Source organism: Nerophis lumbriciformis, linkage group LG03 (genome assembly GCF_033978685.3).
Source record: "Nerophis lumbriciformis linkage group LG03, RoL_Nlum_v2.1, whole genome shotgun sequence".
Lineage (NCBI taxonomy): Eukaryota > Metazoa > Chordata > Actinopteri > Syngnathiformes > Syngnathidae > Nerophis > Nerophis lumbriciformis.
In genome coordinates this window covers 39,900,248-40,027,500 of record NC_084550.2, presented here as the reverse complement: position 1 = coordinate 40,027,500, position 127,253 = coordinate 39,900,248, and the positions used below count along the sequence as shown (strand labels likewise).

Here is a 127,253-nt window from a genome sequence, read left to right as displayed (position 1 = left end):
GTCAAATTCAGCTTTGCTAGATGACAGCATCGATAGCCTTTCATTGATTCCGGTAGGTATTCTTTTCGTGGTGGTGGGTGGGTGGTTGCTGTCATGGTGCACGTATTGGAGTGTTGTGTTGGGTTTCGTGAATGGTTGGTAGCTGTTATTTCTCAGGTTGAAAGTGACGTCAAGGAAGTTGACGGTTTGCTTGTTGGCTTCAATCGTGATCCGTAGGCCGTTCTCTTTGAAAATTTGGCATATGCGCTTCTTGGTATTCTCGCTGCTCCTTGGCGAGGCGCGACACACTGCCAGTCCGTCATCACGGTAAATACCAAGGTTCAGATTGAGGCTAGCGAGCTGGGAGAGGAGGAAACTCCCAACGAGTTCACACGTTTCTGCTCCGTCAAAACTTCCCATAGTGACGTCAAATGTTGCATTGTTCTTTTTTTGCCATGGTGTACTGTTGTGGATGAGAATGGAGTTTTTTGCGTGGATGATGATGTTTCTTTCGTTGCCTGTGATTGAGTCGTAGTCTGAGGCGAAGTCTAGTGCTTGAGTCAGTAGGTCTTGCGTGATGGAAGGGTAAAATTCCTCGATATCAAAGGAGATAAAGTTGTGCTGTTGTTTGTCTTGGATGTTGTTGAACCATTTGATTACTGCTGCTGTATTTCTCCATTGGTTGAGTGGTGTTTTGTCCTTGATTTTTGTGTTGACTCTGTCCAGGATTATTTTGCTGATTTTTCCTATTTCAGATTTAGTTGGGTTTATTAGTCGGCATGTTGGGTTATTTGCGAAGTTGGGTTTGTGGTCCTTCAATGTGATGAAGGCTTCCTTGTTGGCTGTGGCGTCCACCCTGTCCTCAATGTCCAGTTCAGCCGCGATCCTTTTATTTTCCAGGTGGATGTTCTGTAAGGTGTTGGGTTGCGCTTTTTTGTATGATTTGGTGATGCTTCTGTCCAGTAAGGTGTGGTGTTCTGGTATGTCCATTCTGTAGAAGTTTGTGGTTTTATCGGCAGCTATGATGAGGTTGTTTACTTTCTTGATGCGCTCCTCGTCATTTTTCAGCTTGGTGAGGAGTGGGTTGCGGATTGGCTTGAATTTGACTGATTGTATCATTTTGAGCATGTCGTTCTCAAAATCCTTTAGTTCCTCAACTGTGGGTGGGTTCTTGGTAGATTTGAATCCGTAAGTTTCCTTTTGCATTCCTTTTGTTTCAGGGTGGAGGAAAAAATGTGCTTTCCACCGCATCCTTCTTAGGAAGTGTTCCGTCTTTTCTATGAGCCTTAGCTTGTAGTCATTCTGCGCGGGTATGGGAATGTTCTTCGTGGAGTAGTCGATGTTGAATTTTTCCATTTCTGATCGTCGTACAGTGCTCAACAAATGTCAATTTGGAGCGGAGTGTATGTCTTAATAAGGTTATCCAAAAAATAGTGCTCGATACCGTAGTAGAGCGCAATATATGTGTATGTGTATGTAGGATTAACCGAGGGAGAATTCAAAACCAGATGGAACAATCACAAGGCTTCTTTCAGGAACAAAAACCTGCGAAATACCACAGAACTCAGCAAACACATTTGGGACCTCAAAGACAATAATGTTGAATATTCAATAACATGGCAAATTCTTGCATCCAGCACACCTTACAATAGTGGTAATAAAAGATGCAACCTATGCTTGAAAGAGAAACTGTTTATTATTTACCGTCCAGACCTGTCATCCCTCAACAAGCGCAGCGAAATTGTAACAGCATGCCGCCATAGACGGAAACACCTCCTAGGTAACACATGAGCCAATCACCACGCCCCTAGGCCAGCCTGTACCCACCCACTCTGTGCCCTATATAAACCATGGTATGCGAATGCTCCCATTAAAATCTCCTGACGATTGAGGGTACCCCCCCTCATGAAACAGGCCTGTAGAGATGAAATAGTCTTGTGATTTTTTCCCACACATACACATATATATATATATATGTATATATATATATATATATACACATAATAAAATACAACATTACATATGTAAGTGTGTATGTGTATATATATATATATATACATATATATATATATATATATATATATATATATATATATATATATATATATAAATATATATATATATATATCAGAATCAGCACCTCCAAGTCCGAGTCCATGGTTCTCGCCCGGAAAAGGGTGGAATGCCATCTTCGGGGTGGGGAGGAGACCCTGCCCCAAGTGGAGGAGTTCAAGTACCTCGGACTCTTGTTCACGAGTGAGGGAAGTGTGGACCGTGAGATCGACAGGCGGATCGGTGCGGCATCTTCAGTAATGCGGACGCTGTATCGATCCGTTGTGGTGAAGAAGGAGCTGAGCCGGAAGGCAAAGCTCTCAATTTACCGGTTGATCTACGTTCCCATCCTCACCTATGGTCATGAGCTTTGGGTTATGACCGAAAGGACAAGATCACGGGTACAAGCGGGAGCGGCCGAAATGAGTTTCCTCCGCCGGGTGGCAGGGCTCTCCCTTAGAGATAGGGTGAGAAGCTCTGTCATCCGGGGGGAGCTCAAAGTAAAGCCGCTGCTCCTCCACATCGAGAGGAGCCAGATGAGGTGGTTTGGGCATCTGGTCAGGATGCCACCCGATCGCCTCCCTCGGGAGGTGTTTAGGGCACGTCCGACCGGTAGGAGGCCACGGGGAAGACCCAGGACACGTTGGGAAGACTATGTCTCCCGGCTGGCCTGGGAACGCCTCGGGATCCCCCGGGAGGAGCTGGACGAAGTGGCTGGGGAGAGGGAAGTCTGGGCTTCCCTGCTTAGGCTGCTGCCCCCGCGACCCGACCTCGGATAAGCGGAAGAAGATGGATGGATGGATGGATGGATGGATATATATATACATATAATAAAATCAATCAATGTTTATTTATATAGCCCTAAATCAGAAGTGTCTCAAAGGGCTGCACAAGCCACAACGACATCCTCGGTACAAAGCCCACATAAGGGCAAGGAAAAACTCACCCCAGTGGGACGTCGATGTGAATGACTATGAGAAACCTTGGAGAGGACCGCAAATGTGGGTAACCCCCCCCTCTAGGGGAGACCGAATGCAATGGATGTCGAGTGGGTCTGACATAATATTGTGAGAGTCCAGTCCATAGTGGATCCAACATAATAGTAAGAGTCCAGTCCATAGTGGATCTGACATAATAGTGAGAGTCCAGTCCATAGTGGTTCCAACATAATAGTAAGAGTCCAGTCCATAGTGGGGCCAGCAGGACACCATCCCGAGCGGAGACGGGTCAGCAGCGCAGAGATGTTCCCAGCCGATGCACAGGCGAGCGGTCCACCCCGGGTCCCGACTCTGGACAGCCAGCACTTCATCCATGGCCACCGGACCTGTGCCCCCCACCTCCACAAGGAAGAGGGGAGCAGAGGAGAAAAGAAAAGAAACGGCAGATCAACTGGTCTAAAAAGGGGGTCTATTTAAAGGCTAGAGTATACAAATGAGTTTTAAGATGGGATTTAAATGCTTCTACTGAGGTAGCATCTCTAATTGTTACCGGGAGGGCATTCCATAGTACTGGAGCCCAAATAGAAAACGCTCTATAGCCCGCAGACTTTTTTTGGGCTCTGGGAATCACTAATAAGCCGGAGTTCTTTGAACGCAAATTTCTTGCCAGGACATATGGTACAATACAATCGACAAAATAGGACGTAGCTAGACCGTGTAGTATTTTATACGTAAGTAGTAAAACCTTAAAGTCACATCTTAAGTGCACAGGAAGCCAGTGCAGGTGAGCCAGTATAGGCGTAATATGATCAAACTTTTTTGTTCTTGTCAAAAGTCTAGCAGCCGCATTTTGTACCAATTGTAATCTTTTAATGCTAGACATAGAGAGACCCGAAAATAATACGTTACAGTAGTCGAGACGAGACGTAACGAACGCATGAATAATGATCTCAGTGTCGCTAGTGGATAAAATAGAACGAATTTTAGCGATACTACGGAGATGAAAGAAGGCCGTTTTAGTAACACTCTTAATGTGTGATTCAAACGAGAGAGTTGGGTCGAAGATAATACCCAGATTCTTTACTGATTCGCCTTGTGTAATTGTTTGGTTGTCAAATGTTAAGGTGGTATTATTAAATAAATGTCGGTGTTTAGCAGGACCGATAATCAGCATTTCCGTTTTCTTGGCATTGAGTTGCAAGAAGTTAGCGGACATCCATTGTTTAATTTCATTAAGACACGCCTCCAGCTGACTAAATATGTATATATATACACATATAATAAAATACAACATTACATATGTGTGTGTGTATGTATATATATATATATATATATATATATATATATGTATATATATATATATATATATATATATATATAAATATATATATATATATATATATATATATATATATATATATATATATATATGTAATAAAATACATTACATATATATATATATATATATATATATATATATATATTATATATATATATATATATGTATATATATATATATATATATATATATATATATATATATATATATATATATATATATATATATATATATTAATGTGTCGTAATAAGAAATAAATACTGTTTTCTGTTGTTGTTGTTTTTTGTTTGTTTTGTTTGTTTGCTATTTAAAAATTTTTTGATAAGTTGATTGGCAACACTAAATTGGCCCTAGTGTGTGGATGTGAGTGTGAATGTTGTCTGTCTATCTGTGTTGGCCCTGCGATGAGGTGGCGACTTGTCCAGGGTGTACCCCGCCTTCCGCCCGATTGTAGCTGAGATAGGCTCCAGCGCCCCCCGCGACCCCAAAGGGAATAAGCGGTAGAAAATGGATGGATGGAAAATACGACTCATTTATTCTGATATTCTAACTTTAATTCTTTACACACACACACACACACAATATATATATATATATATATATATATATATATATATATATATATATATATATATATATATATATATATATATATATATATATATATATATATGTATATATATATATATATATATATGTATGTGTGGGAAAAAAATCACAAGACTGTATATATATATATACATATATATATATATATATGTATATATATATATATATATATATATATATATATATATATATATATATATATATATATATATATATATATATATGTATGTGTGGGGAAAAAAAATCACAAGACTATTTCATCTCTACAGGCCTGTTTCATGAGGGGGGTACCCTCAATCGTCAGGAGATTTTAATGGGAGCATTCGCATACCATGGTTTATATAGGGCACAGAGTGGGTGGGTACAGGCTGGCCTAGGGGCGTGGTGATTGGCTCATGTGTTACCTAGGAGGTGTTTCCGTCTATGGCGGCATGTTGTTACAATTTCGCTGCGCTTGTTGAGGGATGACAGGTCTGGACGGTAAATAATAAACAGTTTCTCTTTCAAGCATAGGTTGCATCTTTTATTACCACTATTGTAAGGTGTGCTGGATGCAAGAATTTGCCATGTTATTGAATATTCAACATTATTGTCTTTGAGGTCCCAAATGTGTTTGCTGAGTTCTGTGGTATTTCGCAGGTTTTTGTTCCTGAAAGAAGCCTTGTGATTGTTCCATCTGGTTTTGAATTCTCCCTCGGTTAATCCTACATATGTGTCGGATGTGTTAATGTCCTTGCGTATTACCTTAGATTGGTAGACAACTGATGTTTGTAAGCACCCCCCGTTGAGAGGGCAATCAGGTTTCTTTCGACAATTACATCCTTTGTTGGTTTTGGAGTCGCTCTGTCTGAGGGCCGACGGCTCATTTGCAATTGTTTTGTTGTGGTTTGAGATGATTTGTCGTATATTGTTCATGCAGCTGTAGCTCAATTTAATGTTGTTCTTGTTGAATACTTTTCTTAGGATGTTGTCTTTGGGAAAGTGTTTGTCAATCAGATTGAGGAATTTGTGTCCAATGATCGTTGAGACGTTTTTGCTGTATGGGGGGTTGTACCAGATGATGTCGTTCCGTTTTCTGTTCTTTTTTGGCTGGTTTCCTGGCGTGGGTTCATAGGTGAGGGTGAAATTGTATCCGCTTTCATCAAGGGCTTTTTGGTACGGGGGGGTTGCTTGGTCAAATTCAGCTTTGCTAGATGACAGCATCGATAGCCTTTTATATATATATATATATATATATATATATATATATATATATATATATATATATATATATATGTAAAATTAAACCCCGAACGGGACAAGCGGTAGAAAATGAATGGATGAATGGAAGTTAGAATATCAGAATAAATACATCGTATTTTCATGACAAAATGCAGGATTTTTGCGGGATTAAAGTTAAACTATTAAAATAAAATGAATACATAGTATTTTTAAAGAAAACATAAACTCACTTCGAAATCGAAGAACGAGTAAATAAATCAAATTCACTAAGAATGTCATCCATTCATCATCCATCCGTCTTCTTCCGCTTATCCGAAGTCGGTTCCAAAGGGGGCCGTTTAAACGCGCTCATGTTTTAGACTACATTTCCCATCAGGCATTGCGACCTCTGACGTCACTTTTAGTCGCCAACCACTCGCTCGGCGCTCATCGGACTGGAGGAGTGTTTGTGTCTCAACGGTGTCCAACTCTGTGCTGCCGACTGAGCTGCTTCTTCCCCGGCAAAAACAAACCATGCTTTCTTTCGCTGTCAGACAACTCGCCCGGGTGAGTTCTTTACGTTTTTTTAAAGGCATTTGTGTAACGACTATTTGCTTGAGCTCACTAAATTAAACACATCACATGTCCACTATCTAACATATATTATTTTTAGACACCTGCAAGGTGTGCCACATATCTCTCATTTAATAAATCGGCCAGTGCACTTTTGGTCGTTTAAGTGTCATATTTGGAGTAAATAGTAGGCCATAAAGCTAATATGTAACCAAGTGTGTGTGTGTATGTAAGTAAGCGGCAGCCACGTAATGATGCAACAGCCTCTGTTCAGTTTCATCATGACTAGTGACGTCACATCATTCAATTACAGCTTACTGTACTCACTGTATATAAACATGTCAAAATCATGATGACGAAAATATATGATTTGGAGTAAATTATTCACGTTATCACGTAAAAATGTTGTTATATCTTATGAGAAATACAGTCGTGGTCAAAAGTTTACATACACTTGTAAAGAACATAATGTCATGGCTGTCTTGAGTTTCCAATCATTTCTACAACTCTTATTTGTTTCTGATAGAGTGATTGGAGCACATACTTGTTGCTCACAAAAAACATTCATGAAGCTTGGTTCTTTTTATGAATTTATTATGGGTCTACTGAAAATGTAATCAAAGGCCTCACCTTTTCTCCTCCAATTATATTGCGGGGTATTGTGGCTCAACAGGTCAATTTCTGTTTCATCTGTCCATGTGATGTCAGATGAAACAAAAATTTAGTTGTTTGGCCACAATACCCAGCAATATGTTTGGAGGAGAAAAGGTGAGGCCTTTAATTCCAGGAACACCATTCCTACCGTCAAGCATGGTGGTGGTAATATTATGCTCTGGGCCTGTTTTGCTGCCAATGGAACTGGTGCTTTGAATGGGACAATACAAAAGGAGGATTACCTCCAAATTCTTCAGGACAACCTAAAATCATCAGCCTGGAGGTTGGGTCTTGGGCACTATTGGGTGCTCCAACAAGACATGACCCCAAACACATGTCAAAAGTGGTAAAGGAATGACTAAATCAGGCTAGAATTAAGGTTTTATAATGGCCTTCCCAAAGTCCTGACTTAAACGTGTGGACAATGCTGAAGAAACAAGTCCATGTCAGAAAACCAACACATTTAGCTGAACTGCACCAATTTTGTCAAGAGGAGTGGTCAAAAATTCAAGCAGAAGCTTGTGGATGGCTACCAAAAGCGCCTTATTGCAGTGAAACTTGCCAAGGGACATGTAAGCAAATATTAACATTGCTGTATGTATACTTTTGACCCAGCAGATTTGCTCACATTTTCAGTAGACCCATAATAAATTCATAAAAGAACCAAACTTCATGAATGTTTTTTGTGACCAACAAGTATGTGCTCCAATCACTCTATCACAAAAAAATAAGAGTTGTAGAAATTATTGGAAAATCGAGACAGACATGACATTATGTTCTTTACAAGTGTATGTAAACTTTTGACCACGACCGTGAATATTGCCTTAATAGCATTCTGAGTTGAACAACACTATACTTCTTATACTTCTTTCTGCTCCTTTTCATTCATAATTTATTTTAATATTATAATTAAACATTTTTTGTTTGACCTTTTAATGAATGAGTTACAACACAAATGAAAATGGAAGTAGCAGTTGTTTCAGAAGAGTAGTTTCAACATTTTAAGAGGTATCAAAAATGGTTTATCACATTTGTTGCAATCAACAGAGCTTCAGCTTCTCCAAAACTCGGTTTCTTATGAACGCTGAGTCATTATTTTCCCCCATCACAAATATGGTAAATCCAATTAAATCATTAACACTAAACAATATTATATAGACAGTAATTGTAGTTTTACATGCAGAAAACAATGGGAAATACATGAATAATGAATGAATAAATGAACATTTAATATCCCTGTTGTACAAACCCTGTTTCCATATGAGTTGGGAAATTGTGTTAGATGTAAATATAAACGGAATACAATGATTTGCAAATCCTTTTCAACCCATATTCAATTCAATGCACTACAAAGACAAGATATTTGATGTTCAAACTCATAAACTTTATTTATTTTTTTGCAAATAATAATTAACGTAGAATTTCATGGCTGCAACACGTGTCAAAATAGTTGGGAAAGGGCATGTTCACCACTGTGTTACATGGCCTTTCCTTTTAACAACACTCAGTAAACGTTTGGGAACTGAGGAGACACCTTTTTTAAGCTTCTCAGGTGGAATTATTTCCCATTCTTGCTTGATGTACAGCTTAAGTTGTTCAACAGTCCGGGGGTCTCCGTTGTGGTATTTTAGGCTTCATAATGTGCCACACATTTTCAATGGGAGACAGGTCTGGACTACAGGCAGGCCAGTCTAGTACCCGCACTCTTTTACTATGAAGCCACGTTGATGTAACACGTGGCTTGGCATTGTCTTGCTGAAATAAGCAGGGGCGTCCATGGTGACGTTGCTTGGATGGCAAAATATGTTGCTCCAAAACCTGTATGTACCTTTCAGCATTAATGGCGCCTTCACAGATGTGTAAGTTACCCATGTCTTGGGCACTAATACACACCCATACCATCACAGATGCTGGCTTTTCAACTTTGCGCCTATAACAATCTGGATGGTTCTTTTCCTCTTTGGTCCGGAGGACACGACGTCCACAGTTTCCAAAAACAAATTTGAAATGTGGACTCGTCAGACCACAGAACACTTTTCCACTTTGTATCAGTCCATCTTAGATGAGCTCAGGCCCAGCGAAGCTGACGGCGTTTCTGGGTGTTTATAAACGGTTTTTGCCTTGCATAGGAGAGTTTTAACTTGCACTTACAGATGTAGCGACCAACTGTAGTTACTGACAGTGGGTTTCTGAAGTGTTCCTGAGCCCATGTGGTGATATCCTTTACACACTGATGTCGCTTAGATGGTGAAATCCCTAAATTCCTTGCAATAGCTGGTTGAGAAAGGTTTTTCTTAAACTGTTCAACAATTTGCTCACGCATTTGTTGACAAAGTGGTGACCCTCGCCCCATCCTTGTTTGTGAATAACTGAGCATTTCATGGAATCTACTTTTATACCCAATCATGGCACCCACCTGTTCCCAATTTGCCTGTTCACCTGTGGGATGTTCCAAATAAGTGTTTGATGAGCATTCCTCAACTTTATCAGTATTTATTGCCACCTTTCCCAACTTCTTTGTCACGTGTTGCTGGCATCAAATTCTAAAGTTAATGATTATTTGCAAAAAAAAAAATGTTTATCAGTTTGAACATCAAATATGTTGTCTTTGTAGCATATTCAACTGAATATGGGTTGAAAATGATTTCCAAATGATTGTATTCCGTTTGTATTTACATCTAACACAATTTCCCAACTCATATGGAAACGGGGTTTGTATTTTATTATTGACTCTTATTGGCGATGCTTGTTGAGAGGGAGGAGAGGAGAGCCACTCGGACGCCGCTGATGTACTTTGAGTTGTTTCTTGAATCAAGTAGTGTTTCTTACCTTCTTTAGCAAAGTACTGACATTCACACATTTCTGTGGCCCAATGGTGGATTCATTTGCTATCGCAATAAATAGAGAACGCACAGAGACTGAGTCACAACGTTTGGGCACTCGATTCCACGGAATTATAGGCGGGTACTTGGTTGTTAACGCAAAGTTTGGCCAAAACGATAACAACAAATTTAAGGGGAAACTGAATCATATGAAAAGTAGAGCTAGGGATGAAACAATATTAGAATTTCATATCATGGTTATTGTGACCAAACTTGTCACAGTTATTATTATCGTGGTATTCTTGAATGTGTTTAAAAAGTACTTATACGCTTATTGGAATCTTTTCACTAAGTTATTTGTACAAAATATACTGTATAATAATAAATAAATAGACACACTGTTAGGAAACGTACTATTTTGCATGTGTTTTTTAATGCTCCACTGATAATATTTTAGTCGTAATATATATACAGGCCTCGAATTTTAACTTTTTAAGGTCAAGGCAAGTGTTGCCTTAAAGGAGGGCTCATATTTTAGGGCACCAAGGCACGTTAGAAGGGCACCAAAGCAAACAATATTTCCTTTCCAGGCAGGCGCTCGCTCCAAAGCCTGCATGCATACATATACAGTTTTATTTTATTCATTATTAATATAAACTTGTCAGCTTTTTGTCATTTCATGATGCCTTTATCTCTAGTTTACCCTTTTGATAGAGGGAAGTATTTTTTAAGTCATGTACATGTAGATGCTGTATCGTGACATATCTATGACGAGTTTGAGCAGAAATATGTCGTGTAGGAATTAACTATACACAATAAAACATAAAAAAAAAATGTGTCAAATATTTTTTAAAGTAATACCATTGTGACATGAAAAAAACACAAGAATTGTAAAAAAACAACAACATGGCGTTTACTTTTTGATATCAAAATAAAACACAAAGCAGTTTGACTAATGAAGATAAACACTAATAAACAAGATGTGTTCTTCTCCATCCATCCATTTTCTACCGCTTATTCCCTAATGGATGGATGGATGGATGGTGTTCTTCTCCAACGCCCCCTTGTGGTTCAGTACAACAGTTTGGCTAACAACAACAAAAAACAGGAGTGACAGCGTGTTTCTTCGCCTCATTAACTCTGTCACAGCATCCGATGGACGCTGTCAACGTCATAGTTTTTCTCCTTCGCTGTTTACTTTTAGTGTGGGGACAAGTGTCTCTGATTTGTCCACACCTGTCTCCATCTAACAGCAGTGCGCTCTTAAACACACGGCGGGAAGCAAGGGAAAATGACTGTAGCGTCCCGGAAGAGTTGGTGCTGCAAGGAATTCTGGGAATGTGTTCTGTTGTGTTGCGGCGCAAATATTCTCCCGAAATGTAATTGTCATTGTTGTTTAGTGTGGTGTTACTATATGGCACAGGTTTATGACAGTGTTGGTGTTGTTTATACGGCCACCCTTAGTGTGACATGTAGGTCTGTTGACTAATTACACTCCGAGGGGACGCTATTGAAGCGAGGTCATCATTGTTAGTCCGCCATGATCAAATAGTCAATCAACGCTAGTGCGCATGCGCCTCACTTCGTGTTACCTACCAGGCATGAATAAATGACGGGGCTTCTGTAATTTATAAAGGAGATGGTATGACTGGCCGTCTGGAATTTTATTGCGAATTATCATTATACCGTTATCCCTCGTCCATTAACAAGTAGAAAGTCAAGGGCGGTCACAACAAGTTGTTGCCGCAATTTTTTATGGGCATAAGGGCAAATGAGAGGGCAGTTGCCGTGGTTAAATTTGAGCCCTGCAAACAAGTAACAAAAGTAGGTTTTGCATAATAGGATCCCATAACAGGATCTCCTGTTTTGAAAAGACAAAAAAAAAGAAAAAACCTTGCAAATAATAAAATAAAAGTAAAATTTTCAACCTTAAAAAAAAAAAAAAAATTTGGCGACGCTCAATTTTTCGGCTAACAAAAACATACACGGACAAAATTTGAAATAAAGTGCCCGAGTTTAACAAACCTCTTCCGCAACATGAAAATAACTGACCTTTTAACAATTGTGTTTTTATAGGTAAACATTATTATAGGACATACACCCAAAGATTTTGGCCAGGAACACCAACCTCCCAGCTGCTTCATGACAGGCTGTGTTCTGAAAATTACTTATAAAGCGTATTTGATTATAGTTAAGCATTATTTTTACCAAAAATGTGGCTGAATTACTAATGGACTTACTCTTTATAAAATTACTAGGGCAACACTAAATTGGCCCTAGTGTGTGAATGTGAGTGTGAATGTTGTCTGTCTATCTGTGTTGGCCCTGTGATGAGGTGGCGACTTGTCCAGGGTGTACCCCGCCTTCCGCCCGATTGTAGCTGAGATAGGCTCCAGCACCCCCCGCGACCCCAAAGGGAATAAGCGGTAGAAAATGGATGGATGGAAGTATTTAATGTGTTACTTAAAAATGAACTTCAAATGTGTGGCATGATACAATTAGGGCTGCAACTAACAACTAATTTGATAATCGACTAATCTGTCGATTATTAGTTCGATTAATCGATTAATAATCGGATAAAAGAGACAAACTACATTTCTATGCTTTCCAGTATTTTATTGAAAAAAAACAGCATACTGGCACGATACTTATTTTGATTATTGTTTCTCAGCTGTTTGTAAATGTTGTAGTTTATAAATAAAGGTTTCTAAAAAAAACTAAATAAAATAAAAAATAAAAATAAAATTGCCTCTGCGCATGCGCATAGCATAGATCCAACGAATCGATGACTGAATTAATCGCCAACTATTTTTATAATCGATTTTAATTGATTGAATCGATTAGTTGTTGCAGCCCTAGATGCAATTGAGGTAAGTTTCATATATGAGAGAAGTGTGTGTGTGCCTTTAAAAGATGGTGCCTGTTGCCGAGTGACATGTGAAGTCAGCAAGTCCACACTCAGTCTCACTGGCATTTTAGCTTGAGCTTTTTTTATTACCTTAGCAGTTTTCCGGCTTTGATGGCAGCTATTTTGAATCATTTACCGGTTTGTGTTACCTCTGCTTAATATATAGATTGAGTGTGCTTCCATGACTGTGTGTTCTTGTCAACAAACGATGTATTGTTTGGATGGCAAGTTTGTCATTTCTATCATTTGTTGTTCAATATTCCCTCCAACCCTCGTAGTTACTAGCATGCAGTGCCTTTGGTGTCAAGTTTTAAGGTGGTGAAAATCGACTTTTTTCGTGTTGGAACACCTAGTGTGAGAGCTACTGAAGACACGAGGGGGACACTGGGGGACACACAGCTTTCAGTGATGAGTGACATTTTGCATCAATCACTTGTCCATTTGGTTATGGTTTAAGTTTATGTCAAACATGTTATACATATGGGCAATAATTTTATTCCAGTTTTATCTAATTTGGATGGATTTGTTTTAGGAGAAAATGCTAATTAAAGTCTTAAAATGTGTAATTGCACATCCATCCATTCATTTCCTACCGCTTGTCCATCTCGGGACCGCGGGGGGGCTGGAGCCTATCCTAGCTACATTCGGGCGGAAGGCGGGGTATACCCTGGACAAATCGCAGAGCCAACACAGATGATGTGTGCTACATTTTTTCGAGGTGAGACAAAGGATGTTGGGCAGGTCTTACGGGGTTTACTTCAAGACTGTGGCATTTGCTACTCTGACTATTGGTGGTGAGGTTTATGAAGATTATGTGTTGCCCACAGGAATTAATTACTTAAAGTTAACAATGATTGTCACACACACACTAGGTGTGGCGAAATTATTCTCTGCATTTGACGAAATTATTCTCTGCATTTGACCCATCCCCTTGTTCACCCCCTGGGAGGTGAGGGGAGCAGTGGGCAGCAGCGGTAGCCGCAACCGGGAATAATTTTTGGTGATTTAACCCCCAATTCCAACCCTTGATGCTGAGTGCCAAGCAGGGAGGTAATGGGTCCCATTTTTATAGTCTTTGGTATGACGAGGCCGGGGTTTGAACTCACAACCTACCGATCTCAGGGTGGGCTTGTGGAAGCTGGTTTTCGAAGGGCATACGACGTCATCTTTGTAACTTGCATATGGTCGTGACTACATATGTCAAAAAGGGTTTAAAGTGCAAAAACATGAGCCTGCAAAACACTGCAAGGCAAGCTTAGCAAATATTAACTAATCGGTAGTTATGTAAGCGATAGGCAAAAAGCATCAAAGAAAACAAATATCGCAATAAAATAAATGACAATTTTGGAGTGCTGCCCTTAATAATAACTTTAACAACATGATTAATGCCTTAATGAAAGTTACAAACACGTTAGAATTATAGTGTGTCAATAAAGAATAGTGGGATATGTTGCATCTGCAAAGTAGGAATGGACATTTGACACAATCTTTTATAAATTTACTTTTGGGGATATTAGATACCACGTAATCGGTTGTTTTAGTATTTTTTTTTATTTTTAAGTTTTTCTATTTTTAACTTTCTATTATGTTTTATTATTTTTGTCTTCAAATGTATTCTCATGGAAGCACGTTTTACTTTTCGGAATTCCGAATTTTTTTTCCCCGGAAAATATACAAACCCCGTTTCCATATGAGTTGGGAAATTGTGTTAGATGTAAATATAAACGGAATACAATGATTTGCAAATCCTTTTCAACCCATATTCAATTGAATGCACTACAAAGACAAGATAACTCATAAACTTTATTTTTTTTTTGCAAATAATAATTAACTTAGAATTTCATGGCTGCAACACGTGCCAAAGTAATTGGGAAAGGGCATGTTCACCACTGTGTTACATCACATTTTTTTTTAACAACACTCAATAAACGATTGGGAACTGAGGAAACTAATTGTTGAAGCTTTGAAAGTGGAATTCTTTCCCATTCTTTTTTATGTAGAGCTTCAGTCGTTCAACAGTCCGGGGTCTCCGCTGTCGTATTTTACGCTTCATAATGCGCCACACATTTTCGATGGGAGACAGGTCTGGACTGCAGGCGAGGCCAGGAAAGTACCCACACTCTTTTTTTACGAAGCCACGCTGTTGTAACCCGTGCTGAATGTGGCTCGGCATTGTCTTGCTGAAATAAGCAGGGGTGTCCATGAAAAAGACGGCGCTTAGATGGCAGCATATGTTGTTCCAAAACCTGTATGTACCTTTCAGCATTAATGGTGCCTTCACAGATTTGTAAGTTACCCATGCCTTGGGCATTAATGCACCCCCATACCATCACAGATGCTGGCTTTTGAACTTTGCGTTGATAACTGTCTGGATGGTTCGCTTCCCCTTTGGTCCGGATGACACGATGTCGAATATTTCCAAAAACAATTTGAAATGTGGACTCGTCAGACCACAGAACACTTTTCCACTTTGCATCAGTCCATCTTAGATGATCTCGGGCCCAGAGAAGCCGGCAGCGTTTCTGGATGTTGTTGATAAATGGCTTTCGCTTTGCATAGTAGAGCTTTAACTTGCACTTACAGATGTAGCGACAAACTGTATTTAGTGACAGTGGTTTTCTGAAGTGTTCCTGAGCCCATGTGGTGATATCCTTCAGAGTTTGATGTCTGTTTTTGATACAGTGCCGTCTGAAGGATCGAAGGTCACGGTCATTCAATGTTGGTTTCCGGCCATACCGCTTATGTGGAGTGATTTCTCCAGATTCTCTGAACCTTTTGATGATATTATGGACCGTAGATGTTGAAATCCCTAAATTTCTTGCAATTGCACTTTGAGAAACGTTGTTCTTAAACTGTTTGACTATTTGCTCACACAGTTGTGGAAAAAGGGGTGTACCTCTCCCCATCCTTTCTTGTGAAAGACCGAGCATATTTTGGGAAGCTGTTTTTATACCCAATCATGGCACCCACCTGTTCCCAATTAGCCTGCACACCTGTGGTATGTTCCAAATAAGTGTTTGATGAGCATTCCTCAACTTTATCAGTATTTATTGCCACCTTTCCCAACTTCTTTGTCACGTGTTACTGGCATCAAATTCTAAAGTTGATGATTATTTGCAAAAAAAAAAAAATGTTGTCTTTGTAGCATATTCAACTGAATATGGATTGAAAGTGATTTGCAAATCATTGTATTCCATTTATAATTACATCTAACACAATTTCCCAACTCATATGGAAACAGGGTTTGTAAATAAATAGATTACTGTACAGATAAATATATTGCACTTTTTCATATGCATCCACGTTTATGGATGTATGTTATATTGTCTTTATATTCCAGCCAGTTAATCAATTTTTGGGGGGAATAGAGGGAATTATTATGATGCGTTCAAGAGTCTTATGGCCTGAGGGAAGAAGCTGTTACAGAACCTGGAGGTTCTGCTACGAAGGCTGCGGAACCTCTTTCTCGAGTCCAGCAGTGAAAACAGTCCTTGGTGGGAGTGGGAGGAGTCTCTGCAGATTTTCTGAGCCCTGGTCAGGCAGCGGCTTTTTGCGATTTACTGGATAGGAGGAAGAGGAGTCCTGATGATCTTTTCCGCCGTCCTCACCACTCTCTGCAGAGACTTCCAGTCTGAGGCACTGCAGGCTCCAGTCCAGACAGAGATATATGTATAATATAATATTTCAAGATTTAAGATTCAAGATGCTTTATTATTGTCCATTCTTTAACATGTACAAGACATATAAGAACTAAAATTTCATTTTCGGCACAGTCCCACTAAGAGCAGACATATGTTACAGGGGGACAAGATGGGACCGCCAACGAGTCAGCCACTTACAGCGCTCCTTAAAAAAAGGTGGAAAAAAGGTGATATTGGGAAAGGAGGGAAGAGTAAAAAAAAAAATCAGTCTAAGGCTGGACCCTCGGGAGGGGTTATTATAATATTTAATATTATATTGAATATAATATAATAATATATATAACATGTTTATATATATTATATATATATATTATATTAAATTATAATATAAGAAAAGTCAAAGATAACCTCCAATCTTCTTTAAAAAAAAACATCAATTCTTCAGCATGAAAATATTTTACCTTTAACAATGGTGTTTTTGTAGATAAACATTATTATAGGACACACACACAAAGATTTAAGCCAGGAACACCAACCTGCCAAATGCTTTAGATACTGTGTTCTAAAAATTACTTTTAAATAGTCATTCATTTTGGTTCCTTGTTACTTTACCAAAAAAAAATTGAATTACTAACAGAATTACTCTTTAATAAATGTAATTAATTACTAGGGAAAGTAATTATTGCACCACTTAGACAAAAAATCAATTGAGATAAGTTTCAGTGTGCGTTTGCCTTTTTAAAAGGCTGTGCCTGTTGCATAGTGACGTGTGACGTCAGCAAGTCCACGCTCAGTAGCTTCAGCTGTTTTTGTTAGCTCAGCAGGCAAGCATCGGCAGTTTGTCGGCTCTGATGGCAGCTCTTTTGAGTCTTCCACTGGTTCGTGTTCCATCCATTTTTTACCGCTTGTCCTTTTCAGGGTCGCGGTAGCGTGGTTTTCGGTCATCATTTTTTCGGAGCTCAAGTTTTCGGTACATAACTTGTCAATAGTGCGCAAATAATAGGCTAGATATATAAATTCATACTGTAATGACCAGCTGGTGTTAATGTGAAGATAGTTTTTCCCGTGTTTGCAAACATACTATCCGTGCTTGAAAGGTGAGAATGAGGAAGTGTTATTATGTGCACGGAAGCACGGATTCACGAGACGGAAGTGTTTGCACGGGAGGTAAAATATGTTTTCATAAGATTGGTAATAAAAATTAAGAGTAGCGTCTGACTTTGTGTGATTTCTTCTGGGGGCTACAATATATCATATTACTTTCATTTGTTTTCAAGTTAAAAAAAATAACATTATCTTCAAGGTGTGGCGGTAATGAATACACTTTGGCGGCGTGCCACATTCAATTACATTAAGGGGAAACCCTGCAGTTGCATTCCCTACACTCGGCTGTAGGCTTTGGTTTTAGATGCTAGAATAAGTTTGTTGTGCTGCTGTCTTTTTCATACAAACTTTGCAGCATGCAGTCATTTGTTGCCGCAAAACAAAACCACTGACAACACTTTTCTTTGTTTTTGGAACCAACCACTTAGCATTATAAATGTTTTGCTATGTAGGTCATTCTTTATTAAGAAATAAAAGGGGAGGGCGAAAGCCACGGAAGCTCCGGGGGACAAAAAATATGCTGTAGCAAAAGGAGAAATAACATCATATTTAAATCTGCAAATAAAAAGTTTAATTTATCAATACAATCGATACTTTCTACTACAAAGTTTAATTTATGAAAAAACATCTCAGGGTTTTTGTTCAGAATTGAAACAATCGGAACTTTGGTTATTGTGGTTTCCTGACTGAACAAAATGTATACTGAAGAACAGCATATTGCTGTTGCCTCATGTCAGTTGTGAATGCATGCTGTGAGAATGAGTTCATTGCTGTAAGGGTTACCACTAAACTACATGACATGAGCCACAATATTTAAAGGGGAACATTATCACAATTTCAGAAAGGTTAAAACCATTAAAAATCAGTTCCCAGTGGCTTATTTTATTTTTCAAAGTTTTTTTCAACATTTTACCCATCACGCAATATCCCTAAAAAAAAGCTTCAAAGTGCCTGATTTTAACCATCGTTATACACACCCGTCCATTTTCCTGTGACGTCACATAGTGATGCCAATACAAACAAACATGGCGGATAGAACAGCAAGGTATAGCGACATTAGCTCGGATTCAGACTCGGATTTCAGCGGCTTAAGCGATTCAACAGATTACGCATGTATTGAAACGGATGGTTGTAGTGTGGAGGCAGGTAGCGAAAACGAAATTGAAGAAGACACTGAAGCTATTGAGCCGTATCGGTTTGAACCGTATGCAAGGGAAACCGACGAAAACGACACGACAGCCAGCGACACGGGAGAAAGCGAGGACGAATTTGGCGATCGCCTTCTAACCAACGATTGGTATGTGTTTGTTTGGCATTAAAGGAAACTAACAACTATGAACTAGGTTTACAGCATATGAAATACATTTGGCAACAACATGCATTTTGAGAGTGCAGACAGCCCATTTCAGGCGCGCTAAGAACATATATTTTTCCACGATTTCAGCATTTTAAATGTGCTGTTTTTGATTGAAAAAAATACATGTTTTTATCAAATAATATATTCTGTAGACATACCCTCATCCGCTCTCTTTTCCTGAAAGCTGATCTGTCCAGTTTTGGAGTTGATGTCAGCAGGCCAGGGAAGCTAGGGTCGATATTCTTCTCTTGATCATCTTCAGTGGCATAAGGGACGGTAGAAGCGGTGTGAGCCAAGATATCCAGGGGGTTTAGCTCGCTCGTCTGCGGGAACAAACTGCCGCCATTGCTTGCCGTGCTACCGAGGGTCCTTTGTCCCTGAATAGCTCACACACTCCGGCAGATTCAATGGGGGTCTGGCGGCAGATTTCTTTGACTTTATCGTTGGAAATGCATCTGCTTTGAGTGTCGCAGGATATCCACACATTTTTGCCATCTCTGTCGTAGCATAGCTTTCGTCGGTAAAGTGTGCGGAACAAACGACTGACCATTTCGTCGGCTTTCCCCACACCCTCGTATTTTGAACAAATTTTGTCCAATTTCTTGCCACTTTCGCATCTTTGGGCCACTGGTGCAACTTGAATCCGTCCCTGTTCGTGTTGTTACACCCTCCGACAACACACCGACGAGGCATGATGTCTCCAAGGTACGGAAAACAGTCGAAAAAACGGAAAATAACAGAGCTGATTTGACCCAGTGTTTGTAATGTGTTTGAGAAAATGGCGGATTGCTTCCCGATGTGACGTCACGTTGTGACGTCATCGCTCCGAGAGCGAATAATAGAAAGGCGTTTAATTCACCAAAATTCACCCATTTAGAGTTCGGAAATCGGTTAAAAAACTATATGGTCTTTTTTCTGCAACATCAAGGTATATATTGACGCTTACATAGGTCTGGTGATAATGTTCCCCTTTAAATTTGTGTTGGTCACTGTGCCAGTTAACATCATGTGCCTTTAATTTAGCTTTTGTAAGTCTGTGTCCTTTACTTAATCTCATCCTCGTGCATGCATCAGTTTTCTGTTGATGCTAATCGGTTAAGTGTGCATCACGGGAGACATTCTAAAACAACAACAGGCGGTGTCTTTACGCAAACATCTATGTTAATTCCATTTCAGATGACGTCATGTTTAGTGTTTTGACACAATTTGACCTCTTGGCTACTCACAATATTAGAAAATCAAAATAAAAGTATCTTTAAGAGCTTACATTGTGAAGTATAATACTATTCTAGGGTTGTAGGTAAGTTCAAACTTATAATTTGATATGCAATTAAAGTAGATGTTTATTTTCTGAATTGTTACATACAAATAAATCTGGAGGGTATCAAATACTTCAATACACGGTATATTATTTAATTTTTATTTATTTATTTTGGGAACACTTTAGTATGGGTAACATATTCACCATTAATTAGTTGCTTATTAAAGTAACAAAGACTTAATTTAGAGTTATTTGGACACTAGGGGAACATATAAGGGTTAGGGTTACTAATAAGCCATAATTCTGAAGTTATTGAGGGAAAAATAAAAACGTGGTTTTTGTAATATTAGGAGGTTTTCTTGTGACTGATAAAGGTTTTTGTCTCGCTAACAATATTAATAGTGAATTAATGGTGAATATGTTCCCCATACTAAAGTGTTACTATAAGGCATTAATAAGTACTTAATAATGACTAATTAAGAGCCAATATGTTACTAATTTGCATGTTAATAAGCAACTAATTAATTGTGAATATGTTCCCCATACTAAAGTGTTACTATAAGGCATTAAAAAGTACTTAATAATGACTAATTACGAGCCAATATGTTACTAATTTGCATGTTAAAAAGCAACTAATTCATGGTGAATATGTTCCCCATACTAAAGTGTTATTATAAGGCATTAATAAGTACTTAAAAATGACTAGTTAAGAGCCAATATGTTACTAATTTGCATGTTAATAAGCAACTAATTAATGGTGAATATGTTCCCCATACTAAAGTGTTACTATAAGGCATTAAAAAGTACCTAATAATGACTAATTAAGAGCCAATATGTTACTAATCTGCATGTTAATAAGCAACTAATTCATGGTGAATGTGTTCCCCATACTAAAGTGTTATTATAAGGCATTAATAAGTACTTAAAAATGACTAATTAGTCGCCAATATGTTACTAATTTGCATGTTAATAAGCAACTAATTAATGGCGAATATGTTCCCCATACTAAAGTGTTACTATAAGGCATTAATAAGTACTTAAAAATGACTAATTAAGAGCCAATATGTTACTAATTTGCATGTTAATAAGCAACTAATTAATGGTGAATATGTTCCCCATACTAAAGTGTTACTATAAGGCATTAATAAGTACTTAGAAATGACTAATTAAGAGCCAAAATGTTACTAATTTGCATGTTAATAAGCAACTAATTCATGGTGAATATGTTCCCCATACTAAAGTGTTATTACAAGGCATTAATAAGTACTTAAAAATGACTAATTAAGAGCCAATATGTTACTAATTGGCGTGTTAATAAGCAACTATTTAATGGTGAATATGTTCCCCATACTAAAGTGTTACTATAAGGCATTAAAAAGCACTTAATGACTAATTAAGAGCCAATATGTTACTAATTTGCATGTTAATAAGCAAGTAATTCATGGTGAATATGTTCTCCATACTAAAGTGTTACTATAAGGCATTAATAAGTACTTAATAATGACTAATTAAGAGCCAATATGTTACTAATTTGCATGTTAATAAGCAACTAATTCATGGTGAATATGTTCCCCATACTAAAGTGTTACTATAAGGCATTAATAAGTACTTAATAATGACTAATTAAGAGCCAATATGTTCTTAATTTGCATGTTAATAAGCAACTAATTAATGGTGAATCTGTCCCCCATACTAAAGTGTTACTATAAGGCATTAATAAGTACTTAATAATGACTAATTAAGAGCCAATATGTTACTAATTTGCATGTTAATAAGCAACTAATTAATTGTGAATATGTTCCCCATACTAAAGTGTTACTATAAGGCATTAAAAAGTACTTAATAATGACTAATTACGAGCCAATATGTTACTAATTTGCATGTTAAAAAGCAACTAATTCATGGTGAATCTGTTCCCCATACTAAAGTGTTATTATAAGACATTAATAAGTACTTAAAAATTACTAGTTAAGAGCCAATATGTTACTAATTTGCATGTTAATAAGCAACTAATTAATAGTGAATATGTTCCCCATACTAAAGTGTTACTATAAGGCATTAAAAAGTACCTAATAATGACTAATTAAGAGCCAATATGTTACTAATCTGCATGTTAATAAGCAACTAATTCATGGTGAATGTGTTCCCCATACTAAAGTGTTATTATAAGGCATTAATAAGTACTTAAAAATGACTAATTAGTAGCCAATATGTTACTAATTTGCATGTTAATAAGCAACTAATTAATGGTGAATATGTTCCCCATACTAAAGTGTTACTATAAGGCATTAATAAGTACTTAAAAATGACTAATTAAGAGCCAATATGTTACTAATTTGCATGTTAATAAGCAACTAATTAATGGTGAATATGTTCCCCATACTAAAGTGTTACTATAAGGCATTAATAAGTACTTAGAAATGACTAATTAAGAGCCAATATGTTACTAATTTGCATGTTAATAAGCAACTAATTCTTGGTGAATATGTTCCCCATACTAAAGTGTTATTATAAGGCATTAATAAGTACTTAAAAATGACTAATTAAGAGCCAATATGTTACTAATTGGCGTGTTAATAAGCAACTATTTAATGGTGAATATGTTCCCCATACTAAAGTGTTACTATAAGGCATTAAAAAGTACTTAATGACTAATTAAGAGCCAATATGTTACTAATTTGCATGTTAATAAGCAAGTAATTCATGGTGAATATGTTCCCCATACTAAAGTGTTACTATAAGGCATTAATAAGTACTTAATAATGACTAATTAAGAGCCAATATGTTACTAATCTGCATGTTAATAAGCAACTAATTCATGGTGAATGTGTTCCCCATACTAAAGTGTTACTATAAGGCATTAATAAGTACTTAAAAATGACTAATTAAGAGCCAATATGTTACTAATTTGCATGTTAATAAGCAACTAATTAATGGTGAATATGTTCCCCATACTAAAGTGTTACTATAAGGCATTAATAAGTACTTAGAAATGACTAATTAAGAGCCAATATGTTACTAATTTGCATGTTAATAAGCAACTAATTCTTGGTGAATATGTTCCCCATACTAAAGTGTTATTATAAGGCATTAATAAGTACTTAAAAATGACTAATTAAGAGCCAATATGTTACTAATTGGCGTGTTAATAAGCAACTATTTAATGGTGAATATGTTCCCCATACTAAAGTGTTACTATAAGGCATTAAAAAGTACTTAATGACTAATTAAGAGCCAATATGTTGCTAATTTGCATGTTAATAAGCAAGTAATTCATGGTGAATATGTTCCCCATACTAAAGTGTTACTATAAGGCATTAATAAGTACTTAATAATGACTAATTAAGAGCCAATATGTTACTAATCTGCATGTTAATAAGCAACTAATTCATGGTGAATGTGTTCCCCATACTAAAGTGTTATTATAAGGCATTAATAAGTACTTAAAAATGACTAAATAAGAGCCAATATGTTACTAATTTGCATGTTAATAAGCAACTAATTAATGTTGAATATGTTCCCCATACTAAAGTGTTACTATAAGGCATTAAAAAGTACTTAATAATGACTAATTAAGAGCCAATATGTACTAATTTGCATGTTAATAAGCAACTAATTCATGGTGAATATGTGTTCCCCATACTAAAGTGTTACATTTATTTTTTTGAGTGAGATCAACCGATACAATCACATTAACTGTACATTTTTTAATTTGTCAATGGTGTTGCAATTGACAGTATAACAATAATCAACACCATGTTTAAACTAGTTCTTTGTTCTCATTTATTACATACACGTGTTTGATAAAAACACTGTCAATAATACATAATAACTTAAAAAATACCATCTATTACACATTTAAATCCGTCAGTCGTTGCCCTCAAAGTCATGCTGTGCCCTGGGGATTATTCCATAAGTTTGTAAACAATGACAAAATCGACAAAAAAAAAAAAATTGTAAAAAAAAAAAAAAGGGCAATTTGATCACCACTCTTTTGCACATTTCACCAGGAAGGCACAGTGTTGCCAAACGACAAAAGAGTGTTTCGAAGCTGTGTCTTTTTACACTAATAGAAGTAATAAAGTTTGGGTAGCAACTTTCTAGAAGTGTTTCAGCACAATTTGCGCACGTAAAGCCCACTTCCTGGGATTGTGCTGGCATTTCTCTGCGCTGTGAATTAGTCGTCATTTCATGACCACTTTTAATTTGATTAGAGAAAAAAAGCATGCGTAACACACACTTCACTCGGTCACGTCCTTTTGCTACAGTCGCAATCAAAAGTTTACATCCGCTTGTAAAGAACATAATGTCATGGCTGTCTTGAGTTTCCAATCATTTCTACAACTCTTATTTTTTTGTGATAGAGTGATTGGAGCACATACTTGTTGGTCACAAAAATCATTCATGAAGTTTGGTTCTTTTATGAATTTATTATGGGTCTACTGAAAATGTGAGCAAATCTGCTGGGTCAAAGTATATGTACAGGAATATTACCGTATTTTTCGGACTATAAGTCACAGTTTTTTTCATAGTTTGGCCGGGGGTTCGACTTATACTCAGGAGCGACTTATGTGTGAAATTATTAACACATTAGCGTAAAATATCAAATAATATTATTTATCTCATTCACGTAAGAGACTAGACGTATAAGATTTCATGGGATTTAGCGATTAGGAGTGACAGATTGTTTGGTAAACGTATAGCATGTTCTATATGTTATAGTTATTTGAATGACTCTTACCATAATATGTTACGTTAACATACCAGGCACGTTCTCAGTTGGTTATTTATGCTTTACATAACACTTATTCAGCCTGTTGTTCACTATTCTTTATTTATTTTAAATTGCCTTTCAAATGTCTATTCTTGTTGTTGGGTTTTATCAAATACATTTCCCCCAAAAATGCGACTTATATATGTTTTTTTCCTTCTTTATTGTGCATTTTCGGCAGGTGCGACTTATACTCCGAAAAATACGGTATATATATTTGGTTACATGTCCCTTGGCAAGTTTCACTGCAATAAGGTGCTTTTGGTAGACATCCACAAGCTTCTGGTTGAATATTTGTTGACACAATTGGTGCTGTTCAGCTAAATTTGTTGGTTTTCTGACATGGACTTGTTTCTTCAGCATTGTCCACATGTTTAAGTCAGGACTTTGGGAAGGCCATTCCAAAACCTTAATTTTAGCCTGATTTAGCCATTCTTTTACCACTTTTGTCGTGTGTTTGGGGTCATTGTCCTGTTGGAACACCCAACTGCGCCCAAGACCCAACCTCCGGGCTGATGATTTTAGGTTGTCCTGAAGAATTTGGAGGTAATCCTCCTTTTTCATTGTCCCATTTACTCTCTGTAAAGCACCAGTTCCATTGGCAGCAAAACAGGCCCAGAGCATAATACTACCACCACCACGCTTGACGGTAAGCCTGGTGTTCCTGGGATTAAAGGCCTCACCTTTTCTCCTCCAAACATATTGCTGGGTATTGTGGCCAAACAGCTCAATTTGTGTTTCATCTGACCACAGAACTTTCCTCCAGAAGGTCTTATCTTTGTCCATGTGATGTCGTGTGGACAATGCTGAAGAAACAAGTCCATGTCCTTGGGGGCGGTATGGCGTATTGCAGTGGTTCTCAACCTTTTTTCAGTGATGTACCCTATGTGAACATTTTTTTAATTCAAGTACCCCCTAATCAGAGCAAAGCATTTTTGGTTGAAAAAAAGAGATAAAGAAGTAAAATACAGCACTATGTCATCAGTTTCTGATTTATTAAATTGTATAACAGTGCAAAATATTGCTCATTTGTTGTGGTCTTTCTTGAACTATTTGGAAAAAAAGATATAAGAATAACTAAAAACTTGTTGAAATATAAACAAGTGATTCAATTATAAATAAAGATTTCTACACATAGAAGTAATCATCAACTTAAAGTGCCCTCTTTGGGGATTGTAATAGAGATCCATCTGGATTCATGAACTTAATTCTAAACATTTCTTCACAAAAAAAGGAATCTTTAACATCAATATTTATGGAACATGTTCACAAAAAATCTAGCTGTCAACACTGAATATTGCATTGTTGCATTTCTTTTTACAGTTCTTTTTGATAGACATTTAAAAAAAATCGCACGTACCCCTTGGCATACCTTCAAGTACCCCCAGGGGTACGCGTACCCCCATTTGAGAACCACTGGCGGCCGTGCCAGAAACCTGAGGGTTGCAGGTTCGCTCCCCGCCTCTTGACATCCAAATCGCTGCCGTTGTGTCCTTGGGCAGGACAATGATGAATGAATGATAGGTGGTGGTCGGAGTGGCCGTAGCTGTGGCTACAAATGTAGCTTACCACCACCAGGTGTGAATGAATGATGGGTTCCCACTTCTCTGTGAGTGCTTTGAGTATCTAATAATAGAAAAGCGCTATATAAAATCTAATCCAGGGGTCACCAACGCGGTGCCCGCGGGCACCAGGTCGCCCGTAAGGACCAGATGAGTCGCCCGCTGGCCTGTTCTAAAAATAGCTCAAATAGTAGCACTTACCAGTGAGCTGCCTCTATTTTTTAAATTGTATTTATTTACTAGCAAGCTGGTCTCGCTTTGCTCGACATTTTTAATTCTAAGAGAGGCAAAACTCAAATAGAATTTGAAAATCCAAGAAAATATTTTAAACACTTGGTTTTCACTTGTTTAAATAAATTCATTTATTTTTTTACTTTGCTTCTTATAACTTTCAGAAAGACAATTTTAGAGAAAAAATGCAACCTTAAAAATGATTTTAGGATTTTTAAACACATATACCTTTTTACCTTTTAAATTCCTTCCTCTTCTTTCCTCACAATTTAAATCAATGTTCAAGTAAATTTATTTTTTTTATTGTAAAGAATAATAAATACATTTTAATTTAATTCTTCATTTTAGTTTCTGTTTTTTCGACGAAGAATATTTGTGAAATATTTCTTCAAACTTATTATGATTAAAATTCAAAAAAAATATTCTGGCAAATCTAGAAAATCTGTAGATTAAATTGAAATCTTATTTCAAAGTCTTTTGAATTTCTTTTAAAAAGTTTGTTCTGGAAAATCTAGAAGAAATAATCATTTGTCTTTGTTAGAAGTATAACTTGGTCCAATTTGTTATATATTCTAACAAAGTGCAGATTGGATTTTAACCTATTTAAAACATGTCATCAAAATTCTAAAATTAATCTTAATCAGGAAAAATTACTAATGATGTTCCATAAATTTTTATTTTTTATTTTTTTCAAAAAGATTCGAAATAGCTAGTTTTTTCTATTTTTTTTTCGGTTGAATTCTGAATTTTAAAGAGTGGAAATTGAAGATAAACTATGTTTCAAAATGTAATTTAAATTTTTTTCGTGTTTTCTCCTCTTTTATAAACATGTTAGTGGCTAGCTAGTTAAAATGGAATATTGTGATTTCACAAGACTGTCTTAGAAGTGATCATTTGAAAATGTTCAATTTGAAAAATGTGCACTTGGAGAAAATATAAAAATAAAGTGTTGCATATTGATATCTATCTGTTTCTATATATATTTAATAAGAGAAATCATTTAGATGATCAGTGTTTCCACAAAGATAAATATCATTAATTATTGATAATAACATAGAGTTAAAGGTAAATTGAGCAAATTGGCTATTTCTGGCAATTTATTTAAGTGTGTATCAAACTGGTAGCCCTTCAATCAATCAATCAATCAATCTTTATTTATATAGCCCTAAATCACAAGTGTCTTAAAGGGCTGCACAAGCCACAACGACATCCTCGGTACAAAGCCCACATACGGGCAAGGAAAACTCACCCCAGTGGGACGTCGATGTGAATGACTATGAGAAACCTTGGAGAGGACCGCATATGTGGGTAACCCCCCCCCTCTAGGGGAGACCGAAAGCAATGGATGTCGAGTGGGTCTGACATAATATTGTGAGAGTCCAGTCCATAGTGGATCCAACATAATAGTAAGAGTCCAGTCCATAGTGGGGCCAGCAGGACACCATCCAGCAGCGTAGAGATGTTCCCAGCCGATGCACAGGCGAGCGGTCCAACCCGGGTCCCGACTCTGGACAGCCAGCACTTCATCCATGGCCACCGGACGCATGAATAATGATCTCAGCGTCGCTAGTGGATAAAATCGAACGAATTTTAGCGATATTATGGAGATGGAAGAAGGCCGTTTTAGTAACACTCTTAATGTGTGATTCAAACGAGAGAGTTGGGTCGAAGATAATACCCAGATTCTTTACTGATTCGCCTTGTGTAATTGTTTGGTTGTCAAATGTTAAGGTGGTATTATTAAATAAATGTCGGTGTTTAGCAGGACCGATAATCAGCATTTCCGTTTTCTTGGCGTTGAGTTGCAAGAAGTTAGCGGACATCCATTGTTTAATTTCATTAAGACACGCCTCCAGCTGACTACAATCCGGCGTGTTGGTCAGCTTTAGGGGCATGTAGAGTTGGGTGTCATCAGCATAACAATGAAAGCTAACACCGTATTTGCGTATGATGTCGCCTAGCGGCAGCATGTAAATACTGAAGAGTGCAGGGCCAAGAACCGAACCCTGAGGAACTCCGCACGTTACCTTAACATACCGTATTTTCCGCACTATAAGGCGCACCGGATTATTAGCCGCACCTTCAATGAATGGCATATTTCATAACTTTGTCCACCAATAAGCCGCCCCGGACTATAAGCCGCGCCTACGCTGCGCTAAAGGGAATGTCAAAAAAACAGTCAGATAGGTCAGTCAAACTTTAATAATATATTAAAAACCAGCGTTCTAACAACTCTGTTCACTCCCAAAATGTACGCAAATGTGCAATCACAAACATAGTAAAATTCAAAATAGTGCAGAGCAATAGCAACATAATGTTGCTCGAACGTTAATGTCACAACACACAAAATAAACATAGCGCTCACTTTCTGAAGTTATTCTTCATTCGTAAATCCTTCGTCTTCGGTGTCCGAAGTGAAAAGTTGGGCAAATTTACGATCCACTGGCAGATGTTGGCGTCGTTTGGCGCTGCCTCCTCGTCTTAGTGAAGGTGTGTTCGCCTTCTGTCATCCATTGTTCCCACGCAGTTAGCAGTCTAGCTTCGAATGCCCTGTTGACACCAATATCTAGCGGCTGGAGGTCTTTTGTCAATCCACCCGGAATGACGGCGAGTATTGAATTAAGCGCGTAAGCGTGTCTCTCAATGTGCTGTTATGAGCTAGCAAATATAACAACTACACTACCCAGCATGCAACGATAGTTACGAGCATGCGCGGTAGCCCTGAGAAGCGTTGTATGCTGGCAGTTAGCACGCTGTGAGTAAACGTTGAGAACTCAGTTAACACGCCTCGTCTGCATTATTTATAATTAGACAGACAACACACTTAATAGGAGCCATTTTGGGGTCTTTACATAAACACACAAATGGAAATGAAACGTCACATATCCCAGCATGCACCGCGCGCTTCTTCTACGGGGAAAAAAGATGGCGGCTGTTTACCGTAGTTGCGAGACCTAAACTTTATGAAAATGAATCTTAATATTTATCCATATATAAAGCGCACCGGGTTATAAGGCGCATTGTCAGCTTTTGAGAAAATTTGTGGTTTTTAGGTGCGCCTTATAGTGCGGAAAATACGGTAGTCCGAGGTCACATTATTATGGGAGACGCATTGCATCCTGTCAGTAAGATAAGAGTTAAACCACGACAAAGCTAAGTCTGACATACCAATACGTGTTTTGATACGCTCTAATAAAATATTATGATCGACGGTATCGAAAGCAGCGCTAAGATCAAGAAGCAGCAACATAGATGACGCATCAGAATCCATCGTTAGCAGTAGATCATTAGTCATTTTTGCGAGGGCTGTCTCCGTAGAGTGATTTGCCCTGAAACCGGATTGAAAAGGTTCACAGAGATTGTTAGACACTAAGTGTTCATTTAGCTGCTGTGCGACAATTTTTTCGAGGATTTTCGAAATAAAGGGAAGGTGGTAGTTTACCATGAGGTCAGGATCGAGGTTAGGTCTTTTGAGCAGAGGATGAATAACCGCTTTCTTGAATGCTAGGGGAACAGTGCCAGAGGAAAGTGATAAGTTTATAATATTTAGCACTGATGGACCTAATAATACAAAAAGCTCCTTGATAAGTTTCCCAGGAAGTGGGTCAAGTAAACATGTTTGTTTTATCCCACTTACACGCTGTAATAGTTCCTCTAATGTTATTTCATCAAAAAGAGAGAGACTATTTTGTATTGCAGTATCCATCGTAGATACAGTTGTATCTGTGTTCATAGAACCCAGTTGTAGCTGGGATGCGTTGTCTTTAATCTCCTTTCTAATGAGTTCAATTTTCTTATTAAAGAAATTCATAAAGTCATCTGCCGAGTGGGTGGAGCTATTGGGAGGAGTCCCTTGTTGGGTTAGCGATGCTACTGTACTAAACAAAAATTTAGGGTCGTTTTTGTTGAGGCGGATGAGATTTGAGTAATATTTAGCTTTAGCTAAGGTAAGCATGCGTTTATACGATATTAAACTATCACTCCATGCTTGATGGAAAACCTCCAGCTTGGTCGCGCGCCATTTGCGTTCCAACTTTCTACATGATAATTTATGAGCTCTGGTTTCCTCTGTAAACCATGGGGTGCGCCTTTTAGGGGCCCTTTTTTGTTTTAGCGGTGCTATACTATCAATGGTTTTGCGCAGGGCATTGTCAAAGTTGTTAGTGAGGTTATCAATAGAGCCGACATAATTTGGGAATGGTGCCATTACCGAAGGCAGTAGGTCAGCAAGAGTCATCGTTGTGGCGGTATTAATGTTGCGGCTGCTATAGCCGTTATTATTATTATTAGTTTGTTGACAATGAGTCAGAACTTCGAATTTTATAAGGTAATGATCGGACATTACTTTAGTATACGGGAGTACCATAACTTTGGAGGTGGTGACACCCCTGACCAGCACTAGATCTATCGTATTGCCGTTGCGATGCATAGGTTCATTTATTATTTGTGTAAGACCACAGCTATCAATTATAGTCTGGAGCGCCACGCACTGAGGGTCCGATGGGGTATTCATATGGATATTAAAGTCCCCCATTATGATTATATTGTCTGCGTGCGTCACTAGATCAGCAACGAACTCTGAGAATTAATTAATAAAGTCCGAGTAGGGCCCTGGGGGCCCTTCACATTAATCAGTACCCAAGAAGTAGCTCTTGGTTTCAAAAAGGTTGGTGACCCCTGGTCTAATCCATTATCATTATTTTATTATTATGTCAGAAAACCAACACATTTAGCTGAACTGCATCTATTTTGTCAAGAGGAGCTGTCAAATATTGCAGTGAAACTTACCAAGGGACATGTAAGCAAATATTAACATTGCTGTATGTATACATTTGACCCAGCAGATTTGCTCACATTTTCAGTAGACCCATAATAAATTCATAAAAGAATGTATTATTACAAAATAAGAGTTGTAGAAATGATTGGAAACTCAAGACAGCCATGACATTATGTTCTTTACAAGTGTATGTAAACTTTTGACCACGACTGTATGTCTTTCTGGCAAAGCAGGTGTGTTGTGAAGCATACAATGCATACGGCCACAGTTGCATTGGAATTATTTTTTGAGAAAGGGAGAAACATAGGCACCAAATCCGCATTTGTGACAGGCTTCCACAGAAACACAAATATATGGTGTCTTTCTGGCAAAGCAGGTGTGTGTGAGGTGTGCTGTGAAGCGTACGATGCACACGGCCACAGTTCCATTATAATTTGTTTATGAGAGAGAGAGAAACATAGGCACCAAATACGCATTTTTGACAGGCTTCCACAAATAAATAAATATATGGGAAACACTGGCATTTTTTTAAAGACAGCAGCTTCTTCTTTGGCGCTGACTGCTCAAATGCCAACAATCAACGTACTGTAGCTCACTGGGGAAAAAGTTCACAGTCTTCAGATAAAATAGTAGCAATATATATATCATGAAATACTTTTATTGGATAGTTTTAGGAGACAGTTTTGATAGTATTCATTTGTCCATGTTTTTAAAGAGGTAAGGATGTCTAGAGCAACATCAACACTTGGCATCATGCAGCACAAAGGTAATACACCATATTGCCAAAAGTATTTGGCCACCCATCCAAATGATGATAATCAGGTGTCCTAATCACTTGGCCCGGCCACAGGTGTATACAATCAAGCACTTAGGCATGGAGACTGTTTCTACAAACATTTGTGAAACAATGGGCCGCTCTCAGTGATTTCCAGCGTTTAACTGTCATAGGATGCCACCTGTGCAACAAATCCAGTCGTGAAATTTCCTCGCTCCTAAATATTCCAAAGTCAACTGTCGGCTTTATTATAAGAAAATGGAAGAGTTTGGGAACAACAGCAACTCAGCCACAAAGTGGTAGGCCACGTAAACTGACAGAGAGGGGTCGGCGGATGCTGAAGCGCATAGTGCAAAGACTTTCTGCACAGTCAGTTGCTACAGAGCTCCAAACTTCACGTGCCCTTCCAATTAGCCCACGTACAGTACGCAGAGAGCTTCATGGAATGGGTTTTAATGGTCGAACAGCTGTATCTAAGCCATATATCACCTAGTCCAATGCAAAGCGTGGGATGCAGTGGTGTAAAGCACGTTGCCACTGGACTCTAAAGCAGTGGAGACGCGTTCTCTGTAGGGATGAATCACGCTTTTCCATATGGCAATCTGATGGACTAGTCTGGGTTTGGAGGTTGCCAGGAGAACGGTACATTTCGGACTGCATTGTGCCGAGTGTGAAATTTGGTGGAGGAGGAATTATGGTGTGGGGTGGTTTTTCAGCCCTACTTTAACCAGTCTAACGGCAGTGTAGCAAACTGGGCGGACTACAAATGGAACATGGAATGGTGGGAAAACTCTACCAGACTCCATGATTACATCCCTGAGGCCAGTACATCACCACCGGGAATATGCTTTCCCAGGCCTGCTTGGGTCAGGCTTAATCGCCTTTGTACTGGTGTCGGCCTTTTCCGCTCAACTATGTGCAAATGGGGTATGTCTTAATCTGCGACATGTGAGTGGTGCAGAGGAGCAGACTGCAGACCACATCATAACATCCTGTCCCATATACCACCACCCTAACGGGAATCGTGGTCTGGCAGCTGTGGACGAGAGCTTGGTTGAACACTCGCCCAGCTGTATAGTAACCTGACTCTCGCCAGATCCTTGTAGTTCGCTGAGCTCCACACAAGGATCTGGGATCGAGGGCAATGCAAACTCCTTCAAGATAGCAAAAAATAATGAACCAATCAGGATCGCCGGGTGGGATTTCATCGATGTGACGTAGCGCCAAGTGACTGTTTGAGTCATGTGCTGACATTGATTCTGCTATTGCAACTGTTTTGTCGAATCTGTCAATCTACTGACATTGCTGCGTTGTTTCAGTAAAAGTTCTCTAACTTTTCGATCTGTCGTTATGCAATATGTCGGCTGTTCAGTTTTGGATTTCCAGCGTCGCTCTCATCAGCGTCACGGGTTGATTTCGATGTGAATGGTTGAAGTAGCACGCCATTCAAGATAACGGACAAGTGGTTTATCCAATCACATACAACAATTTTTTTACAAGGCCCCACCTTCTGAAATACATCTCCCATTGAGAAGTCCCAGATCCTTGTGTGGAGCTCAGCGAACCACAAGGTTCTGACAAGAGTCAGGTTAGCTGTATAAAGCTTACACTTCTAATCAACATCTTTATCCAAACGAAGAAGAAGAAGAAGTCTGAGGCACAGCACTGTTCTAGACCATCGTCTAGAACAGTGGTTCTTAACCTGGGTTCGATCGAACCCTAGGGGTTCGGTGAGTCGGGCTCAGGGGTTCGGCGGAGGTCAAGACACACCCGACTCATGTAAATAAAAACTTCTCCCTATCGGCGTATTACGGATACGGCAACAGCAGAAGTCACACTGATTTGCAGGTGTGTACTTCGTTGTGAGTTTATGCACTGTGTTGGTTTTGTTCTTTGAACAAGGTGATGTTCATGCACGGTTCATTTTGTGCCCCAGTAATAAAACATGGTAACACTTTAGTATGGGGAACATATTCACCATTAATTAGTTGCTTATTAACATGCAAATTAGTAACATATTGGCTCTTAACTAGTCATTATTAAGTGCTTATTAATGCCTTATTCGGCATGGCCTTATTATAACCCTAACCCTCTAACCCTGGCCCTAACCCTCTAACCCTAACCCTAACCCTAACCAAGTAACTCTAAATTAAGTCTTTGTTACTTAGAATATGTTCCCCTAGTGTCCAAAAAACTCTAAATTAAGTCTTTGTTACTTAGAACAGTGGTTCTTAACCGTGTTGGAGGTACCGAACCCCAGCAGTTTCATATGCGCATTCACCGAACCCTTCTTTAGTAAAAAATAAAATGTTTTTTTTTTAAATTCAAGACAATGTTATATGTTTTTGGTAACACTTTAGTATGGTGAACATATTCTAAGTATCAAAGACTTAATGTATAGTTTTTTTGGACACTAGGGGAACATATTCTAAGTAACAAAGACTTAATTTAGAGTACCGTATTTTCCGCACTATAAGGCGCACCTAAAAACCACAAATTTTCTCAAAAGCTGACAGTGCGCCTTATAACCCGGTGCGCTTTATATATGGATTAATATTACGATTCATTTTCATAAAGTTTCGATCTCGCAACTTCGGTAAACAGCCGCCATCTTTTTTCCCGGTAGAACAGGAAGCGCTTCTTCTTCTACGCAAGCAACCGCCAAGGTAAGCACCCGCCCCCATAGAACAGGAAGCGCTTCTTCTTCTACTGTAAGCTACCATCCGCCCCCGGAAGAAAAAGAAGCGCGCGGATATTTCGTTTCATTTCCTTTGTGTGTTTACATCTGTAAAGACCAGACTACAAAATGCACGTACGGTGAATATTCGCACCACAGGGAATGAGAAGTCGTCCTTCACTGTGGTTCTAGCTTGCCATGCTAATGGCCAGAAACTTCCTCCCATGGTGATAGTCAAAAGGAAGACCTTGCCAAAAGAGACCTTTCCAGCCGGCGTCATCATAAAAGCTAACTCGAAGGGATGGATGGATGAAGAAAAGATGAGCGAGTGGTTAAGGGAAGTTTACGCGAAGAGGCCGGGTGGCTTTTTTCACACAGCTCCGTCCATGTTGATATACGACTCTATGCGCGCCCACATCACAGATGGTGTCAAAAAACAAGTGAAGCACACAAATACAACACTCGCCGTCATTCCGGGTGGATTAACCAAAGAACTCCAACCGCTGGATATTGGTGTCAACAGGGCATTCAAATCACGACTGCGAACGGCGTGGGAACAATGGATGACCGAAGGCGAACACACCTTCACTAAAACAGGCAGACAGCGCCGGACGACATACGCCAACATTTGCCAGTGGATCGTAAATGCCTGGGCAGATATTTCGGTCACAACTGTGGTCCGAGCTTTCCGGAAGGCAGGATTCACAGAACTACTGGACAACAACAGCGACACTGACTCCGATGACTTCGACGAGACGGAACCGGCCATTTTGGATCCCACGCTTGCGCAACTTTTCAATTCGGACACCGAAGACGAAGAATTCGAAGGATTTACGAATGAAGAACAACTTCAGAAGGTGAGCGCTATGTTTATTTTGTGTGTTGTGACATTAACGTTCGAGCAACATTATGTTGCTATTGCTCTACACCATTTTGAATTTTACTATGTTTGTGATTGCACATTTGTACATTTTGGGACAGAGTTGTTAGAACGCTGGTTTTCAATATATTATTAAAGTTTGACTGAACTATCTGACTGTTTTTTTGACATTCACTTTAGCGCAGCGTAGGCGCGGCTTATAGTCCGGGGCGGCTTATTGGTGGACAAAGTTATGAAATATGTAATTCATTGAAGGTGCGGCTAATAATCCGGTGCGCCTTATAGTGCGGAAAATACGGTATTTGGTTAGGGTTAGGGTTAGAGGGTTAGGGCCAGGGTTAGAGGTTTAGGGTTATAATAAGGCCATGCCGAATAAGGCATTAATAAGTACTTAATAATGACTAGTTAAGAGCCAATATGTTACTAATTTGCATTTTAGTAAGCAACTAATTAATGTTGAATATGTTCCCCATACTAAAGTATTACCATGTTTTTTTACTGGTGCACAAAATGAACCGTGCGTGAACATCACCTTGTTCAAAGAACAAAACCAACACAGTGCATAAACTCACAACAAATTACACACCTGCAAATCAGTGTGACTTCTGCTGTTGCCGTATCCGAAATACGCCGATAGGGAGAAGTTTTTATTTACACGATGAGTCGGGTGTGTCTTGATCTCCGCCGAACCCCTGAGCCCGACTCACCGAACCCGTAGGGTTCGACTGAACCCAGGTTAAGAACCACTGACTTAGAATAAGGTCCTCATACTAATGTGTTACCAAAAACATATAACTTTGTCTTGAATTTTAAAAAAACCATTTTATTTTTCACTAAAGAAGGGTTCGTTGAATGCGCATATGAAACTGGTGGGGTTCGGTACCGCCAACAAGGTTTAGAACCACTGGTCTAGAATGTACTTTATGTAATGCCATAAATAAATGCAATCTTACTGTAAGGACAGTGTTTCACCAAGTTCTCTGTGAACTCTGGGACATCCGCATGCTTGCCAACCTTGAGACCTCCGATTTCGGTAGGTGGGGGCGCGGTCGTGGGTGGGGCTGGGGGCGTGGTTGGGGTCGGGGGGGGTGGTTAAGAGGGGAGGAGTATATTTACAGCTAGACTTCACCAAGTCAAGTATTTCATATATATATATATATATATATATATATATATATATATATATATATATATATATATATAAGAAATACTTGACTTTCAGTGAATTCTAGCTATATATATTTTTTTATTATATCAATCAATCAATCATCAATCAATCTTTATTTATATAGCCCTAAATCACAAGTGTCTCAAAGGGCTGCACAAGCCACAACGACATCCTCGGTACAAAGCCCACATACGGGCAAGGAAAAACTCACCCCAGTGGGACGTCGATGTGAATGATATATATATATATATATATATATATATATATACATATAAATAAAACAAATACTTGAATTTCAGTGTTCATTTACCGTATGTTTCGGAGTATAAGTCGCACCTGCCGAAATTGCATAATAAAGAAGGAAAAAAACATATATAAGTTGCACTGGAGCCCGGCCAAACTATGAAAAAAACTGCGACTTATAGTCCGAAAAATACGGTATTTACACATATACACACACATAACACTCATCTACTCATTGTTGAGTTAAGGGTTGAATTGTCCATCCTTGTTCTATTCTCTGTCACTATTTTTCTAACCATGCTGAACACCCTCTCTGATGATGCATTGCTGTGTGGCACGCACAAAAGTGCTTTCATCAAATGCACTAGAGTCTGGAATCTTCCATCTCTCCCTAGCATGGCACAAAACCTGTCAATCTTTTCTTCCTGTCAAAGATCTTCACTGCCAAGCACTTGGTAGTCCACTACTTCTTCCCGGAGGCTATCCAGGTCCAATCGCAGCTTCGGCTTGGAACTTACAAGCGTATTTCTTCATCTTACACGTCGTCGGCGTCGCCATGGCTGTATCTTCCTCGTTCTTCTGCTTCGTCTCCTTGTTGTGTGCGCAGGTGTGCACTGCACTCTCTAAAAGCCCTAGATGTTATTGTCACATATGCATGTACAGTAGATGGCAGTATTGTCCTGTTTAAGAGTGTCACAACATTGCTGTTTACGGCAGACAAACTGCTTTAGGGTAGACGAAAACGTTACTGCTGTTGTTGTGTGTTGTTACCGCGCTGGGAGGACGTTAATGAAACTGCCTAACAATAAACCCACATAAGAAACCAAGAACTCACCCTCCATCATTCTACAGTTATAACGTGATTGAGCAGGCACGCTGTTTATATTGTGGGAAAGCGAACGTGAAAACAGGTCAGGTCCGCATGGAGCTGGAGGGGGCGTGGCCTCCAGCTCTGCCTGAATTTCGGGAGATTTTCGGGAGAAAATTTGTCCCGGGAGGTTTTCGGGAGAGGCGCTGAATTTCGGGAGTCTCCTGGAAAATCCGGGAGGGTTGGCAAGTATGGACATCCGCATGGCTGCCATGTAAAACAGTCCACAGCTTAATTCAAAGTGTGGCCAATGTAGCGTACGAGAAGCTGCATGCCATGGCAGCGCACGGCCAAGTGGAGATTGGCTTTGTTGGCGTCGTTTAAGTCCTGATTGTCACCCTGACAAACCTTCTGACCTACATTCAGTGTCGTCGCCTTCCCATCTCTTCATGCCTCTTCAAGCCCATCCGGCTTTGTTCCCAGTGCCGAGTGTCATCCCCACTGAATCACCCGGGCAATTTGTAATGGACAGCCTTCCTATTAGTTGGTGACAGTGCAAAGGAAAGTGTGTCAGACTGACGGATGTTGCTCCTTCTCTTCTACAGACTTACATAGCGGTTTTTCCTTCTCTATAATCTCTTCTTTTTTTTTTTCTTGTTTTACCTGGCTGATTGCTGGCTATGACCGCTGATGGACGCCAGTCATCTGTAAAATTGACTCGCCCCGAGAGACGCTTCAGGGAATGGGCAAAAATGATACAGAGAGGGATGAAGTTATGTTGCATTTATTTTTTTGCAACAAAGGTAGTAAAGTGTCTTAAGTCATATTTCCACCAAGCTAAAGAAAAGTTGATTTGTTCATAATGACAAACAAATTCCCTTGCGGTCAAAAATGCATGAATTTGCTGCATCTTTCACAGAAAGTTTTAAGAAGTAGAAATGTTTCAATAACTCTGAATTTAATTAATTTATTTTGAAGTGTTTTTCAAAACCCTAACAACGAAAAACACAGTATTTCAATAAATCATAATACAATTATAAATAGAAACAAGACTAATTGTTTTTTTATGTACAGGTTTTCTAATTTGACCAACATAGTTTTACCTACTCAGTGGCCTAGTGGTCAGAGTTCAAACCCCGGCCGAGTCATACCAAAGACTATAAAAATGGGACCCGTTACATCCCTGCTTGGCACTCCGCATTAAGGGTTGGAATTGGGGGTTAAATCACCAAAAATGATTCCCGGGCACGGCCACCGCTACTGCTCACTGCTCCCCTCACCTCCCAGGCGGTGATCAAGGGTGATGGATCAAATCGAAAAAATATGCTTTACCTACCGTATTTTCCGCACTATAAGGCGCACCTAAAAACCACAAATTTTCTCAAAAGTTGACAGTGCGCCTTATAATCCGGTGCGCCTTATATATGGGTTAATATTAATATTAATTTTCATAAAGTTTCGGTCTCGCAACTACGGTAAACAGCCGCCATCTTTTTTCCCCGTAGAAGAAGAAGAAGCGCGCGGTGCATGCTGGGATATGTGACGTTTCATTTCCATTTGTGTGTTTATGTAAAGACCCCAAAATGGCTCCTATTAAGTGTGTTGTCTGTCTAATTATAAATAATGCAGACGAGGCGTGTTGGATGAGTTCTCAACGTTTACTCACAGCGTGCTCATAACCACATTCTAACTGCCAGCATACAACAACGCTTCTCAGGTTTACCGCGCATGCTCGTCACTATCGTTGCATGCTGGGTAGTGTAGTTGTTATATTTGCTAGCTCATAACATCACATTAAGAGACACGCTTACGCGCTTAATTCAATACTCGCCGTCATTCCGGGTGGATTGACAAAAGACCTCCAGCCGCTAGATATTGGTGTCAACAGGGCATTCGAAGCTAGACTGCTAACTGCGTGGGAACAGTGGATGACAGAAGGCGAACACACGTGACGTTCACCAAGACAGGGAGACAGCGCCGGACGACATACGCCAACATCTGCCAGTGGATCGTAAATGCCTGGGCAGATATTTCGGTCACAATTGTGGTCCGAGCTTTCCGGAAGGCAGGATTCACAGAACTGCTGGACAACAGCGACACTGACTCCAATTACATTCGCCCAACTTTTCAATTCGGACACCGAAGGAGAAGAATTCGAGGGATTTATGAATGAAGAATAACTTCAGAAAGTGAGCGTTATGTTTATTTTGTGTGTTGTGACATTAACGTTTGAGCAACATTATGTTGCTATTGCTCTGCACTATTTTGAATTTTACTATGTTTGTGATTGCACATTTGCGTACATTTTGGGAGTGAACAGAGTTGTTAGAACGCTGGTTTTTAATATATTATTAAAGTTTGACTGACCTATCTGACTGTTTTTTTGACATTCCTTTAGCGCAGTTAGATGCGGCTTACAACACGGGGCGGCTTATAGGTGGACAAAGTTTTGAAATATGCCGTTCATTGAAGGCGCGGCTTATAACCCAGGGCGCCTTATGGTGCGGAAAATACGGTACTCAGTGGCCTAGTGGTCAGAGTGTCCGCCTTGAGATTGGTAGATTGTGAGTTCAAACCCTGGCCGAGTTATCAGAATCAGAATCAGAATCAGCTTTATTGTCATTACGCAAGGTAACGAGATTGAGGCCATTCCATACAGTGCGATGTGTGCATGCTAGAAAAACAATGTGCAAATATATAGAAATATAAAAAATGTAGAAGTGCAATGAATATGGTGTGAAATGAATATATACATGAAAAAACAAAACAAAAACAGGGTGGTTGGTGGAATGGGTTATTGCACCGAAGAGAAGGCAGTTATGAGGGACAATGGGGCAGTCCGTTCAGGATGGTTATGGCCCTGGGGAAGAAGCTGTTCTTTAGCCTGTTTGTTTTGGTTTTAATGCACCTGTAGCGCTTCCCAGAGGGCAGCAGGTGGAACAGGTCAGAGCCAGGGTGGGTGCTGTCCTTGATGATGGCACTGGCTCTGTTGAGGCAGCGGGAGGTGTAGATGTCCGTCAGAGAGGGGAGAGGGCGGTCGATGATCTTCTGAACCGTCTTGACCACTCTTTGCAGCTGCCGTACCATACCGTAATACAGTAGGTCAGCAGGCTCTCGATGGACGAGCGGTAGAAGGTCAGCAGCAGGTCAGGCTTCAGGTTGTACTTCCCGAGGACTCTAAGGAAGTGTAGCCGCTGCTGAGCCTTCTTGACGATTGATGTGGTGTTGACTGTCCAGGAGAAGTCATTAGAGATGTGGACTCCAAGGTACCTGAAGGTGTGGACCCTCTCTACACGCTCGCCGTTGATGTAGAGGGGGGCAGGGTCGGTGCTGCTCCTCCTGAAGTCGACGATGATCTCTCTGGTCTTGCTGGTGTTGAGAGCGAGGTTGTTCTCCGAAGACCAGGCCGTCAGCTTCAGGACCTCCTCTCTGTAGGCAGCCTCGTCACCCCTGGAGATGAGCCCGACCACTGTGGTATCATCGGCGAACTTGACGGTAAGGTTGTCACTGTGGGCCGGACTGCAGTCATGGGTGTAAAGGCAGTAGAGGAGGGGTCTCAGCACACAGCCCTGTGGGGAGCCGATGCTCAGCGTGCGGGGGGATGAGAGGTGCGGGCCAAGTCTCACATTCTGGGGTCGGTCCGTTAGGAAGTCCCTTATCCAGGCGTTTGTGAGAGGGGGGAGGCCAAGAGTGTCCAGTTTATTGCAGAGTCTGTCCGGGATTATTGTATTGAAGGCAGAGCTATAGTCCACAGAGAGCATCCGGACGTAGCTCTGCTGCTGCTCCAGGTGGTTCAGAGCAGAGTGGAGAGCAACAGCGATGGCGTCCTCTGTGGACCTGTTCGCCCGGTATGCGAACTGGTGGGGGTCGAAGTCTGGAGGGATATGGTCCTTGATGTGCTGGAGAACAAGTCGCTCGAAGCACTTCATGATTACCGGAGTGAGGGCCACTGGTCGGTAATCATTCAGGCTGGTGATGGGAGACTTCTTCGGCACCGGGATTATTGTAGATGACTTCAGGCAGGATGGGATGACTGCCTGAGCCAGGGAGAGGTTGAAGATCCTGGTGAGGGGGGGAGCGAGCTGGTGGGCGCACGTCCTGAGCACCTTTCCAGGTACTCCGTCTGGTCCGGTAGCCTTCCTGGGGTTCACAGCCAGGAGCACTCGTCTGACACTGTGCTCCTGTACAGTGAGTGGAGTGGCGCCGGAGCCCGGTGGGGGCGGGGGCAGGGCTGGAGCAGATGAGTGTCGCTGGGGGGTTTCGAAACGGGCAAAGAAACAGTTAAGCTCCTCTGCCAGTGTCGCACTCTGATCCGCAGTTGTCATATTGCAGCCTCTGAAGTTCGTGATGTCATGAATGCCCCGCCACACCTCCCGTGAGTTTTTGCTGGACAGATGGGACTCTATGCACCTCCTGTGGTCCGCCTTTGCTTTTTTAATCCCTCTCTTCAGGTCGGCTCTAGCAACACTGTATAGTGCCCTGTCCCCTGACCTGAAGGCTGCGTCGCGGGCCCTGAGGAGTGTGCGGACCTGGCTGGTCATCCAGGGTTTCTTGTTGGGGTAAACCCGGATGGTTTTTTCCACAGTCACATTCCCGATGCAGAACTTTATGTAGTCCAGCACCAAAGACTATACAAATGGGACCCATTACCTCCCTGTTAATTGGGTTGGAATTGGGGGTTAAATCACCAAAAAGCCACCGCTACTGTTCACTGCTCCCCTCACTTCCCAGGCGGTGATCAAGGGTGATGGTCAAATGGAAAAAATATGCTTTACCTACTCAGTGGCCTAGTGGTCAGAGTGTCCGCCTTGAGACTGGTAGGTTGTGAGTTCAAACCCTGGCCGAGTTATACCAAAGACTATACAACTGGGACCCATTACCTCCCTGTCAATTGGGTTGGAATTGGGGGTTAAATCACCAAAAAGCCACCGCTACTGCTCACTGCTCCCCTCACTTCCCAGGCGGTGATCAAGGGTGATGGTCAAATGGAAAAAATATGCTTTACCTACTCAGTGGCTTAGTGGTCAGAGTGTCTGCCTTGAGACTGGTAGGTTGTGAGTTCAAACCCTAGCCGAGTTATACCAAAGACTATACAAATGGGACCCATTACCTCCCTGTTAATTGGGTTGGAATTGGGGGTTAAATCACCAAAAAGCCACCGCTACTGCTCACTGCTCCCCTCACCTCACAGGCGGTGATCAAGGGTGATGGGTCGAATCGAAAAAATATGCTTTACCTACTCAGTGGCCTAGTGGTCAGAGTGTCCGCCTTGAGATTGGTAGGTTGTGGTTCAAACCCTGGCCGAGTTATACCAAAGACTATACAAATGGGACCCATTACCTCCCTGTCAATTGGGTTGGAATTGGGGGTTAAATCACCAAAAAGCCACCGCTACTGCTCACTGCTCCCCTCACCTCACAGGCGGTGATCAAGGGTGATGGGTCGAATCGAAAAAATATGCTTTACCTACTCAGTGGCCTAGTGGTCAGAGTGTCCGCCTTGAGATTGGTAGGTTGTGAGTTCAAACCCTGGCCGAGTTATACCAAAGACTTTACAAATGGGACCAATTACCTCCCTGTCAATTGGGCTGGAATTGGGGGTTAAATCACCAAAAAGCCACCGCTACTGCTCACTGCTCCCCTCACTTCCCAGGCGGTGATCAAGGGTGATGGGTCAAATTGAAAAAATATGCTTTACCTACTCAGTGGCCTAGTGGTCAGAGTGTCCGCCTTGAGATTGGTAGGTTGTGAGTTCAAACCCTGGCCGAGTTATACCAAAGACTATACAAATGGGACCCATTACCTCCCTGTCAATTGGGTTGGAATTGGGGGTTAAATCACCAAAAAGCCACCGCTACTGCTCACTGCTCCCCTCACCTCCCAGGCGGTGATCAAGGGTGATGGATCAAATCGAAAAAATATGCTTTACCTACTCAGTGGCCTAGTGGTCAGAGTGTCCGCCTTGAGATTGGTAGATTGTGAGTTCAAACCCTGGCCGAGTTATACCAAAGACTATACAAATGGGACCCATTACCTCCCTGTTAATTGGGTTGGAATTGGGGGTTAAATCACCAAAAAGCCACCGCTACTGCTCACTGCTCCCCTCACCTCCCAGGGGGTGATCAAGGGTGATGGGTCAAATCGAAAACATATGCTTTACCTACTCAGTGGCCTAGTGGTCAGAGTGTCCGCCTTGAGATTGGTAGGTTGTGAGTTCAAACCCTGGCCGTGTTATACCAAAGACTATACAAATGGGACCCATTACCTCCCTGTCAATTGGGTTGGAATTGGGGGTTAAATCACCAAAAAAATTATTCCTGGGCGCAGCCACCGCTGCTCACTGCTCTCCTCACCTCCCAGGGGGTGATCAAGGGTGATGGGTCAAATGCAGAGAATAATTTCGCCACACCTAGTGTGTGTTTGTGACAATCATTGGTACTTTAATTGTTTTTAAACTGAGCCAAAGTGCTTGGTTACAAAGGGGGTTTATTGTCCTTGGTTGGAAAGAAGTTTTCTTTCGAATTTCACCTTGAATTGACAAGAGTAATCTGTCGCCTAAAATTAGTCCAAGGGTGACACATTTGGTGCTCGTGTCTTGGCACTCGCGCTCTGTTGGAGGAGTTTATCCTGCACTTATTCATTATTCTCCTGAAGCCCTCTGAATGGGGGTGAAATGAGGTGGGACTGACCTGTGTGTTGGTTTACAGTAGCTTTGTCCCCTTTGGAAGCAAATTTGATGACAGCAAAACAAAATTAAAAAAAAGCTAATAAAAACACCACATGGGTGCTACTTGGCCGTGGAAACGATGGTGTTGGAGGGGAAGGCAGATTCTTGTGCCCTACATCCCTCCACAGACAGCAAAGGACAGTTTCTGTCAAGACTTAATGGCCCATGTGACTTCTCAGCTCAACCTCCAGAATCATGACAGAGTTAGGAGGGTGTGGTTCCACCCTCTTTTTCTACCTTCTGTACAACAGGTGCCAGAAAGATAGGTCAGAAAACAGTCGCCTCCCTTAGCGTATCACTATTTTCCTCTCCCACCAAACTGATAATGAATTATGACTGTCCTTGCCCTTTTTAGGTTTCTATACCATCTTGTCTACAACGGGCTATTATTGGTTCACATAGCTGACTTTGAAGCAGCTGGGGACTAGTCCAGGATAGAGGGGCAGTATTCCCCACCGGACTGCAATCTACAGTACGGGCCAAAAGTTTGGACACACCCTCTCATTCAATGAGTTTTCTTTATTTTCATGACTATTTACTAGGGGTGTGGGAAAAAATCGATTCGAATTCGAATCGCGATTCTCACGTTGTGCGATTCTCATTTTTAAAAAATCGATTTTTTAATTAATTAACTTATTTTTTCATATATATATATATATATATATATATATATATATATATATTTTTTTTTTTTAATTGATCAATTCAACAAAACAATACACAGCAATACCATAACAATGCTATCCAATTCCAAAACCAAACCCGACCCAGCAACACTCAGAACTGCAATAAACAGAGCAATTGAGAGGAGACAAAAACACGACACAGAACAAACCAAAAGTAGTGAAACAAAAATGAATATTATCAACAACAGTATTAATATTAGTTACAATTTCAACATAGAATAGAAAGTACTTTATTGATCCCTGGGGGAAATTCAGCAACACAGTTCGCTCACAATAGACAGTAATAATAATAAATAATATAATATATATATATATATATATAATATATAAATAATATAAATATATTCTACATATACTTTACATTTAAGTGCAGTCAAGGAACATATGCATTATACAGTCTGATGGCTGTCGGTATGAAGGACCTCCTGTGTCGTTCCGTGTTGCATTTTGGGAGTCTGAGCCTTCCACTGAACGTGCTCATTCTCCCCGCAAGGTCCAAGTGTAGTGGGTGGGAGGTGTTGTCCATAATGGTTAGGAGTTTTGCTAGACTTCTCCTCTCTGACACCACCGCCAGAGAGTCTAGCTCCGCTCCCACCACGTTACTGGCCTTCTCTACCAACTTGTCCAGTCTGTTTGCGTCCCTCGCTCTCAGCCCGCTGCCTCAGCAGGCCACGGCCTACAAGAAGGCGCCCGCCACCACCGACTCGTAGAACATCTTCAACATCTTTGTACAGACGTTGAAGGATCCTAGCCTCCTGAGGAAGTAGAGGCGGCTCTGTCCCTTCTTGTAGAGTGCCTCAGCGTGTTTTGACCCATCAGCTTGTTGTCGATGTGTACACCGAGGTACTTATAATCCTCAACCATGTCCACATCAATCAATCAATCAATCAATGTGTATTTATATAGCCCTAAATCACAAGTGTCTCAAAGGGCTGCACAAGCCACAACGACATCCTCGGTACAAAGCCCACATAAGGGCAAGGAAAAACTCACCCCAGTGGGACGTCGATGTGAATGACTATGAGAAACCTTGGAGAGGACCGCATATGTGGGTAACCCCCCCCCCCCTCTAGGGGAGACCGAAAGCAATGGATGTCGAGTGGGTCTGACATAATATTGTGAGAGTCCAGTCCATAGTGGATCCAACATAATAGTAAGAGTCCAGTCCATAGTGGGGCCAGCAGGACACCATCCCGAGCGGAGACGGGTCAGCAGCGCAGAGATGTTCCCAGTCGATGCACAGGCGAGCGGTCCACCCCGGGTCCCGACTCTGGACAGCCAGCACTTCATCCATGGCCACCAGACCTGTGCCCCCCCCCTCCACAAGGAATAGGGGAGCAGAGGAGAAAAGAAAAGAAACGGCAGATCAACTGGTCTAACAGGGGGGCTATTTAAAGGCTAGAGTATACAAATGAGTTTTAAGATGGGACTTAAATGCTTCTACTGAGGTAGCATCTCTAAATGTTACCGGGAGGGCATTCCATAGTACTGGAGCCCGAATAGAAAACGCTCTATAGCCCGCAGACTTTTTTTGGGCTCTGGGAATCACTAATAAGCCGGAGTGCTTTGAACGCAGATTTCTTGCCGGGACATATGGTACAATGCAATCGACAAGATAGGACGGAGCTAGACCGTGTAGTATTTTATACGTAAGTAGTAAAACCTTAAAGTCACATCTTAAGTGCACAGGAAGCCAGTGCAGTTGAGCCAGTATAGGTGTAATATGATCAAACCCTCTTGTTCTTGTCAAAAGTCTAGCAGCCGCATTTTGTACCAATTGTAGCCTTTTAATGCTAGACATAGGGAGACCCGAAAATAATACGTTACAGTAGTCGAGACGAGACGTAACGAACGCATGAATAATGATCTCAGCGTCGCTAGTGGATAAAATAGAACGAATTTTAGCGATATTACGGAGATGAAAGAAGGCCGTTTTAGTGACACTCTTAATGTGTGACTCAAAGGAGAGAGTTGGGTCGAAAATAATACCCAGATTCTTTACTGATTCGCCTTGTGTAATTGTTTGGTTGTCAAATGTTAAGGTGGTATTATTAAATAAATGTCGGTGTTTAGCAGGACCGATAATCAGCATTTCCGTTTTCTTGGCGTTGAGTTGCAAGAAGTTAGCGGACATCCATTGTTTAATTTCATTAAGACACGCCTCCAGCAGACTACAATCCGGCGTGTTGGTCAGCTTTAGGGGCATATAGAGTTGGGTGTCATCAGCATAACAATGAAAGCTAACACCGTATTTGCGTATGATGTCGCCTAGCGGCAGCATGTAAATACTTAAGAGTGCAGGGCCAAGAACCGAACCCTGAGGAACTCCGCACGTTACCTTAACATAGTCCGAGGTCACATTATTATGGGAGACGCATTGCATCCTGTCAGTAAGATAAGAGTTAAACCACGACAAAGCTAAGTCTGACATACCAATACGTGTTTTGATACGCTCTAATAAAATATTATGATCGACGGTATCGAAAGCAGCGCTAAGATCAAGAAGCAGCAACATAGATGACGCATCAGAATCCATCGTTAGCAGTAGATCATTAATCATTTTTGCGAGGGCTGTCTCCGTAGAGTGATTTGCCCTGAAACCGGATTGAAAAGGTTCACAGAGATTGTTAGACACTAAGTGTTCATTTAGCTGCTGTGCGACAATTTTTTCGAGGATTTTCGAAATAAAGGGAAGGTGGGACACCGGTCGGTAGTTTACCATGAGGTCAAGATCGAGGTTAGGTCTTTTGAGCAGAGGATGAATAACCGCTTTCTTGAATGCTAGGGGAACAGTGCCAGAGGAAAGTGATAAGTTTATAATATTTAGCACTGATGGACCTAATAATACAAAAAGCTCTTTGATAAGTTTCCCAGGAAGCGGGTCAAGTAAACATGTTGTTTGTTTTATCCCACTTACACGCCGTAATAGTTCCTCTAATGTTATTTCATCAAAAAGAGAGAGACTATTTTGTATTGCAGTATCCATCGTAGATACAGTTGTATCTGTGTTAATAGAACCCAGTTGTAGCTGGGATGCGTTGTCTTTAATCTCCTTTCTAATGAGTTCAATTTTCTTATTAAAAAAATTCATAAAGTCATCTGCTGAGTGGGTGGAGCTATTGGGAGGAGTCCCTTGTTGGGTTAGCGATGCTACTGTACTAAACAAAAATTTAGGGTCGTTTTTGTTGAGGCGGATGAGATTTGAGTAATATTTAGCTTTAGCTAAGGTAAGCATGCGTTTATACGATATTAAACTATCACTCCATGCTTGATGGAAAACCTCAAGCTTGGTCGCGCGCCATTTGCGTTCCAACTTTCTACATGATAATTTATGAGCTCTGGTTTCTTCTGTAAACCATGGGGTGCGCCTTTTAGGGGCCCTTTTTTGTTTTAGCGGTGCTATACTATCAATGGTTTTGCGCAGGGCATTGTCAAAGTTGTTAGTTAGGTTATCAATAGAGTCGACATAATTTGGGAATGGTGCCATTACCGAAGGCAGTAGGTCAGCAAGAGTCATCGTTGTGGCAGCATTAATGTTGCGGCTGCTATAGCAGTTATTATTATTATTAGTTTGTTGACAATGAGTCAGAACTTCGAATTTTATAAGGTAATGATTGGACATTACTTTAGTATACGGGAGTACCATAACTTTGGAGGTGGTGACACCCCTGACCAGCACTAGATCTATCGTATTACCGTTGCGATGCGTAGGTTCATTTATTATTTGTGTAAGACCACAGCTATCAATTATAGTCTGGAGCGCCACGCACTGAGGGTCCGATGGGGTATTCATATGGATATTAAAGTCCCCCATTATGATTATATTGTCTGCGTGCGTCACTAGATCAGCAACGAACTCAGAGAATTCATTGATAAAGTCCGAGTAGGGCCCTGAGGGGCGGTAGATAACAGCCATATCGAGAGGCAGCGGTGCGACAGACCTCATAGTAAGCATCTCAAACGATTTGTATTTATTATTTAGGTTAGGGGTAAGGTTAAACGTTTTCATTGTATATTAGTGCGACCCCCCCACCCCTTTTAAGGGGACGGGCAATATGCGCATTCGTATAGTTAGGAGGAGATGCCTCATTTAGCGCAAAAAAATCGTCTAGTTTGAGCCAGGTTTCGCTAAGACCAATGACGTTAAGATTGTTGTCTCTAATGACCTCATTAACTAATAACGTTTTGGGAGACAATGATCTTATGTTTGAAAAGCCCATATTATAAGTATTGGGCTGTTTTGACGAGTTTTTGTTTAAATTATCCGTAGTAGCAATATTAATAATGTTGCGTTTATTATACGTAGTGCACTTTAAATAGTTTCGACCATATCTAGGAATTGATACGACGGGAATTTTCAGCTTGTTTGCTTGATGCTGCGATCGACTGAGCGCATCATGATTTGCCACCTCAGTAGAATGCATATCTACCCCGGACACATTCACAACAGAAAACACATTATGTGAGTTGTGTGTTATTCTAAGAAAATTGCTATGCGTACAGGAATTATCCAGCCTGGTGCTGGCTAGTTCTAGCTTAACTGACTCCTCACCCGGACTAGCAGGCTCTGTAATTGCCTGTGACCGGGCTTGCTCTAGTGTAGTTAGTCAAATGTGACTTAAACAGTAGTCTATGTTTTTAGACAGGATGATGGCGCCTTCCTGGTTAGGGTGAAGGCCGTCTCTCATCAGCAAGCCTGGTTTGCCCCAGAAAGAGGGCCAATTATCAATAAACGTTAGTCCCTGTTGTCTACAGAAGCTAGCCAGCCACTTGTTAAGCGAGACTAATCTGCTATATCTCTCATCATTGCCTCTCGCAGGCAGGGGGCCAGAGACAATTACTCGATGCCTGGACATCTTTCTAGCGAGATCACAAGTCCTGGCTATGTTTCTCTTTGTAATCTCTGACTGTCTCATTCTAGTGTCATTGGAGCCAACGTGTACAACTATATTCGCATAACTAGTGGTGCGATTAGCCTGTCGTACGTGTTTACTAGGCCTGTTGCGAGTTAGCTCCCTAAGATTAGCCTCAATGTCAGGTGCTCTGGCCCCAGGGATGCACTTAATTGTGGCTGGTTTGCTAAGCTTTATGTTTCGGGTGATGGAGTCCCCTATGACTAAGGTGTGGTGCCCGGTAGACTGGGGTGTAGGACTAGCTAAAGAGCTAAATCTATTATGCGTCTCAACCGGTACACCGTAGCTTGTAGGCCGTTTAGGACTGCTACAGGCTGGGCTAGTTAGCTCGCTACAGCTAACGCTAGCAGATGTGTCCGCAACATCTAATGTTACGAGATTACTCTGCTCTAACTGGCGGACACGGCCCTCTAGCAGAGCCAGCCTCTCCGTGAGTAAGGTGCAAGACGCGCAGGAAGCCATACTCACGGTGTTTTCTGTCACCGAGGGAAGTTCCTGCTGTCTTCCGAGAAGTCCTGGTCACGGTGTGCGGGGAGCCGCTTCCAACGACCGGCGCCGCCTTTCTCCGCGCTAGCTTCGTTAGCTTAGCAGCTAGCTGCCCAGCTAGCTGCAGGAGGGGTGGAGAGACAGAGATCGGGTGATTTGCAAGTTAAATAGTACTACTAAATATGTTGAGAAAGTAATAAAGAAAGCTGCAGAACAATTAAAAGCACACAAATAGAACGATACTTAGCTTTTTCGAAACAGCGAGCAGTCAGCGAGCAGTCACGTATCGACTCCCCTGATGGAAACAGGGGTCGCCGGAGTACTCCTCCTCCTTCCCAGGTCCACAACCAGCTCCTTGGTCTTCGTCACATTAAGCTGGAGGTGGTTCTTTCCAAACCATGTGACAAAGTCCTCCACCAGTGCCCTGTATTCCTCATCGTCATCATCCTCAATACACCCCACTATCGCAGAGTCATCAGAAAACTTCTGAAGGTGGCAGGACTCTGACTGATAGTGGAAATGGGTGGTGTAGATGGTGAAGAGGAAGGGGGAGAGGACTCTGCCCTGTGGGGCCCCGGTGTTGCTGACCAGCCTGTCAGACACACAGTCCTGCAGTCGCACGTACTGTGGTCTGGTAATCAACAACCCAGGACACCAAGGGGGCCTCCACCTGCATCGACTCCAACTTCACACCCAGTAGTCCAGGCCGTATGGTATTGAAAGCACTGAAGAAGTAAAAAAACATGACCCTCACACTGCTCGCAGGCTTTTCTAGGTGGGTGTGGGCTCAGGTCAGCAGGTAGATGACTGCGTCCTTCACTCCCAGTCGGGGCTGGTAGGCGAATTGGAGTGGGTCCAGGTGGGGCTTGACTGTAGGGCGGAGTTGTTCCAGGACCAACCTCTCCATGATATGGGAGGTTAGAGCCACCGGCCTGTAGTCCTTTGACGTGCTGGGTCGCGTGCACTTGGGGATGGGGACCACACATGAGGTTTTCCACAGTGTGGGGACTTTCTGCAGCCGAAGGCTCATGCAGTGATTTAAAAATCCCTCATTGACATTATCATTAGACATTTAAAAAAAAAAAAAGAACAATAGTGTCACAGTGTCTTACACTTGCATCGCATCTCATAAGCTTGACAACACACTGTGTCCAATATTTTCACAAAGATAAAATAAGTCATATTTTAGGTTCTTTTAATAGTTAAAACAAATGTACATTATTGCAATCAGTTGATAAAACATTGTCCTTTACAATTATAAAAGCTTTTTACAAAAATCTACTATTCTGCTTGCATGTCAGCAGACTGGGGTAGATCCTGCTGAAATCCTATGTATCGAATGAATAGAGAATCGTTTTGAATCGGGAAAATATCGTTTTTGAATCGAGAATCGCGTTGAATCGGAAAAAAAAGATTTTGAATCGAATCGTGACCCCAAGAATCGATATTGAATCGAATCGTGGGACACCCAAAGATTCACAGCCCTACTATTTACATTATAGATTGTCACATCAAAACTATGAATGAACACATGTGGAGTTATGTACTTAACAATAAAGGTGAAATAACTGAAAACATGTTTTATATTCTAGTTTCTTCAAAATAGCCATCCTTTGCTCGAATTACTGCTTTGCACACTCTTGGCATTCTCTCCATGAGCTTCAAGCACACCTGTGAAGTGAAAACCATTTCCCTAACTTCTTGAAGCTCATCGAGAGAATGCCAGGAGTGTGCAAAGCAAGTAATCACAGCAAAGAGTGGCTATTTTGAAGAAACTAGAATATAAAACATGTTTTCAGTTATTTCACCTTTTTTTGTTAAGTACATAACTCCACATGTGTTCATTCATAGTTTAGATGTGACAATCTACAATGTAAATAGTCATGAAAATAAAGAAAACACATTGAATGAGAAGGTGTGGCCTGTACTGTATTTGTGGTTATAAGTTTTCTTTAGGGCTGTCAAACAAAAATAATTAATTGTGATTAATTGCGTTTTGTTCATAGTTAACGCAAAATTAACGCGATTAATTGCAGATAGACATAATTGCTCAAAATTAATAAGTGTACCCTCGACAGATCATTTTTGGGTTTTTAACACCGTGGGTGGACAATTACTTTGCTTTAATGAAATGTATTTCAAACATTATGCTTTTTTTAAACAGCCACACTTTTAGGGAAAATAAAAATAACAAATGCCTGCAGAGCATTGGTGTTTTACCAGAGTTTGCATTTTGTAAATAAGGAATTGGTGTTCCTCCTTTAGGAGCGCTTGCATTCAAAGCATGTTTAAATAGCAGTTTGAACCATTAATAACACAACATTTGAATTGTTACAATCATTGTTTTGATTATCAAAGATGTTTGGTAGTGTAAAATGTGATATTTCTCCCTGACTAAATGCTCCTCATATTCTGTACATTACATGTTGTACAAGTTAGAGGTATTCATATCTCTGCATGACAATGTTTTAACCTTCTCTTTTTCTTTTAAAAAGTGTAATATTCAGCCCGCTTAAACATTCTGTAATCTTTTCGTGTCCTACATGTCAGTCAAAGTGTCCCAACTTTTCGGATTATATTCTCAGCCATCTACTTTCCAGGTGAGAGGCATGGCTTATGATTTACAATAAACTTACAGAGAGTAGGGAAGAGAGGAACTAGCAGACCACTTGATAATGGAAACATAGTGCATCATAATTAAATTATCCCCTCAACTCCCCCCAAAATGGATTAACTCGCTGGAATAAAAAAGACAATATAACATACATCCATAAACGTGGACGCATGTGAAAAAGTGCAATATATTTATCTGTACAGTAATCTATTTATTTATATATATTTATTTATTTTATATATTATTTATATATATTTATTTATTTATATATGCACCTTATTGCTTTTTTATCCTGCACTACCATAAGCTTATGTAACGAAATTTCGTTCTTATCTGTGCTGTAAAGTTCAAATTTGAATGACAATAAAAAGGAAATCTAAGTCTAGTCTAAGTCTAAGTCATAGGGACAAACGGAAGTGATGACTTTGCCGCTATAGTTTGTCTGCTTTAGTGCTTATAATAACAATATCACTCATACCTGGTTAATATTCAAGTCATGAAATGTAAATTGAGTATTTTTCAATGGTTATCAGTTATAATGGGCAGAATAGTGGCGCTCTCATTGGCTCTGCAGTAAGTGGACTTTTATTTAAGTGTATTTCATATTTAGAATGCACTAGGAAAAAAAAAAAATATCCATCCGTCGTCATGTCTTTCATAATGATTGTGAACGATTGGAAAAATTCCAAGGGGCATTGCACTTTTTTGGAATTTTGTCTTTCATTCACAATCCTTATGTAAACACGTTTTTCTTTTTTTTTGTGCATTATAACTCGTACATAAACGTTAACGTACATAAAAGTCAGCTAACAATGTAGCCAATGAAAGTCTCTTTATTCCGCCTATTAAGCGCTCTAAAAAACCTCCATCAGCGTTTTATAAAATAAAACTAAGTATATATGTAATGTAGTAACAAGCCCACTCAAAATAACATGTAATATTTACGTATTTTTGTAATTTCAAGCACACTGCTACTACAATTTCACAGATGCATCACAGCGTTCGCTATTTCCTTCAACAAATACTACTAATACAAATTATTGCAGACTTTACGAGAGACAATAAAGACCTTTTTGGGACAAATGATGATCCAGAACCTAGGTATTTTTGAGCCTGAATATACTGAGGATGAGTTTCAAGTTTTAGAACCTGACAAGAAATACAAACTATGTACATAATAAAACAGTCACTTACTTTAGAATGCTTGCTGTCATTGGGATGCTGACTAATTGCATGTTCATATCTTCCCTTTTTGATGAAGAATAAACATAATCCACCCGGAGGTAAAAAAAAATATTAAACAAGGACTTTTTGTGTCTTTCTTGCCATGTCCGTCTATGTTGAATGTCAAAGTTTACCAACTTCTCAGTTTATTGCCACAACCTTCCACTATGTAGGTGAGAGTCATGATTTATAATATAGAATTAACTTTCACCAACTAAGTGGCGATACAGCTGCTCACCGGCTTAATAATATAGCAGCATAAGCTAGTTAGCGACCCCACTAAAAATAGTATGTCTGCGTTAGCACTTATAATAACAATATTGTTAATACTTGTCTAATATTCAGGTTATTGCCGTTTTTTGAATATTTTTTGTGGGCTATGGACGAACGAGTGTATTCCCATTTGCTGCATTGTTAGCCTCCTCGTACAGGCCATATTTTATGAGTTAGAATATTAAAAAAAAAAAGAAAAATGTGTTCTTGTCTTACATAAGGATTGTAAAAGATAGGCAAAATAAAAATAAAAAACAGTGACATTTCTCTTTTAAATCAGTTTACTATATATTTTTTTTCATTTTGTCCACTTTTAACCCGCCTTAAGCGCTAAATGCTTTTAAACGGCTTCCATGCGAGTGCAGGTGATAACTATTGATCTGTTGTTAGTTAGGAAGTCATCTTTCAAACCGCTGATTAAATGTCAGTGTCAATTTATTTAAATGTTTAATTTCATTATTTAAACTGATTCGAGAAAAATTTTAAACACTGTATGCAACAATAGATATGTCAAAAGGTTAAAGCTACTGCCTATGGCATTGGTGGCACTAGTTTACTATCTTGGAGTTCATTTAAAAGGAGTTTTCATTGTGTTCGTCTAACAACAAACAAATCCAAACATGCCCATTACTGGATCTCACATTTTCATCAGAGTGGAACAGAAAACCCTTCCTAAAGGCTTCCTCCATAGTTCAGGAGGTCCATATAAAATGCTTCAATGTCACAGCAGCAGAGGGACTCTGCAGGCCACATCCAGATTAGATAAGCTGAAAATGCTGAATCCGTTTTCTCGTGCCCTCCTTGGGTACATTGAGGCTGTAAAAGTATTTTTGTAGAAGTGCTGATTGTTGCATAATGAACAACCATGCTGATAAGTCACATGCAAGCACACAATTCCATTAAGCTATTTACAATATGACCACTTTACTGAAGTCATGTATTGGAGTTGGGGCTGGGCGATATATCGATATACGGGATATATCGCGGGTTTGTCTCTGTGCGATATAGAAAATGACTATATCGTGATATCGAGTATACGTTCTCACGCAGTTGCTTTTAGATGTGGGCATTACTTACACTACAGGCTCTCCTCGCTCTTTCCTGTCTCTCCTTCTCACAGACAGACAAGAGCACCTTCTACACACGTCACATACTGTCACGACATACGTCACATACGTATACGCCCTCCCCGAGCAGAGAGGTAGCAGCATGGCTAACATTAGCTGTGATGCTAGCGGAGTGTGTTAGGTAAGGAGGAGGAGTTTTGTCCCTCCAGAGTTGCCGTATGGCTGTGACGTAGGGTGTGTGTGGTTGTGGAAGGAGGTGTGTGATGTTGACATTATAGAAGCGGTGGCTACCGAACCTGCTCTAATGTCTCACGTTTATTATTTTATTAGATAAGTACACTGTATAGGCCAGGGGTCGGCAACTCAAAATGTTGAAAGAGCCATATTGGACCAAAAATACAAAAACAAATCTGTCTGGAGCCGCAAAAAAATAAAAGCCCTATTACATACAGATAGTGTGTCATGAGATATAAATTGAATTAAGATGACTTAAAGGAAACTAAATGAGCTCAAATATACCTACAAATGAGGTATAATGATGCAATATGTACATATAGCTAGCCTAAATAGCATGTTAGCATCGATTAGCTTGCAGTCATGCAGTGACCAAATATGTCTGATTAGCACTCCACACAAGTCAATAACATCAACAAAACTCACCTTTGTGGATTCATGCACAACGTTAAAAGTTTGGTGGACAAAATGAGACAGAAAAAGAAGTGGCATAAAACACGTCCTCGAAAGTCGGAGAAAGTTATACATGTAAACAAACTACGGGGAGTTCAAAGACCACCAAAATTAGTAGGACAAAACGGCACTCACCAAATACTGGAATCAGTGAAGCATGTTTAATATAAACAGTGTGCTTTATAACAATTAGGGAGGTTTGTGTCATGTTTGTCCTCCTACAGAAACCATATTAAAACAACACAAAAAATATTTTCCCCTCAACTTTTTACATTTTTCATAAATTTTTGAAAAAGCTCCAGAGAGCCACTTGGGCGGCGCTAAAGAGCCGCATACGGCTCTAGAGCCACGGGTTGCCGACCCCTGGTATAGGCGAACCCAGGACACTCAGCTACACTGCTAATATGTAGCATCATTTGAAAAGTTACCCGCTAGACAATGAAGAGTGCTTACTCCGCATGTCAATATCTCCGTCAAAATGCCGAAGCAAACATTTCCAGATCAACACCGTATGAAAAAAATAGTGATTTTTTTAGTTGTGATTTCCTTCTCTGCATGAAAGTTTAAAAGTAGCATATATTAATGCAGTATGAAGAAGAATGTTTTAATGTAGACACATAGAATCATCATACTGCTGTGATTATATGCATCAAGTGTTCATTCAAGGCTAAGGCAAAATATGGAGATATATATCGTGTATCGCGATATGGCCTTAAAATATGGCGATATTAAAAAAAGGCCATATCGCCCAGCCCTAATTGGAGTATCGTACTACAATATGTATACAACACACTGTTTTGTAATACTTTGGTGGACATTTGGTGACCTCATGATGCTTTGTTAATGGGTTTATCTTCAACAGTTACTTTTCACTCTTTCATACACACAACCCTGCACCAAAATACTTTATTTTCACCCTATAGATTTTGAGGTTTAAGCTCTAGTTCGAACCTTAAAGGGGAACTGCACTTTTTTTTGGAATTTTGCCTATTGTTCTCAATCATTATAAGTAAGTAAGTAAGTAAATTTGATTTATAAAGCGCTTTTCACAGGTAAAATCACAAAGCGTTGTACAAAACATAGGTAAAGTAAAACAACAATTCAATTTAAAACAACAGGGGCAACATTTTCCAGTGAGGGTTGGACTCCGCCAAGGCTGCCCTTTGTCACCGATTCTGTTCATAACTTTTATGGACAGAATTTCTAGGCGCAGTCAAGGCGTTGAGGGGATCTGGCTTGGTGGCTGCAGGATTAGGTCTCTGCTATTTGCAGATGATGTGGTCCTGATGGCTTCATCTGGCAAGGATCTTCAGCTCTCACTGGATCGGTTCGCAGCCGAGTGTGAAGCGACTGGAATGAGAATCAGCACCTCCAAGTCCGAGTCCATGGTTCTCGCCCGGAAAAGGGTGGAGTGCCACCTCCGGGTTGGGGAGGAGACTCTGCCCCAAGTGGAGAAGTTCAAGTACCTCGGAGTCTTGTTCACGGGTGAAGGAAGAGTGGATCGTGAGATCGACAAGCGGATCGGTGCGGCGTCTTCAGTAATGCGGACGCTGTATCGATCTGTTGTGGTGAAGAAGGAGCTGAGCCGGAAGGCAAGGCTCTCAATTTACCGGTCGATCTACGTTCCCATCCTCACCTATGGTCATGAGCTTTGGGTTATGACCGAAAGGACAAGATCACGGGTACAAGTGGCCGAAATGAGTTTCCTCCGCCGGGTGGCGGGGCTCTCCCTTAGAGATAGAGTGAGAAGCTCAAAGGAGCACAAAGTACAGCCAGTGAGGTGGTTCGGGCATCTGGTCAGGATGCCTCCCTAGGGAGGTGTTTAGGGCACGTCCGACCGGCAGGAGGCCACGGGGTAGACCCAGGACACGCTGGGAAGACTATGTTCCCCGGCTGGCGTTCCCAGGCCAGCCGGGGAACATACAGACACACACTATGTGTGGCGAAATTATTCTCTGCATTTGACCCATCACCCTTGATCACCCCCTGGGAGGTGAGGGGAGCAGTGAGCAGCAGCGGTGCCACGCCCGGGAATCATTTTTGGTGATTTAACCCCCAATTCCAACCCTTGATGCTGAGTGCCAAGCAGGGAGGTAATGGGTCCCATTTGTTTTTTATAGCCTTTGGTATGACTCGGCCGGGGTTTGAACTCACAACCCACCGATCTCAGGGCGGACACTCTAACCACTAGGCCACTGATCCATCAAGCAGTGCGGCTTTATAGCTTACCAAAGTTGTACTAAAACATTTCGACAGATTTTGAACGCTGTGTGTAATATTCTATATTTTCAATGGAACATTCAAAGTTTTGGTGTTTTTTACTGGCGTCATATTGCAGTCTACACATATCTCTTATGTGTGACTACCATCTACTGGTCACACTTATCATTACATTATGTGCCAAACAAAATATATTCGAGGTCGGTAAGCACAACCAGAATTATTCCGCACATTAGGTGCACCGGGTTATAAGGCGCAATGTCGATTTTTTGAGAAAATGAAAGGATTTTAAGTGCGTCTGGGTGTGTTTCTGTTCCTTAGTTAGTTGGCAACCTATAACTCAAAGGCGGATTTTGATGTCAGGAAATGTCCGAAATGGGATAAGGACCAACTGATTAAATTGTTTTTTTTTTCTGGTTTACGGCATGGATTCAGGTTTTTATTTATTTAAAAAAAAAAAATTCTTTACTATTGGAAGATCGAGCCAGGCCAAGATCTGCAGGAGCTTTTCTAGTGTTGTCACCTTAATGTATGGTGACAAAATGTACATCTTAACAAATAAATCACGTGACATGCGAAGATACACTCCCATCCAAATATTGGGGTTCAAAAATAGCAAAAATGTGCATTTTCACGGTTGGATCTTGAAAGATCAGAAAAGGTATTGAAAACAACAATTCAACCGAAATACTACTCATGTTCAAGAGTTAAGGACTGTAGTTAAAATAAAACCAAATCCCCTGCAAAACAGGAATACTCGTGTTAAAAACGGGCTCAGTAATGAGTAGCCTCACTGTTCTTGATCACTAAAAAAATTTGCTTTAGGTATGCTTAAGTGTTTTCACGAGGATTGTGGGAACATTACTTGCCATCATTCCCTAAATGCTTGCAAGTGGATGTGGATTAAGGGAACATGTCGGATCGTCCCACAGAGCCTCCTGCAAGTCCTTTGTCACGCGGGCATTGTTGCATCTACTCTTCTGTTCAAATATGATAAGCACTTGCATTTCTGTTCTTTGATACTTTACATTAGCTTGGGGTAACACTAAAAATTGGGGTATGGATCCGATACAAAGTAATTGCGGGTGCAGAAATGGCCATACCAATGTTCTTACCTAAAATGTTCAGTCATTGAACAATTACATTTTTGAACTGTATTAATTATTATGTTTTATTGATTGTATTTATTTTATTATTCAATTTTATTGTATACACAACAAAAACAACTACCGTATTTTTCGGACAATAAGTCGCAGTTTTTTTTCATAGTTTGGCCGGGCTCCAGTGCGACTTATATATGTTTTTTTTCCTTATTTATTATGCATTTTCGGCAGGTGCGACTTATACTCCGAAAAATACACATATATATATATATATATATATATATATATATATATATATATATATATATATATATATATATATATATATATATATATATATATCTATATATATATATATATATATATATCTATATATATATATATATATATATATATATGTATGTGTGGGAAAAAAATCACAAGACTATTTCATCTCTACAGGCTTGTTTCATGTAGAGATGAAATAGTCTTGTGATTTTTTTCCCACACATACATATATTGCGCTCTACTACGGTATCGAGCACTATTTTTTGGATAACCTTATTAAGACGTATATATATATATATATATATATATATATATGTATATATATATATATATATATATATGTATGTATATATATGTATATATATATATGTATATATATATATGTATATATATATGTATGTATATATATATATATATATATATATATATATATATATATATATATATATATATATATATATATATATATAAAAGCAAAAACTACTCTTGGTTTTCTAATTTCTAATAAGAACAACACGTAAGAACGATTTTTTGATACAAAATATATATTGATCTAATCATTTTAGTATCGACCATGTACTGATACTATACTTGGTATAATTAACTCTATTTGTACCAAAACGTGTTTTATATACAGTACAGGCCAAAAGTTTGGACACACCTTCTCCTCATTCAATGGGTTTTCTTTATTTTCATGACTATTTACAGTGCAGATTGTCACATCAAAACTATGAATGAACACATGTGGAGTTATGTACTTAACCAAAAAAGGTGAAATAACTGAAAACATGTTTTATATTCTAGTTTCTTCAAAAATAGCCACCCTTTGCTCTGATTACTTGCTTTGCACACTCTTGGCATTCTTTCCATGAGCTTGAAGTGAAAACCATCTCAGGTGACTACCTCTTGAAGCTCATGGAGAGAATGCCAAGAGTGTGCAAAGCTTGAAGTGAAAACCATCTCAGATGACTACCTCTTGAAGCTCATGGAGAGAATGCCAAGAGTGTGCAAAGCAGTAACCAGAGCAAAGGGTGGCTATTTTAAAGAAACTAGAATACAAAACATTTTTTTTAGTTTTTTCACCTTTTTTTGTTAAGTACATAACTCCACATGTGTTCATTCATAGTTTTGATGTGACAATTTACAATGTAAATTGTCATGAAAATAAAGAAAACATATATATTAGGGCTGCAACTAACAACTAATTTGATAATCGATTAATCTGTTGATTATTACTTTGATTAATCGATTAATAATTGGATAAAAGAGAGAAACTACTGTACATTTCTATCCTTTCCAGTATTTTATTGAAAAAAAACAGCATACTGGCACCATACTTATTGTTTCTCAGCTGTTTGTAAATGTTACAGTTTATAAATAAAGGTTTATAAAAAAAAATTAAAAAAAAGTAGCCTCTGCGCATGCGCATAGCATAGATCCAATGACTAAATTAATCGCCAACTATTTTTATAATCGATTTTAATCGATTAGTTGTTGCAGCCCTAATGTATATGTATATGTATATATATACCGTATTTTTCGGAGTATAAGTCGCACCGGAGTATAAGTCGCACCTGCCGAAAATGCATAATAAAGAAGGAAAAAAATAAGTCGCAAACTATGAAAAAAACTGCGACTTATAGTCCGAAAAATACGGTATATATATTTGTGTATTTTTAAGCTCTACTTAGATGCACATTCTTGCACCATTTCGAATGGTCTTGAGATTAAGGATTCGATAGGTAGAATCTGGGCTTTTGTTCAATCATGCTTATTTGTAAACACTTTATACCTCTATACTTTTCTCTAGCCTCTGGGCCAGCGTACCCCAGCTCGCTTCTGCGTACGCGGACAACAGTCCCACGCCGCCAGCCGCGCCGTTGACGACGAGCGGCCGTGGACTGGCCAAGAAAGTCTGGCTCAGGACGACCCGGAGATGTGGGATCTTTTACTGAAGGAGAAGGACCGGCAGTGCCGCGGCTTGGAGCTTATTGCTTCTGAGGTAACCTTTTTATCAATGATTACCTAACAGCTCAAAGTTCTCAATGCTGGATTAGATAACTGTTAATAAATACCATTTTTTGGGTCAGTTATTGTTAATCATTTCAAATGTGTTGTGCAAAACACTGACACAGTTTGCTTTTGGATAGTTTTCTGTTTTTATTCCAAGGCTGAAATAGGAAATCTTATTGAGTGCAGACAAGGTGTTATGCTGCCTCTTTCCCGCCTCCTTGTTGCTGGCTTCCGTTTCGGCACAGTAGTTGTTCAGTGAAGTATATCATCCGCCTCTCTCCACACAAAGCCAGACCGCTCTGCAGCGAGATAAGGTTGATATCTCTATTCTGCCTGTCCCCACTTCACACCCACAAACCTGAGGAGCTCAGTGTGTCTGTCTTAAGGCGGGCTCTCTTTAAAAGCAATCTCGGTTGGGGGTTTGCAACACACGTGGAAAATATGCATTAAATAGACACTATAATAGGTACAACTGAACATAATAATTATGCTTAGTGATTGCCACTGTTTGTATGCTCATTTCTTGTCCTAGTTGCTAGTTTCAAGAGCAAGTTATTGACTTTTTGTGGCATCTGGCATCCCTTCATTAGTCAAGACTTAGCCATGGCACCATGATCACTACATCAATCAAACGCAGTATCAAACTACCCGACGCACCAATAAATCCTGCCTTTTGCAAGGATTATCGTTTTAATCTGTTTGAGAGAGGTCTTTATTTATTTACATGCTCATTTATTTTAGTGGTGGCACTGATTTATTGTGCAGGGTTATACAAGCATTTTTTTTTTCATACATAAAAACAAAGATAATAGGCAGTGGCACGCTTCCAATGAATGCAGCTTCAAGAGAGCAAACAGTGCGAAAATAAGGAGTAATAACCCCCTTTGTGCTTATGCTGAATGTGTTTTAGTGAATTACTCAATCTTAAAATGAAATGCATCCATCTATTTTGTATATTGTTTGTCCTAATTAGGGTAGCGGGTGAGCTGGACCCTATCCCAGGGCACTTTTTTCACAGCCGTGTGTGTAACCGTGCCAGTTTGCACGCAGATTTTAGACGTGCTATATAAATGTTCTTCGGTCAGTTTCGGCCCAAATAAATCACATTGCACACGCTGAATGTTTACATTTGCATCTCCTTGCACCTCCTATTGTGAGAATTAAGTTAAAGTTAAAGTACCAATGATTGTCACACACACACTAGGTGTCGTGCAATTAACCTCTGCATTTGACCCATCCCCTTGTTCACCCCCTGGGAGGTGAGGGGAGCAGTGAGCAGCAGCGGTGGCCGCGTCCGGCAATAATTTTTCGGTGATTTAACCCCCAATTCCAACCCTTGATGCTGAATGCCAAGCAGGGAGGTAATGTCCGATAATGGCTTTTTTGCCGATATCCGATTGTCCAATTACCGATTCTGATATCAACCGATGCCGATATATACAGTCGTGGAATTAACACATTATTATGCCTAATTTTGTTATGATGCCCCGCTGGATGCATTAAGCAATGTAACAAGGTTTTCCAAAATAAATCAACTCAAGTTATGGAAAGAAATGCCAACATGGCACTGCCATATTTATTATTGAAGTCACAAAGTGCATTTTGGGACATGCTCACTGAGAGAGCATGAGGAGGTTGAGGTGGGCGGGGGTTTTGTAGGGGGTAGCGGGGAGTGTATATTGTAGCGTCCCAGAAGAGTTAGTGCTGCAAAGGGTTCTGGGTATTTGTTCTGTTGTGTTTATGTTGTTTTACGGTGCGGATGTTCTCCCGAAATGTGTTTGCCATTCTTGTTTGGTGTGGGTTCACAGTGTGGCGCATATTTGTAACAGTGTTAAAGTTGTTTATACGGCCACCCTCAGTGTGACCTGTATCACTGTTGACCAAGTATGTGTTGCATTCACTTGTGTGTGTGTGAAAAAGCAGTGCCTTTAAGGTTTATTGGCACTCTGTACTTCTCCCTACGTCCATGAACACAGCGGCTTTTTAAAAAGTCATACATTTTACTTTTTGAAACCGATACCGATAATTTCCGATATTACATTTTAAAGCATTTATCGGCCGATGCTATCGGCAGCCCGATATTATCGGACATCTCTACATGCAAACCTTTAGTCGATCAGGCCCTTTTTGTTATTCTATCTTTTGTATCGTCTTGTAAAAGGTCCGAAGTGTTGTTGAAATCCTAGTGTTGGTCCATTTAAGTCAAGACTGCAATGATTATGGAGTCCAGTTTCCTCTGACATTAAAACACTTTATTTTGCCATTTCTGTTGACCTGTACAACTCATCTACATGCCTTTGGTTTCACTCTAGAATTTCTGCAGTCGGGCTGCTCTGGAGGCTCAAGGCTCCTGTCTCAACAACAAATACTCCGAAGGATACCCGGGGAAAAGGTAAGCAATCGCGATGATGTACTCCAATATTCAGGATATTAGACATGATTACCGTTGTCGTCACATTCGTCGCTAATTACACGTGAGGCCTCTTAATTTATGCATTGACCGACAACTATTAAACGCTTTAAAGCCAAAAGTGGCTTTCGCTTTTGCTTCTGTTGGTTTTTTTCCTCCCCTTTTTAATCAATTAAATTAAAGTGCAATCTCAATGATGGGCCATATGTTGCTCTCTCTGTAAATCCACTGAAAAGGTTTGAAATAAGAGTTGTTCAGCATTTAATCCTGTTGCATCTGCTAATACAAAGGTACTATGGCGGAGCAGAGGTGGTGGATCAAATTGAGCTCCTTTGTCAAAAGCGAGCCTTGGATGCTTTTGATTTGGACCCAGCAAAGTGGGGGGTCAACGTCCAGCCTTATTCTGGCTCCCCGGCCAACTTTGCAGTCTACACCGCCATGCTCAACCCCCACGACCGCATCATGGGCCTGGATCTTCCTGATGGAGGACAGTCAGTACTTCTATACTTGCATACAGTACAGCAGTGTTTTTCAACCTTTTATGAGCCGAGGCACATTTTTTGCGTTGAAAAAATCCGGAGGCACACCACCAGCAGAAATCATTAAAAAACGAAACTCAGTTGACAGTATAAAGTCGTTGTCGCAATTGTTGGATATGACTTTGAACCATAACCAAGCATGCATCAATATAGCTCTTGTCTCAAAGTAGGTGTACTGTCACCACCTGTCACATCACGCCCTGACCTATTTTAAATTGTTTGCTGTTTTCCTGTGTGTAGTGTTTTAGTTCTTGTCTTGCGCTCCTATTTTGGTGGCTTTTTGTCTTGTTTTTGGTATTTTCCTGTAGCAGTTTCACGTCTTCCTTTGAGCGATATTTCCCGCATCTACTTTGTTTTAGCGATCAAGAATATATTTTAGTTGTTTTTATCCTTCTTTGTGGAGACATTGTTGATTGTCATGTCACGTTCGGATTTACATTGTGGACGCCGTCTTTGCTCCACAGTAAGTCTTTGCTGTCGTCCAGCATTACGTTTTTTTTCCTTTGTAGCCAGTTCAGTTTTAGTTTTGTTCTGCATAGCCTTCCCTAAGCGTCAATGCCTTTTCTTAGGGGCACTCACCTTTTGTTTATTTTTGGTTTAAGCATTAGACACCTTTTTACCTTCATGCTGCCTCCCGCTGTTTCCGACACCTACAAAGCAATTAGCTACCGGCTGCTACCTACTGATGTGGAAGAGTATTACACGGTTACTCTGCCGAGCTCTAGACAGCACCGACACTCAACAACAACACATAATTTGCAGACTATAATTACTGGTTTGGAAGAAATATTAGGTGAAATTAGATAATCTCCCACGGCACACCAGACTGAATCTCACGGCACACTGCTTGAAAAACACTGTAGTCCAGTATCCTTCAAAATGAGTACATCCCTCATATTTACAGATCTGCCATCATTTACTCATTTTGACCCTTTGATACGCTTGTTTGCTTCGCCTTTTTCCAGTTACGCAAAAAAAAACATAAGAAATGAAAAATAATTCAGCAAAAAGGCACAATGTAAAGAGAACTGTTAAATATACATAATACTCTAAAGTAGGGCTATCAAAATCATGATTGAAATTTGATTAATTTTCCAACCCTACTCCAAAGCAGTGGTTCTCAACCTTTTTTCAGTGATGTACCCCCTGTGAACATTTTTTTTAATTCAAGTACCCCCTAATGAATCAGAGCAAAGCATTTTTGGTTGAAAAAAAGAGATAAAGAAGTAAAATACAGCACTATGTCATCAGTTTCTGATTTATTAAATTGTATAACAGTGCAAAATATTGCTTATTTGTAGTGGTCTTTCTTGAAGTATTTGGAAAAAAATATATAAAAATAACTAAAAACTTGTTGAAAAATAAACAAGTGATTCAATTATAAAGAAAGATTTCTACACATAAAAGTAATCATCAACTTAAAGTGCCCTCTTTGGGGATTGTAATAGAGATCCATCTGGATTGATTAACTTAATTCTAAACATTTCTTCAAAAAAAAAGAAATCTTTAACATCAATATTCATGGAAAATGTCCACAAAAAATCTAGCTATCAACACTGAATATTGCATTGTTGCATTGTAATGAATGGAATAGCCTACTTGATTTGATGTTCAGTGTATGAACTTACATTCATATTTTGTTGAAGTATTATTCAATAAATATATTTATAAAGGATTTTTGAATTGTTGCTATTTTTAGATTATTTAAAAAAAAATCTCACGTACCCCTTGGCATACCTTCAAGTACCCCCAGGGGTACGCGTACCCCCATTTGAGAACCACTGCTCTAAAGCATATCCAAGATCAATTCATATAGTAGTTTAGTTTAGTTTAATATTTCTTCGGTCAGTGGTCAACAAAATAAACAAACAGTTTTACATAAACAAACAGTCGTACATTCATAAATTGACAATGTGACAGACCGAAAGGGTTTAGGCTGAAGTTGAGCACTTATTTCGCCTAACCCTATAAACAATCTCAAATACAAGATGAGTTTCCTAGAAATATGAAATTTCCTTTACACAACATAAACACTGTTCAAATATATATACAGTAAAGACATGTGAAATATCCCTGTACACGGTTGGTTAAATATTTGTACCAATAATATACTATATACAAACACTTATACTTCCATTATTATTTATATCCCACATTTAGTTTTGTAATTAACATTGATCATAGGATTAACTACTGTGTTGATTCAAGAGTGATATATTTATCTAAGACATTGGTCATAAAGTTTTTTTTTTAAATGTGTGAATGGAACTGGAACATTTTAAGGAATCATCCAAGCTGTTCCACAGATAGACCCCGCTGACTGAAACACATCTACTTTTTAAAATCGTTCTTATGTTTGCTTTCTGAAAGACAGCTAAACCTCTGAGGTCATAGGGACTCTCCCTGGGTTTGAACCTCTCCTGTAGACACCCAGTCAGCATGCGGTAATGAGCTTTATATGTCACAATAGCAGTGTTGAGGTCAACAAGATTGTGCAGTTTTTATGTTTTTAATTTAATAAACAGAGCATTGGTATGGTCATAATAATCCGCATAATTTACAATTCTAATGGCTTTCTTTTGAAGTAAGAACATAGAGTTGATGTTTGATTTGTAATTGTTACCCCAGATTTCAACACAATCATTGAGATATGGGAGTACAAAAGAATTATATAACATGTTAAGAGCCTTTTGATTTACAGAGTTTTTAATTTTATGTAGCATCGCAATAATTTTTGCCATCTTGGCTTGAGTATATGTATGCGCAGTTTCCAATTCAATTTGTCATCTATATAGATTCCCAAAAATGTTGTTGAATACACCCTTTTGTTGCGTCTGACCAGCCTTTCCTCCCAGGGAATTAAAGTCACTGGTCAATCCCAAGTTCTTTCAGATGACATATATGCAGAGTAAGAAGATACATCAAGACAGAATAAGAATAATATCAAGTTTTACTAAAGCTTTAGGAGACCAGCCCACATCAATACAGTCATACCGTCATCTCGGGATGGTCTAACATTCAAACGGAAGAGACAACTTCTTGAATACGAAGAAAGCCCCCACCCTGTACAGAAAGGAATACAGCCTCATTGTTCTAATACAGTTAAGATATAAAGGGAGTACTCCAACTCCTACATTCCGAGTCTTCAAGGTAAAGCACACAGTTTACTTGCGGACATAAGATAAAAAAATAGAAAGAGTACAAATGGAAAAACACTTGCTACTTTAAACATGACTATGAATAAAGAAATAACTCTTAAACATATATGCATTCTCCACACTTTCTATCTCCATATTATCAATTCTTATGAGACACTGTATGTTATTTTTCCTATTTCCAAAATGTATACATTTTGTTTTATTTAGGTTGATTGATAGTTTATTATAAACCATTGCTTTAGTATTGCCCTGATGTGGGATCGTTGTGGCTTGTGCAGCCCTTTGAGACACTCGTGATTTAAGACTCTATAAGTAAACTGTGATTGATTGATTGATTGACTTTAAAAGTATGTGGAGTTCACTCTCTACAGTCTCTAGGTGCTGGCCAAGGTCTTCCCCAGAACAGTACAGGCTTGTATCATTGGCAAAGTATATGAGAATATACAATAAAATGAGAGAGGAGAGGTGTACTGAACAAACACTTTTTTTAAAGTATTTTTTTTTGTAGCAACTTTAAACACTCATTTTCACACGCTTACGTCTTTCTTTCTTTTTTCCCCTTATTGCTCCAGTCTGACTCATGGCTACATGTCAGATGTGAAGAGGATCTCCGCTACCTCCATCTATTTTGAGTCCATGCCCTACAAGCTGAATGTAAGTAGAGAGTCTCAGCAACCAACACTTGTTTACTCCACTCAACTCCAGATAAACGGTAGAAGATGAACTTTAATGAAACTGGCTTTTAGTATACAACAATTTCCATTCCCGATTCTTTCCTTGGGTGCTAATTTATCTTGGCAATAAAATGCATGAGGTGAGTATCATTTTGAGTGTGGGAGTCATCAAGGTGTGCTTGTGTTGCGTTTGCTGAAGGATGGCCCTGAGAGTCACCGTGATGTATGTCCCTTTATGGGGGGAGATAATAGGAAATCGACAGTCCGGCCAGCACCGGCGGCTCTGTCCTCACAACGGGCAGCTTGATAAAGCGAAGGGGGCAGCCAGCAGTAGATGTGCTCTGCAGATAGGAAAGTATCAGCTTGTCTAAGTAAAGCTCCCCTCCCTCATTTCACTTGTCTCACTTTTTCTATCACTGACGTCCTTTCCCTGACGTCTCAAACTTGGCCAGACTAATGTGTCTAATGTGACTTATTACTATAAAAGAGCACCGGGTGACTCCAAAGCGAGCCTGGTGAACCGCTCTAAGTGTTTGCCTGAAGGGTTGCATTAAGGTCGCATTACCTCAATTGCACCAAAATATTTCTTTTGAATAAAGTCTGTCCTCTTTCTAAGAAAGTACTTCCAAATGTAGCGGCGCTGAGTGAAAATAATCTCTCTTTGATGTTATTTTAAAATGAGCTTCAGATATTTTTTTGCTTTGATTCTTTCCCTACTCCTGCCCAAAAATCTTATCTGGCACTCTGCTCTCCCCCCCTTTTCATTGGGCCCCTTCAGCCCCAGACGGGACTCATCGACTACGACCAGATGGAGATGACAGCCAAGCTGTTCAGGCCCAAGCTCATCATCGCCGGCACCAGCGCCTACGCCCGCCTCATTGACTACGCCCGCATTAAGAAGGTATGCAAGCCTTCCCCGACCTTGAACCCTGTCTGTCAATACCCACTCGTGCCCTAGAGTACTTTGTCTACATTTAGGCTCCGTTTACACTAAGCCGTTAAGGTTATCCAGGGTAAATCACACCTAACCTTATCCGTGTCCACACACAACAATGCCACTGTTTAAAGGGGAACATTATCACAATTTCAGAATGGTTAAAACCATTAAAAATCAGTTCCCAGTGGCTTATTATATTTTTCGAAGTTTTTTTCAAAATTTTACCCATCACGCAATATCCCTAAAAAAAGCTTCAAAGTGCCTGATTTTAACCACCCGTCCATTTTCCTGTGACGTCACATAGTGAAGCCAACACAAACAAACATGGCGGAAAGAAAAGCAAGCTATAGCGACATTAGCTCGGATTCAGACTCGGATTTCAGCGGCTTAAGCCATTCAACAGATTACGAATGTATTGAAACGGATGGTTGTAGTGTGGAGGCAGGTAGCGAAAACGAAATTGAAGAAGAAACTGAAGCTATTGAGCCATATCGGTTTGAACCGTATGCAAGCGAAACCGACGAAAACGACACAACAGCCAGCGACACGGGAGAAAGCGAGGACGAATTCGGCGATTGCCTTCTAACCAATGATTGGTATGTGTTTGTTTGGCATTAAAGGAAACTAACAACTATGAACTAGGTTTACAGCATATCAAATACATTTGGCAACAACATGCACTTTGAGAGTGCAGACAGACCAATTTTCATCAATTAATATATTCTGGAGACATACCCTCATCCGCGCTCTTTTCCTGAAAGCTGATCTGTCCAGTTTTGGAGTTGATGTCAGCAGGCCAGGGAAGCTAGGGTCGATAGGGGGTTTAGCTCGCTCGTCTGCGAGAACAAACTGCCGCCATTGCTTGACGTGCTACCGAGGTCCTTTGTCCCTGAATTGCTCACACACTCCGGCAGATTCAATGGGGGTCTGGCGGCAGATTTCTTTGACTTTATCGTTGGAAATGCATCTGCTTTGAGTGTCGCAGGATATCCACACATTCTTGCCATCTCTGTCGTAGCATAGCTTTCGTCGGTAAAGTGTGCGGAACAAACGTCCAATTTCTTGCCACTTTCGCATCTTTGGGCCACTGGTGCAACTTGAATCCGTCCCTGTTCGTGTTGTTACACCCTCCGACAACACACCGACGAGGCATGATGTCTCCAACGTACGGAAAACAGTCGAAAAAACGGAAAATAACAGAGCTGATTTGACTCGGTGTTTGAGAAAATGGCGGATTGCTTCCCGATGTGACGCCACGTTGTGACGTCATCGCTCCGAGAGCGAATATTAGAAAGGCGATTAATTCGCCAAAATTCACCCATTTAGAGTTCGGAAATCGGTTAAAAAAATATATGGTTTTTTTTCTCATCAAGGTATATATTGACGCTTACATAGGTCTGGTGATAATGTTCCCCTTTAAGACCCCCGGCCCCCTCCGTCCGCCGGCGCAATGCGACCTAATACGCATGCATGAAACAAAATTTAAAAAATAAATCCACCTGAGCGTCCATCTGCTCCAAACTCTCCAGTAGATGACTTTACTTGATTGATTGATTGATTGATTGATTGATTGATTGAAACTTTTATTAGTAAATTGCACAGTACAGTATATATTCCGTACAATTGACCACTAAATGGTAACATCCGAATAAGTTTTTCAACTTGTTTAAGTCGGGCTCCATGTTAATCAATTCATGGTAAACTTCACTGAAGTTATTTAAAGGGGAACATTATCACCAGACCTATGTAAGCGTCAATATATACCTTGATGTTGCAGAAAAAAGACCATATATTTTTTTAACCGATTTCCGAACTCTAAATGGGTGAATTTTGGAGAATTAAACGCCTGAAGTAATGTCAAAGCGCTTTGAGTACCTTGAAGGTAGAAAAGCGCTATACAAGTACAACCCATTTTTTTATTTCTATTATTCGCTCTCGGAGCGATGACGTCACAACGTGACGTCACATCGGGAAGCAGTCCGCCATTTTCTCACTTTCGTCGGTGTGTTGTCGGAGGGTGTAACAACACGAACAGGGACGGATTCAAGTTGCACCAGTGGCCCAAAGATGCGAAAGTGGCAAGAAATTGAACGAAATTTGTTCAAAATACGAGGCTGTGGGGAAAGCCGATGAAATGGTCAGTCGTTTGTTCCGCACACTTTACCGACGAAAGCTATGCTACGACAGAGATGGCAAGAATGTGTGGATATCTTGCGACACTCAAAGCAGATGCTGACATCAACTCCAAAACTGGACAGATCAGCTTTCAGGAAAAGAGAGCGGATGAGGGTATGTCTACAGAATATATTAATTGATGAAAACTTTATTCATTACTCGCGGTTTTACGTAAATTATTATACATAAACTGTGTTTACCAATAATTTAGCTTAAAAACATTTATTTTTTTCAATCATTCGAGTACATTCAGGTAGTCTTGTGTAATGCAGTATTTTGTGTCTATTTAGGTATGGTTAACCTGAGTGCTGAAATCGTGGAAAAATATATGTTCTTAGCGCGCCTGAAATGGGCTGTCTGCACTCTCAAAGTGCATGTTGTTGCCAAATGTATTTCATATGCTGCAAACCTAGTTCATAGTTGTTAGTTTCCTTTAATGCCAAACAAACACATACCAATCGTTGGTTAGAAGGCGATCACCGAATTTGCCCTCGCTTTCTCCCATGTCCCTGGCTGTCGTGTCAGTTTCGTCGGTTTCGCTTGCATACGGTTCAAACCGATATGGCTCAATAGCTTCAGTTTCTTCTTCAATTTTGTTTTCGCTACCTGCCTCCACACTACAACCATCCGTTTCAATACATTCGTAATCTGTTGAATTGCTTAAACCGCTGAAATCCGAGTCTGAATCCGAGCTAATGTCGCTATAGCTTGCTGTTCTATCCGCCATGTTTGTTTGTATCGGCATCACTATGTGATGTCACAGGAAAATGGGCGGGTGTATATAACGATGGTTAAAATCAGGCACTTTGAAGCTTTTTTTAGGGATATTGCGTGATGGGTAAAATTTTGAAAAAAACTTTGAAAAATAAAATAAGCCACTGGGAACTGATTTTTAATGGTTTTAACCCTTCTGAAATTGTGATAATGTTCCCCTTTAAGGTTATCCAGGGTAAATCACACCTAACCTTATCCGTGTCCACACACAACAATGCCACCGTTTAAGACCCCCGGCCCCCTCTGTCCGCCGGCGCAATGCGACCTAATACGAATGCATGAAACAAAATAAAAAAAAAATAAATCCACCTGAGCGTCCATCTGCTCCAAACTCTCCAGTAGATGACCTTACTTGATTGATTGATTGATTGATTGATTGAAATTTTATTAGTAGATTGCACAGTACAGTATATATTCCGTACAATTGAACGCTTAATGGTAACATCCAAATAAGTTTTTCAACTTGTTTAAGTCGGGCTCCATGTTAATCAATTCATGGTAAACTTCACTGAAGTTATTTAAAAGAGCTACAAACCCTGTTTCCATATGAGTTGGGAAATTGTGTTCGATGTAAATATAAACAAAATACAATGATTTGCAAATCCTTTTCAACCCATATTCAATTGAATGCACTACAAAGACAAGATATTTGATGTTCAAACTCATCAACTTTATTTTTTTTTTGCAAATAATAATTAACTTAGAATTTCATGGCTGCAACATGTGCCAAAGTAGTTGGGAAAGGGCATGTTCACCACTGTGTTACATCACCTTTTCTTTTAACAACACTCAGTAAACGTTTGTGAACTGAGGAGACACATTTTTTAAGCTTCTCAGGTGGAATTCTTTCCCATTCTTGCTTGATGTACAGCTTAAGTTGTTCAACAGTCCGGGGTCTCTGTTGTGGTATTTTAGGCTTCATAATGCGCCACACATTTTCAATGGGAGACAGGTCTGGACTACAGGCAGGCCAGTCTAGTACCTGCACTCTTTTACTATGAAGCCACGTTGATGTAACACGTGGCTTGGCATTGTCTTGCTGAAATAAGCAGGGGCGTCCATGGTAACGTTGCTTGGATGGCAACATATGTTGCTCCAAAACCTGTATGTACCTTTCAGTATTAATGGCGCCTTCACAGATGTGTAAGTTATCCATGTCTTGGGCACTAATACACCCCCATACCATCACAGATGCTGGCTTTTCAACTTTGCGCCTACAACAATCTGGATGGTTCTTTTCCTATTTGGTCCGGAGGACACGACGTCCACAGTTTCCAAAAACAATTTGAAATGTGGACTCGTCAGACCACAGAACACTTTTCCACTTTGTGTCAGTCCATCTTAGATGAGCTCATGCCCAGCGAAGCTGACGGCGTTTCTGGGTGTTGTTGATAAACGGTTTTCGCCTTACATAGGAGAGTTTTAACTTGCACTTACAGATGTAGCGACCAACTGTAGTTACTGACAGTGGGTTTCTGAAGTGTTCCTGAGCCCATGTGGTGATATCCTTTACACACTGATGTCGCTTGTTGATGCAGTGCAGCCTGAGGGATCGAGGGTCACGGGATTAGCTGCTTACGTGCAGTGATTTCTCCAGATTCTCTGAACCCTTTGATGATATTACGGACATTAGATGGTGAAATCCCTAAATTCCTTGCAATAGCTGGTTGAGAAAGGTTTTTCTTAAACTGTTCAACAATTTGCTCACGCATTTGTTGACAAAGTGGTGACCCTCGCCCCATCCTTGTTTGTGAATGACTGAGCATTTCATGGAATCTACTTTTATACCCAATCATGGCACCCGCCTGTTCCCAATTTGCCTGTTCACCTGTGGGATGTTCCAAATAAGTGTTTGATGAGCATTCCTCAACTTTATCAGTATTTATTGCCACCTTTCCCAACTTCTTTGTCACGTGTTGCTGGCATCAAATTCTAAAGTTAATGATTATTTGCACACAAAAAAAGGTTTATCAGTTTGAACATCAAATATGTTGTCTTTGTAGCATATTCAACTGAATATGGGTTGAAAATGATTTGCAAATCATTGTATTCCGTTTATATTTACATCTAACACAATTTCCCAACTCATATGGAAACGGGGTTTGTATATTGTAAACAGTTTGCCGTGCATTTTACATTTGTTTGCTGTGTTTTGCGTGCAAGTTTTTAAATTAGAATGTATCTCCTTTGAACAATATCCAGTGTTGTGGTATTTCAATTAACTAGAAGCCAGTGTGCTGTGGGGCCCTATTGTAGTGAATCACACCTGAGCTATTATGCATAAATCAAATCATGAGAAAGTAGACAATGCGATAAAGTAGGGCTGGGCGATATGGCTTTTTTTTTTTAATTTCGCGATATTTTAAGGCCATATCGCGATACACGATATATATCTCGATATTTTGCCTTAGCCTTGAATGAACACTTGATGCATATAATCACAGCAGTATGATGATTTTATGTGCCTACATTAAAACATTCTTCTTCATACTGCATTAATATATGCTTGTTTTAAACTTTCACACAGAGAAGGAAATCACAACTAAAAAAATCACTTATTTTTTTCATACGGTGTTTATCTGGAAATGTTTGCCTCAGCATTTTGATGGTGTGGGCATGTGGCACCGAACGGAGGTGTTGACTGCGGAGTAAGCACTCTTCATTCTCTAGCTAGTGTGTGTGTGACAATCATTGGCACTTTAACAGGTGACTTTTCAAATGATGCTACATATTAGCAGTAATTCTACTTTTTATAGCAAAGCTTTCGCCCCACACTTGACAAATTACAGTTGTCTGTTCGACATATTCCCACTTGAAGCCAAACCACCGCCAGATGATGGACCCCCTGCTGTTTTTTGGGGGAATTAATTATTCCTTCATTTGTTACCAGATTCGCACCTTCATTTTCTATATCGCACAGAGACCAACCCGCGATATATCGCGCATATCGATATATCGCCCAGCCCTACGATAAAGAACATTTTACAACAATCACAACAATTAATCTAGGGATCTAAATGTATATATATATATATATATATATATATATATATATATATATATATATATATATATATATATATATATATATATATATAAGAGATGCGCGGATAGGCAATTATTTCATCCGCAACCGCATCACAAAAGTCGTCAACCATCCGCCATCCACCCGAACTAACATTTAATCAAAACCGCACCCGCCCATTGTTATATATCTAATATAGACGATGCAAGGCATTAGTGAGGTTATAAAGCTTTTGCCTGTTAAAGAAAGGAGACTGATCCAATGCAGCAGAGACATTCAATGCGTGCCACGCTGTCACGGCCCAGACGCACACCAGTGCACAATAATCTGGGAGCCGCGCTGAGCGCACCTCCAAGCGCGCTCGCGCCACTCAAACTGCTGCAGGCAGCTGCGTTCTATCTTGTTTTAACATCCTGTGGCACTCTTCTGGGATCACGGCGGACGAAACTGTTCATGCTCAGGGTGTTTGTGGAGGTTCGGGGTTTTGCACAAATGTGATGCACCATGTTAGATGTCCCGGTTTTGTGACTGTCGTAGACATAAACAGCGTCGCAGCTCTTGCAAATCACGTAGCCAGCATTACTATCATCCTGATTTACAACCTCATAAAAACGAGTCCACGCTGAACTTTTCTGGCCTTTTTTCCCCTGGTCTTTAGTATTCCCTTTTTTAGTTTGTCGCGTACCACGTTTGCTGCCGGCGTTGCTATCTCTTTTTTTTTTCTTCTTCTGTTGTGGCGTGCTGCAGGTGCCTGCTCGTTTTTCGTATGTGGGTAACAACATTTAACTATGTATATATATTTCCGAATTGGTTTAACTGCCACCCGCCTGAATCTATTTAAAATCAAATTTTTTTTATTTCAACCGCCCGACCCGACCCGCGGATAAAATCTAATTTTTTTTTATTTCAACCGCCCGACCCGCGGATAATCCGCGGACTCGGCGGTTGTGTCTGCAAACCGCGCATCTCTAATATATATATATATATATATATATATATATATATATATATATATATATATATATATATATATATATAACCATTGTTGTGGGTTGACTCCACCGTTGGGGTATTCTTTCGTGAGATATGGCGTCAGGGGATAAGCTGGGTCACCCGAAAGAGAAACAGGGACCGGATCTTCATATTCCACCAGTTGTTTAGGACACGAGGGGGTGGTTCCATCTTTCAGCTGCGCGGTAATGGCGGAGTTAGCGAAGATGCAGGCATCACGCACGCGGGCTGGCCATTTCACAGTCACATCTATAAAGCAAATATTTGTAGTCGTGCACACATCACATCCACGGAAGGAAGGGACAAAGTTTCTCGGTAATCAGAATCACAGCTGACCCGGACATTGGAAAGTTCTCTTGCCGTCTGAGAAGTGTTGTATCCCAAATAGCTGCAATCGCGCGTTGCCTTCCCTTAAGGTATTGATTGGTGATTTCCAAAAACGCCTGTACATGTTAAAGAATGAGAAACACGGGCATGTCTGGATGATCAGCCTCCATCTTTGTTATGAAGCTGGTTGTGGCGCGTTCTTTTTCTGGCGTCACTTCCTGTGTGGGCCCGGTTTTTCTGGCGTCACTTCCTCTCCGAACTCGCTTTGTAAACGATCAATGAGTCCATACAAAGCTAAGGTCCGGAGATTCAAGAAATACACGACTGACTTACCCGTGTAAGAATTTGTCTGAGGACGGGGGACCTTAAACGCTGGTTTAGTGTGGCTGAAACGGGCCTTAGGCTAAATAATTATTCGTTTAAGGGGTTAAACGACTTATTGTAGACATGTCCTTAGTTATCAGGCTGATCGCCAAGCAATATTACACATAATAGGCAGTGATATGGACACAAAACATAATGTACAAAATAGCAAATGCATGTATTTTAAAGGGGAAAATTATCACCAGACCTATGTAAGCGTCAATATATACCTTGATGTTGCAGAAAAAAGACCATATATTTTTTTAACCGATTTCCGAACTCTAAATGGGTGAATTTTGGCGAATTAAACGCCTTTCTATTATTCGCTCTCGGAGCGATGACGTCACAACGTGACGTCACATCAGGAAGCAATCCGCCATTTTCTTAAACACAGAGTCAAATCAGCTCTGTTATTTTCCGTTTTTTCGACTGTTTTCCGTACCTTGGAGACATCATGCCTCGTCGGTGTGTTGTCGGAGGGTGTAACAACACGAACAAGGACGGATTCAAGTTGCACCAGTGGCCCAAAGATGCGAAAGTGGCAAGAAATTGGACGTTTGTTCCGCACACTTTACCGACGAAAGCTATGCTACGACAGAGATGGCAAGAATGTGTGGATATCCTGCGACACTCAAAGCAGATGCATTTCCAACGATAAAGTCAAAGAAATCTGCCGCCAGACCCCCATTGAATCTGCCGGAGTGTGTGAGCAATTCAGGGACAAAGGACCTCGGTAGCACGGCAAGCAATGGCGGCAGTTTGTTCCCGCAGACGAGCGAGCTAAACCCCCTGGATGTCTTGGCTCACACCGTCCCTTATGCCACCGAAGATGATCAAGAGAAGAATATAGCTTCCCTGGCCTGCTGACATCAATTCCAAAACTGGACAGATCAGCTTTCAGGAAAAGAGCGCGGATGAGGGTATGTCTACAGAATATATTAATTGATGAAAGTTGGGCTGTCTGCACTCTCAAAGTGCATGTTGTTGCCAAATGTATTTCATATGCTGTAAACCTAGTTCATAGTTGTTAGTTTCCTTTAATGCCAAACAAGCACATACCAATCGTTGGTTAGAAGGCGATCGCCGAATTCGTCCTCGCTTTCTCCCGTGTCGCTGGCTGTCGTTTCGTTTTCGTCGGTTTCGCTTGCATACGGTTCAAACCGATATGGCTCAATAGCTTCAGTTTCTTCTTCAATTTCGTTTTCGCTACCTGCCTCCACACTAAAACCATCCGTTTCAATACATGCGTAATCTGTTGAATCGCTTAAGCCGCTGAAATCCGAGTCTGAATCCGAGCTAATGTCGCTATACCTTGCTGTTCTATGCGCCATGTTTGTTTGAGTTGGCATCACTATGTGACGTCACAGGAAAATGGACGGGTGTATATAATGATGGTTAAAATCAGGCACTTTGAAGCTTTTTTTAGGGATATTGCGTGATGGGTAAAAGTTTGAAAAAAACTTGGAAAAATAAAATAAGCCATTGGGAACTGATTTTTTATGGTTTTAACCCTTCTGAAATTGTGATAATGTTCCCCTTTAATACAAATGTAATGTGAAGTGAAGTGAATTATATTTATATAGCGCTTTTCTCTAGTGACTCAAAGCGCTTTACATTGTGAAACCCAATATCTAAGTTACATTTTTAAACCAGTGTGGGTGGCACTGGGAGCAGGTGGGTAAAGTGTCTTGCCCAAGGACACAACGGCAGTGACTAGGATGGCGGAAGCGGGGATCGAACCTGCAACCCTGAAGTTGATGGCACGGCCACTCTACCAACCGAGCTATACAGCCTCAATAATGTTTCATTACCATGCATCTTTAAAAGGGAATTACCTATTATTAAAAATCCCTATGTGAGACGAGAAGACGTTTTTCTATGTTTAAAGTTAAAGTACCAATGATTGTCACACAAACTAGGTGTGGGAAAATTATTCTCTGCATTTGACCCATCCCCTTGTTCCCCCCCTGGGAGGTGAGGGGAGCAGTGAGCAGCAGCGTTGGGCACGCTCGGTAATAATTTTTGATGATTTAACCCCCATTTCCAACCCTTGATGCTGAGTGCCAAGCAGGGAGGTAATGGCTTCCATTTTTATAGTCTTTGATATGACTCGGCCGGGGTTTGAACTCACAACCTACCCATCTCAGAGTGGACACTCTAATCACTAGGCCTCTAAGTTCCGAGCCATGTGACTGAAATGTATGCATGGAAAAATTAGCTAAAAAAAAAAGTTAGCATGCAAGAATGCTACCGTCAGCATGCTAACAGTTAGCATGTGTCAACTACCAAGTCATATGACTCTGAGGTGTTAGGCGGCAAAATTGGCAAAAAAAAAAATGTTAGCATGCTAACAGTTCAAATTAAGTTAAAGTGCCAATGATTGTCACACACACACTAGGTGTGGCGAAATTATTCTCTGCATTTGACCCATCACCCTTGATCACCCCCTGGGAGGTGAGGGGAGCAGTGAGCATCAGCGGTGGCTGTGCCCGGGAATCATTTTTTGTGATTTAACCCCCAATTCTAACCCTTGATGCTGAGTGCCAAGCAGGGAGGTAATGGGCCCCATTTTTATAGTCTTTGGTATGACTCAGCCGGGGTTGAACTCAGAACCTACCCATCTCAGGGCGGACACTCTAACCACTAGGCCACTGAGTAGGTTTATGCATTCTCACTCGTAAATAAGTGCTAGCAAAAGTCAGGCAACAATGGAGCTAATGGAATTCGCTCCATTTCGCTTATAAAGTGCTCAAAAGAACCTCCAACAAGTTGACCAACTTCTTGTTGTATGGCAACAACCTTCTGCTACATAAGTGAGAGGCATGATTTGTAATCTAGAATTAACTTTCACCAACTCATAGGTGATGCAGCAGCTCAATATGTCAATACTGTAGCTGCATTAACTAGTTAGCTCTTGTGATTACGGCGCGGCTAAAAGTAGTTTGTCTGCGTTAGCACTTATAATAACAATATTGCGGTCCATTCATATATTGATTTTCTACCGCTTGTCCCTCTCGGGGCACGAGATGTACCGTATTTTTCGGAGTATAAGTCGCACCGGAGTATAAGTCGCACCTGCCGAAAATGCATAATAAAAAAGGAAAAAAACTTACATAAGTCGCACTGGAGCCTGGCCAAACTATGAAAAAAACTGCGACTTATAGTCCAAAAAATACGGTAAATGGATTATTGTTGGCGGTTTTTGGATGTTTTTTTTGGCGAGCTGTATGAGCTGACTAGAGTACTCCATTAGCTGCATTGTACCATATTTTACGAGTTAGAATGCAGTAAAAATAGAGACGCATGTTTTTGTCTTACATAATGATGTGAATGACGGGCAAAATAAAATAAAATAAAAATGTAGTTCTCCTTTAACAATCGTAGCATGATCATAACAACCCACATTTGTGTTCTAATAATAAGCCAAGATGTATTTAAAACACGGCTTTGTAGCACTTTTTGCCTGAGAACTATTCTGAGTTTACCAGCTCAACCGGGTGTACAAGTGTTGTGCTAAAAGATTCAACCATCCCATCTGTCAGCATCCTGAGAGTGGACATTTCAAGTAAATATGTGTTGTTGTCAAATAGAAGCATGCTTTACTGAGACTGTTGGCCCTCGTCATTCCCTCTCACTGAAACTCCCACAGAAATTAAAGTAAATACTTCGGTGTTTATATTATTCATATATATTTGACATGGTATTAAATTTAATTATTTGCTTAATAACAATTAAAAAGATGGCGTCATCGCAACATTACTACTTGGTTTGAAAGCGATACATAAACGTTGACATATTTTAGAATATACAGTCGTGGTGAAAAGTTTGCATACACTTGTAAAGAACATAATGTCATGGCTGTCTTGAGTTTCCAATAATTTCTACAACTCTTATTTTTTTGTGATAGAGTGATTGGAGCACATACTTGTTGGTCACAAAAAACATTCATGAAGTTTGGTTCTTTTATGAATTTATTATGGGTCTACTGAAAATGTGAGCAACTCTGCTGGGTCAAAAGTATACATACAGCAATGTTATTATTTGGCAAGTTTCACTGCAATAAGGCGCTTTTAGTAGCCATCCACAAGCTTCTGGTTGAATTTCTGACCACTCCTCTTGACAAAATTGGTGCAGCCCAGCTAAATGTGTCGGTTTTCTGACATGGACTTGTTTCTTCAGCATTGTCCACACGTTTAAGTCAGGACTTTGGGAAGGCCATTCTAAAACCTTAATTTTAGCCTGACTCACACATACTTCCTGTTCTCAATGTGTACACAATTATACCAATGTGTTCTAACATCACATTGACGAAGGTAAGACCTGGAGGAAAAATCGGTGGTCAGATGAAACAAAAATTGAGCTGTTTGGCCACAATACCCAGCAATATGTTTGGAGGAGAAAAGGTGAGGCCTTTAATCCAAAGAATACCATTCCTACCGTCAAGCATGGTGGTGGTAATATTATGCTCTGGGCCTGTTTTGCTGCCAATGGAACTGGTGCTTTACTGAGAGTAAATGGGACAATGAAAAAGGAGGATTACCTCCAAATTCTTCAGGACAACCTAAAATCATCAGCCCGGAGGTTGGGTCTTGGGCGCAGTTGGGTGTTCCAACAGGACAATGACCCCAAACACACGTCAAAAGTGGTAAAGGAATGGCTAAATCAGGCTAGAATTAAGGTTTTAGAATGGCCTTCCCAAAGTCCTGACTTAAACGTGTGGACAATGCTGAAGAAACAACTACATGTCAGAAAACCAACAAATTTAGCTGAAATGCACCAATTTTGTCAAGAGGAGTGGTCAAAAATTCAAGCAGAAGCTTGTGGATGGCTACCAAAAGCGCCTTATTGCAGTGAAACTTGCCAAGGGACATGTAAGCAAATATTAACATTGCTGTATGTATACTTTTGACCCAGCAGATTTGCTCACATTTTCATAAAAGAGTATGTGCTCCCATCACTCTATCACAAAAAAGTAGGAGTTGTGGAAATTATTGGAAACTCAAGACAGCCATAAATGACATTGTGTTCTTTACAAGTGTATGTAAACTTTTGACCACGACTGTATGTATTCATAAGGGGTGTGAATTTTAAGGCACCTACCGATTCAATCCAATTTTGATTCCTGGAGTGACGTTTCAATTCAGAATCGATTCAACACGATTCACAATTCAAACTAATTCTTTCATTATGTATTAAGGGTGCACAAAAAAATTGCGATTCATATTCATCCCGATTCTAAATCGATTCATAATTTTTTTTAAATAAAATAAAATAAACCTGCAACCTGTTTCCAGAACGTTTCATTATAATTACTATATTGTTCGTAGGTCCATACCCTTTAGAGATTCATATAGGTTCTAACCCTTAGTAGATAAAATGGGAAGATATGGAATTAGGGGGCTGGCTGGTGACTGGTTAAAAAGTTATTTAACAGGGAGGGTACAGTTTGTTAAAATGGGTAAATTTTTATCTGATACTCTTGGCATTGCTTGAGGTGTCCCCCAAGGGTCCGTGTTGGGGCCAAAACTGTTTAATGTATATATTAATTATATGTTTAATACATCCAAATTACTGAAATGTATACTATTTGCAGATGACACAAATGTATTCTACAGTAGTGATGACTATAATGAGCTCATAAATACAGTAAACACAGAACTAAACTTAGTAAAAAAAATGGATGGACACAAATAAAATATATTTGAATATAAATAAAACTAAGATAGTGATGTTTGGAAATCGCAACATACCGTCTGAACAGAAAATAAGTATTGATGGTACCCAAATTGAAATCGTAAATGAGAATACATTTTTGGGAGTAATAATTTATAGTAAACTATCATGAAAACAAAAATCTCCAAAAGCCTCTCAATTATAAACAAAGCAAAACTATACCTCAATGAAAATGCACTCCGTACTCTATACTGCACCTTGGTACTGCCATACCTTACATACTGTGTTGAAGTATGGGGGAATACTTACCACAACACAATTCATCCTCTGATCATATTACAGAAAAGAGCAGTGCGGATCATTCACAACGTTGGTTACCGTATTTAGAACATACTCATAATCTGTTTATGCAATCAAAGTTGTTCAAATTTGATGACCTTGTTAAATATAATACATTAATAATCTTATATAAAGCTTTTAACAAATTATTTCCACCTAATTTACAATGTTTTTTTTATAAGACGAGTGCAGGCTCATAACTTGAGAGGCTTTGGATATTTCTTATTGCCGAGAGCTCAAACCACTCGTAAACGTTTTTGTGTGTCTGTATGCGGAGTAAAACTATGGAACAAACTGGACTTACAACACAAGCAATGCCAAACTATTAATCGATTTAAACTATTATACAAACATGGGGTCTGGTTCAAATATAGAGATGAGGGTCTTTAATTTGACCTGCTGCTATACTCTGTCTCAAAGTGTTAACATGTGCTCAATGTTTCCTTACCATTATTGCTATGTTGTCTATTACCATTGTTGGTATTTTGTCAATTACCATTGTTGGTATATTCATTATTCCTACATTGTTGATACAAATTATTGTTACAGTGTAATAATTATAGTTACCTGTGGTAATGCCACTATGATACAACAACTGTATTATAATCCTTGAACAAAGTAAGAGTGAAACTCATGTGAATAATCACTGAATGGAGAACTGGGGGTGGGATTAAATAAGTTATCTTCTTCCCACTCCCTTTCAGGCAAAACTGGACAATATGCACTATATTAATTTATATTATTATGTTTTGTCAACTTGTACTTCTTTGTCATTGCCTGAAATAAATAAATTAATAAATAATAATAATTTAAAAAAAACAACCTTTTATCAACACTACTGCCTGCTCATTATTAAACTGCAAATACTTTAATTTAGCTTTATTTTAGTTTTCTTGAACACCCTTAAATTCGATTTAGATTTGTCTGACAGTTCCTATGCAGGTAGCAAAGGTTTCAGGGTGAGGATCGTTTTACTCAGGAACAGATTCATTCTGTTGATATTATTTACTATGGTTTGAATACTGTTGGTTCTGTAAAATAGTTGAGCAGGCAAATTATTGAAGAAGCCTAGAATTTAGAGTGTCCAACACTGCAACTTTAAACCACACAAAGTGCAGAAGAGATCCTGGTATGTGTTGGTACTGATTCATCTTGGTTGCACAGTTCCACTTATTTGAGGTACCATCGGATGGAGTGTCCCACCATTATAGTGCAGTGTGTCTTTATTAAGATCCGTAACAGCCCTGCCACTAGGCCTGAAGTGGAGCCATATTTCTCCACCCCCTGCTACTGTCTCCATGGAACCATTCACTGTTTTATGGCGGAAAGCGCCAGGCTCCTGCACAGATTTTCAGTGTGGTTACCTGCATACACACTCCAACCATCAATGCTGATCATCACCCTCTCCTTGTCTTCCCTGCTCCCAGCAGTAATAAACATGTTCTGATCCAGTTAAGATATGAGTGCGCAGAGCAGATTTCCATGATAATGCATATTTACGGAAGTGCTCTCAAGGATGCAGAGCTCTGATCTCTTGCCAACACGCAAATGCTGCCTCTTTTCCATAAGTGTTGGCAAGAGAAGGCAAGCCGTTTTCCCACGGTGTTGTGATATTTTGGGGCCCTCAGATTGCTGACGTGCTAAATAGTCCACCGCTTTCATTTAAAAGAGATCTAATGAGGTCCATGATTATGCATCATAGTCTAACATTGTGCCGCTAAAGACGCAGCTCAGTGTACGCTGCAAAAAGTCAGTCTTCAAAAACAACAACAAAAAAAATTAAGGGTCTTTTATTTAAACTAAGCAAAATTATCTGCCAAAAAAGAAAATTTGGCTTGTCAAGACTTTCCAAAACAAGTCAAATTAAAGCTGCAAGCAGCGATGGACGGGACCGACTTTGACGGCACATAAAATCCAAACCGGAGCAGTAATTAAAACTCTTTGGTCAACTTTTAATCAGAAGGGTTCAATCTCTCTCCTGTGCTAGTTTGAAGCCGACACGACAAACGCGCTCAGAGGAGATAATGTTTGAAAAAAGGTGACCGGTTTTTACAAAACTTGTGTTTTGAAGGGGAAATTGCAAACTTCCTGTTAATTTTTGCTGGGGGTGGTCAAATATGAAATGCAGGTCTAAGTGAGACCTACATAGAGGTTTTTGTTTAATGTCTCTAAGACATTCCTACTGGAAGTTACAGGCAGTTTTGTATGAGTTTTCTTCCTCGGAGCAGTTGTGTCTGTGTTTTCTTCCTAGGGGGCGCTAGAGTGCAATTTTGAGTTTTGGGGTTGGGTTTTTTATTAGATCGTATTTTTTGCCAGTCCTGATGTGTTTATCCAGTTTGGTGAGTTTTGAAGCATGCTAAGGGGGTCAAATTACAGCTCAAAGAGGCAAAAGTGACTGTTTTTTACTAACTTTTTGTTTTGAAGGGGGAATTGCCAACTTCCTGTTGATTTTGGCTGAAGGATGTCAGTGTATGAAATCTAGGTCTAAGTCAGACCTACATACAGGTTTTTGCTTCATGTCTCTACGACATTCCTAACGGAAGTTACAAGCAGTTTTGTCTGTGTTTTTTCCTAGGGGGCGCTAGAGCGCAATTTTGAGTTTTGGCGTTTGGTTTTTTGATTAGATGGCAATTTTTGCCAGTCCTGATGTGTGTGTCAAATATGGTGAGTTTTGAAGCATGTTAAGGGGGTCAAATTACAGCTCAAAGAGGCGGCGGAATAATAATAATACAACCTTACAATTACAATAGGGTCCTCTGTCCCAAAGGGACATTCCCGGTCCCTAATTAGCTCACCTCAATGAACCCCAAAATACCTTAAAATAAGTATATTCTCACTAATAACAACTGCACTACTATATGAGTACGTATTTTCTATTGTTTCATTGAAAATAAAACAGCAAAGTCCATTTGGCGGTCAGCTGTTTTAATTATGAGACACAATTGTGTCAAAATCATGATTTTTTTTTCATGCTTGAAATAAGAAATTATTACTTTAAAAAAGTAGTTTTATACTTGTGAGTGTTGATGACACAGCTTTGCAAAAGTTGATATTCTAGTTTCCAGCACGTTTTACTCAATATAGGTCATAAAATCTCAGCAACAAGCTGTAATATCTTACTGAGATCATTTAGGACTAAAACCCTTAAAACAAGTAAAACACTCTATCATAAAATCTGCTTAGTGAGAAGAATTATCTTATCAGACAGAAAGTAAGCAAATATCACCCTTGTTTGAGATATTTAAAGGGGAACATTATCACAATTTCAGAATTGTTAAAACCATTAAAAATCAGTTCCCAGTGGCTTATTATATTTTTCAAAGTTTTTTTCAAAATTTTACCCATCACGCAATATCCCTAAAAAAAGCTTCAAAGTGCCTGATTTTAACCATCGTTATAAACACCCGTCCATTTTCCTGTGACGTCACATAGTGACGCCAACACAAACAAACATGGCGGAAAGAACAGCAAGCTATAGCAACATTAGCTCAGATTCAGACTCGGATTTCAGCGGCTTAAGCGATTCAATAGATTACGAATGTATTGAAACGGATGGTTAGAGTGTGGAGGCAGGTAGCGAAAACGAAATTGAAGAAGAAACTGAAGCTATTGAGCAGTATCGGTTTGAACCGTATGCAAGCAAAACCGACGAAAACGACACGACAGCCAGCGACACGGGAGAAAGCGAGGACGAATTTGGCGATCGCCTTCTAACCAACGATTGGTATGTGTTTGTTTGGCATTAAAGGAAACTAACAACTATGAACTAGGTTTACAGCATATGAAATACATTTGGCAACAACATGCACTTTGAGAGTGCAGACAGCCCAATTTTCATCAATTAATATATTCTGTAGACATACCCTCATCCGCGCTCTTTTCCTGAAAGCTGATCCGTCCAGTTTTGGAGTTGATGTCAGCAGGCTAGGGTCGATAGGGGGTAGAGATGCGCGGATAGGCAATTATTTCATCCGCAACCGCATCAGAAAGTCGTCAACCATCCGCCATCCACCCGATCTAACATTTAATCAACACCGCACCCACCCGCACCCGCCCGTTGTTATATATCTAATATAGACGATGCAAGGCATTAGTGAGGTTATAAAGCTTTTGCCTGTTAAAGAAAGGAGACTGATCCAATGCAGCACAGACATTCAATGCGTGCCACGCTGTCACGGCCCAGACGCACACCAGTGCGCAATCATATGGGAGCCGCGCTGAGCGCACCTCCAAGCGCGTGGAGGTGCGATGTCCCTCGCGCCCGAGGCTTCAGCGCGCACCGCGGCGGCCATCCTACTCGTCGCGGCCTAGCCCTCGCGGCTCTCGCTGCCGGCGACGGCCGGGTATGGGCCCGACGCTCCAGCGCCATCCATTTTCAGGGCTAGTTGATTCGGCAGGTGGGTTGTTACACACTCCTTAGCGGGTTCCGACTTCCATGGCCACCGTCCTGCTGTCTATATCAACCAGGGTGAGCCCCACCCCTTTCGTGAGCGCACTGCGCGCGGAGTGACCCCTGTTACGCGCCCCCGGCAACGGGGGTGGCGGGCAGGTAAGCTGCGCGGGCGGAGCGCGCGGAGTGACCCCTGTTACGAGCCCCCGGCCACGGGGGTGGCGGGCAGGTAAGCTGCTTACCTGCTGCGCGTGACGCCGGCCGCGGCGGAGGCGGGGTGTCGGTGCGGTGGGCGCGGTGGGTGTGACCCTGGACGTGCGTCGGGCCCTTCTCGCGGATCACCTCAGCTACGGCTCCCGGTGGGGCCCTCTCGGGGGAAGGGGCCTCGGTCCCGGACCCCGGCGAGGCGTCCCTTCTCCGCTCCATAAAAGTGTCCATCTCTTTTTTTTCTTCTTCTGCTGTTGTGGCATATGCTGCAGGTGCCTGCTCGTTTTTCGTAGGTGGGTAACAACATTTAACTATGTATATATATTTCCGAATTGGTTTAACTGCCACCCGCCTGAATCTATTTAAAATCTAATTTTTTTTTATTTCAACCGCCCGACCCGACCCGCGGATAAAATCTAATTTTTTTTTATTTCAACCGCCCGATCCGCGGATAATCCGCGGACTCCGCGGTTGTGTCCGCAAACCGCGCATCTCTAATAGGGGGTTTAGCTCGCTCGTCTGCGGGAACAAACTGCCGCCATTGCTTGCCGTGCTACCGAGGGCCTTTGTCCCTGAATTGCTCACACACTCCGGCAGATTCAATGGGGTCTGGCAGCAGATTTCTTTGACTTTATCGTTGGAAATGCATCTGCTTTGAGTGTCGCAGGATATCCACATATTCTTGCCATTTCTGTCGTAGCATAGCTTTCGTCGGTAAAGTGTGCGGAACAAACGTCCAATTTCTTGCCACTTTCGCATCTTTGGGCCACTGGTGCAACTTGAATCCGTCCCTGTTCGTGTTGTTACACCCTCCGACAACACACCGACGAGGCATGATGTCTCCAAGGTACGGAAAACAGTCGAAAAAACGGAAAATAACAGAGCGAATATTAGAAAGGCGTTTAATTCGCCCAAATTCACTCATTTAGAGTTCAGAAATCGGTTAAAAAAATATAAGGTCTTTTTTTCTGCAACATCAAGGTATATATTGACGCTTACATAGGTCTGGTGATAATTTTCCCCTTTAATCTTACTTAGATTTCAGTTCTTGCAGTGTAATGTTGTATCAACACAGACCGAAAATAAAGATACTTTGTGCATGCTTTTGGTGCGGTTCGTTTAACATTGATCGGTTTGTCATGAGACCAAAGACTACGAGTACAGAACATAATTGTAGTGATGTTGATAGATGTTCAATGAAGTGAGTCCCACAGGTGGAGATTTCAGTGGTCCCTAGGAATTTTAATGGTTTACCATTATTTAAAAAAAAAAAAAAAATTCTTCATACTTCCTTTTTTCTTAAATTTTAGTGTTAAAATCTTTATTGGCTATATAGTAACTTACTTGATAATTAAAATCTATCAATCAATGTATCAAGCAATCAATCAATCAACGACATCCTCGGCTCAGATCCCACATCAGGGCAAAGAAAAACTCAACCCAATGGGCTACAATGAGAAACCTTGGAGGGGACTGCAGATGTGGGGCGTCGAGTGGATCTAGCATAATATTGTGAGAGTCCAGTCCATAGTGGATCTAGCATAATAGTGTGAGAGTCCACTTCATAGTGGATCTAACATAATAGTGTGAGAGTCCAGTCCATAGTGGATCTAACATAATAGTGTGAGAGTCGAGTCTATAGTGGATCTAGCATAATAGTGTGAGAGTCCAGTCCATAGTGGATCTAGCATAATATTGTGAGAGTCCAGTTCATAGTGGATCTAACATAATAGTGAGAGTCCAGTCCATAGTGGATCTAACATAATAGTGAGAGTCCAGTCCATAGTGGATCTAACATAATAGTGAGAGTCCAGTCCATAGTGGATCTAACATAATAATGTGAGTCCAGTCCATAGTGGATCTAACATAATAGTGAGAGTCCAGTCCATAGTGGATCTAACATAATAGTGTGAGAGTCCAGTCCATAGTGGATCTAGTTAATAGTGTGAGTCCAGTCCATAGTGGATCTAACATAATAATGTGAGAGTCCAGTCCATAATGGATCTAACATAATAGTAAGAGTCCAGTCCATAGTGGATCTAACGTAATAGTGTGAGAGTCCAGTCCATAGTGGATCTAGCATAATATTGTGAGAGTCCAGTCCATAGTGGATCTAACATAATAGTGTGAGAGTCCAGTCCATAGTGGATCTAACATAATAGTAAGAGTCCAGTCCATAGTGGATCTAGCATAATATTGCGAGAGTCCAGTCCATAGTGGATCTAACATACTAGTGTGAGAGTCCAGTCCATAGTGGATCTAACATAATAGTAAGAGTCCAGTCCATAGTGGATCTAGTATAATATTGCGAGAGTCCAGTCCATAGTGGATCTAACATAATAGTGTGAGAGTCCAGTCCATAGTGGATCTAGCATAATAGTGTGGGAGTCCACTCCATAGTGGATCTAACATAATAGTGTGAGAGTCCAGTCCATAGTGGATCTAACATAATTGTGTGAGAGTCCAGTCCATAGTGGATCTATCATAATAGTAAAAGTCTAGCCCATAGTGGATTTAACATAATAGTGTGAGAGTCCAGTCCATAGTGGATCTAACATAATAGTGAGAGTCCAGTCCATAGTGGATCTAACATAATAGTGAGAGTCCAGTCCATAGTGGATCCAGTCCATAGTGGAGCCAGCAGGAGATCATCTTGAGTGGAGACAAGTTAGCAGCGCAGAGACGCCCCTAACTGATGCACAGATGAGTGGTCCACCTCGGGTCCCTACTTTGAACAGCTAGCCCCTCAAATCTGTGCCCCCCCTCTCCACGAAAGAGAGGGGGGCAGAGCAGAACAGAGACGGCAGATCAACTGGTCTAAAAAGGGGGTCTTTTTAAAGGCTTGAGTATACAAATGAGTTTTAAGATGGGACTTAAATGCTTCTACTGAGGTAGCATCTCTAACTGTTACCAGGAGGGCATTCCATAGTACTGGAGCCCGAATAGAAAACGCTCTATAGCCCGCAGACTTTTTTTGGGCTCTGGGAATCACTAATAAGCCGGAGTTCTTTGAACGCAGATTTCTTGCCGGGACAATTGCTACAATACAATCAGCAAGATGGGATGGAGCTAGACCGTTTAGTATTTTATACCTAAGTAGTAAAACCTTAAAGTCGCATCTTAAGTGCACAGGAAGCCAGTGCAGGTGAGCCAGTATAGGCGTAATATGATCAAACTTTCTTGTTCTTGTCAAATATCTAGCAGCCGCATTTTGTACCAACTGTAATCTTTTAATGCTAGACGTAGGGAGACCCGAAAATAATATGTTACAGTAATCAAGACAAGATGTAACAAACACATGAATAATGATCTCAGCGTCGCTAGTGGACAAAATGAAAATATGTACCGGTAGTCATTTATGTCCCAAGTGTTTCTGAAATTAAACAAAGGCAACTCCAAATCTATGCAGATTATTGCAAAGGAATTGTCACAATGGGATGACATAAAACATTCAAACAGAATACAGTAGCATTACAGTGGCAACATAAATAGAACCAAAATAAATTACTAAAATTGAAATGAAAACAAATGGTATTCGTCGTACCAAAATACATGATCAATTGAAGTCCATCCATCCATCCATTTTCTTCCTCGTATCCGAGGTTGGGTCACGGGAACAGCAGCCTAAGCAGAGAAGCCCGTACTTCGTCCAGCTCGAGGCGTTCCCAGGCCAGCCGGGAGACATAGTCTTCCCAACGTGTCCTGGGTCTTCCCCGTGGCCTCTTTCCGGTCGGACGTGCCCTAAACACCTCCCCTGGGAGGCGTCCGCGTGGCATCCTGACCAGATGCCCGAATCACCTCATCTGGTTCCTCTTGAGATGGAGCAGCAGCTTTACTTTGATCTTCTCCCAGATGACAGAGCTTCTCACCCTATCTCTAAGGGAGAGCCCCGCCACCCGACGGAGGAAACTCATTCCGGCCGTTTGTACCCGTGATCTTGTCCTTTCGGTCATAACCCAAAGCTCATGACCATAGGTGAGGATGGGAATGTAGATCGACTGGGAAATTGAGAGCTTTGCCTTCCGGCTCAGCTCCTTCTTCACCACAACGGATCAATACAGCGTCCGCATTACTAAAGACGCCGCACCGATCTCACCATCCACTCTTCCCTCACTTGTGAACAAGACTCTGAGGTACTTGAACTCCTCCACTTGGGGAAAGATCTCTTACCCAATCCGAAGATTGCATTCAACCCTTTTCCGGGCGATAAACCATGTACTCGGACTTGAAGGTGCTGATTCTCATCCCAGTCGCTGAAGATCCCGGTGGGATGAAGCCATCAGGACCACATCATCTGCAAAAAGCAGAGACCTAATCCTGCAGCCACCAAACCAGATCCCCTCAATGCCCTGACTGCGCCTAGAAATTCTGTCCATAAAAGTTATGACAAAGGGCAGCCCTGGCGGAGTCCAACCCTCATTGAAAACGGGTCCGACTTACTAACCCTAACCTTCCGGAAGAACTTTGAACATGTCACGGAGGAGTATAGAGGTACTTATTTTGCATCAGGCACAGTAGAAGAGACAGAAGTGCATACAAGCGATGTTAAACTTAGATTTAGACTTAGACAAACTTTAATGATCCATAAGGGAAATTGTTCAACACAGTAGCTCAGTTACAATCATGGAAAGTAACTGAGCTACTGTGTTGAGGCAATAGTGCTAGTCTGATCAGTAGTATTCAATCAATCAATCAATGTTTACTTATATAGCCTTAAATCATAAGTGTCTCAAAGGGCTGGGCAAGCCACGACATCAGATCCCACATCAGGGCAAGAAAAAACTCAACCCAATGGGATAACAATGACAAACCTTGGAGGGGACCGCAGATGTGGGGGGCAGAGCAGAAAAGAAACGGCAGATCAACTGGTCTAAAAGGGGGGTCTATTTAAAGGCTAGAGTATACAAATTAGTTTTAAGATGGGACTTCTACTGCTTCCACTGTATTAGTGGAAGCAGCAAATAAAGTGCGAATAGTCTGCTGATAAGCAATAGTTTTTTGTTTTTTTTCCCCTCAATGGCATTTTCACGTTTTCCTTACCATGCTTACTTAAAGGGGAACTGCACTTTCTTTTTAGAATGTTGTTTATCATTCACAATCCCTCCGTGAGACAAAACATGTTTTTCTTTTCTGTCAGCTAACAATGAAGCTAAAGGAATTTGGTCTATTCGCTCTAAAAAATAGTTCCCTCATGTTAGCACTTATAATAAAAATATCACTAATAGTTGGTTAATATTCAGGTCACGAGATGTAAATGGAGTATTGTTGGCGGTTTTTTGATGTTATATTGGAGGGCTTTACGGGCGCAATGGAGTACTACCTTTAGCTCCTCATACGTGCCATCTTTTGCAGACTTAGGCTATGTCTACACTAAGCCGGATAACCCCTTAAACGAATAATTATTTAGCCTAAGCCCCGTTTCAGCCACACTAAACTATCGTTTAAGGTCCCCCTCTTCGGACAAATTTTTACACGGGTAAGTACGCCGTGTATTTCTTGAATCTCCGGCTCTTAGCTTTGTATGGACTCATTGATTGTTTACAAACTGAGTTCGGAGAGGAAGTGACGCCAGAAAGACCACGCCCCACACAGGAAGTGACGTCAGAAAAAACGCGCCATAGCCAGCTTCATAATAAAGCGGTTTCGTAACTCTGAGCTAACCACTGGAAATATGGAGGTGAGTCATCCAGACATGCCCGTGTTTCTCCTTCCGTCTGCACAGACGCTTGTGGAAATCACACATGAATACCTAAAGAGAAAGCGATTGCAGCTATTTGAGATACAACACTTCTCAGACGGCAAGAGAACTTTCCAATGTCCAGGTCAGCTGTGATTCTACTTACCGAAAAACTTTGTCCATTTGTCGAAGGAGAGACAACGAGAATGCGGGCTACCGTGGATGTGATTAAAAAAAGGTAGCGTGTGCTTTGTATTATCTGGCCGTTGAGGGAAGACTACGGAAAACGGCGAATGCATTTGGACTGGCAAAGCAGACTGTATTAGTTATTGTCCGCCATGTATGTTGCGGACTCAACGTCTAGGTCCAGAGTATATAAAGTCACCAAAAAGGAATGGACAATGAAAGTGAAGGCAAAAGAGTGAGGTGTGTCCTGACCAGATATTTAGATCCCGAGATTGATTGTTGTAAAATGTTCTTTGTCACATTGTGTACTTTCAAGTGTTTATTAAAGATTGTATTAATTTATGATGGCACAGGTGTGATTCACTACAATAGGGCCCCACAGCACACTGGATTCCAGTTAATTGAAATACCACAACACTGGATATTGTTCAGATAAGTTACATTTAAGAACTTGCACACAAAGCAACACTGGAGGTGACTATGACGTGCGCGCATAAGGTCGCGTAGCGCCGGCGGACGGAGGGGCGAGGGGGTCTTAAACGGTAGCATTGCTGTGTGTGGACACGGATAAGGTTAGGTAGGATTTACTCTGGATAACCGTATCCGGCTTATTGTAAACGGGGCCTTAGAATGCTTCTTCTTTTTTTTTTTATCATAAATGTTCTTGTCTTACAAACCCCGTTTCTATACGAGTTGGGAAATTGTGTTAGATGTAAATATAAACGGAATACAATGATTTGCAAATCCTTTTCAACAATTAACTTAGAATTTCATGGCTGCAACACGTGCCAAAGTAGTTGGGAAAGGGCATGTTCACCACTGTGTTACATCACCTTTTCTTTTAACAACACTCAAACGATTGGGAACTGAGGAAACTAATTGTTGAAGCTATTGTAGAGCTTCAGTCGTTCAACGGTCCGGGGTCTCCGCTGTCGTATTTTACGCTTCATAATGTGCCACACATTTTCGATGGGAGACAGGTCTGGACTGCAGGTGGGCCAGGAAAGTACCCGCACTCTTTTTTTTACGAAGCCACGCTGTTGTAACACGTGCTGAATGTGGCTTGGCATTGTCTTACTGAAATAAGCAGGGGCGTCCATGAAAAAGACGGCGCTTAGATGGCAGCATATGTTGTTCCAAAACCTGTATGTACCTTTCAGCATTAATGGTGCCTTCACAGATGTGTAAGTTACCCATGTCTTGGGCACTAATGCACCCCCATACCATCACAGATGCTGGCTTTTGAACTTTGCGTCGATTACAGTCTGGATGGTTCGCTTCTCCTTTGATCCGGATGACACGATGTCGAATATTTCCAAAACAATTTGAAATGTGGACTCGTCAGACCACAGAACACTTTTCCACTTTGCATCAGTCCATCTTCGATGATCTCGGGCCCAGAGAAGCCGGCGGCGTTTCTGGATGTTGTTGATAAATGGCTTTCGCTTTGCAAAGTAGAGCTTTAACTTGCACTTACAGATGTAGCGACGAACTGTATTTAGTGACGGTGGTTTTCTGAAGTTTTCTTGAGCCCATGTGGTGATATCCTTTAGAGATTGATGTTGGTTTTTGATACAGTGCCGTCTGAGAGATAGAAGGTCACGGTCATTCAATGTTGGTTTCTGGCCATGCCGCTTACGTGGAGTGATTTCTCCAGATTCTCTGAACCTTTTGATGATATTATGGACCGCAAATGTAGAAATCCCTAAATTTCTTGCAATTGCACTTTGAGAAACGTTGTTCTTAAACTGTTTGACTATTTGCTCACGCAGTTGTGGACAAAGTGGTGTACCTCGCCCCATCCTTTCTTGTGAAAGACTGAGCATTTTTTGGGAAGCGGTTTTTATACCCAATCATGGCACCCACATGTTCCCAATTAGTCTGCACACCTGTGGGATGTTCCAAATAAGTGTTTGATGAGCATTCCTCAACTTTATCAGTATTTATTGCCACCTTTCCCAACTTCTTTGTCACGTGTTGCTGGCATCAAATTCTAAAGTTAATGATTATTTGCAAAAAAAAAAATGTTTATCAGTTTGAACATCACATATGTTGTCTTTGTAGCACATTCAACTGAATATGGGTTGAAAATGATTAGCAAATCATTGTATTCCGTTTATATTTACATCTAACACAATTTCCCAACTCATATGGAAACAGGGTTTGTACATTTGGATTGTGAATGCTAGGAAAATCCCCCAAAATGTGCACTTCCCCTTTCAGATGGTATTGTGTCAGGGTAGCAGGAAGTGTAGCTTGCAACATCAATGATATTGTATGTATAAAGTTGGACGGCAAATAAATGAGACCCTTTTTGTAGGGGATAAAAATACAGACTTATAATATGTCAATATATACTTGGCCGCATGACTGACTGGAACCAGCTGAGGCACCGTTACACCACTTTCTTTAGGTTTGCAGTCTAAAGATATACAGCATAAGAACTGGAGACATAGGCGCCGATCTACATTTCTGCCAGTGGGTGCTCGGTATTTGTGTGTTAGTGTTGTCCCGATACCAATATTTTGGTACCGGTACCAAAAGTATTTCGGTACTTTTCTAAATAAAGGGGACCACAAAAAATTTCATTATTGGCTTTATTTTAACAAAAAAATCTTACGGTACATTAAACATATGTTTATTGTAATTTTGTCCTTAAATAAAATAGTGAACATACAAGACAACTTGTCATTTAGTAGTAAGTAAACAAACAAAGGCTCCTAATTAGTCTGCTGACGTATGCAGTAACATATTGTGTCATTTATCATTCTATTATTTTGTCAAAATTATTAAGGACAAGTGGTAAAAAATGAATTATTAATCTACGTGTTCATTTACTGTTATATCTGCTTATTTTCTGTTTTAACATGTTCTATCTACACTTCTGTTAAAATGTAATAATCACTTATTCTTCTCTTGTTTGATACTTTACATTAGTTTTGGATGATACCACTAATTTGGGTATCAATCCGATACCAAGTAGTTACAGGATCATTCATTGGTCTTATTCAAAGTCCTCATGTGTCTTGAGTTTATAAACATAATATAAATGTAAAAAAAAACTAAATGAGATTTTGTGATGTTAAAAAATGTCGATGTAATCATAGTAGTATCGACGAGATACGCTAGTGTACGTGGTATCATTACAGTGGATATTAGGTGTAGATCCACCAATGGTGTTTGTTTATATTGTAGCGTCCCGGAAAAGTTGGTGCTGCAGGGAATTCTGGGAATTTGTTCTGTATTGTTTATGTTGTGTTGCGGTGCAAATATTCTTCCAAAATGTGTTTGTCCTTGTTGTTTAGTGTAGTTTCATTATGGCACATGTTTATGACAGTGTTGTTTAGTGTGGTTTCACTATATGGCACATATTTATGACAGTGTTGTTTAGTGTGGTTTCACTATATGGCACATATTTATGACAGTGTTGTTTAGTGTGGTTTCACTATATGGCACATGTTTATAACAGTGTTGTTTAGTGTGGTTTCACTATATGGCACATATTTATGACAGTGTTGGCATTGTTCATACTGCCACCCTGAGTGTGACATGTATGGCTGTTGACTAAGTATAATTCATTCACTCGTGCGAATGCCAATGGCAATGTCAAGATGACTGTGTCATTGGTTCATTATTGGGCACAATGAAATCTTGGTTAGGCTTTGTTAATTATAGACTACCGTATTTTTCGGAGTATAAGTCGCACCGGAGTATAAGTCGCACCTGCCGAAAATGCATAATAAAGAAGGAAAAAAATCTTTATAAGTCGCACTGGAGTATAAGTCGCATTTTTTGGGGAAATGTATTTGATAAAACCCAACACCAAGAATACACATTTGAAAGGCAATTTAAAATAAATAAAGAATAGTGAACAACAGGCTGAATAAGTGTACGTTATATGAGGCATAAATAACCAACTGAGAACGTGCCTGGTATGTTAACGTAACATATTATGGTAAGAGTCATTCAAATAACTATAACATATAGAACATGCTATACGTTTACCAAACAATCTGTCACTCCTAATTGCTAAATCCCATGAAATCTTATACGTCTAGTCTCTTACGTGAATGAGCTAAATAATATTATTTGATATTGTACGGAAATGTGTTAATAATTTCACACATAAGTCGCTCCTGAGTATAAGTCGCACCCCCGGCCAAACTATGAAAAAAACTGCGACTTATAGTCCGAAAAATACGGTATATGATATGTGACCTTTTTTATCATGCAAAACGGACCGAACTTGCCACAAAGTTAACAACAACAAGATGGATTTTTCAAAAATTATTGTAAAGATTGAAAGTTACCGTCAATCCCACGTGGTTGCTCGGAATTGTCGGAGCGGCGCCTATTTCTGGAGATACATCCATTCAGAACTTTCAGAGAGATTCTCCCATTCCATAAGAAATATAAAGAAAAATAAAATGTATCTAATAATCGTTTACATTGATTCTTAAAGGCCTACTGAAACCCACTACTACCGACCACGCAGTCTGACAGTTTATGTATCAATGATGAAATCTTAACATTGCAACACATGCCAATACGGCCGGGTTAGCTTACTAAAGTGCAATTTTAAATTTTGCGCGAAATATCCTGCTGAAAACGTCTCGGTATGATGACGCCTGCGCGTGACGTCACGGATTGTAGAGGACATTTTGGGACAGCATGGTGGCCATCTATTAAGTCGTCTGTTTTCATCGCAAAATTCCACAGTATTCTGGACATCTGTGTTGGTGAATCTTTTGCAATTTGTTCAATGAACAATGGAGACAGCAAAGAAGAAAGCTGTAGGTGGGAAGCGGTGTATTGCGGCCGGATGCAGCAACACAAACACAGCCGGTGTTTCATTGTTTACATTCCCGAAAGATGACAGTCAAGCTTTACCATTGGCCTGTGGAGAACTGGGACAACAGAGACTCTTACCAAGAGGACTTTGAGTTGGATGCGCAGACACGGTACCGTGAGTACGCATGCAGCTGCGGCTTCCAAACATTTGATCGCTTGCCCGTACGTGCGTGCCGCTATGTGCATGTCACGTACGTAACTTTGGGGAATTTGGGGAAATATATGTGCTGTATAAACTTTGGGGAGGTGAACGGTACTTTGGGCTGTGGGATTGAGTGTGTTGTGCAGGTGTTTGAGTTGTATTGGCGGGTTATATGGACGGGAGAGGGGAGGTGTTTGTTATGCGGGATTAATTTGTGGCATATTAAATATAAGCCTGGTTGTGTTGTGGCTAATAGAGTATATATATGTCTTGTGTTTATTTACTGTTTTAGTCATTCCCAGCTGAATATCAGGTCCCACCCGCCTCTCACAGCATCTTCCCTATCTGAATCGCTCCCACTGCCCTCTAGTCCTTCACTCTCACTTTCCTCATCCACAAATTTTTCATCCTCGCTCAAATTAATGGGGAAATTGTCGCTTTCTCGGTCCGAATCGCTCTCGCTGCTGGTGGCCATGATTGTAAACAATGTGCAGATGTGAGGAGCTCCACAACCTGTGACGTCACGCGCATATCGTCTGCTACTTCCGGTACAGGCAAGGCTTTTTTATCAGCGACCAAAAGTTGCAAACTTTATCGTCGATGTTCTCTACTAAATCCTTTCAGCAAAAATATGGCAATATCGTGAAATGATCAAGTATGACACATAGACTGGACCTGCTATCCCTGTTTAAATAAGAAAATCGCATTTCAGTAGGCCTTTAACACAATGAATGTAAAATGGGCGATACGAAAATATAAAACACGAGTGATTCATGGTCAATGGTGTTGTCTTCCTCAGCTGTGCACCGATATCAAGGCCTACATGCTGGCTGACATGGCTCACATCAGTGGACTGGTGGCAGCCAAAGCCATACCTTCTCCATTCCAAGAGGCTGACCTGGTCACGTCTACCACACACAAATCCCTCAGAGGAGCCAGGTAACCGTAGGGGATGTGTCTACTCTCAAAAGACCAGCACAATGTACACTCTTCTTCTTCTTTGTCCAGAGCTGGTCTCATCTTCTACCGTAAGGGCATCCGCAGTGTGGACAAGAAGGGGAAGGAAATCTTGTACGACCTGGAGGACAAGATCAACTTCTCTGTGTTCCCCTCCTTGCAGGGTGGACCTCACAACCACGCTATTGCTGGTGTAGCTGTGGCACTCAGACAGGTCCGCAAAGCAAACATTCGATCAATGCTAGTCAACTGTTGGCATTTAATGATGCATATGTTGTTTGCAGGCTCAGTCTCCTATGTTTAAGGACTATATTGCCCAAGTTCTAAAGAACTCTAAAGCCATGGCTTCTGCTCTCCTCAGCAAAGGCTATACCATAGTATCAGGTACCTATTTAACATTTACTTCATAAATTGACAGCACGATATGGCGTAGTGCAGTGTTTTTCAACCACTATGCCGCGGCACACTAGCGTGCCGTGAGATACAGTCTGGTGTGCCGTGGGAGATTATCTAATTTCACCTATTTGGGTTAAAAATATTTTTTGCAAACCAGTAATTATAGTCTGCAAATGATGTGTTGTTGTTGAGTGTCGGTGCTGTCTAGAGCTCGGCAGAGTAACCGTGTAATACTCTTCCATATCAGTAGGTGGTAGCCGGGAGCTAATTGCTTTGTAGATGTCGGGAACAGCGGGAGGCAGCGTGCAGGTAAAAAGGTATCTAATGCTTAAACCAAAAATAAACAAAAGGTTAGTGCCCCTAAGAAAAGGTATTGAAGCTTAGGGATGGCTATGCAGAACAAAACTAAAACTGAACTGGCTGCAAAGTAAATAAAAACAGAATGCTGGACGACAGCAAAGACTTACTGTGGCGCAAAGATGGCGTCCACAAAGTACATCGGAACATGACATGACAATCAACAATGTCCCCACAATGAAGGATAAAAACAACTAAAATCTTCTTGATTGCTAAAACAAAGTAGATGCGGGAAATATACCTGAAAGGTAAAACATGAAACTGCTACAGGAAAATACCAAAAAAAGAGAAAAAGCCATTAAAATAGGAGCGCAAGACAAAAACTAAAACAATACACACAGGAAAACAGCAATAAACTCCAAATAAGTTAGGGCGTGATGTGACAGGTGGTGAAAGTACACCTACTTTGAGACAAGAGCTATAGTGATGCATGCTTGGTTATGGTTTAAAGTCATATCCAACAATTGCGACAACGACTTTTTACCGTCAACTGAGTTTTGTTTTTTAATGACGTCTGCTGGTGGTATGCCTTCGGATTTATTCAACGCAAAAAATGTGCCTTGGCTCAAAAAAGGTTGAACAACACCGGCGTAGTGGGTAGAGCGGCCGTGCCAGAAAGCTGAGGGTTGCAGGTTCGCTCCCCGCCTCTTGACATCCAAATCGCTGCCGTTGTGTCCTTGGGCAGGACACTTCACCCTTGCCCCCGGTGCCGCCCACACTGGTGAATGAATGATGAATGAATGATAGGTGGTGGTCGGAGGGGCCGTAGGCGCAAATTGGCAGCCTCGCTTCCGTCAGTCTACCCCAGGGCAGCTGTGGCTACAAATGTAGCTTACCACCACCAGGTGTGAATGAATGATGGGTTCCCACTTCTCTGTGAGCGCTTTGAGTATCTAACAATAGAAAAGCGCGATATAAAATCTAATCCGTCATCATCATCATCACGACTAAAAGTAGTAGCTTTTTATTTATTGTGTGTCTCCATTAGTAATCCGTGTCAAAAGGTTCGGAACGAAAAAAATAATTGTTTGACAGCCACACAGCCATTTTTCCCATAAAAATGTTTTTTTTTAAATCCAATTAACCCTTTCCAAATTCAAATAATACTAACACATTTACACAAAATAATTTTCGTTTATGTGCATAAAATAATCTTAAATTATTCTAAATGAGTAAGAAAATCGATAAATTAACATTTAACATCACTTTATTGAAAACTTTTTTTTTTTGGCAAAAGAAGGCGAAGAGGAATAAGGGGAGGGCATTTGTACTTTGTTACAAGTTCTTATTTTAATTCAATAGTTTTTTTCACCTTCTTTACCACTAGCAACTTTCTTTGGCACCACAGTGTTTTTATTCTATTTGTATTAGGCTGTCATAATCAGTAATAAAAATGGTGCCTTGTTTGGGCAATCGATTCCACAGAATGATATCAATCAGTCATATTTTATGTGTATAGCTCTTAATCACAAATACCTCAAAGGTGCGATACAAACTCACAACGACATCCCCTGATCTAAGGAAAAACTCCAAAATGCCCAGATGGGGTAAAAGAAGAAAGGGATTGCAGATGTAGGGACCCTCCTTCCAGGGTGACCGGCTGCAATGGATGTCAAGGGGGTGCAGTTATTGAATTGAAAATTCGTATTTTTGAATTAGTTAGTTGTTAATTCAAAGGCCTACTGAAACCCACTCCTACCGACCACGCAGTCTGATAGTTTATACATCAATGATGAAATCTTAACATTGCATTCGCTTACTAAAGTGCAATTTTAAATTTCGCGCAAAATATCCTGCTGAAAACGTCTCGGTATGTTGACGTCTGCGCGTGACGTCACGGATTGTAGAGGACATTTTGGGACAGCATGGTGGCCAGCTATTAAGTCGTCTGTTTTCATCGCAAAATTCCACAGTATTCTGGACATCTGTGTTGGTGAATCTTTTGCAATTTGTTCAATGAACAATGGAGACAGCAAAGAAGAAAGCTGTAGGTGGAAAGCGGTGTATTGCGGCAGGTGTTGTGCCGGATAATGCACCCCCGTCGTAGAATGCACCCCCTGACTGTTGTGCCGGATAACACAGCCGGTGTTTCATTGTTTACATTCCCGGAAGATGACAGTCAAGCTTTACCATTGGCCTGTGGAGAACTGGGACTACAGAGACTCTTACCAGGAGGACTTTGAGTTGGATGCGCAGACGCGGTACAGTGAGTACGCATGCAGCTGCGGCTTCCAAACATTTGATTGCTTGCCCGTACGTGCATGTCACGTACGTAACTTTGGGGACTTTGGGCAATTATATGTGCTGTATGAACTTTGGGGAAGTGAACAGTACTTTGGGCTGTGGGATTGAGTGTGTAGTGCAGGTGTTTGAGTTGTATTGGCGGGTTATATGGACGGGAGGGGGGAGGTGTTTGTTATGCGGGATTAATTTGTGGCATATTAAATATAAGCCTGGTTGTGTTGTGGCTAATAGAGTATATACAGGTAAAAGCCAGTAAATTAGAATATTTTGAAAAACTTAATTTATTTCAGTAATTGCATTCAAAAGGTGTAACTTGTACATTATATTTATTCATTGCACACAGACTGATGCATTCAAATGTTTATTTCATTTAATTTTGATGATTTGAAGTGGCAACAAATGAAAATCCAAAATTCTGTGTGTCACAAAATTAGAATATTACTTAAGGCTAATACAAAAAAGGGATTTTTAGAAATGTTGGCCAACTGAAAAGTATGAAAATGAAAAATATGAGCATGTACAATACTCAATACTTCGTTGGAGCACCTTTTGCCTCAATTACTGCGTTAATGCGGCGTGGCATGGAGTCGATGAGTTTCTGGCACTGCTCAGGTGTTATGAGAGCCCAGGTTGCTCTGATAGTGGCCTTCAACTCTTCTGCGTTTTTGGGTCTGGCATTCTGCATCTTCCTTTTCACAATACCCCACAGATTTTCTATGGGGCTAAGGTCAGGGGAGTTGGCGGGCCAATTTAGAACAGAAATACCATGGTCCGTAAACCAGGCACGGGTAGATTTTGCGCTGTGTGCAGGCGCCAAGTCCTGTTGGAACTTGAAATCTCCATCTCCATAGAGCAGGTCAGCAGCAGGAAGCATGAAGTGCTCTAAAACTTGCTGGTAGACGGCTGCGTTGACCCTGGATCTCAGGAAACAGAGTGGACCGACACCAGCAGATGACATGGCACCCCAAACCATCACTGATGGTGGAAACTTTACACTAGACTTCAGGCAACGTGGATCCTGTGCCTCTCCTGTCTTCCTCCAGACTCTGGGACCTCGATTTCCAAAGGAAATGCAAAATTTGCTTTCGTCAGAAAACATGACTTTGGACCACTCAGCAGCAGTCCAGCTCTTTTTTTCCTTATCCCAGGTGAGACGCTTTGCGCGCTGTTTCTTGGTCAACAGTGGCTTGACACGAGGTATGCGGCAGTTGAAACCCATGTCTTTCAAGCGTCTCTTGGTGGTGGATCTTGAAGCACTGACTCCAGCAGCTGTCCACTCCTTCTGAATCTCCCCCACATTTTTGAATGGGTTTTTTTTCACAATCTTGACCAGGGCGCGGTGATCCCTATCGCTTGTACACTTTTTCTGACCACAGTTTTTCCTTCCCTTTGCCTCTCCATTAATGTGTTTGGACACAGAGCTCTGAGAACAGCCAGCCTCTTCAGCAATAACATTTTGTGTCTTTCCCTCCTTTGTGTCGATGGTTGCCTTTTGGACAGCTGTCAAATCTGAAGTCTTCCCCATGTTTGTGTAGGCTTCAGAACTGGACTGAGAGACCATTTAAAGCCCTTTGCAGGTGTTTTGAGTTAATCAGCTGATTAGTTTGTGGCACCAGGTGTCTTCAAAATTTAACCCTTACACAATATTCTAATTTTGTGACACACGGAATTTTGGATTTTCATTTGTTGCCACTTCAAATCATCAAAATTAAATGAAATAAACATTTGAATGCATCAGTCTGTGTGCAATGAATAAATATGATGTACAAGTTACACCTTTTGAATGCAATTACTGAAATAAATCAAGTTTTTCAAAATATTCTAATTTACTGGCTTTTACCTGTATATGTCTTGTGTTTATTTACTGTTTTAGTCATTCCCAGCTGAATATCAGGTCCCACCCCCCTCTCACAGCATCTTCCCTATCTGAATCGCTCCCACTGCCCTCTAGTCCTTCACTCTCACTTTCGTCATCCACGAATCTTTCATCTCCTCTCAATTTTAATGGGGAAATCGTCGCTTTCTCGGTCTGAATCGCTCTCGCTGCTGGTGGCCATGATTGTAAACAATGTGCAAATGTGAGGAGCTCCACAACCTGTGACGTCACGCTACTCGTCTGCTACTTCCGGTACAGGCAAGACTTTTTTATCAGCGACCAAAAGTTGCGAACTTTATCGTCGATGTTCTCTACTAAATCCTTTCAGCAAAAATATGGCAATATCGCGAAATGATCAAGTATGACACATAGAATGGACCTGCTATCCCCGTTTAAATAAGAAAATCGCATTTCAGTAGGCCTTTAATAGATAAAGTGGGAGTCTAGTCTGTCGGGAAATCACCAGATAGTCATTCAGTCGGTCAGCTACGAAGAGATGTCAATAGCTGTGCATAGAAGACTGTTCCAACGAGTGTCGCAATTTGGCTCAGCTCACACCTCCAGACTGGTACCTCTCCAGAAATGAACTGTGGTCACATGGTATGCTCTCCAGACAGGAAAAGGGAGGGGGGACAGAGCAGAAAAGTGGCATGTCAACTGGTCTAAAAAGGGGTCACGTAATGTCTCCGTAGTTTGAGCAAAGAAAAGGCTGCAATGTTTCCTTCACTTTAAAACATTTGAAATAAACGTTTCAGGGGGCACCGATAATCACCTGGTTCTGGTGGATCTGCGGCCCAAGGGCATTGACGGCGCCCGAGCAGAAAGGGTACTGGAGCTAGTCTCAATCACCGCCAACAAGAACACCTGCCCCGGGGACAAGAGCGCCCTGACTCCTGGAGGCCTCAGGCTGGGTAAGGGTCACACATTGTATGTATTTTATTCCAAAGGATAGTAAAGGCGCACCCAAATACTAACTGCAAAAAACATGTCACTAAAGCTCGGTTCAGGTTCACTTGCTGACTTTTTAGCAAGTAGGTGTGTTAGCAACAAGGTGTGTTAAGAGAAGAACCATCTTAATATTTAAATTAAGATTATTCGTTGTATTTATTTATTTGTACACATGAATGTCAATAAGTGAAATGCACGAGGCACAAATCACCTTTGGATTACACCTTATCCACTTAACGGAGTAACGTAATAAGATTTTTTTGTCTACGTTTAAAAGACTTCCTTGTGGTCTACGCAACATGTATTAATGGCTCTTTGCTCAAAATGTTGCCTATATCAGTGTTTTGGCACACCAGACTGTGAGATACAGTCTGGTGTGCCATAAGAGATTATCTAATTTCACCTATTTAGGTTAAAAATATTTTTTGCAAACCAGTAATTATAGTCTGCAAATTACGTGTTGTTGAGGGTCGGTGCCGACTAGAGCTCGGCAGAGTAACCGTGTTATACTCTTCCATATCAGTAGGTGGCAGCAGGTAGCTAATTGCTGTGTAGAAGTGGGAAACAGCGGGAGGCAGCGTGCAGGTAAAAAGATGTCTAATGCTTAAACCAAAAATAAACAAAAGGTGAGTGCCCCTAAGAAAAGTCATTGGAGCTTAGGGAAGGCTATGCCGAACGAAACTAAAACTGAACTGGCAGTAAACAAAAACAGAATGCTGGACGACAGCAAAGACTTACTGCGGAGCAAAGACGGCGTCCACAATGTATATCCGAACGTGACATGACAATCCACAATGTCCACACAAAGGATAAAAACAACTAAAATATTCTTGATTGCTAAAACAAAGCAGGTGCGTGGAATAGTGCTCAAAGGAAGACATGAAACTGCTACAGGAAAATACCAAAAAACAGGAAAAGCCACCAAAATAGGAGCGCAAGAAAAGAACTAAAACACTACACACAGGAGCACAACCAAAAAACTCCAAATAAGTCAGGGTGTGATGTGACAGGTGGTGACAGTACACCTACTTTGAGACAAGAGCTATAGTGATGCATGCTTGGTTATGGTTTAAAGTCATATCCAACAATTGCGACGACGACTTTTTATTGTCCACTGAGTTTGTTTTTTTTTAATGATTTCTGCTGGTGGTGTGCCTCCGCATTTTTTCAACGCAAAAAATATGCCTTGGCTCAAAAAAGGTTGAAAAACACTGGCCAAGATGATGTTTTACAGACCATCTTCAAGCCACTTTCTGACCGTCTCTTCAGGATGCGCTGTTTATTTACATGCCTTCACTTCGACTATGTCTTCCCCGTGCCATCTTTGTTGTAGTCTTTAGCGCTTTGATACTAACAGATTAAATTGGAATAATCCAAAGAGGTTCTTTAGGTCTTCAAAAAATTATGCAATTTGTTATTCTTATAGCCAGACCTGTGTGTAATGCATTTTCTCATCGATAACGTGACATCATCGCGCGCGCGGAAAGTGCGCTATATATATATATATATATATATATATATATATATATATATATATATATATATATATATATATATATATATGTATATATATATATATCTATATATATATATATATATATATATATATATGTATATATATATATATATATATATATATATATATATATATATATATGTATATATATATATTTATATATATATATATATATATATATATATATATATGTATATATATATATTTATATATATATATATATATATATATATATATAGAAATATATATATATACATATATATATATATATATATATATACATATATATATATATATATATATATATATATCTATATATAGATATATATATAGATATATATATCTATATATATACAGCCCTGCCCCCGGCCAAATTGTTTAAACCCAATGCGGCCCCCGAGTCAAAAAGTTTGGGGACCCCTGGGTTAGAGTGTCCGCCCTGAGATGGGTAGGTTGTGAGTTCAAACCCCGGCTGAGTCATACCAAAGACTATAAAAATGGGACCCATTACCTCCCTGCTTCGCACTCAGCATCAATGGTTGGAATTGGGGGTTAAATCACCAAAAATGATTCCTGAGCACCTCCCAGGGGGTGATCAATGGTGATGGGTCAAATGCAGAGAATAATTTTGCCACACTTTGTGTGTGTGAGAATCATTGGTACTTCATAAGAATAACAAATTGCACAGATTAAATTTGACTTTGTATTAGAAATGACAACAGTGGAGGATGCATGTGCATGTACGAGCCGGTCTGCCCCACAACAAGAGGATAGAGAAAAAGAACCTATTGACTACAATGGCGGACACGCGCAAAACACTTCAAGTAAATTTCTACCATATCCGCTGATGTCACAATTGGGAAAAAACGGCACTAATGGGGCAAATTTCAAATGCATCATTTTCTGGAGGTATGAAGGCTGTTTTATCAATATTCCCGCCTTGCCCCCATAGTTTGATTTAAAATTGTTGGGACTTGTGCAGATCCCAAATACACAATAACAGGTGTCAATAGGTTAGAAAGGTTGGTTTTGCATAATAAGGCCCCTTTACTTGAAATTATTGTTTCAACAACAACTAACCAATTGGCCCTGAAGTACACACAACTTGACACACAGCTTTAAATGGCTACTAAATTATTTAGTACCAAAGTATCCTTTTATACCTGCGATCTGTTTGCTTGGAAGCAATGTGTGTGCAAAACATCGGGTAGTTTTGCTGGATTCTGAGTCAACCAATAAGTTTAACTACAACTGCCAGGAAAATAGTTTGGGATGCAAAGACAAGCCCATGTTTTTGCAAGTGATGCCCTCCCATTTTCCTTATGTAGAGAGTCTGCTGGGAAACATAAAGGAAACAATCCACTCATGGTGGTGTTTTCAATTTTATGTGCCAGAAAAAAAGAGATGGCATTTTGCAGCAGATAATATGAATGGAATCATGTTTGTCAATGACATTATCAATGAGAATGGTAAGATTATGGACTCTGATGAATTTAGAACTATGTATGGCGGTGCGTGTTCAAGCTTTTCCTTTAATCAACCAACCGGAGTAATTGGGAAAACATGGCAACAAATAATTAATTATGGAACTACTAAATTATTAGTTTGTAAACCTCCAATAAGAAATTCTAGTTGGCAAAAAGGAACTAAAATATAGAAAAATGTATAGTTTTTATTTAATAAAGAAATCTCTGAAGGCTGCCCAATATAATAATACATATGGAAAATGGGAGGACTTTTTGTGACTGCCCGTTGCCGTGGGATACAATATTCAAATTAATCTACAAAACTACTATCAATGTGCAAAATCGTTATTTTCAAATTAAAATCACTTATAAATTTCTTACCCACAGGAAAAATGTTAAAACTATGGAATATGACCGAGTCAGATGATTGCCGTTTTTGTTGTCAGGAGTCTGATTCCACCCTGCATTTGTTTTGGTATTGTCATATTGTGTCTTCCTTTTGGGTGGAAGTTGAAAAAATTTGTTTAAGCATTGGTTTGTTTATAAAGCTTGATGTGGTTTCTGTTTTTTTAGGAGAGTTCATGATTTAGTCAGTCTAATTATAGTACTCGGTAAAAGGTTTATTTTTAAGGCCAAAAATAGATATTCACTTATTATTACTTTCTTTAAAAACATTTATTCAGCATGTTTTAACTTAAAAAAGTTACATGGTTGAAACCGATAATGATGCCAAAAAACATACAAATAGATGGGAAGTTCTCAAATGCTTATTTTGAAAATGTAATTTTGTTTATAGATTATATGCAATCTGTTGTTGTGTTCCCTAATTTGAGTGTACATAAATGAAGGTGTGTGTTTCTGAGCCCGACCTGGACATTAGCTGGACTGGACCTGGTTTTAAGAACCCTTTTTAAACAATCTAATTTCATTGACAACCTGGTCTAGTGAAGATAGTCCTTTATTTAAAAATAAAATAAAATAAACATTTTCTTGAACAAAAAAGAAACTAAAATAAAAATTCAAAAAAATACATAGAAACTTGTAATATTGAAAATGAGTAAAATTAGCTGTTAAAGGTTAGTACTAGAGATGTCCATAAATGCTTTAAAATGGAATATCGGAAATTATCGGTATCAGTTTCAAAATTATCGGTATCGGTTTCAAAAAGTAAAAATGTATGACTTTTTAAAAAGCCGCTGTGTACACGGACGTAGGGAGAAGTACAGAGCGCCAACAAACCTTAAAGGCACTGCCTTTGCGTGCCGGCCCAGCCACATTATATATACGGCTTTTCACACACACAAGTGAATGCAAATCATACTTGGTCAACAGCCATAAAGGTCACACTGAGGGTGGCTGAATAAACAACTTTAACACTGTTACAAGTATGCGCCACACTGTGAACCCACACCAAACAAGAATGACAAACACATTTCGGGAGAACATCCGCACCGTAACACAACATAAACACAACAGAACAAATACCCAGAACCCCTTGCAGCACTAACTCTTCCGGGACGCTACAATATACACCCCCCGAAACAACCCCCCCCCCCACACACACACACACACACACACACACACACACACACACACACCTCAACCACCTCATGCTCTCTCAGGGAGAGCATGTCCCGAATTCCAAGCTGCTGTTTTGAGGCATGTTAAAAAAAATAATGCACTTTGTGATTTCAATAATAAATATGGCAGTGCCATGTTGGCATTTTTTTCCATAATTTGAGTTGATTCATTTTGGAAAACCTTGTTACATTGTTTAATGCATCCAGCGGGGCATCACAACAAAATTAGGCATAATAATGTGTTAATTCCCCGACTGTATAGTATATCGGTATCGGTAATTAAGAGTTGGAGAATATCGGATATCGGCAAAAAAGCCATTATCGGACATCTCTAGTTAGTACTATTAGTGGACCAGCAGCACACACAATCCTGTGAGCTTCACGGACTATCCCTTGCAGACTGTATTGATATGTATTGTAGGAACCAGAATATTAATAACAGAAGGAAACAACCCTCTTGTGAGAATGAGGGGACGGAGGGTTTTTGGGTTGGTGCACTAACTGTAAGTGTATCTTGCGTTTTTAATGTTGATTTAATAATTTCAAAAAAAGACAAGCCCGCATCCAACGTATTCGTCACAGAAAACGCTGTGAAAGAAAGTAAGGTTTAAAGAAGCACAATAAGAAGGTGCTGGAACAACGGGTCGCATAGTCGAGTCACTGGTATACTACCTAATGGCGAAAAGCAGCCTGCTTACAATACGACAAAACGGCAACAAGACCAGCCTCAAAACGTCTGCAACAAAGTACAAACCCCGTTTCCATATGAGTTGGGAAATTGTGTTGGATGTAAATATAAACGGAATACAATGATTTGCAAATCCTTTTCAACCCATATTCAATTGAATATGCTACAAAGACAAGATATTTGATGTTCAAACTCATAAACTTTTTTTTTTTTTGCAAATAATAATTAACTTAGAATTTCATGGCTGTAACATGTGCCAAAGTAGTTGGAAAAGGGCATGTTCACCACTGTGTTACATGGCCTTTCCTTTTAACAACACTCAGTAAACGTTTGGGAACTGAGGAGACACATTTTTGAAGCTTCTCAGGTGGAATTCTTTCCCATTCTTGCTTGATGTACAGCTTAAGTTGTTCAGCAGTCCGGGGTCTCCGTTGTGCTATTTTAGGCTTCATAATGCGCCACACATTTTCAATGGGAGACAGGTCTGGACTACAGGCAGGCCAGTCTAGTACCCGCACTCTTTTACTATGAAGCCCCGTTGATGTAACACGTGACTTGGCATTGTCTTGCTGAAATAAGCAGGGGCGTCCATGGTAACGTTGCTTGGATGGCAACATATGTTGCTCCAAAACCTGTATGTACCTTTCAGCATTAATGGTGCCTTCACAGATGTGTAAATTACCCATGTCTTGGGCACTAATACACCCCCATACCATCACAGATGCTGGCTTTTCAACTTTGCGCCTATAACAATCCGGATGGTTCTTTTCCTCTTTGGTCCGGAGGACACGACGTCCACAGTTTCCAAAAACAATTTGAAAGGTGGACTCGTCAGACCACAGAACACTTTTCCACTTTGCATCAGTCCATCTTTGATGAGCTCAGGCCCAGCGAAGCCGACGGCGTTTCTGGGTGTTGTTGATAAACGGTTTTCGCCTTGCTTAGGAGAGTTTTAACTTGCACTTACAGATGTAGCGACCAACTGTAGTTACTGACAGTGGGTTTCTGAAGTGTTCCTGAGCCCATGTGGTGATATCTTTTACACACCAATGTCGCTTGTTGATGCAGTACAGCCTGAGGGATTGAACGTCACGGGTTTAGCTGCTTACGTGCAGTGATTTCTCCAGATTCTCTGAACCCTTTGATGATATTACAGACCGTAGATGGTGAAATCCCTAAATTCCTTGCAATAGCTGGTTGAGAAAGATTTTTCTTAAACTGTTCAACAGTTTGCTCATGCAAATTGTTGATGCAGTACAGCCTGAGGGATCGAACACAATTTCCCAACTCATATGGAAACGGGGTTTGTACATAAAAATAACGCAGTAACACATCATGTAAAAATGGTAACTGAGTTACTGAATATAAAAAATAACGCGTTAGACTACTAGTTACCGCTGAAACTAACGGCGTTACAGTAGTAACGCGTTAGTCCTAACACTGCTAGCCATGAGTCAAAGGAAAGTTATTCATATTCATATGTTCTCTAAAATGGGCAAGAAACCACACATTCTGCCAGGGTATGTAAACATAAGTATTACTTACGGGGACCTCTTGTACTTCTTTGTAGCCTCTTCACATTTTTTTTTCTCCCCATGGTGAAAAACACCAAGTACAGCCCTGCGTACTGATATGAGTCATCGAAGCCACAAGCAGTGCATGTTTAATTCAACACGTTTAGGTTTTTAATCATCTTCCAGGAAGTTCTCAAGCTCCACATTTACACCGCCCCATTTCCTTTAGCGTTACCTAAAGGCTGGGTCTTTACCTCCCTATGCGAATGACCTATTTGTTGTCCTTCTAGCCAGAGCCCCGTGTGCGTTTACTTCCCTACCTGACGGTTTGGGCCACAACTGTTGCCCTACTCACGCCATGACAGCCTCTAAATAGGGCAACAGTTTTCTGGCTATAAGAATAACAAATTGCATCATTTTTTGAAGACCTAATGAACCTCTTTGGAATACCTACCTTTTTATTTTGTTGACGTATGATTATTATGACTATTATTGTGAATTGAATGATTCAGGATTCAATTCTCCACTTGAATCAAGGTAAACGTAGTATTCTCCTGTCGAGCAAAGACAATATTGTTCCTTATCTACTTTACACAGTACAGGGTTCGTACGGGTGCTTAAAAACCTTGAAAATGCTTGGATTTTAATGTTGTGTTTTCCATCCATCCATCCATCTTCTTCCGCTTATCCGAGGTCGGGTCGTGGAGGCAGCAGCCTAAGTAGGGAAGCCCAGACTTTCCTCTCCCCAGCCACTTCGTCCAGCTCCTCCCGGGGGATCCCGAGGCGTTCCCAGGCCAGCCGGGAGACATAGTCTTTCCAACGTGTCCTGGGTCTTCCCCGTGGCCTCCTACCGGTTGGACGTGCCCTAAACACCTCCCGAGGGAGGCGTTCGGGTGGCATCCTGACCAGATGCCCGAACCACCTCATCTGGCTCCTCTCGATGTGGAGGAGCAGTGGCTTTACTTTAAGCTCCCCCCGGATGGCAGAGCTTCTCACCCTATCTCTAAGGGAGAGCCCCGACACCCGGCGGAGGAAACTCATTTCGGCCGCTTGTACCCGTGATCTTGTCCTTTCGGTCATAACCCAAAGCTCATGACCATAGGTGAGGATGGGAACGTAGATCGACCGGTAAATTGAGAGCTTTGCCTTCCGGCTCAGCTCCTTCTTCACCACAAAGGATCGATACAGCGTCCGCATTACTGAAGACGCCGCACTGATCCGCCTGTCGATCTCACGATCCACTCTTCCCTCACTCGTAAACAAGACTCCGAGGCACTTGAACTCCTCCACTTGGGGCAGGGTCTCCTCCCCAACCCGGAGATGGCACTCCACCCTTTTCCGGGCGAGAACCATGGACTCGGACTTGGAGGTGCTGATTCTCATCCCAGTCGCTTCACACTCGGCTGCGAACCGATCCAGTGAGAGCTGAAGATCCTGGCCAGATGAAGTCATCAGGACCACATCATCTGCAAAAATCAGAGACCTATTCCTGCAGCCACCAAACCGGATCCCAACAACGCCCTGACTGCGCCTAGAAATTTTGTCCATAAAAGTTATGAACAGAATCGGTGACAAAGGGCAGCCTTGACGGAGTCCAACCCTCACTGGAAACGTGTCCGACTTACTGCCGGCAATGCGGACCAAGCTCTGACACTGATCATACAGAGAGCGGACCGCCACAATCAGACAGTCCGATACCCCATACTCTCTGAGCACTCCCCACAGGACCTCCCGAGGTACACGGTCAAATGCCTTCTCCAAGTCCACAAAGCACATGTAGACTGGTTGGGCAAACTCCCATGCACCCTCAAGGACCCTGTCGAGAATATAGAGCTGGTCCACAGTTCCACGACCAGGACGAAAACCACACTGTTCCTCCTGAATCCGAGGTTTGACTATCCTGTTGTGTTTTCAAAGTTTGAAAAAGAACTTTTGGGTGAAATGCTTGGAAGTGTTCATCATATTTCTCGGCAGTCTGACTCAATAGGCTAATTATAAAATGGAAAAAAATAAAATAAGTTTCCTTAAAAGTGAAAAGCTACACGATTGATCTTTTGGCTTTGCACGAGCCCTCACATTAGGTTGTTGTCATGTGGCTCTGTGTCGCCGCCAAGAGGACAGTGGTTCATCGGTCCATCATGCCCGGGAAGTTAAGTTAAAAGTTAAAGTACCAATGATTGTCACACACACACTAGTTGTGGCGAAATTATTCTCTGCATTTGACCCATCACCCTTGGCCAGGATCTTCAGCTCTCACTGGATCGGTTTGCAGCCGAGTGTGAAGCAACTGGGATGAGAATCAGCACCTCCAAGTCCGAGTCCATGGTTCTCGCCCGGAAAAGGGTGGAGTGCCATCTCCGGGTTGCGGAGGAGACCCTTCCCCAAGTGGAGGAGTTTAAGTACCTCGGAGTCTTGTTCACGAGTGAGGGAAGAGTGGATCGTGAGATCGACAGGCGGATCGGTGCGGTGTCTTCAGTAATGCGGACGCTGTATCGATCCGTTGTGGTGAAGAAGGAGCTGAGCCGGAAGGCAAAGACCCAGGACACGTTAAGAAGACTATGTCTCCCGGCTGGCCTGGGAACGCCTCGGGATCCCCCGGGAAGAGCTGGAAGAAGTGGCTGTGGAGCGGGAAGTCTGTGCTTCCCTGCTTAGGCTGCTGCCCCCGCGACCCGACCTCGGATAAGCGGAAGAAGATGGATGGATGGATGGATGGTTTTCGCCTTTTGAAGGGTACTGGAAAACTGGAAAATGTATCTTAAAAGTCCTTATAAAGTGCTTGAATTTGGCCATGGAAAAGGTGTACGAACCCTGAGTTGCAAGTACACATCTCACCATTTGAATGGCACTACATGGGACATTCCACTGAGTTGATGCCATTCGTTCTGTCGCCTGTTTTGGCCGGAACAATCGAAAGCGTGTGTAAACTCAAGTTTTATCCTGGTGAGATAAGGGTTCATAAAAAATCTAAATTAAAAAATAAAGAAACTGAAATGCTCAATGTGCATTGGCCCATATCAGGCTTTGTTTCATTTTCGTTATTTAAACGTTATTTGTATTGGTATTCCTTAGCCGAATATGAGTAACGGGACTGAATGAAACAGGAATTAGTGACATTTATGCTAATAACCTGTTGACAATAAGCACTGTGGAGGTTTCTTCTCTCCGGGTTCCTCGGACCACCAATCACCGACATGACAGCTCTGTTTCAGGGTTAGGTTTTATTTTTCAATAAGTCTTTTTGTTTGTGCTTTTCAGCAAGTGTCTCTTGGTCTCTCTCTCTCGCTCTCGCTCCACCTCCAACTCCTCTCTCCTCCCTGGCTGCTGCCTTTTAACAGAGCGACAGGTGATTAGATAAGCAGGCCCAGGTGGGCCATCTACGCACCTGTCGCTGATCTCGAAGCGTATTTTTTAAATAAATAACCTAAAAGGTAACGTGGAAATTATTCAACTTCACCTAATTGGTCCCAAAACATTTTTTGGCAAATCAATAATTATAATCTGCAAATAATGTGCCGTTGCTTAGTGTCTGTGCTGTGTAAAACTCGGCAGGGTAACCACGTAATACTCCATGTCAGTAGGTGGCAGCAGGTAGTTAATTACTTTGTAAACATGGGATCAATTACCTCCCTGCTTAGCACGCAGCATCAAGGGTTAGAATTGGGGGTTAAATCACCAAAAATGATTCCCGGGCGCGGCCACCGCTGCTGCTCACTGCTCCCCTCACCTCCCAGGAGGTGATCAAGGGTGATGGGTCAAATGCAGAGAATAATTTCGCCACACCTAGTGTGTGTGTGACAATCATTGGCACTTTAACTTTAACTTTAAAAGTCGGAATGTGTCGGGTGAGACGAGGATGGTTTGTTGTGATCCCAATATGCAGAGCACAGCGGGAGGCAGGGTGCAGGTAAAAAAGGTATTTAACGCTTAGACCAAAAATGAACGAAAGGCAATGGCTATGCAAAACGAAAGGAAAACTGAACTGGCTACAAGGTAAACAGAAACAGAATGCTGGACGACAGCAAAAACTTACGGCGTCCACAAAGTACATCCGTACATGACATGACAATCAACAATGTTCACACAAAGAAGGATAGCAGCAACTTAAATAGCCTTGTTTGCTAACACAAAGCAGGTGCGCGGAATAGCGTTCAAAGAAAGGCATGAAGCTGCTACAGGGAAACGCCAACAAAACAGGAAGGGCCACCAAAATAACAGCGCAAGACAGGAACTAAAGCACTACACACTGGAAACAACAACAAACTCAAAATAAGGCACGACGACCTGATGTAGTTTCATTTTTTAACGTTTTCTGCTGGTGGTGTGCCTCCGGATTTTTTAGTGGAAAAAAATGTGCCTTGCCTCAAAAAAGGTTGAAAAACACTAGTGTAGGTAACAGACTATGCTGGGATTTCCACTCCCGGTCAAAGTAGTGTTACTCCCTCCAGTGGAAAGTACCAGACCAAATGTTCCTTTTTTCGACAGGCATGTAATGATGTTGAGCATGTCGTGAGAACTGTACAAAATATATGATTACAATACAATACAACACAAGATGATTCTCATAGAGACTATAAAACATGTATTTACGACTCAAATAACTTTCGACTTAAGCAAATGATACCATACAGCACACATACACTATATTGTCAAAAGTATTTGGCCAGCTGCCTTGACTCACATATGAACGTGAAGTGCCATCCCATTCCTAACCCATAGGGTTCAATATGATGTGGGTCCACCTTTTGCAGCTATTACAGCTTCAACTCTTCTGGGAAGGCTGTCCACAAGGTTGCGGAGTGTGTTTATAGGAATTTTACACCATTCCAAAAGCGCATTGGTGAGGTCACACACTGATGTTGGTGGAGAAGGCCTGGCTCTCAGTCTCCCTTCTAATTCATCCCAAAGGTGTTCTATCGGGTTCAGGTCAGGACTCTGTGCAGGCCAGTCAAGTTCATCCACATCCATGTCTTTATGGACCTTGCTTTGTGCACTGATGCACGGTCATGTTGGTGGTGTATGGCTTGGATGCAGCTGCTCGGCCATGGAAACCCATTCCATGAAGCTCTCTGCGTACTGTACGTGGGCTCATTGGAAGGTCACATGAAGTTTGGAGCTCTGTAGCAACTGACTGTGCAGAAAGTCTTTGCACTATGCGCTTCAGCATCCGCTGACCCCTCTCTGTCAGTTTACGTGGCCTACCACTTGGTGGCTGAGTTGCTGTTGTTCCCAAACTCTTCCATTTTCTTATAATAAAGCCAACTTTGGAATATTTAGGAGCAAGGAGGATTGCTTTAAGGGGACCTCATTGGCCGCATTCACTAGAGGGGTAAATAAATCCTTCCGGGTGGGTTACCTTGGCAACGTGAAAGGGACTTCCTTTTCCTGTGACAGTGTGCATCGATCATTAATGTCCCACACCGCAACACGTGCAGAGCCATCATTGGTTCCGCCATCGAATAAACCCTACATACCGTATATTCACAAAGTTATGGCTCTATGTATCAGCTAGCAACTCCTGACAGTAGTGGAAATAACTTTGCTCTTGTGAAGAGAGATAAAGTTGCCATTATATCTATTAGGGTTGTACGGTATACCGGCACTAGTATAGTATGGCGGTACTAATAAATCAAAAACGGTACTATACTCTGAAAAGTACCGGTTCGCCATTTTTTTATTTTTTTTTTTACAGGCGTCGTCGTGACACGTCGTGACACTGCTGGTTTTAAGAGCAGAGGAGCATGTTCGGCAGCGCGCACACACAGAGTACTTACAAGCAGACACAGTGTGTAGACAAAAAAGGGAGAACGGACGCATTTTGGCTTAAAAAGTAAAGATAAAGGTGAAGTTAAAACACTGAAACAGGAAGAGGGACTTTAAGACATGGCTAACATCCATCCACAGTCGGCAGTGTTTTAGCTACTTCTAAATCACTAATCCTGGTGTCTATGGCGACGAATAAAGTAAGTTTCTTACAAGTAGCATTATCACTGGAGGACGAGGAATAGCTAAACATGCTTCACTACACACCGTGGGAGGATACAATAGCTCACCGGCATCACAATGTAAACAAATGGGTAGATCTACACTTGACGTCCACTGTAATGATACCAAGTACTATTCGATACTACTATGATTACATCGATATTTTTTAGTATCACAAAAAAAAAATATTTTATTTATATTATGTTTGTATAAAATGTGTCCCTGGACACATGAGGACTTTGAATATGACCAATGTATGATCTTGTAAATACTTGGTATCAGATCGATACCTAAATGTGTGGTATCATCCAAAACTAATGTAAAGTATCAGAAGATAAGATAAGTAGAAGAATAAGTGATTATTACATTTTAACAGAAGTGTAGATAGAACATGTTGAAACAGAAAATAAGCAGATATTAACAGTAAATGAACAAGTAGATGAATAATCAATTTTTACAGTTTGTCCCTCATAATGTTGACAAAATAATAGGTAGATAAATGACACAATATGTTACTGCATATGTCAGCAGACTACAAACCCCGTTTCCATATGAGTTGGGAAATTGTGTTGGATGTAAATATAAACGGAATGCAATGATTTGCAAATCATTTTCAACCCATATTCAGTTGAATATGCTACAAAGACAACATATTTGATGTTCAAATTGATAAACATTTTTTTTTTTTTGCAAATAATCACTAACTTTAGAATTTTATGCCAGCAACACGCGATAAAGAAGTTGGGACAGGTGGCAATAAATACTGATAAAGTTGAGGAATGCTCATCAAACACTTATTTGGAACATCCCACAGGTGAACATGCAAATTGGGAACAGGTGGGTGCCATGATTGGGTATAAAAGTAGATTCCATGAAATTCTCAGTCATTCACAAACAAGGATGGGGTGAGGGTCACCACTTTGTCAACAAATGCGTCAGCAAATTGTTGAACAGTTTAAGAAAAACCTTTCTCCACCAGCTATTGCAAGGAATTTAGGGATTTCACCATCTACGGTCCGTAATATCATCAAAGGGTTCAGAGAATCTGGAGAAATCACTGCACGTAGGCAGCGAAGCCCGTGACCTTCGATCCCTCAGACTGTACTGCATCAACAAGCGACATCAGTGTGTAAAGGATATCACCACATGGGCTCAGGAACACTTCAGAAACCCACTGTCAGTAACTACAGTTGGTCGCTACATCTGTAAGAGCAAGTTAAAACTCTCCTATGCAAGGCGAAACCCATTTATCAACAACACCCAGAAACGCCGTCGGCTTCGCTGGGCCTGAGCTCATCTAAGATGGACTGATACAAAGTGGAAAAGTGTTCTGTGGTCTGACGAGTCCACATTTCAAATTGTTTTTGGAAACTGTGGACGTTGTGTCCTCCGGACCAAAGAGGAAAAGAACCATCCGGATTGTTATAGGCGCAAAGTTTTAAAGCCAGCATCTGTGATGGTATGGGGGTGTATTAGTGCCCAAGACATGGGTAACTTACACATCTGTGAAGGCGCCATTAATGCTGAAAGGTACATACAGGTTTTGGAGCAACATATGTTGCCATCCAAGCAACGTTACCATGGACGCCCCTGCTTATTTCAGCAAGACAATGCCAAGCCACGTGTTACATCAACGTGGCTTCATAGTAAAAGAGTGCGGGTACTAGACTGGCCTGCCTGTAGTCCAGACCTGTCTCCCATTGAAAATGTGTGATGCATTATGAAGCCTAAAATACCACAACGGAGACCCCGGACTGTTGAACAACTTAAGCTGTACATCAAGCAAGAATGGGAAAGAATTCCACCTGAGAAGCTTAAAAAATGTGTCTCTTCAGTTCCCAAACGTTTACTGAGTGTTGTTAAAAGGAAAGGCCATGTAACACAGTGGTGAACATGCCCTTTCCCAACTACTTTGGCACGTGTTGCAGCCATGAAATTCTAAGTTAATTATTATTTGGAAAAAAAAAAAAAGTTTGAGTTTGAACATGAAATATCTTGTCTTTGTAGTGCATTCAACTGAATATGGGTTGAAAAGGATTTGCAAATCATTGTATTCCGTTTATATTTACATCTAACACAATTTCCCAACTCATATGGAAACGGGGTTTGTAATTAGGAGCCTTTGTTTGTTTACTTACTACTAAAAGACAAGTTGTTTAGTATATTCACTATTTTATCTAAGGACTAAATTGCAATAATTAACATATGTTAAATGTACCCTAAGATTTTTTTGTTCAAATAAAGACAATCATGCTATTTTTTTTGTGGTCCCCTTTATTTAGAAAAGTGTCGAAAAATAAGTTTTGGCACTGGTTTGAGAATGTGGTTCATGTGTTCCAGGCGCTCCCGCTCTGACTTCTAGGCAGTTCAAAGAAGAGGATTTTGTGCGAGTGGTGGAGTTAATGGACGAGGGCTTCCAGATTGCTTTCGATGTGAAGAAAAAGACAGGTGAGTGAGGCGAAAGCTTGTTTTAAAAGATCAACAAGTATAGAAATACAAAAAAAAAAAAATGTTGTATTGTTGTTCCTGTGCAGGAAAGCTCCAAGACTTTAAGAACTTCCTGCTTGAGGACTCGGAGACGGTGGCCCGTATTGCCGAACTGCGCCAGCGCGTGGAAGGGTTTGCCAGACCATTCCCCATGCCGGGCTTCCACGACCATTAATGTCCTAACATGCAGTCCGTTCTTGTAAAAAACTAAGAAAAATACAATTTAAAAAAAACAAAAAAAACAAGACCTCTTATGTGGAGGATCAACAATAAAAATGTGCAGATTTTATAGAAAATAACCATTTTTTCTATATATTTTTTTTATTATTACTTAACAGGTCCTGTCTACTCAAACACTGATGAGTGGGATTAATTATATTTGAGAAGTCTTAATTTTTAGAATGACCTTAACTATTGTCATGATTTGGTTTGATATTTCATGAAAGCCGAGATGCAAAATAAGCTGTTAAAGAGTAGAGTAATATATAGAGTGTAAATCACTATACTGGCCCGCCAGATAATTTTAGTTGGCCTGAAATAACAATAAAATACCTAATATTTTCTTACAACATTTTTTTTTTTTCCATTTTGAAAGTAAAAATATATGTATTGCATGAAATCCCATACGGTTCTTAAACTAATAGTATCCAATATTGCAACATTGTTTTGGTCAAAATAAAAGTTTATACTTAAATATCTGCTTGACCTATGATTTCAAAGGACGTTATCCATCAAAATTGTACACTGTAACAGTTACGATATATTTTATGTAACAATTTACAGTTGTTAAAAACGACCACTGTTTTTAAACAGTATAATTCTGTCAATTAAGCTGCCAGTTTTTCACAGTAAAAGTACCGTTGTTTTTACCGTAAATCAGTGCTTCTCAATTGTTTTCTGTTACAGCCCCTCACCACCACCTCTGCTGCTATTATGGATACTTAAATACTATTGTATTATCATTGGAAAAAAAAAATCTGAAAATTTAAATTACAAAAAATCAATATAAATAATTTGACTGACTTCAACTATTTGATATTAAAAAATAAAATAGATGAACTTTTATGTAATATGTAAATACATCCCAGAGCATATTACTACCACCACCATGCTTGACGGTAGGTGGTGTTCCTGGGATTAAAGGCCTCACCTTTTCTCCTCCAAACATATTGCTGGGTGTTGTGGCCAAACAGCTCAATTTTTGTTTCATCTGACATCACATGGACAAAGATAAGACCTTCTAGAGGAAAGTTCTGTGGTCAGATGGAACAGAAATTGTTATTGTTTGGAGGAGAAAAGGTGAGGCCTTTAATCCCAGGAACACCATCCCTACCGTCAAGAATGGTGGTGGTAGTATTATGCTCTGGGCCTGTTTTGCTGCCAATGGAACTGGTGCTTTACAGAGAATAAATGGGACAATGAAAAAGGAGGATTACCTCCAAATTCTTCAGGACAACCTAAAATCATCAGCCCGGAGGTTGGGTCTTGGGCGCAGTTGGGTGTTCCAACAGGACAATGACCCCCAAACACACGTCAAAAGTGGTAAAGGAATGGCTAAATCAGGTTAGAATGAAGGTTTTAGAATGGCCTTCCCAAAGTCCTGACTTAAACGTGTGGACAATGCTGAAGAAAAAAGTCCATGTCAGAAAACCAACACAATTAGCTGAACTGCACCAATTTTGTCAAGAGGAGTGGTCAAAAATTCAAGCAGAAGCTTGTGGATGGCTACCAAAAGTGCCTTATTGCAGTGAAACTTGCCAAGGGACATGTAAGCAAATATTAACATTGCTGTATGTTTCGGCCATATGGGGGGGGATGTCCGGGCCCTTTACTCCTCCTACTTATAGCACACACAGTCACACATATATAAGACTTTGGGGGATTGTCCTGCGGGGAGGCATGGCGGGGGGGATGAGGATGCCTCCTATGGGGCTCCAGTCCTCCTGTCTTGTCCCCTGCTCGTCCATCCCTCAATCTTAGCTGCACATTAGACACTTAGGATTTGGGGGGCTCGACTTGGTTGGGACCCACCATAACCTTGATGTCCCCCAATTTTAATCGCATTATTAGTTCCCACAAGCATACATATCTCACTCACGCTACAGTACACACATCAATAGGGACTGGAGGTCGGCTGTAACGGCTGACCTCCTAATTTTAACTACACAGTAGACACTCTGGGGGCCTTGTACACATGCATGGGGGGGTTGGGGTTCGGCGCACCCCTCATTGCCTCGTCGGCCAGCGCAGACTGCGGTCTGGTGGCCTGCCAGGCTTTTATTCATTTATTATTATTATTATTTTTAATGTATTTATTATTTTTATTTTTATTATTTACTTATTTTATTTTTTATTTTTTATTTTAATTATTTTTTAAATCGTATTATTTATTTGTGTGTGGCGTCGCACGGGTCTCACTTCCTGTTGGGTGGGGTCCGTGCCCGTGTGGCCCGACCCTGCGCTGTGGGGTCTCTGTTGGTGACTTAATATGGTGGCGGCGCGGCCCCCATGTCTGGTCTGGATGATGTGTCTCGGTTTATTTGGGAGGTGGTGTGTTTGTGCGGGTTTGGGATGGGGTGTTGGTGTCTCTTGTTTGCGTGTTGGCGTTTGGGCTGACTGGCGGGCTGGCGCTGGCTGGTCTCTGTGATCCTGTTGGCGTGTGGTTGCCGGTCGCAGTTTTTTTGATCGCTTTGATTTAATTGGGTGGTGCTGGCTGTCTAGGGGTATTGCAGCTTCTGTTTCTGCTGCCGTTTGTTTGTGGTGTGGGCGCCTGCGGCTGCTAGGTCTGGTGCAGGGGTGTGGCTGATGTTGTGACTGGTGGTTGTCGGGGCTGACAAACTGTGTATATGTATGTATATATATGTGTGTGTGTGTGTGTATGTATGTATGTATGTATGTATATATATATATATATATGTATATATATATATATATATATGTATATGTATATATATATATATATATATATATGTGTGTGTATGTGTACATATGTGTATGTATGTTTATATATGTGTATGTGTACATGTACATGTACATGTTTATGTATGTATATTTCTGGGGGTGCGCTCTGGGCCTGCCTGTCAGGCGGGGGTCGGCACCTCAGGCTTCTGCATGCGAACTGTGTGTCTGGAGCTCCTGGGTCCCACTGTCCATCCCTTCCGGGTGCCCGTCTTGGTTGGGGCCTGCTGGGTCTAGTCCCTGCGTCTATTGTGGTATCTTGGTGCTGCAAGGTATTCCGAGGTGCTGCGAGTCGGCCAGTTGCTGGGGTAGTGACCTTGTGTGTCAGCATGTCTGTGATCTTCTTTTAGTTTTTAAAAAAAAATGTTTTTTTTTGTTGTTTTTTTTAATATATTTTATTAATATTATTTTTAAATGTTTCCCCTCTCCTAGGGGGGGACCTCGGCGGGGCGGTTGCTGGTTGTTCCATCTCCATCGTTGGGGTCCCTGCGGGTGGGGTCGGTGGTTCCCGTGGCCCCGTGCCGGGTGGTCCTGCGGCGGCCGATTTGGGTGGGGTGGCCGGGGGATGGCCTCGCCGCGCTCTCCGGGGGTGGGGGGTGGGCTCGTGGGGGCCCGGTTGCCGGTGGAGTGGGGGTGGTCTTCCCGTCCGGTTGCGGGGATTCTTTGGGCCCCCTGGGCGGGGCGTCTCGCCTTTCTGCCCGTGTTGGGTGTGGTCTCTCGCTGGCTTGGGGTATGGCTATCCCCTGCTTTTCTCGTGCTTTGTCCTCTGCTGTTTGCGTCTGTCTGCGTCCTGCTGCTGACCCTTGTGGGCGGCGCGGTGGATCTGGGGTTCCTGTCGCTGGCCGGCTTGGATGCGTAGGGGCGTGGTCCCTGGTTCCCTGGGCACCACACCTACTGTTTGTGGGTTGGGCTCTCGGGGAGACCGGGGCCGTGCTCTGGCTCCCACGCACACTGGGAGTCGAATATATTGTACATACAAATCCACATATACTCACATACATACATACATAGGTATCTACGCTCCCACATACATACACAAATACAGTACATATTTACATACTCAAAGTTCGTACATCCACACGCACATTCATTATACAAACATACACATACACATTCTGTACAAACGCATACACACATTCTGTACATATACTTACGTACACTCATGCACATAATCATCAAACATATATTAACGTTGTTGCCCTAGGGTAAACTGGGTATAACACATGGCACACTGACAAAGCTTAACCTATTGTTACTATAACAATCTACAAGGTTAATATCGGTTGCTTCTCTTTCTCCCCCTCCATTTTTCTGCATTCTTTCGTATCTCAAGTTATCATTACGTATATGTATTGTTGCATTTGAACAACTGTATTGTTGATAATAAAGGTAAATTATTGGTATTGTTCATTATCAATAGCGCTATTTCTATTGGTATTTGTATTGCTTCATTTGTAGTGTAATAATGCTCATTGTCATTTCTGTATTATTTTTTATTTTCACTAACTGCTTATTTGCTATCACTTTTACCATCATGTTTGTACATATACTTTTGACCCAGCAGATTTGGTCACATTTTCAGTAGACCCATAATAAATTTATAAAAGAACCAAACTTCATGAATGTTTTTTGTGACCAACAAGTATGTGCTCCAATCACTCTATCACAAAAAAATAAAAGTTGTAGAAATGATTATTATTATAATGTTTGGTTACATGTGCCTTGGCAAGTTTCACTGCAATAAGGCGCTTTTGGTAATCTGTCAATAATGTCAATAACTAAATGGACCGTCTGTGGCTGTGAAGTGAATAAAGTTGATTTGATTTGACCAGTAAGGTTGTAAATACTGTATAGAGTAGGCTAACCCATGTGGTTCCTGTGGATGTGAACACGTATACATTTTGTAAGAAAAGATCAAATACTTTTATATTGTTTCAAGACTTTTGACTTTTGACATAGAGCATTTTAAGCAGTATGCAAGTGAGTAAAAAGCTCCATTGATGAATTTCATATTATTATACAAACCCCGTTTCCATATGAGTTGGGAAATTGTGTTAGATGTAAATATAAACGGAATACAATGATTTGCAAATCATTTCCAACCCATATTCAGTTGAATGCACTACAAAGACAACATATTTGATGTTCAAACTGATAAACTTTTTTTTTTTTTGCAAATAATCCTTAACTTTAGAATTTGATGCCAGCAACACGTGACAAAGAAGTTGGGAAAGGTGGCAATAAATACTGATAAAGTTGAGGAATGCTCATCAAACACTTATTTGGAACATCCCACAGTTGTGCAGGTTAATTGGGAACAGGTGGGTGCCATGATTGGGTATAAAAATAGATTCCATGAAATGCTCAGTCATTCACAAACAAGGATGGGGCGAGGGTCACCACTTTGTCAACAAATGTGTGAGCAAATTGTTGAACAGTTTAAGAAAAACCTTTCTCAACCAGCTATTGCAAGGAATTTAGGGATTTCACCATCTACGGTCCGTAATGTCATCAAAGGGTTCAGAGAATCTGGAGAAATCACTGCACGTACGCAGCTAAGCCCGTGACCTTCGATCCCTCAGGCTGTACTGCATCAACAAGCGACATCAGTGTGTAAAGGATGTCTCCACATGGGCTCAGGAACACTTCAGAAACCCACTGTCAGTAACTACAGTTGGTCGCTACATCTGTAAGTGCAAGTTAAAACTCTCCTATGCAAGGCGAAAACCGTTTATCAACAACACCCAGAAACGCCGTCTGCTTCGCTGGGCCTGGGCTCATCTAAGATGGACTGATACAAAGTGGAAAAGTGTTCTGT

The 127,253-nt window shown here is 40.6% G+C and overlaps 1 protein-coding gene across 1 annotated transcript; it reads left to right on the top strand.

Moving 5' to 3' along the window:
* Window positions 1–6,519: 6,519 nt before the first annotated feature.
* On the top strand, window positions 6,520–122,171 carry shmt2 (serine hydroxymethyltransferase 2 (mitochondrial)). Its single transcript, XM_061937731.1, has 12 exons — window positions 6,520–6,684; window positions 62,406–62,597; window positions 64,921–65,000; window positions 65,309–65,509; window positions 69,288–69,369; window positions 70,168–70,290; window positions 100,266–100,405; window positions 100,475–100,637; window positions 100,708–100,807; window positions 106,052–106,207; window positions 121,331–121,438; window positions 121,525–122,171. Exons 1-12 carry the CDS (start codon window positions 6,652–6,654, stop codon window positions 121,650–121,652), a joined length of 1,506 nt encoding a protein of 501 aa, XP_061793715.1. The 5' UTR covers window positions 6,520–6,651; the 3' UTR covers window positions 121,653–122,171.
* Window positions 122,172–127,253: the final 5,082 nt, after the last annotated feature.

Bases quoted from the DNA above. Each gene is read 5' to 3' on its own strand.
- shmt2 (XM_061937731.1), top strand. From the start codon at position 6,652: ATGCTTTCTTTCGCTGTCAGACAACTCGCCCGG. The intron at 62,598-64,920 runs GTAACCTTTTTA...GTTTCACTCTAG, and splicing joins TGGAGCTTATTGCTTCTGAG to AATTTCTGCAGTCGGGCTGC. The intron at 70,291-100,265 runs GTATGCAAGCCT...TGTCTTCCTCAG, and splicing joins ACTACGCCCGCATTAAGAAG to CTGTGCACCGATATCAAGGC.